The 142,208-nt window shown below is 42.8% G+C and overlaps 4 protein-coding genes and 2 long non-coding RNA genes across 9 annotated transcripts; 2 read left to right on the top strand and 4 right to left on the bottom strand.

Annotated features, from left to right (window-relative positions):
• Positions 1 to 524: 524 nt before the first annotated feature.
• Positions 525 to 3,762, bottom strand: TOMM22 (translocase of outer mitochondrial membrane 22). The gene is made up of 4 exons (XM_001367770.4): positions 3,429 to 3,762; positions 2,109 to 2,227; positions 1,569 to 1,686; positions 525 to 1,248 (listed from the first exon to the last, which is right to left on the bottom strand). The coding sequence occupies exons 1-4, from the start codon at positions 3,564 to 3,566 to the stop codon at positions 1,174 to 1,176; spliced, it is 450 nt and encodes a 149-aa protein (XP_001367807.1). The 5' UTR covers positions 3,567 to 3,762; the 3' UTR covers positions 525 to 1,173.
• Positions 3,763 to 6,360: 2,598 nt separating this feature from the next.
• On the bottom strand, positions 6,361 to 16,804 carry CBY1 (chibby family member 1, beta catenin antagonist). 3 transcript variants are annotated; one of them, XM_001362607.3, is made up of 5 exons: positions 16,666 to 16,804; positions 14,267 to 14,384; positions 7,309 to 7,414; positions 7,102 to 7,220; positions 6,361 to 6,938 (listed from the first exon to the last, which is right to left on the bottom strand). In XM_001362607.3, the coding sequence occupies exons 2-5, from the start codon at positions 14,342 to 14,344 to the stop codon at positions 6,858 to 6,860; spliced, it is 384 nt and encodes a 127-aa protein (XP_001362644.1). In that variant the 5' UTR covers positions 14,345 to 14,384; positions 16,666 to 16,804; the 3' UTR covers positions 6,361 to 6,857. The 3 variants fall into 3 exon arrangements, with proteins under 3 accessions (XP_001362644.1, XP_056654925.1, XP_056654926.1); XM_056798947.1 differs by having other exon boundaries at positions 16,573 to 16,694; XM_056798948.1 differs by lacking the exon at positions 14,267 to 14,384 and having other exon boundaries at positions 16,666 to 16,749.
• A 171-nt stretch (positions 16,805 to 16,975) lies between these two features.
• FAM227A (family with sequence similarity 227 member A) lies at positions 16,976 to 52,373 on the top strand. 2 transcript variants are annotated; one of them, XM_007503195.3, is made up of 14 exons: positions 16,976 to 17,068; positions 24,314 to 24,473; positions 25,570 to 25,667; positions 27,901 to 27,964; positions 29,169 to 29,260; positions 33,251 to 33,394; positions 38,458 to 38,559; positions 41,571 to 41,675; positions 44,768 to 44,891; positions 45,965 to 46,069; positions 47,391 to 47,521; positions 48,978 to 49,135; positions 50,741 to 50,893; positions 51,962 to 52,373. In XM_007503195.3, the coding sequence occupies exons 2-14, from the start codon at positions 24,350 to 24,352 to the stop codon at positions 52,134 to 52,136; spliced, it is 1,575 nt and encodes a 524-aa protein (XP_007503257.2). In that variant the 5' UTR covers positions 16,976 to 17,068; positions 24,314 to 24,349; the 3' UTR covers positions 52,137 to 52,373. The 2 variants fall into 2 exon arrangements, with proteins under 2 accessions (XP_007503257.2, XP_007503256.2); XM_007503194.3 differs by lacking the exon at positions 16,976 to 17,068 and adding an exon at positions 17,221 to 17,359.
• On the bottom strand, positions 38,417 to 44,774 carry LOC130454539 (uncharacterized). The gene is made up of 2 exons (XR_008912151.1): positions 44,298 to 44,774; positions 38,417 to 38,585 (listed from the first exon to the last, which is right to left on the bottom strand). It is a non-coding gene; the product is annotated as an uncharacterized LOC130454539 (long non-coding RNA).
• An 11,199-nt stretch (positions 52,374 to 63,572) lies between the features above and the next one.
• On the top strand, positions 63,573 to 132,613 carry DMC1 (DNA meiotic recombinase 1). Its single transcript, XM_001367892.4, has 14 exons — positions 63,573 to 63,690; positions 69,896 to 69,978; positions 71,032 to 71,076; positions 79,932 to 80,078; positions 81,056 to 81,138; positions 84,648 to 84,700; positions 84,944 to 84,985; positions 88,971 to 89,043; positions 90,926 to 91,017; positions 92,211 to 92,284; positions 92,394 to 92,508; positions 101,725 to 101,785; positions 128,496 to 128,612; positions 131,859 to 132,613. The coding sequence occupies exons 2-14, from the start codon at positions 69,922 to 69,924 to the stop codon at positions 131,926 to 131,928; spliced, it is 1,029 nt and encodes a 342-aa protein (XP_001367929.1). The 5' UTR covers positions 63,573 to 63,690; positions 69,896 to 69,921; the 3' UTR covers positions 131,929 to 132,613.
• On the bottom strand, positions 82,421 to 87,202 carry LOC130454538 (uncharacterized). The gene is made up of 3 exons (XR_008912150.1): positions 87,057 to 87,202; positions 84,567 to 84,651; positions 82,421 to 82,891 (listed from the first exon to the last, which is right to left on the bottom strand). It is a non-coding gene; the product is annotated as an uncharacterized LOC130454538 (long non-coding RNA).
• Positions 132,614 to 142,208: the final 9,595 nt, after the last annotated feature.

Genomic DNA, 142,208 nt, shown 5'->3' with positions numbered 1-142,208 from the left:
CTTCTAGTTGTGACTTCCCATTGCACATTTAAAATATGACCCTCTTGGTGGGGACTATTCCCAGATGTTTATCTTTGCAGGGCAGGGATCCTCAGTCCTCAAAACTCCATGGGGCAAATTCTGTCTCCATTTTGCAATCCCAAGCCATAGGCTATTCAAACCAACTTCTTGCTGGACTGAGTCTTTCCCAACTTTTCTCTGCTAATGGTTTTTTGTAAGACTATGGCAAGCTTAGAGACCTCTTCTGTTTATCTGAGTCAATCTTTGAAGCACTGGAGATGGACCTCCAGCTAGTCTACCCAAAGCAAGGTGAATACAAGCTAGTCTGAGTAAGAATCTAGTGCAGAAAAGAGGAAGCCTGACTCCATGAGCCTTGGATGACTTTCCTTCTGGAAACTTAATGTCTTTGGCTTGGGAGCACTGGGTGGTTGTGCTCCTGGCAATCTAGGTCAAATCTAATCCCAAAGTCAATATGGAGAATCACAGCTCTGGAGAGGGAGACAGACAAGCCATGTGACCAAGACTTCGAGTTGGAATCATTTTTAATATTTATTACAAAAAGTTAGCGATGATTTTCTCATACACACATTGCTTTATAGGGCAAACAGAAAACTGCCAGCATGCCAGGAAGAGACCATGACTCCTTCATCCTTCTCCCTGGTTATGGGTAGAGCTACCCAGAACACAGACTCCTTCATCCTTCTCCCTGGTCTTGGGTAGAGCTGCCCAGAACACACACATTCAGTGATGCTTGTAATAAACCCCACAGTTGATGCACTGGGTCAGTCTGGTTTCTTCCCCCCACAGTTCTTAGTGGTCAGGAACACAATCTTGCTGACTTCTGTGTCCCCCTCCCCTCCAAAGGCAGGGGATCCCTTGACTGATAGCAGCTTAGTGAGGTGGATGGCAAGGCCAAAGGGAGCTAGGGAGTTATTCTGCATCCTTGCACTCCCTGATATCAGTGAGAGGACTGAAGAAAAAGACATCATGCCAGTGTGCACTGCACAGCTCTACAGAGGGGTAGCAAGGATTCTGCCCATAGTGTTCGGATGGTTCAACGTGCCCAAGAAACCCAGAAATAAACAAAAACACTTCAAACAACCAACAGTTCCTAAACACAGTTGAGTTTGAAACTTCCCCTCATCAAGCACAGTCAGATGCAGTAGATCTTCTCTAAATCTTTCCAGGAAGTGGAGGCAGGGCCCCTGGCATCCCTCCAGACAGACCTGTGTTAGGGCCTAGAAGGATCTATAAGAAAAAGGGAAAGAATCACAAGGAAGGAAAAAAATGTTACACAGGTGATCACTAAAAGAACCTTAAATAGTGTCCAATCTGGTCCCTTTCATTTTACGGACATTGAGCCTCTACACCGAAAATCTGGAGTTCCTTGCTTCAGTCTGGGGTTGGCCTTAGGACTCTGTGGATAGAACATGTCCACATGCCGACATACTAGGGCATGTGAATCAGCCATCCAAGGGAAGAAGGGCTTGATGCAGCGCTGCTGAGTATACAGCTGGAAACTCCCACTCTGGACCAGAGACTGAGGAGGTTCCCCCGGCCAATCTCACCTGCCGCTGCTGTAGTTGTTGCTGCTGCTCCATCTGGAGCTTCTCCGTTTCAAAGACAACCGGCAGAACGAGGATCATGAAAGAGGTGGTCCCAATCCACAGAGCTGCCCTGGAGAACCTGCCCCAAACACAGGAAGGAAGGCAGGTGGTGAGCCTGGTCTGTGGGAACCTGCCTGCCCTAGCACAGCTGGTCCTGCAGCTTCCTCCAACTCAGAAGAAACCCCCTGGGCTAGTGGGAAAGTGATGAATGACCTCAGGCACCCCTTCTTCTCAGGAGAAAGTCTACCTTTCTATAAAATGGGGAAACTTCCTGCCTCACAGGCTTGCTAGGAGGGAAAGCACTGGACAACCTTCCAAGTGGCAACCAAGTACTGTCTTTACTTTTGAAAGAAAGCACACTGGAGGAAGAGGGAGGCCTGGATTCACATATATGAATTGAGTACCATTGGCTAAACCTCTCTGCTTCTCTGTAAAATGGGGAGAACACACAGCCTCAAGGTGAGGAAAGCATGGGGTCTGGAGCTCAGAGTCCCTGCTTACCGGTACATTTTCTGGGCTACAGTGAGGGAGAGGTCAAAGGTAGCTCCTGCAGCAGACCGGACACTTTCTGGGAACATCTCTGTCAGGCCCCAAAGTCTCTCGGCCAGGGTCTCATCGAGCTGCAGAATTAAGAGAAGGTGAAAACTAGTCAAAAGCTGGAGTCAGAGTGCCTAGGTGAAGGCCCAGCTCTGGGTTCATGTCTTAGACGATGCCCTCAGTTTCCTCCTCTGTAAAAGGAAGGGCATGGATTAGACAATCATTGACATCTTTCCTATGATGACTTGGCCACTCCTCCCTCTTCTGGACCACTTTTTTCTCCTGTCTTCCCAGCCCACTCCCCTCTAGCCATTGATCACAGATCCAGAGCTGGCAGGGATCTTGGTTTTGTTTTAAACCCTTACTTTGTCCTCTTCCATAACAATTCTAAGGCAACAAAATGCTATGGGCTAGGCAATGGGGGTTAAGTGACTTGTCCAGGGTCACAAAGCTAGGAAGTATCTGAAACCACATTTGAATCCAGAGCTCTTGACTCCAGGCTTGGCACTCTAAACAACCTAGCATTCATCTAATAATTAATAGCTAACATTTATAAAGCACTTACTATGTGCCAGAAACTGGGCTAGATGCTTTAGCAATAGTATCTCATGAAATCCTGGAATGTTGGTGAGATGTATGCCCCTGTTACAGATCAGTAAAGAGAGATAGACAGAGATGGGAAGTGACTTATCCAGGGTCACAAAGCTGGAAGGGTCTAAGGCTGGATTTTAACTCAGGTTTTCCTGCCCCAGGCCCTAAGTGACCTAGCAGAGAGCACAGCCAGTCAGTCCCTAGGCACTGACCACAAGTTTACCAAGGGCAGGGGGAGAAGGAGGAAACAAAGGACTCACCCTCTTATGGGGGGGAGGGGCACAATGACAGCCTCCCAGGGTGCTGGGTTCCAGTCCTGCCTCTGACGAGTCCCTATGTGAGGACCAGGTCAGAAGCCCTGGATTCGAATTCTGCTGCCTCCCCTGTGACCTGGGTCTCGGGGAGGGGTTGGGTTGAGTCTTAGTCCCAGTGACCTTGGCCAAGTCATTTCCTTTCCGGGTTGCGGTCTCCTGGTGTCAGATTTCGGAGCCTCCCACCCCCTAATAAGGCCGGTGCCTAATAAAGGCTCGCTGCTGCTGCTGCTGCCGCCGCCGCCACTAAATGCAAGGGGCGGAAGATGGCTTCGAGCCGCATCCTGCCCCCGACCTCAGTTTTCCCGTCTGCAAAATGAGCGCCTCGTTTCCACCCGCCCCCGGGCCCCACGCGCGTTCGTCTGGCCCTGCCCGGTCGCACCTCGTCATCATCTTCGTCCTCCAGCTCTTCCTCGGCCTTGTCGGCGCCTCCCTGAAGCAGCAGCTCGTCCGTGGACACAGACGAGCCCGATGGCGAAGGGGCGGCGGCAGCAGTGGCGGAGGACGAGGCGGCAGCCATGACTCTAGGGGACACCGGAAGCGGAAAGAGAATGCGAGGCGCCAGGGGACGGGCAGAGTTACGGGAAGGGGAGGCGGAGCTGCGAGAGAGGGATGGAGGGATGGACGGAAGCGCACGCGTCCCTCGCGGCCGGAGGGAGAAGTGATACCGCGGAAGCCCCGGTGCTCAAGGCCGGGCCATAGACACCTCCCTAGCTAGGGCGGAACCAGTTGATCAGGAGCTAGACTGGGAGGGAGAGGGTGCGGGCGCCCCCACGCGGCTGGAGGGAGGAGTAACTCTGCGGAGGCCCCAGGGGTCTAGTCCCCTCGCGACTAGGATGGAACCAGATGGTCAGGGGCGGCGCCAGCCCCCCAACCCCGCACAGTGACGTCCTGGGGCAGATTCATCCGTCACATGTCCAGGCGAAGCCTTGCAGTTCTACAGCCAGGATTAGTTTATCAATAAGAAGGTCAAAGTGAATCCATCGTCCAATAGGGTTGGGCCTGCCCTCAAGGGGCTTCCAGAATACTTAGCCCTAGCAGGAAGAGGGCCCGGGCCAACCTGAGTCGCATCCAAAGGGTAAAAGATCTAGGTGAGCCAAGGATTGACAGGGTCAAACAGATCCTTCCCGGTAATCATCAATAAACATTCTCTGTGCTAGTGCTGGGGTGTGGGGAGGTATAGCCGCCCTGCCATCAGGGAGCTCCTCTTCTACGGCAGGACACATCTAGAGGCTTTGCCAGTCAGTGTTGTTCTTAGGGAGCAGCAACAAAGTAGATGACTAGGCCCTCACCTTTATATTTCTGATAGAGGTCAAGGACTTTGGTGTTAAGAACTCTCCCAGTGTTCCAGAGAGTGAGCCACAGTCCCTGCACCAAGGAGCCATTCCTGATGGTGGCTGAAGGCACCTGGCTTGTAGCACTTGCCCCTTCCCCAGGGTTCCCCACAGCTTCCTCCAGATCAACTGCCCTGAGAGAGGAGTTGGTGGGGAGAGTGGCCTGGAAGTAGGCCTTAGGGGCCTGCTTGGACTGAGGTAGGAGGTGCTGCCCCTCCCTAGGCTCCTGGGTCCAAATGCCTGTTGGTGGCCCTTGGCCACAGTTGTTCTTGGTTGTGATGAGGAAGGTGGGCCCTTCACTACAAGGGTGCTGTAGTTGGAACCCAAATGATTCCCAGAAAAGTGGTCTAGGAAGAAGAGGCTTGAGATATGGTGACTCAATCATGGGCTCTTTTGTTTCAAGATTCCTAGAATTGTTCTCTGAAATCATTTCAGTCAATCAGACCAGAAGTGCATGGAAGCTGGGCCAGTTAGGATGTTAACTGGGAAATAACACAGAACTATCAAATAGTCAGAAAAACCCAGTCTTTTATCAGGATAAGGATAAGTCCAGTATTTGATTCTTTACTCAGAGTCTGGTGCCACAACTTTTACAGGGTATAAACCCTGGACTGGGGATGTTATCCCTGGGAGTGTCACTGTGCTAGATGAGGACTCCAAAGAGCCATTAAAGTTGGGGAGCTTAAATACTTTCTAGGTGAAACAAGGGGGCTGAGGATGAGAGGGACAGTTGATTGACTTTACAATGGTAATAAAGGAAAATGAAGAGTTCCAGACAGGAATAACAGTGAGGGGCTGATGATTTACAATGTACACAAAAGGGAAAGACCCAGCCAAGGGCTGGGCCACCAAGGGAAAAGACTTTGGCCTTAGGGGAAAGAGACCATTGGGACAAAAGAGATACTTCTTAAAGATACATCTTAAAGTCTATAGTTAATCTAAGACCAGTGAAGTAGGACTTTTCCTCAGGGAGAAACTCTTCATGTGACAAGGTCAAAATTTGGGATTTCCACCTCTAAGCTAAGTAAACTGGGGATCACCAAGTCCCTCTAAGCTACAAGTTTGGGGACTTCTAGATTCCACAATGACAAGGATATTCTTCTGGTTGAAGCTAGAAACAGCTTGGATATAGATTGTGGCATTAAATAAAAATTGTTCCTGTTAAGTCAGAGATCAGTTAGGATTCTTTCTTCTCACAATAGCCACATGAAAAATGAACTATAAATACAAGGCTAGCAATTATTACTGGGTGTATTTACTTATTTCATTTTGGCTTCTCTGTGGATGTATGGTTTGCCCCAGTAGTTTCATTTGGATACCTAGAGCACAGGCTCCCACTAGCCCATTAGCTTTTGAGCTGGGCAAGACTGACATGGCCAAGCTCCTTCCAACTGGGGTGAGGATGGTCCACTACAGGGTACATATGACATCTGTCCCACACCGTTGAATTCTCAGGTTCTAATGGGTCCTTTAGGCAGTCTTCCATTTTAGCTATCACCACCTCCCAGCAGTGTCATACTGAGACTCATCAAGCTGGAAAAAAAACGTTTCTGTGTGAGGAGCAAGAGGCCTGCTTGGGCACTGACCCAAATGATGAGGATGGAGAAAGTAGAGAACTGAAGGCTGACAGATAAAAGGTCCCTAGCCTGATGGGACTTGCCTGCCATTTCCCTTCCCCTGGACATGAAGATTTGGGTGAGGGGGAAGCTCAAGTCTTCACCTGAAATGGTATCTGGCACTTAGGGGATGCCTCAGAGTATACAGAACATGTCATCAGATTTGACCAATAGCCCCACATTCCCTGTTGGCTTTCAAGGGACACTCCTCATACCCTCACCTCCTCATGGACAAATACACACCCAGTGGCTGCCCTCATTCTCTGCCCCACCAACATTCTGACTTCACCTGCCACTGAGGCCCCAGATATGTCATCTTTGTACCCTACCCTGCTTGGGTACAATCATCTCAGCCACAGCAAGATTGATTTCATCTTCTTTAATTAAAAAAAAAAGAAAATAGCAAAAACTAGAAAAAACATATTAGGCCAGGAGCAGCCTGAAGTGGGCACTGGGCAAGCTGCTGTAGTGCCCCCCAGCAAATAACAGGAGCCATGGGTTAGAAGGTGGAGCTAGAACTGAGGCCACCCACAAGATTTTCAGATAACCCAGCTAAACAGCATCCAGAGTGTTCAGGGAAGAATCAGTGGGAGAGGAGGGGGTGCTTCTTCCAAGCAGGGCCTACCCCCTCCTCCCTGCCATGCTTCAGCTCTGGCTGGGCCTGCTTTCTTCCCATATTGCCCCCAAGATTCCTAGCACATGGAGTCTCAGCTTTCCCTGGCCTGGAGGTGAGGCTCCAGCCAGTTCTGCATTCAAGTGTCTTCAGATGGGGATGGCATTTCATTCTCCCTCATCCTGTGGGTACTGATCCCTGACTCTGCAACTCCAAGGCTCAGCTAGACAACTTAAAGGCATCTGGCTTCACTTCCTCCTCCGGCTGATGCTCTTGAGTTCATCCAGTTCCTTCTCCATAAGGTGGGACTCAGCAGTGGTTTCAGAAAGCTAAAAGAAAAGCAGGACACCATCAACACAACACCGGGCCTCAGGGATTCTGAGCCTTCAGCTTGGCTCTCCTACCTAGAGATAGGTGAAATCATCAAAAGGAGCCAGGTCTCCCCAGCAACCCCTTCCCCATGTCCAGCAGGATGACCCAGGTACCCCTCACCATGTCCAGCAGGATGTCCACTTTTAGCCTCAGGAGATTGTTCTCTTCTTCCAACTGCTGATTCCTTTTCCGAAGTCGCTGGGTCTCCCTTCGATCCCCACCTCCACAGGCCCCTGACTCTGTGGGAGAAGAGGAACAGGAGCCATGAGGGCCCATTCCTCTCCCTCCCCACAGGGAGGGGCCTAAGGGGCAGCCTGTGCTCCTCACCTGCTATCCACTGGCCATTTTCAAATTTGAGGCTCTGCCCAGCCAAGTTCATGGTTGGAGTGCCATAGTCCAATCCCAACTCAACTTCCCGAGTGGATCTGTCCAGCTGTGAGGGCAAAAATAGCAGAGGCCATTTCAAGTATGAGCATAGAGCCTGTCCTGGCTGCCACCCCAAGTGCTTCCCTTGAGAACAGATGGCCTAATGGACAGTTTCAGAATAATTCAAGGGCAAGTCCTGGTTCTGCAACTCCACTCTGGAATGCTCTGGGCCTCAGCTTCCTTACTTAGAGATCTCTGCCAATTTCAGACCTGTTCTGATAATCAAATGAAATCATGGATGTATGCAGCTAGATGACACAGTAAATGGAGGAGCAGGGATCAAGACAGGACTTGTTTCAAATCTAAATTCAAACACTTTCTAGGTGTGTGACCTTGGGCAAGTCACTTAACCTCATTTGCCTAGCCTTTGCTGCTCTTCTGTCTTAGAACTAATACTAGGACAGAAGGTAAGGTTATTAAGGGGGGGGGGGGGGCGGTAATCATGTATGTGATGGACCACAAAGATGTTCTGGGGTTATCATCATCTTTGGAAGGCCTTGGGGTGGCTGCCAGAATTTTAGGTCCAACTCTTCCTTCTCTGTTTAAATGCAATGACTGCTTTCTGAATAATCATGACCTGCAGTCTCTTCCCTTCTCCCTACTGATCGGTCAGGGCTGTCCCTTTAAGACCTTGGTCCTCCCAACATTGAGGCTCCTCTGCCACCATTCTCAGGTAAGGAAACCAAAGCTCACACAGTTAAAGACTTCCCCAAAGTCACAAAGTTAGTTCATAGCTCTCTAGACTCTCCTCCCCACCTTGTGTGAAGATTGGATTTAGCTATTTCCTGATTATAACAAGGAAGATACTTAGTTTAACAAAATCAGGAATGTCTTGGGAACTTTAAATTACTCCACCCTACTTAGATGTACTTTAGGGGAAGATAAAGTTGTAAACTCCTGATTGAACAATGAAGGTACTTAACTCTTACCTTATAGTGAAGCTAGAACTTTAAGCTAAGTCTATTTTAAGATCTTAATACAAAAGGTGTTAAGTAACTATAAAGGTTAAATTAATCACAAAGAGGTCAAGTATCTTAATACAAAAAGATGTTAAGTAACTATAAAGGTTAAATTAATCACAAAAATGTCAAGTAACTAACAAAAGGTGAACTTAACAAAGAAGTGTTAAGTAACTCTAAAGATATAATCTAATCAAAAGAAGATGAGAACTAAAAGTAAGGGCAGTCCTGGAGAAAAGCCTTTGATGTGATTGATAGATGTGAAAATTTAGAGGAGGAGACACAAGAGTGAAAGATCTATATATTTGGATTACTTCCTTTCTCTGGTACCCTTTGAGGCGGAGAATTAACTGATAGCAGCATGCTGGCCTTTCAGCATCTTAGCATGGCTACAAGCTATTGTCCGGTTCAGTGGTGAGTTTCTGACTGAGTTTCCCTCCTTTACTTTTCCAACTTTATCCCCATAGAAGCCTCTTAATCTTCAGAGACCTAGACGCCCTGGGGATTTTAAAACTTCCTCTGGCACAGGCCAGGCAAGAGAATCCTATATCCTCTTCCCTCCTTCTTAAATTCCCTCCCTCTATATTAATTAAATTGCCATAAATTTCCAGACTGACTTGGTATTTTATTTGGGATTTTCCCCAGTGACCAATTAACTCTAGATTTTAAGTCACAACCCTAAAATTATCTTTATACTTGGCCCTTCTAAGTGTCCTCTTTCTCTTGACTTTGTATTTACTGACTTGGGTTATAAGCCTCCCATAAAATGTAATCTCCATTAAGTCACAGATTGTTTCCTTTCTTGATCTTTGCATCCCACCTGCCCACTTACAAAAGTCACTTAAATTTTTGAAAACTGAAATATGGCCATTCTCAGAGATATAGAAACTATACAAGTTATACAATATTCCATGCAGGTTTTTCTGTGTAAACTAAAATTCTCCAAACTGAATCATATTTAAAATACACCACAGAGCTGATAAATGAAAGGAATCCTTCATGGAAATGAACACTCTGGCATGGAAAACTCCCCCTTTTGAATTATTTTTTTTAATTAAATAATTTTCCCTCTAATAGCTGATGCGCAATTCCACTGGGTTTTACATGTATCACTGATCAAGACCTATTGCCATATTATTGATATTTACATTAGGGTGATGCTTAGAGTCTACATCCCCAATCATATACCCATCAACCCATGTGATCAAGCAGTTGTTTCTCTTCTGCATTTCTGTTCCCACAGTTCTTTCTCTGGATGTGGATAGCATCTTTCTCATAAGTCCCTCAGAATTATCCTGGATCATTGCATTGCTGCTAGTAGAGAAGTTCATTACATTCAATTGTGCCACAGTGTATCAGTTTCTGTGTACATTGTTCTCCTGGTTCTGATCTTTTCACTCTGCATCACTTCCTGGAGGTTGTTCTAGTTCACATGGAATTCCTCCAGTTCATTATTTCTTTAAACACAATAGTATTCCATCACCAATAGATTAAACAATTTGTTCAGCCATTCCCCAATTAAAGGGCATTGCCTCATTTTCCAATTTTTTGGAAACCACAAACAACATGAACAAAGAACAAGGCTATAAATGTTTTTGTACAAGGCTTTTTCCTTATTATTTTTTTGGGGTATAAACCCAGCAGTGGCATGACTGCATCAAAGGGCAGGCAGTCTTTTAAAGCCCTTTAGGCATAATTCCAAATTGCCATCCAGAATGGTTGGATCAATTCACAACTCCACCAGCAATGTATTAATGTCCCAATTTTGCCACATCCTCTCCAACATTTATTACTTTCCTTTGTTGTCATGTTAGTGAATCTGCTAGGTGTGAAGTGGTACCTCAGAGTTGTTTTGATTTACATTTCTCTAATTATAAGAGATTTAGAACACTTTTGTATGTGCTTATTGATAGTTTTGATTTCTTTATCTAAAAATTTCCTATTCATGTCCCTTGCCCATTTATCAATTTGGGAATGGCTTGATTTTTTTGTACAATTGATTTAGCTCCTTATAAATTTGAGTAATTAGATCTTTGTCAGAGGTTTTTGTTGTAAAGGTTTTCCCACAATTTGTTGCTTCCCTTCTAATTTTGGTTGCATTGGTTTTGTTTGTACAAAAACTTTTTAATTTAACATCATCAAAATTATTTATTTTGCATTTTGTAATTTTTTATAACTCTTGCTTGGTCTTAAAATCTTCCCTTTCCCAAAGATCTGACAAGTATACTATTCTGTGTTTACCTAATTTATGTATAGTTTCCTTCTTTATATTCAAGTCATTCACCCATTCTAAATTTATTGTGTATAGGAAAACCTCCCTTTTTAAAAGCAGTAACTTTGGGGGCAGCTGGGTAGCTCAGTGGATTGAGAGCCAGGTCTAGAGACGGGAGGTCCTAGGTTCAAATCCGGCCTCAGCCACTTCCTAGCTGTGTGACCCTGGGCAAGTCACTTGACCCCTATTGCCTAGCCCTTACCACTCTTCTGCCTTGGAGTCAATACTGTGTACTGACTCCAAGACGGAAGGTAAGGGTTAAAAAAAAAAGCATTAACTTCCCTCTAATTGAATATTTTAATGAATCTAGATATAATTTGTTTTTGTTGCTTAAGATGGAAATATTTCAGTCTAGGTTCAGAGAAGTATTTGTGGAGCCAAGTGGGTACCATGCTAAGTAAAGTAAGCAGTCCATACTCTTAATACTAGAGGAAAAGCCAGGTGTGTGTATGTGTATACACAAATATATATGGGTGCATACTTTCATCCACATAACCAAACAAAGATTCAGGGTCATTTTAGAGGGGGTGGGCAGCACCAGCAGCTGAGGGAAGAAATCAGGAGAAGTCTCATAAAGGAGGTGAGATTTAGCAGGGGACCTTTAAAATATGGTGCCCAAAAGCAAGCAGTGTCCCCAGTGTGATTTGCCCAAGGCAAGGTATGCCTCAGGGGATTTCCCTGGTAGTCATATGTGGTAAGTTCATGCAGCTGATAACTTCTCTCCCATCCTGTCTTTGGGCAACAGTTTTCCTAAACGGTGCTTTTATAGAATATACTTGTTTCTTCCAGGAGAAAAGCTCCTAGAAAATCAAATGAACTAATTCCCTCTGAATTTGTCCTTCCAGTGCTTGATACATTCAGAACAGGGTCTCAGTCAAAACTGATCAACTGACTGTTCATTTGTCCTTAGAACATTTCCTCCTGAACATGGTCCCTTCTTCTCCTCCTCCAAACTCTTTTCTGTGACACCCTCAGCTCATTTCATGTCCAGGGGACCTTGTTAAGGAGACAAAAGGCTGCACTCAGAGACATGGAGTGAATGGTGTCCACGCTAAGGTGGAAGGGTCCTCTTTGCTGCTATGGCCTGGGGGAACACAATGGAAGTATGTGTTCAATTCTGGGTCCATGTTAAGAAGGGTGATGACAAAGGACCAGGCAATTAGGAGAGCAAGAAAACTCAAAAACAGGCTATAAAAGGCCCAGATGAAGAAGGGGAGATCTCAGGCTAGAGAAGGGAATTCTTGAGCAAGTTACTTTTACCAAGCACAAGAGGGATTCCACTGATTGCTTGCAGTCATATAAGATCTAACTATGAGGGACAAATGGAAACTTTGAGGTTGATTTTGGGAAAATTCCTTACATTGGAAAACCAGGATGGGCTCACTTTGAAGGTAGTGGGTTAATAATAGCAAAGTCTTACTTAATGCTTTAAGATTTATAAAGAGCCTTACCAATATTATTTAATCCTTACAATAACACTGGGAAGTAGGTGCTATAATTATCCCCAATTAACATATGAAGAAACTGAGGTGGAGAAAAGTTTGGGGACTTGCCCAGGATCACACAGCTAGTAAGTGTCTGAATCTGGTGGTCTTCCTGACTCTAGGCCCAGTGTTCAGTGTATTGTGGCACCTTATAGTTGCCTCTCAGTTTCCTGTGGCTCCAGGTCCTGAAAAGTCCAGATGGACATTTATTGATTAGAATCAGTGGAATTGGTTGTCCTCAGAGGTTTTTGCCAATGAAGAGATTCATTGATTTTATTCAGTGAGTTGGGCTTTTCTAAGGAAAAAACAAAGGAGCTAATTTTGCTGTCTATGGCCACAATGGTGGAGCCTCAGAGGGATAATGGAGTTCCAGTTCAAGTCCATGCCTCAAGCCAATTCCTGACAGTGGCCTTAGAGGCTGAAGAGAAGCTGGTCTACTTACTACCTAGGTGACCATGAGTGACCAACTCTGCATTTATCCTGAGACTATTTCCTCCCAATTACAGCTCCTTTTTCTCCTCCAAACTTAACTGGTGAAAACTGACTTGAGACTTGGGAAATCAGATGACCAAGGATGAAGCCTACTGTCCTGATCAGACAGAAGGAATGGACCCACAATGTTCAGGCCTGGACACAGCCAATGGAAGATCTGGCTATGCTTGCTCAGGCATATTGGAGACAAGGGCTTTCCTTTTCTTTTGTCCCATGGAGGGAGAGAAAAGAAATGCTTACTAAATGAAATTATTGCTTAATTTAAAATTATTAATTAAAGTTAGTTTGAGGCAGCGAGGTGGCTCAGTGGATAAAGAGCCAGGCCTGGAGACAGGAAGTCCTGTGTTCAAATCTGGCCTCAGAAATGACCTATCTGTGTGACCCTTGGCCAAGTTACTTAACCTCTATTACCCAGCTCTTGCTGCCCTTCTGCCTTGGAACCAATAGATTCTAAGACTGAAGGTAAAGGTTTTTAAAAACCTAGGAGGTAAATGCTATTATTTCCATTAGATCAAAGCATTCCATCATCCACCTTATTTCCTTCATGAGTTTATTATAGTATGTGTGATATGTGTCTTCTATAAGCCAAAAGGAAATATGTATTGCATCAATGTGTAAATTTATATCAGACTATTTATGGCTTTGGGGATAGGGAGAAGTCTGAATTCTAAAATGTCAGAAAACAATTGTCAAAAATTATTTCTACATGTAACTGAAAAATTTTAATTTTTAAAAATTAGTTTAAATTAACTAAAATTGTTAATTTAAACAAAATTTACTAATTTAAATTGAAATTAAATTAAAATTTGATTTTTAAAACCCTGATATCCCAGAATGCCTAAATGTTGAGACATTAGAGGTTATTCAAGGAATATTGGACTATATAGATGTGATTGATTTTCTCATGGGGTGGTGGATGGGCAATTTTCTAAGGGAATTTCCTCATCTCCACCATTGAAACCACAGGTTTCAGTTACCATCCCTAGCTTACAGACCTGAGAATCCAGCACTCTGCCAAGTAAATGTAGTTTGTCCTCCTGAGGTTCAGGATGGGATGTCTATTACTTGACCCAATGAGGCAGATATAAACACTGGGTCCAGGCCCTGGCACATGCTCTTCTTGGAGCTCTACCATGAAGGAGAACCTTCCTCCTTTCCTAAAAGTGGGTCTGAATTTTGCAACCATCAAAAATATTTGGTACCGGGACTGGGGAAATGTGATAAAGCTAGGTAGCCAACACCGGTTTTATTGTTTTAAAAATGAATGAGGGGCAGCTGGGTAGCTCAGTGAATTGAGAGCCAGGCCTAGAGACAGGAGGTCCTGGGTTCAAATCTGACCTCAGATACTTCTCAGCTGGGTGACCCTGGGCAAGTCACTTAACCCCCATTGCCTAGCCCTTACCACTCTTTTGCCTCTAAGACAGAAGGTAAGGGTTTAAAAAAGAATGAGTTATAATTGTGCAGCAAGGAGATACATTTTCTTAAGATGACAAATGGGCTGAAGCCCCCAAACCTCCCGAACAATGCCAGTCTTATTAGAAGTTGTCCTAAGTCCTCTTAGGACTGTCTTGAAGGACAGTCTTCTCTCTGCCTTTGTATCTACTCCTCCAACTCTAGTCGAGTGGGGTCCTGTGCCCCCCTACCCCACTCACAGAATGCAGATTGGAGAGAGAAGCTGACTTCCGAGGGGGTGTCTTCTTGGGACTGAATGTATTCCCGAAGAGGGGCATCTCTAGTGGGCTCCCAGCACAGCTCTGCCTTCTCCTAGAGCTGAGGGAACAAAGCAGAGGTAGAAGTTCGATGACCAGTGTGGAGGGTCTCTGGGCCTATGTCAGGACATGCTTTGCTTTCTAGCACTTCCTGACAGCACATCAATGACCCACCCGACCACCACCAGATGCTTCTTTCTATCTTGTTTAAGTTCCCTCTTGGACTGTAAACACTCCCCAAGGCCAAATGCCATTTCTTCATTATCTCTGCAAAGCAACAGCAGGCACTCAGAAGAGGTATGCTAACCTGCAAACAGGATGTCTTGGTCCATAGCTAGACTTACTGAGACAGAAGAATGGGGCTGAGGTCAAGCTACTTGTCTGCTACTTGGGGCCCTCACTGGGCTTCACTGGCTACCCCAAAGGACCATTTGAGGGTTATTCTAAGGCAGCCCAGGGCAATGCAGGTAGAGTCATAGGATCAGTTTCTTTTACAAAAGAGGAAACTGAGGCCCAGAAAGGTTGCCTGGCCTTGGGTCATACTGGCCTTGGGTCATACAGGTAGTGAACAGCAAATCTGGGATTTGAACAAAGGCCCTTTGGCTCTGTAAACAATCTATGCTCTGACTATTAACTCAAGTCCAGGGATCATATATTTCCCCAACACTGAGCAGCCCCCAACCTGCCCTCCCCAAGGCAGTTCATCAGAGAGACCAGGCTGGTTTTACAAATCACCCTCCTTTCCCAGTTTACCCATTTCCTCCATTGAATTACTGGTACTGTGACTCCACTACCAACCGTGCCTGGTAGGAATATTCCTAGGGATGCTAAAGTCTAAGTATATCTCCATTCGAGATGTTATATGGTCAACCTTTATGGCTTCACTTTCTAATGTGCCCATGACCATGACAAACTCCAAGGCTTCTCCACCTAAGTTCAGATGTGAGGGTCAGAGGGAGGTCTCCCACAACTCTCCATTGCTGAGAGTTGCTGACTTCATTTACCATTGGGTTGTCCAGAGGGATACAAACCACATCTGGTCAAGGGCCCTAAAAATATTCCCCTTTATATCATTGTTCTGTTACTGTTAAGCACTTCTAGACACGTTTATCACACATCTATGGCATGCCAAAAGGGCAGGCATTGTGGACATAAAGAGGAATCCAAGCCCAGGCTGGAGGAGTGATAGGTGGAGAAACCAGACCCCCTGGAGGGCACCACTTTCAGAGAAGGCTTTAGAGGCCATGGAAAACCATCTGGATGTGGAGTCAAAAGGACCACCCTTGCCAAGCCTTTAGAGGCCATCAAGTCCAATAAGTCACCCCCAAGTTACAGATGAGGAAACTGAGGTTGAGACTTTGCCCAGGGTCATCTAGTAAGGAGTTGAGGCAGAATTCAAACCCGGGAGAGTCTTCCTGACTGACCTCTAGCATTCCAACCCCCAGAGCCCTTGGGCTGTGTGACTGAACAAATCTCTGAAGCTGCTTCAACAGCTCTAATACCTATGCTCCCAATCCGAGGGAGATGGTGATAAAGAAAGAAGAGAGGGCCCTTAGTCAATATTAGTTCCCATTGAACAAATGGGAACCATTATTAATAGCCCAGGCTAAACCCTATACCCTAAGTATTCACCAAACAGGAGTTTCTGTTCCTATGTTCTGAGACAACACAGTTGCCAACAACTATATAGGCTCCTACTATGTGCCAGGCACTGTAGAAAGCGCCTAACAATCATTATCCCATTTGATCCTCACAACAACTATGGGAAGCAGGTACCATTAACATCTACATTTTACAGACTGGGAAAACTAAGGCAGACAGAGGTGAAGCGACTTGCCCAGGGGTCACACTGCTGAGAAGTGTCTGAAACTGGATTTGAACTCAGATCTTCCTAAGTCCAGGACCAGGGCTCTATCTATTTCACACATACAAACCATGCAGTCATTTAAAAGATGAACATTAAGCACTTGCTGTGTTTGGCCTCTCTGTGGGTATGTACAGAGGGTGACCAGATACAAACAAGTCTGCCCTTCGGGAACTGATTGCCTACTGGGAGAGTACCATCAGCAGAGACAAGTACATGCAGGGCGCCTACTGTGTGTTGGCTGGGGGTGTCTAGACAAGAATCGGAGCCTGCCCTAAGGAAGCTCACATTCTACTGGGAAGACAACTCATTCACAGACAAATACATAGATGCAAAGCCATCCCTTTCCGTGCACACGCCTGCTGGCGCCTGCTCTATGACTTACCCAGGGATTGGGGGCGCTGGCTGTCTGGGGGGAAGATGACGCGTAGGCAAATAACAAATGGTTAGAGGACCCAAAAGAAAGATGCTCACGTACCTGCAGGGTTCGGCCGGCGCCTACTCGGCCCAAAGTCGCTCAGCTCCACGGCCCGCTCGACCCCGCATGCGCAGCACCGCTATGGGCTCTACCACTTCCCCAGAGCGGGGGTAGCAAGAGATTTCCCGGGAGGTGGACGTTGGACAGACAGATGTTGTACTCGCTCGAGCTACCCTCGAATTTCTTTGCTATTCTTGGGTCGGAACCACGAGGGTTGCCTTGAGTATGCTCCCTGGTAGAAACAGTGAAACGGGGAAATATCACCTTCTCCCCCGTGCCTTCTACCCCGTTGCGCTCATCCCCATGCCAACAATAACAGTTCACTGAGGTCGCCATGGTAATGGCCTCGCGGCGTTCTGAGGTGGCACGGGAGCGCGCACGAAAGGCACGCGACTTTCCTTAGGTAATAGCTGACTCCAGAGCTACACGCACGGTATTGTAAATTCATGTGAACGACGGTGGCCGCGAAGGGCCAACGCCTGGGTTCCCATGGGAACGCAGAACGCACAGTAGGCCGGAGCCAAGCAATGGCTACCTGACCCGGAGGCCCCACCCTAATGGGGCCCCATCTCTAGGCCTCATGTAATTCCTCAGGGTGGCGAAAGGGTCGCTCCGCCTGGTGCCAGTGCCGGAGCACATCTCCACACTGATAGACGGGATTGGCCCCGGGGCAGGTAGCATCCACCCTGCTCAGGTAACTGTGCCCACGGCGGCTCACTCTTCACGACAGCGAACCGCCGAGCTTTACGGCTCTCCTCCCCTCTCCTCGGTTCTTTGTCTCCATTTTGTGGCGCGTGAACGTGAGCCCCGCTTAGCCTTAGTCATTGGGAATGGGTGGAGTCGACTTATAAAGTCTGTCATTAGTTTCCCGACTACATCGACTACATTCCATCTTCCGCTCCGTGCCATTGTTCTCTTCCCTATCCGTCTAGCTAGGGCCCCCCTCTCCCTGGAAGACCTTAGCAGTAAGTAAGCCCAGGTCTGCCATTCAATCTCTGTAGCCTCCCTGGTTGTAAGGATCGAAGAGAGAATTTTTGTAAAGTTACTGGCACATAGTAGGAGCTCAATACATTCTTATTCCCTCCCTTCTGATAGAATGAAGCCCCCTGAAGGAACCCACAATGGGCACTGTACAAGGGATCATTGAATGAATGCCATTTTGTAGGTCGAGCTTTGCCATTCTTTTCCAAGTCCCAGCACAGTGCCAGGCGCAGTTAATGTTAGTCAACTGGTGCTTTAAAGTACACGGAGAGATTTCTCTTCTAACAGCCCTGAAGGCAAAGTGAATCCCAGAGACCTGCCAAAAGCCACTGGACTAGTCAGTTTGTCCTGGAATAAATTGGTTATTTGATAGTAAGTGGCAGAAGGTGATTTGGACTGAGTAGGGGTCTGGGAATGGGCACTTATTAAATACTTATTGTGTGCCTAGTAATGTGATAAACATATTTCTAACCCTTTGATCCGAATTCTGAGTGTTAAGATTCCCTTAGAGCTTACCTTACCTCAAGGGCCACTTATTGCAGTTCTGCTTTATTTCTATCCCTCCTTGGTGCATAAGCCCCTTTTGGGCAGAAGGAATTGGGCTCTTTGTATCACCATTGCCAGACCTGTAGGAAGCCCTTAAGAAATAAATGCTTGTTGACTGATGGCTGGGACCCCTTCCTTTTGTGTCTTTGTACTCCTTGAGACTAGCCTGGACCTTTTTTAGTGAGTGAATGAATGAATGAATGAATGAAGAGTGTGTGAATGATTCCAAGCCAACTGAACCCACCTGGATGAAGCTTCTCCTTCAGGCTGTACTTCCTGACCCTGGTGATTGACCCTGGCCCTCTCCCACTGAATATTGGCCTACCCTTAGACTTTAGGAAGCATGAATCCAGAATAACTGTGATGAAAAGGCAAGCTAAGCAAAAGTCAAATCAGAGGAGGACAAGGAAAGGGACATTTAATAGTAGACCAAGGTCCCAGTTGTTCCATGAAGGAGCTTTGGGATCATTAGCAAAGCTTTTCTCAGGGCCTCAGTCTCCATACTTGTCAGATGAAAGATGTGGATGGGATGTTCTCCAAGGTCCCATTAGAAGCAAGTCACAGGGGGCAGCTGGGTAGCTCAGTGGATTGAGAACCAGGCCTAGAGATGGGAGGTCCTAGGTTCAAATCCGGCCTCAGCCACTTCCTAGCTGTATGACCCTGGGCAAGTCACTTGACCCCCATTGCCTAGCCCTTACCACTCTTCTGCCTTGGAGTCAATACTATGTACTGACTCCAAGATGGAAGGTAAGGGTTTAAAAAAAAAAAAGTAAGTCACAGCCAGTGTCTGTGTCCCAGCCATCCTCCTGACTCCTCCCTAAGAGGGGCTCCTTGTGTTGTGGGAGAACTTTAAGGTAAAACCCTGGATCTGGACAGGTTGCCCTTGTCAATAATGATAGACTCCAATAGCTAGCATAAAAATTAACAGATTTATTTTTTCTATCCAAAATTTGTTTTTGTTGTTGTTTTATTGATTAATTGGGAAGAGAGATTTATTAATTTGAATGTAAGTCAAATGGTTAAGTCCAGTTAGATAGCTGAGGGAGGCAGAGCAGGTGAAATGCTACCTCCTAGAGGAAATGTGTTCTGGACTTTTTATACCCTTTCAATAACAGGGCCTATATGACTAGAGATAGGATGATGATGGCATGTTACTGGGTCTCTGGAACCCAAGATGAGTCATATGGTTATGTCAAAAGTCAAAAGGTTTAGAGGATAATCAGATATCTGGGATATAAAATAGATGTTTATCAGGAGCAAGTCTGGAGGTGCCTATCTGGGCTCATCAAGAATGAGGGGAGAGGCCAGAGGGGATCTTCCTCTTAGCTCAAAGTCACTTTCCCTAATGCTGCAGGAATATAAGGAAAAATGAGTCTTTAATGTATTCTTTGCCTGGGATACAATCTGGAGTTTAGGGGAAGCCTATACTCCCATATCACTGGCTAGCAATCCTGAAAGGAGGGTGACGAGGGTGGGCCACCTGCTATTGGAGGTCTAGTCTAGCCTCATCACAAAGTGACTGACCACTAGGGGCTCACCCCCAGAATCACAGAAATTAAAAGCTGAAAGGTAAGTCATTCATAGGCCAACCTATTCATAAAAGGAATCCCCCACCATAACCCATGGGACAGGGAATTTTTAGCCTCTCCACATGAAGACCCCCTTCTAGGCAGCAGATTCCATTTGGGGTCCCTTTCATAGAGAGAAAGGCTTTTTTGACATCAGTCTTAAATGAGCTTCTTTGCCATGTCCCCCCATGGCCTGGTTCTGCTTTCTGGAGCCTTCTTTCTCTGCATGATAGCTCCTCAGATCCTTGAGGGCTGTTCTCGTGACTATTCCAGAGCTGGAAGTTTTTCTTATGAATGGCTTGCTTTTCAATTTCACTTTATAGGTAATAATAAAACATCAGAACACAAATGAAAACTCCATACATTTGCATATAAAATCAATATCCTATATGAAAATGACAATGAGCAAAACAAGACAATTTGGGCAACAGTTCTCTATCCTAAATCTGACTTAGCTACTGTTGTAGATGGCCTACTGGAAGAGAATTCTGTACATTTAAAGAAAATGCTTCAATAGCTCTTTTTTTGTCCTTTGGACAGCCTTCTGTCCAATCCCTCCCAATGGAGAAAACAAAAAACAATCTTTATAACAGTCAATCACAGCAAATCATGTAAAGTCTCATCATGCCGGTGTCAACTTGAAATCTGGAGACCCCAAGTTTGTCCCTGTTCCCCAGAGATTTCACATGGATGGAAGTTTCAGATTTAGCTATTTCAGATTGAATAATAGACCTTAAGGATTTAAGGGCCTTAGAAGGGTAGAACTGGTAGAACCAAATCAAATGTTAATATCCTGGTAGTTTCTCTTATAGTATCAAGGTCCTTTCCCAGGTAGCCCAGCCCTAGGCTGGATCCTTCCCTTTTGTATCCATTGTAAAGCATCAGCCTCTCCCAGTACTCCAGCCTCTGGCTATGGTTCCCTTCTTAAGCCTGTTTGTATTCTATCAGTGTAGTTTGAACACATTTCCTTGTAGCCGGGGTAATGTCAATTAGTCATATTTCCCTGATCCCTCAGTTCCCCAAAAGGTATATGAGTTCCCCAAATTCTATTGTTTTTCAGAGCCATCATGTAGCACAGTGATAGTCCTAGGGATATGTCCCCAGGCCCTTTAAAGTTCTTGACGCTGGGATCGCTGTAGAGGTCAAATTTGGACCTATCCCATTCTTGATTAAAGACTTGGTTTTTCTGACTACTTCTAGTAGTTCTGTTTTTTTCCAAGTTAATACCTGTTAAGGGCCCTTCCAACCTTATATTTTCAGGAGTCACAAATGCCCAATTTCAAAAATTGCCTCATTTTGCTTGTATTTGTAAATGAAATATTTATTTTACTTGTATATGAATATGGATTTTCAATATGAGCAGTTTGATCACCACTCCTATGGACTAATTCTTACTCCATTGCCTAAGAGAAAGGTCAGCCCTTGGGGAGAGAGAGGAGCTCTTAATGGGCATTCCTCCAGGTGACCTCTGAGAGGGACCCACTTTTGGGCTGTGGCAGGATGGCCCCAGGAGGGCCTGTCTAGATCAGGGCTACTTCATCTGTGGATGGGTTCTGGCTAAGATGGGAAAGCAAGTATATTTTTATTCTCACCAACCTTTGATTTCTGTTGTCATCCTATGTATTCTATTTTGTGCATTTAAAAACACCCCCAGAATTTAAAGAAAAGGGGGCAGCTAGGTAGCACAATGAATAAAGCACACCTGGAGACAGGAGGTCCTGGGTTCAGATGTGGCTTCAAACACTTCCTAGCTGTTGTCAATGTGAAATCTGGGGGACCTCAAAGTCTGAGTTTATTTGGGATTTAGCAATTCCAAATTTAGTCAGCTTGAAAGATGGAGACCCTAAGAGTTGAAAATGAAGAAAATCTCAGACTACCAGTTTCAAACTGAATAATAGACCTAAAGATATTTAATGGACCCAGTTAGGTGGAGTTAGCAGATCTCAATCAAATGCTAAATACCCTTTTGTCCTAGTAGCTTCTCCCCTGGTGTCAAAGTGCTTCCTTAGGTAGCCCAGCCCTTGTCTGGATGTTTCCCCTAAGTATCCATTGTAAGTAGTCCACTTCCTGACACCCTAATCTCTGGCCTAGCCTCTGACCATGGCTCCTTTCCCAAGCCTGTCAGCATCGCATTTCTTTGTGTTTTTTTGTTGTTTTTTAATCCTTACCTCCTTGGAATCAATACTGTGTATTGGTTCTAAAGCAGAAGAGTAGTAAGGGCTAGGCAATGGGGGCTAAGTGACTTGCCCAGGATCACTGCAAGTGTCTGAAGCCACATTTGAACCTGGGATCTCCCTTTCCTAGGCCTGGCTCTTACTCCACTGAGCCACCTAGCAGCCCCTACTCCCATTTCTTTGTAACCATGGTAATGTCAATCATATGTCTCTATCCTTCAGTTCCCCCAAAAGTATGTAAGTTCCCCAAATTCTTTTGTTCCTTGGAGCTATTATCTTGTGAAATCTGGTGATTTATCCCAGGGATCAGTAGCCAGTGTCAGCAGAGCCTTGGGCTCTGTGTGGTTTTGAGCCTGTGACTGTGTGGAGGCCTAAGGATGTACCATATCCCTCTCCTGGTTAAAGATGTGGTTTTTTGACTAATAGTTCTCTGTTTGTTTGTTTGTTTTCAGTTTAACACTGTGTAACCCTGGACATATTACATCCCTTAATCCTGATTCCCTAGCCTTTGCCACTATTCTGTCTTAGAATTAATGCTATAATAGAAGGTAAGGACCTTTTTTTTTAAGTAGAAAAAAGAAAGAAAAAACATCCCTGAGGAGTATACAGGTTTTCCCAGATGGACGTGGAATCCAGAAGTCCTCAAACTTGTAGCTTAGAGGGATTTGGTGATCCCCAGTTTATTTAGCTTGGAGGTGGAAACAATAGACTTTAAGATGTTTAGTGACTCAGTGACTCTTCTAGTCTCCAGAAGCCTCTCCCTGGATATCACACCCTCCTTCCAAAAATCAAACTCCAGACCTTCAGCTAGCTTCAATTTGAGACTGACACACTGCCTACAGCACCAAATCTAAAAGTCTATTATTAGTCTGAGATCTGTGAAGTAGGAGGAAACTCTCAGGTGACAAGGTCAAACCTGGGGTTTCAAGTTTGGGGACTTCTAGATTCCATATTGACAGACCCCCAAAGGTTAAAAGCCCTGGTCTGTACTAAAGTCTAGCTACTCCATTTTACTGATGAAGAAACTAAGGCCTACAAGATGATATAATTTGTCTGGAAGCCCACCAATAATGCACAGAATTGTGGGAAATTCAAATCCATACCTTTAGACTCCAAGTCCAGTTCTTTTCTGCTCATTACATATGCTCCACTGCTTTGGAGCTGAGGGTCAAGAAGAAGAGATAGGCCATAGGTCATTGTTTTAATGTCCCCTTGCCTCCTTTCACCTCCATTTTTGTTTTTTCTGGACTTGAAGGAATCTTAGAGATCTTCTCTGTGCAGTGGCCATATTTTATAGGGTAGGAAAATGAGGCCCAGTGCCATGAAGGGGCTTGTCCAGGGTCACATACCCAGCTTGACGTAGCCCCTAGATTCAAGGCCGAGTCTCCTGCTTCTTTTCCCAGTTAGATGACACAGTGCCTCATGCCAGGCTTTCAAAGCTGAGGAAACTCTATGGATGTCCTTAGTTGTCCCCCAGCTTGAAGCCCAAGTGCCCTTGGAATTGCCCTATAACCTGAGGGAAACAACACACAGTGAGCTACAGGTTAGTCTGATGGAAAGCCAGGCCTATCACCGCCCATTCTGGCTCTTAGGCTTCTGGCCTCCCCAAATTCACTTAATAGGACCTAAGACCATGGCTTCTCCGTGGGTTCTGTCAAGATCAAATAACAATGAAAATGCACTTAGCACAGTGCCTGGTACATAGTTGGCCCTAAAGAAAAGCTATCTCTGATTAGAAGTAATTGTTATTTCTGCAAGGCTTTACAACTAGTTTATAAGCCCTTTCTGCAGCCCAGCCCCACTCTATACATGAAGAAGCTCCAGAGCAGCATGGTGAAGGAATTTCCCCTGAAGCAAGTAGCTCTGAAGAGGCCTGGAACTGGGGCAGCTAGGTGGCACAGTGGATAGAGCCTCAGGCCCAGAATCCTGAGGACTTGGGTTCAAATTTGACCTTGGGCAAGTCCCTTAACCCCTTTGTCTAGCCCTTACCCTTCTGTCTTGGGGCTATTAGGATATAAAATAAGAGTTTAATTTAAAAAAAAAAACAGAGGCTTTGAACCCAGACTCTTTTAACTACAGACCTTTCCCCTGTCTGATGCTGACCTTGCTAGGGTTTTTTAAAAGGTGAAAGAATACTATTAAGGGCCCCCAGTCTCCCTTTGTCTCTAGTCTTCCTAGTACCAGAGTGGCCTTCCTCATTTAACATCTGCTGAGTCCTTTGTCTGAAGAATCAGCAGATGGGACTTGCTTGGTCTTTTCCACTCTCTGGTTTCCCCAGATGGTCCTGAGTTATTTGTGACTCCTGTCAGTTGGTGGATCAGAGAAGGGGAGGAGTGCTTTTTGTTTGTTTCTTTTATTTTTATGAAAACTTTCTGACAGTGTGGAGGAACGTGGATAGCATTTGGTATTGACAAAATGGAGATTATCAACTTCAACGCCATCCCCATGATCCCCCTGGATGATAAAGTGGAGATTTCGCCCTTGATGAGAAGCAAAATTCATGAAAACTTTAAGAATTACCTGGTAGAAAACCCACCCCGTATCTTCTGGTGATGTCACTGGCCTCAGACCAGTTGAGCCATCTGGGGCGGGGGGGAGGGGTTTGGAGAGGCAGAGTCAGACCCTGGAAACATCACCTAACTTGGAAAAATTAGGGAGCTCTTGGGACCTTCACACCACCCCAGACAAGGAAATGGGGCTCCCCTATAGGAGAGCAAGAACAAAAAGTCAGGCTTTCATGCTCTCTTTCTTCCTTTTCATTCTGGGATTCATAGAAAGCGAAGGGATCCAAGGGGGCATTTGGTCCACATTTATACCTTTGGGCCAGTCAGTGGGCTTTTGGTGTTGGGAGTCAGTTGGCCTGGGCTCAGGCACCATGTAGTATTTGTCCTCATCCAGGAAATGAGGGAGTTAGAGAAATAAGGTCTGAAGGCCCTTCCTGCTTTGCCATCTATGAGGAGACAACTTACTCTGCCTCCCCTCAAGAGTCACTCCCCAGATGGGCCTGTCTCCTTGGAGGCCAGTTATCACAGGAGTCCCCCTCATTTACCCTCCTCTCCAACTGCCCCTCTCATTAGATGAGACAACCCTTCCAGTGTTACCTGCTTAGATCTTTCCTGTGGAGCCCAGCCAGTCTGGGTGTCCAGACACAGGAGCTCCCATGGAGCTTCCTCTCAGCTCAGGGAGGAACATCTTACCTAGAGGGAAGGAAATTGAGCTTCAGGGGAGGCAAGAACGCCAGCTGGAAAGTGATTCTAGTTCCTTGGTGATTGCCTCCTAGGTGTGGACACATGTGGCCAGCCCTCCTGCCTGCCCCTTCCTTCCCTTGTAGCCAGTGATGGCCAGACTTATCCCTTCTATCTGCTTTTTCCCCAGTTGGTCTAACCCTGCTTCTATTCTTCCCTTTTCATTCTGTCCAGTCTAGTCAGGACTAGAGTTGAGTAGGGACTCTGGGAAAGACAGTGGTGTGGAGTCAGGAAATAGGAGCTGTGTGGCCTTGGGCCCTTCCTTTCCCTCTGGGACTCAGTGGTTCATTTGGAGAATAAGAAGGTTTTACTAGGCTGGGGCTCTGGGAGGCTTCTTCCAGCCCAGCTCTCTCCAGTGCCGTGAGGTTCTTTAACAGCCATGTCTTCCAGTGTGCCTTGTGGGCTCCTTAGACAAGGTGAACAGAAAGATCACCCAGATCGACCTGAAAATGAAACTCCAGAAGACCGGCATCCACAGCAATTTACTGGTAAGAATGGGGCCCAGAGAGAGACTTCTGGGATGTGGCTGGGGCTGGGGGGAGTCAGCACTTCAGTTCTGGGCATCCCTTTAGGCACTGCCTCCACTGATACAAACTCCACCCTCCTTCTTCCTTACAAGCAGCATAGCATCATTGTGGACAAAGAGAGATCTGGCTTCTGAAACAGGAAGACGTGGACTTGAAGCCTACCTCTGACTTATATAGGCTAGGTAACCCTGGGCACCAGAGTGTTCTAGGCAACCTCTAATATAAGAAATTGCAGAAAAGATGCCAACCTATATTGGTGGAGGGAGTTTCCTCCCCTTGGAGTTCCTGCTGACCAATGAGGCCAAGGGTTTAGTCCCTAGCCCTTTCCTTCCCTGAGGAGGTTTTTCTGAGTCACTCACATGCCAGGCTGGACCTCAGGTCATAGACATACAGGCCATTAGCCAGCTGGGCCTGGCATTCCATAAAATGATGGTCATCTCCATGACTACCTAGTTCTCTAGGGAAACTTCAATGCTAGGAGAAAGAAGAGGGAATATTTGAGCAGAGAGGAATTTTTAACCATCAATAATAGGCAAGAATAATTCTTACCCTCTCCCACATTGGCATGGCTCTTCACTGGCTGATGGCACTTTAAGCACTTTAATTGGTGTCATCCATTGGCTCTCTCCTGGGAGGGGGTCTTGGAAGGAGACTTGAAAGGGATCTTGGGACCAACTACATACATTTTACTCAAAAACGTGATGTTGGCCAAGTTCTGTCATTCTACTGGGCCCTCTGATTTTTTGTCCTCATTTGCATTGGGTTGTAAAGTTGCCTCTTCCCTTGTGATTAAAGCTTTGCTAAACTCAGCTGTGGCCCAGCTGGAAGGGAGGAAAGGGGCTAGGGTCAGACCAGGGAGGAGTCAGACTTGGCAGCACACACCTGGAGCTGCAGTGAGCCTCAGAATACAGTGGGGGTATTGGGCTATGAGAGATTCCCTGAGAGGAAGCCAAGAAGTCATCCCCAGAAAGCAGGCAGGGCAGCTGCCAACTCCCTGACTGCTGGTCATTCATTATCCCTTCTTGGGATCCCTTGGGAAGATTTGTTATCTCCTTAGGCCTCTATAAAGGAGAGAGCTCACATTAAATGATCTCTGAGAATTCAGCCAACTCTCAACCATATGAACCCAACCTGGACCTCAGGATACTATAGACACTGGCCTAGTGGCAGCCCCAGGTTCACTACCTCATGCCCTGCACATCTTGGTAGACAGTTTCATGAGTCACTGTGCCTAGATTGCATCCTTACAGGATGGCAAAGCTTCTTGAAATTAGCTCCTCCCAACTTAGTTAACTGGTCCTTGTCAGATATGACATTGTTCATTATGAACCCCTCCTTGGAGGTACCACAACTCGAGCTCCTTGGACATACCCTTTAGGAGCCAGGGGCAGGGCCATGCCCAGGTGAGGCCAGAGATCAGTCAGAAAGCAGGAACCACAGTCACATCCGAGTGAAAACAAAAGTACACAATAACCTCAGCCTATCTTGTGTCCAGGTGTCCTCAAGAAGCCCAGACCCTTCTCTGGCTGCCTTTCCTCTTCTCTGAGGCACTCCTGCTCTCAGGGCAATGTGGGGTCATGGGAAAGCATGCTTGCCTTCAAGGCAGAGGACCTACATTTAATTATTGCCAGCATTGCCATGGAGCAATTGGCTGAGGGACACTTGGTCTCTTTCCAGGCCTTTACTCCCCCTCTTGCATAAGCGCTCCTTCCTCCCATAGCAGGTGTGAGGGTCAAAGGAGATATTTAGAAAGCATTTAGTGCATTATCTGGTATTTGTTAGCTACTTAATCCTTCCTCCCTGCCTTCCTTCCTCCCCTCCTCCTTTCTTTCCTTCCTCCATCCCTTCCTCCCTTCTCTTTCTTTTCTCTCTCCCTCCTTGATTAATACATTGAAAAAGCTTGAAAACATATGCAATGTGTAACACCAGTGGACCACCCAACTTACCCCCACTTACCAAGAACCCCAGTTACCACAGGAAGACAGATTGGATTCAGGCATACCAACACATTCTGGGGGGAGTTTTGGGTCCATCCCCCACCCCCAGGGGCAAGATGCAGGGCTGCTTCCTCTAGAGGCCCTGACCCCAGAAGCAGCAGTGAGTGCATGACTCTGGAGTGGGCCAGCTGGCTGGGAACACACCTTTTGGGAGGGGAGAGATTGACCTCCAATGTATTTTGTGTTTGTTTCTAAAGGGCATAGAACAACTGGAGGCGGAGAAAAAAGAGAAAGAGCAGAATCGCATCCTGGAAGAGAAAGGCAAAAATCCTTTTAACAGCCTGATCCTGGGGGTAATGAGTTGTGGGGCAGCTGAGGATGAGGCAAGGCCTCCTCTTGGCTTTGCTGCTCTTTTGGAGTGGGGACCTCAGGGCAAATCCCCCAGGCTCTCTGTAGAGATGATCAGAAGGAGGGGATCACTGCACCCCTCCTTCAACTCAAAGCTTCTCCAGGCATTTCCCTACTTGGACCCTCTGAGTCTCTGTACCATGAAGGAAGGGAGAAACACAGGCCCCTTCCAGCTTGCGATCCTGGGACCCCACTTGGTTTCTCTCAGGCCACCTCCTAGGCCTGGTATGGCCTTCTCCCTACCCATCACTCCTTTCAAAACCTATCTTGTGGAGTAAGACACTTCTATAGTTAAAATGGACAGATGGGGAAGCTGAGGCCCTGAAAGACTAAGTGATTTGCTCTAGATCACGCAACTCCCAGATGGTAGAGCCTGGACTGCAGTGGAGGTGACTGGCACAAGTCCTTCCTGTGGCTCTCTTGGTCTGTAGTACTTTTGGGCTACCCTCACCCACCAGGCCTCAGAGAGCAGGGCGTGCTGTACCCCACTCACCTTGTATGAGGCAGGAGGGGCCTTATCCGAACTTTCCCTTTTCTCCAAACCCTAGCAGCTTGTAAACCAAAGAGATTCCTGCTAAAGGAATCCTGGACAGGAACATTGGAGAATCTAACCACATCCTCGCACTCACTCTCTCTCTTCTTCTTTGTCTCTCTGTTTCTCTTTTTCCCTCTTTCTCTATCTCTGTCTCTGTCTCTCTCTCCCCTCTTATTCCCCCTTCCTTTCTCTCTGTATATATATGTACATATCTATATATGTTTACACATATTTAAAAGTCACTTTTCCATCTGTGCATTCCCCTCCTCTCCCTTTCCCCCTTCCCCCCTGCCCCACCATGCAAACTACTTGGGATCAAGGCTGTTTCATCTTTAAGTCTCTAGCACCTAATCCAGTGGCTGGCATGTGGTAGGTACCTAATAAATGCTGAAGGACTGAATGAACGATGGCTACCCAGTGTTATCAGTTAAGGTCAGTGAAGGACAGAGGTCTCTATAAATGTCTGCATCCTCCCTGGTGTACTTTGGTGAGGTTTACGGAAACCACCCTCCAAAGTGGTTCCTGTCAATGAAAAGACCCTTCTACGTCTAGTATCACCCCTCCTCCCCTTGTCCTTTGTAGAGAAGGCCAGCAAAACCAAGAAGAAGACGCGCAAGTTAGCCCCACAGTCAACTCCATCAACTATAAGTGGTCCACATCCAGGGCCCAAAAAGGTAAGCGGTTTGGGCTTGGGCGACTACTCCCTGATTTCTTTGGGGGATAAATTCCGTTTCATTTCTGGGGCTTGTGAGCATTCTGAGGCCTTGGCCCCCAGGATTGAAAGAACTGATGAATCAGAATGGCTATAACAAATGGGATATAATGAGTGGTTTCCTGTAAGGAATGCCATGTGTGTGTTCTGGACTTGGACATGGAAAGTTCATGGGTGATGCTCATCAGGCCACCAGGCAGCCTCCTCTGTGTACCCTGCTGTTTCAGCCCAATAGGACAGAGACCTGGCCCCCAGCTGCTACCACCACTGTGTTGTCACAGACTAGGGACTGGGGCTTTCAGTATAGGCAGCAGGGCATGGCTCATGGGCTTTGGAGGCAGGAAGCCCTGGCAATGTGGGTGATGTGGAAAGAGTGCCTTAACCTCTCAGGGTCCCTAGGGGCCTCCTCTCTAAGATCTTAGATTGTAGCAAAGAAGGTAGAGAGAAATTCAATCTGGGACTCCCCTGAAGTGATTAAAAACCAGTCTGATTTCAAACAGAAACCAAGCTGTACCTGTCCCAGCCCCCTCTTGCCATGGTAGGGCATCTCCAGGAGTCCTGTGGCCAAGAGAAGTTTCTGGGATGGTGAAGGATCTTTAAGGACTTTCCCTTTTGCCCTTTATGGGCTAGTTGCCTCCTCAGGCTTTTCCCCCTGGGGGTGGGATGCTCAAGACCCCAGGGTCCCCTCCATCAGAGGAGAGCTTTACTCCTAGATTAGATTCATGAGGGGCTCTGGAAGGGAAAGTGTGAGGCACAGGTTAGAGCTGGAAGGGACCTTGGGGAGTGATTGACACAAGGATGGATAGAAAGACCCCCGATCCCCTTAGGGGCAGAAGAGACACTGGAGTGGAGGCTTTCTAAATCCCAGGTCAGCTGCCAAACTATTCACCACATTCCCAGTATGTGCATGCCTCACCTGGAGTCTGTCTGTCTCCACCTGGCAAACAGGGTTGTACTCCAGAGGTTGGTTTGTGAGTCAGAATGCATTTTTCCATAGAAACAATGTTATAAATAGCAGTCAAATTCTGACACCAGCCCACAAAGGCATATTTAACTTCTAATCTTGCTGAACTATGGAGACAGTAATAGCATTAAATTCTGCAGCCACCCAGGCACAAATAAAGGCGGAGGGAAAATAGGAAGGATGGAGCTGGCTGGGTTGGGCATTGAGGCAGCTAAACAGTATCCTGGGAGAAGAGCTAGAAGGGCATTGGTATGGGCAGCTCTGATCCCAGGCCTCTGCACTTGCAGGCTACACAACAAGGCCCTACCCTAGAACCCATGATTTCCCTTCCAAGAGATCTCCCTTTAGAAAGGGCTTCCTAGAGGATATCCATCTTTCTATCAGAGCTGGACTGGCCAGGAGCTCCTTTTTCTCTATCCTCTTAAAAAAAAAGATAAATGAAGGAAAATAACATGTATTATGTCTGCAAAGGTAGATAGATAGGAGCTGGGTTCTGGAGCATTTTAAATGCTAGGCTAAAGAATTTGTATTTTAAAGAACCCAGGATCCCAGAGAGCCCTTGAGCCTAGGCAATGGCATGGTTAACATGTCCTGGGAAGATAGCTTGGAAAAAGGAGAGATTAAAATATCCCAATGGGGAGTCCAGGTAGGAGAGGATGAAGATCTAAAGTAGGGTATTGGGTGAGTAAATGGTTGCAAGTGGCCTCTAAATAGCAGGATGGTGTTTTCTCATATGTAAAATGGGAATAATAATGCCGATGGGACCTGCTTCACAGGGTGCTGGGGCACGAAGATCTGAGAATGGACTTTGAAACTACTGCTATGTAAATGTCACTGTTTATGGCCCTGAACTTGGCAACCTCAATGACTGGTGGCGTCCTCAACAGATAGAGGGAAGTTAGGAGCAGGGAAAGCCTTTGATGGGCGAGCCGATGACAAGAAAGAGATTGGGGACACCCAAGCTTAGGTGTCACCCCACAGTGGTGACTTCTGAAGAAGAGACTGAGAAGGAATAGGTCAGATAGGGAGGGCAAGGACCAGGAAAAAGAAATATTTCAGAAATCAAGAGAGTAAGAGAGATAGATGCCTGGTGGAGGAAAAAGGTGGCAGTGTTGAAAGCTGCTGAGATCACATTGGACACAGACTGAGAAAAGACTCTTTATTCCAGTGGCATTGACAACTGGAGAGAGAGACAGGCAGAGAGAGAGATAAATAGATATAGAAAGCTATGAGGTAAGAGAGAAAAAAAGATAAAACATGTGCATTGATATGCCTATTAATAATTTTGATTTCTTCCTTTGGAAACTACCTATTCATATCCTTTGACCATTTATTTATCTTTTGGAGAGTGACTCATAAATTTAAATCAGTTCCTATGTATCTTGAAAATGAGATTGTTACTGTAAAGATGTTTGTTTGTTTTTTCCATTTGCCTATTTTCTTATTTTGGCTGCATTGGTTTTGTTTGTACAAAATTTTTTTGATTTTTATAGCGTCAAAACTATCCATTTTACCTCCTGTGATTCTCCTTCCTGTTTGGTCATGTACCTATTTGGAACTTATTGCAGCATAAGATATGAGATGTTGGTCTATTCCTTCTTTCTGCCAGACTGCTTTCCAGTTTTCCCAGTATTTCTTGTTGAATAGCAAGTTCTTGCCCCAATAGCTAGAAATCTTCGGGCTTATCAAATACCAGGATACTGTGCTCATTTGCTTCTGTGTATTATGTACTTGGGCAAAGATCCCAGCTTTGGGGACCAAGATCCACTATTTGATAAAAACTTCTGGGAAAATTGGAAGACAGAGTGGGAGAGATTAGGTTTGGATCAACACCTCACATCCTACATCAAGATAAACTCAGACTAGGTGAATGACCTGAATATAAAGAAGGAAACTATAAGCAAATTAGGTGAACACAGAATCGTATGCATGTCAGATCTTTGGGAAAGGAAAGACTTTAAAACCAAGCAAAAGTGAGAAATAATCACAAAATGTACTTTGGGCAGCTAGATGGCACAGTGGACAGAGTGCCAGACCTGGAGTTAGGAAGACTCATCTTCCTGAATTAAAATCTGGACTCAGACATTTACTGGCTGTGTGACCCTGGGCAAGTCACTTAACCCTGTTTGTCTTAGTTCCCCCATCTGTAAAATGAGCTGGAGGAGGAAATGGCTGAGAAAACTCCAAATGAGGTCCAGGAAGAATTGAACATAACTGAAAATGACTGAACAACAATGGAGGGTACTCCCTCCCAAGCTATGGCTAGGTACTGTTTCTAGATGTCTTGGACTCATGAACTCATCCAATAGAATTATTGCCTGGGCACTCTGTCTCTCTGTCTCTCTTTATCTCTGTCTCTTTAAACTCTTACCTTCTGCCTTACTATCAATCCTGTGTATTTGTTCCAAGGCAGAAGAGTGGTAAGGACTAGGCAATGGGGGATGAAGTGACTTGCCCAGGGTCACACAACTGGGAATGTTTTAGGCCAGACTTGAACTCAGGACCTCTTGTCTCCAATCATACCTCTCTACCCACTGAGCCACAGGACTGTCCTCTTCTACATTTGAGCATAAAATTAAATGCTTTTTGTTATTGTTGATGTGGTCACTTGTGCTTCTAGTTTTCCTAATATCAAATCAGTGCCGCCTTCCTGGCACAAAGCCAGCCAGGTCACAGTATATGGCCTTTGTGATATTTCTCATTGCTAATTCACGCTGGCTCTCCTAAAGCGTTTTAAAGCTGGTGCATCGAGGAGGAAGCACACTTGTTTCCATAGAGGACAGAGGGTCAAAGTGTTGGTTGTGGGAAAGTCAGATTTCAGCTCCAGAGGGGTTGAGCCAGTGGCTCCCCCTTCCCATGAGGCTTTCAGGCCGAGGCTGTGGAGGAGGGGGAAGGGAGGACTTGCCCAGGATGCAGGTTAGCAGGCTCAGAGTTCTCAGACTGACCCCACATTTACTCGATGATTCCTGCCTTCTTGGTCCTCTCCAGAGAGCCCAGAAGGATGGGCTGGCTGAGCTATTCCATGCTCCAGACTACAATGAAGAGAAGCCCAGTGAGCTGCCAAACGGGGTGAACTACAGTGACATGGTGGGCAATGTTATCCGGGCTCAGGAAAACAGCATCACCGGCAAGGTAATCGGAGGAGGCACAGATGAGGCACGGGGGGCCCTGAGACCTCAGGGGGACAGACAGCTCTGTCAGCGGCCCATTGTCTCCTGTGGTCCTCACATCCCAGGAATGTGGCTAGGATGCTGCTCAGAGACGTCCTGGCTTCTGTGGCTGGAGGACCTCCTCAGAGGAGTACTCCCTCCATTAGGGCGGCGCACAGCCCCGCCAGGCCTCCTCCTGACCACACACTTCCAGCCTATGGCCGGGTACTGTTTCTAAAGGTCTCGGACTCATGATCCAGTAGGGTTATTGCCTGGCCTCTTTATCTCTCTTTTTTTTAATTTAACCCCTCACCTTTCATCTTAGATGCAATACTATGTGTTAGTTCCTGAGCAGAAGAGCAATGAGGGCTAGGCCATGGGGGTTAAGACTTGCTCAGCATCACATAGCTAGGAAGTGTCTGAAGCCAGATTTGAACCCACGACCTCCCATCTCTAGGCCTGTGGCCTGCCAGAGACCTTCTTGAAGACCTTTGAGTATTTCATGTTGCCTGTTACAACACCCTCTCTTTTGGTATGTGACTGGCCCACCCCCTCCACTATTATATTTGAACGATACCCCTTATAGCATTTGGGGGTTAAGGCGGAGGGCAAGCCCTCCTGTTTAAGCACACATGGCCCCAGAGGTTCCTTCCTGCTCTGAGAACCAGGGATTCTCTGGGAAATTCTTCAGACCCTCTAGCTTCCTACTGTGTCCATCATAATGGACGGCCTCCCGGGAAAGTAACTAAGCTGTGAGGAGGAGAGAAGAAGGGCCACATCCCTGTCTCTCTCTGAGATGGTGGCTGGTCCCATGCCATGGATCTTGTGCCCCTCATTTCCTTAGGAAGGACCCTCTGTTTCAGAATAGCAGGCTCTGGGGGAAGGAAGGGGCATCATACCAGCTAGTGAATGAAGTGGAATTCTGGGAGAACAGAAATCTCCCAAAGGTTCATTGGAGTGTTCCACCATTGGTATTAGGAAGGGGCAGGGAGAAGGAAGAAGAGTTTCACAGTCAGCATTAACCCTGATCCAAAGTGTGAGCTGTTAGAGTCCCAAGGCTGCATGATTTGCTGGGTGTCCTCATCAAGTTCTTAACCTCTTAGATCTTAGTTTGCAGAGCTGTAAAATGGGGCCCAAATGATCATGAGCTCCCTCCCAGCTCTAAAAGGCCAAAGAACAGGTGCTCGGCCTCAGCGCCTCTGGTAGAAGAGTCCCCATTCCTCTTCAGGTTAGGAGTCTGGGCCTAGGCTAGTGGGAGAACTCCTAGAGAAAACTCTGGGGAAATCTCGTCACACCAACACATCCTGGCTCCTTCTAATCTGCACCAAGCAGACCCCCACTCCCATCCTATTAGATACTCTTCCTCTGATGCCTGAGTCAGTCCTGTGGAGTTCCTGCTATCCAAGACAGGTTACTGCCTCAGTGGGAATTGGTGTGCTAGGGAGGAAGGCCCAAGATCCCTTAATTGGGGGGCAGCTATGTGAGGAATGGGGCTCATAGGGGGTCATAGGCCTTGTGCTTTGCAGTCAGGTTCCCTCTGTGGAGGTCTGTGGGCTTTGCTAGAACACAAACCAAGGAGACGAGGGCATTTAACCTAAAGAAGTGGCAGTGGCCAGGGGTTGGAGTGATCGAGTCCTTCCTCCCTGCTGACCCTGGGCCAAGACTAGCTCCTCTCTCAGGTTCATTCCCACTCCTGTGATCCTAAAACTCCTCAGGGATGTTCGGGCTGTTATCTGGAAGTGGAATCGGGCCCTGTTTTCTTTGGCCTCATAGGGCAGGAGAAAGTAAGGCTTACTGGGTGAGAGAAGCTGTGGAGAGATACAGATGGAGACACAATGTCAAGCAAGGCTTGCTTCTAGCTCTCCCAGAGGAGAAGGGGGTACTACTCTGCAGGAATGACTTTCCCATCATGGAGGTTTTCATAAGGAGTCTGGTAGCCCACTGGTCAGGGATGTTGACGAAGGGATTTATTCTCTGGTGTGGTTGGATTTGATTATCTCCAAAGCCCTGGGACCCTCTGGGTACAAAGAGTGTTCCTTTCTGGGATCAGGTGAAAGAAAAGGAATGACGGTTAGATCTGCCCCAGACTCAGACTCCACAAGTGGGCAGAGACAGTGGAAAGAGGAGGCTGAACAAGATAAAGGTGTAGAATTCTGGGGTTTAGAGTAAAGGGAAGAACTTTGGAAGCAATCTTATTTCACCCCTTCAATTTCTTTTTGTGTTCAGATAAATTTTAGTGATGTCTTTATTCTTTAATGTCATAATTTCTGGAAATAGCTTTTGTCTCTAACCCCAAATTGGACTCCCAGATTGAGGAAAGCAGTCTTGATGGTGAGGGGACTAGGACAGTTAGCTTGGAGGAGAGCCTGTACCCAAGGGTTGGAGTCATCAAAAAATGGAAGAAAAGAACTATGCAAAAATCTTGCATCTAACATGGACAGTTTTCTGCCCTAATCACTCCCTCCCTCTCCTGAGAAGCCTGAGGTAAAGCTTATCTGCTCCACACTTCCTTTGAGGGAGCTTCTCTCTTGCATTGTTGTGTTCCTTGTATATAAAGGGTATCTGAGCATTAGCTACCATTATCATTATTATTCTGGCTGGATCAGTTCATATAGCTCTTCCTCATATTCTTAATTTCCTGATACATAGAAATATTCCATTATATTTATACACCAGTTTGTTGTTTAGCCATCCCCAAATCATTGTGTACTTACTTTGTCTCTAGTTCTTTGCTCCCACAAAAAATGTTGCCATAAATATTTTGGTGTGTATTGGACCCTTGTTTTGGTCTGTGGGATCATGGCTTTAATAGGTATGGTCAGTTGAGTGGCTTTGTGTATGTCATCATTCCCGATCGACATCCAGAACCATCAGAAGACTTTCCAACTCTACCCTCAGTTCCCCGTGTTCTTGTCTTCCCACAGCCCCTTTGGCACTGCCTCTTCTCATGACTGAACAGCTTTTCTACTTTGTAGATTGTGAGGAGAAACCCTCTTCATTTTATTGATGAAATCTTTATGGGACTTCCCCAAAGTTGCACGGCCCAATAGCGACAGGCCTATACTCCTGATACCAGGCAAAAGCATTTTGCTACTCTTAAGATGTCACCAGCTCCCTTATCTCTCTCTTCTATCTCCAGCCTCCAGACACTATTAAAACCACACCTCCAGCTTAGGCTGTGAGAAAATGACCCCTCCATCAAATTAGCAATATCAAAGATGAAAGGGGCAATCTCACCTCTAATGAAGAGGAAATTAAGGCAATTAAGAACTACTTTGCTCAATTATATGGCAATAAATATGACAATCTAGGTGGAATGTGTGAATATTTGCAAAAATATAAATTGCCCAGATTAACGAAAGAGGAAATAGAATTCTTAAACAATCTCATCTCAGAAAAGAAATTGAACAAACCATCAAGGAACTCCCTAAGAAAAAATCTCCAGGGCCAGATGGATTCACAAGTGAATTCTATCAAACATTTAAAGAACAACTAATCCCCAAACTATACAAACTATTTGACAAAATAAGCAAAGAAGGAGTCCTACCAATTCCTTTTACAACATAAATATGGTACTGATTCCAAAGCCAAGCAGACCAAAAACTGAGGAAGAAAACTACAGACCAATCGCCTTAATGAATAGAGATGCAAAAATCTTAAATAGGATACTAGCAAAAAGACTCCAGCAAGTGATCAGTAGGGTTATTCATTATGACCAGGTAGGATTCATACCAGAAATGCAAAGATGGTTTACTATTAGGAAAACCATCCACATAATTGACCATATCAATAATCAAACCAACAGAATCACATGATTATCTCCAATAGATGTAGAAAAAGCCTTTGACAAAATACAGTACCCATTCCTATTGAAAACACTATAAAGTATAGGAATAGAGGGGCCTTTCCTAAAAATAATAAAGAGTATATATTAAAAACCATCAGCAAACATCATCTGCAATGGAGAGAAGTTAGAAGCCTTCCCAATAAGATCAGGAGTGAAGCAAGGATGCCCATTATCATTTCTTTTATTCAATATTGTACTAGAAACACTAGCAATTAGAGAAGAAAAAAATTGAAGGGATTAAAGTAGGCAATGAAGAGACTAAACTATCACTCTTTGCAGATGATGTGATGGTCTACTTAAAGAACCCAAAAAAATCAACTAAAGGGCTAGCGGAAATAATTAACTTTAGTAAAGTTGCAGGGTACAAAATAAACCCACATAAATCCTCAGCATTTCTATATATTTTCAACAAAACTCAGCAGCAGGAGTTAGAAAGAGAAGCTCCATTTAAAATCACTCTAGGGGGCAGCTGGATCACTCAGTGGATTGAGAGTCAGGCCCAGAGATGGGAAGTCCTGGGTTCAAATGTGACCTCAGACACTTACTAGCTGGGTGACCCTAGGCAAGTCACTTGACCCCCACTTCCTAGCCCATAACACTCTTCTGCCTTAGAACCAATGCACAGTATTGATTCTAAGACGGAAGGTAAGGATTTTAGAAAAAAAAATTTTTTTAATAAAATCACTCTATTATACATTATAATAGACATTATAAAATATTTAGGAATCTATCTGCCAAGAAAAACACAGGAATTATATGAACACAACTACAAAATCCTTTTCACACAATTAAAACTAGATCTAAATAATTGGAAAAGCATTAACTGCTCCTGGGTAGGACAAGCTAATATAATAAAAATGACAATTCTACGCAAATTAATCTATTTATTCAGTGCCATACCTATCAAACTACCAAAACCCTTTTTTTAATTGAATTAGAAAAATTTATTGCAAAGTTTATCTGGAAAAACAAAAGAAAACAACCCCTCCTCTGACCAGGCCAGGTTGGCCAACGTCCATGTTATGGGCAGGCTAGAATGATGGCAATAACAACAACAATAATAACCACAGTCATGGACAGTATATGATAAAAATAACAATATGATAACTATAATAATAACAGTGTTAGGCAGTATATAATAATAACAGTAACATGGTGGTATTTAATCACAACAACCACTCTGGCTTTTATTTCCTCAGACTTTCTGCGCACCTTTAGAAATGGCTAAATTCTTCTCTTCTCCATACTCCAAAGCTATCATCTTGGATTGCTTCTGGTGGATCTTTCATGAGAGATATGAGGTAAGGAGAGAGGAGGCTGGTGAAGGCTGAAAGGCAAAAGAGGGAAGTGATGAACGAGGATCCCAGAGATTGTGCCCTTTGGTATCTCTCCATTCACCATTTAGGCCGTGACGGTTCCGGTCACCACACTCCACAGTTGTGGTTCTCATGTGGCTTTCGTTTCCCCACTTCAGACCTCCCATGCCACCTCATCTTAACTTGAGGGTGACCCTGACAAGTTGGAGACATAGGGAAGCCCAGACAGGTGACAAGCCAGAAGAGCCCCTGCCTGGGCAGCCATCACCCAGGTGGTCTGGTTCCTGTCTCTTGGGTTCAACCTGAATTGTCACCTGGCACTTTAGAAGCAGCTGGAGATTTTGTTCTCATCACATCCATTTCAGGCATAAATTCTAATCTGAGACCCACAGAACCTAGAGTTCTTGGAGGTCTATGAACATGCATGGAAAAAATATATCCCTTTAATTTCTCTAAGTTCTCATTGAAATTGAGCACTTCCTTCAATTATCAATTAAAACCCAACCCAACATGATTTGAAGAAGGGATCCACAGACTTCACCAGATGTAAAAAGAGAAGCTTCCCTGCTCCACAAGGAAAATGGCATCTTCCAAGGCCAAAGAGAAAAGGAAATTAATAGAAAGACTTTGAGCTGCAACCCAGGGCTGGCTGCCAAATCTTATTGCCCCAGGTAAACGCCTGGGAACCTTCCTCTCATTTACAAGTCGACCTGGCATGGCAGATCAGGTGGCTAGGATGGCTGGCCAGCATGTTAGGTGAGAATGCTGGGGTCCTAAAAGGGCACCAGGCCCCAATCTACTAAGCTGAAGTTTAATAAAGAAAAGGCCTAAACAAAAAGTAAAAAAAAAATCCACTTCACACATATACCATGGAGCTGCCTAAGAGTGTCACGGGCAAAGTCCACCCTTGCCCGAGACTCCAGGGTATCCCTACTGGTGGCGAACAATCAGTCAACAAAAATAACAAACGGAAGACAGCTTAATCATAATAGCCATGGGATTGCTTTGCATCTGATAGCTGCTCCGCTTTCCCGATTTGATGTCTAATCTTTATTTATTTTTATTTTTTTTTTTATTTAAAACCCTTACCTTCCGTCTTGGAGTCAATACTGTGTATTGGCTCCAAGGCAGAAGAGTGGTAAGGGTAGGCAATGGGGGTCAAGTGACTTGCCCAGGGTCACACAGCTAGGAAGTGGCTGAGGCCGGATTTGAACCTAGGACCTCCCGTCTCTAGGCCTGGTTCTCAATCCACTGAGCTACCCAGCTGCCCCCTATTTTTATACTCATTCTCTTGGCATGCTGATATACAAAATCAAAGAGATAATTGGAAAAGTGATACATCAAATTTTAACAAATCACTTGATTAACATTCTATATTCTTGCATTGTGATTACAGCAGAATTAAGGTTGCACACAAGATAATTGATTTTGTCACAGGTGGCTTAATTTTCTCATTACCCTGTGAGAAGTTTTGAGCTTACAAATAATCAAGGAAAAATTATGTATTGCTTTTAATAAAATGGAATAATTAATCAGCAGTTCTTAGAAGACAATTCAACAATAATATCATGGAGGCTGAGGGGTCTGGGAACACAATTCAGATTTAGACTGGTGGCTTCTAGGGAGTTACTGATTTGTGTAATCGAGTCACTGAAGCTTGATGTACTTGTACTTATCGCTTGGGTCTCTATGATTGATTTGTGTGCTAACTTCATGAGAATAGGCTTCTGTATGTGGGAAAGTTTTTGGCTTGGCCTGTAGCTGTGGTTTTGCTGGGAATTATGTACCTAAGTAAAAGTTAACCCATGATAAGTCTTTTTGGGATTGGGTTTAAGGGTCTGATCTTTTGGTGATGTTTTGGAGAATTAGGGTGCAGGTGTTTTGCTCTTGCATTATTTCTTTTGAGACTAGGGGGAATAATAATCATGTGAATTCATAGGTAAGGAGCATTGATGAAAGAAGTCATGCAAAAAAGGGGGTTGGGTGGGAAATCACATCTCGCCAAGGACCACTCTGTGGTCTCCCCAGCTACCACGTGTGACTCTGTCAAGGCGTCGTGGTCTGATGGCTCCCAGCATAAGAGCTGGGATGGCAACGATCTGAGGTTCTGGTCAGTGTAAGACATCAGAGAAACATGGATGCCAAAGAAAGCCATGCCACCTCAGGCTGCATTGGGAGCACCCCAGAGGAGGGCAGCAGGCCCCAGTCCTGCTGTAGTCCTCCCCCTGATCAGACCATTGCTGGGACACTATGTTCAGTTCTGGGTACCATGTTGTAGGACAGGTGTTGACAATCTTGAGAAGGTCCAAAGGCCTAGCGATCAGGCCATGGACTGAGGAAGTGAAGGAACTGGATAAGTTGAACCTGGAGTCTGGAGTCAGAAGATTTAAGGAGGGTTAGTCAGGATGGGTGTCTTCAACTACTTAAAGGGCTGTGGTGTGGAAGAAGGTTTATACATAGTCTGCCCTGACTCCAGAAAGCACATTTGAGAGCGGAAGCAGAAGGCCCAAGGATGCCAATCTAAGCCCCTCACAATTAGAACTGTCTCATATAGGAGACAAGAGTCTGGGGGACCATTTGGTACTAATGGAATAGGAATTCTTGCCCAGGGCTGGGATCAACTAGATGGTCTTGGAGGTCTCTTCTGGCCCTGAGGTCCTGTGAAGCAAAGTCATTTAAATGGAGGGCTCTTTGGGACAGCTGAGTGAGAGAATTTTATAAATTGAGAACCAGGCCTAGAGCTGGGAGGTCCTGGGTTCAAATTTGGCCTCAAACACTTCCTAGCTGTGTGATACTGGACAGGTTACTTACCACCCCCACCCCACCCCCTTGCCTAGCCTTTACCACTCTTCTGTCTTGGAACCAATACACAGTATTGATTCTAAGATGGAAGGGAAGGGTTTTAAAAAAAAAGAGCTCTTTGTATAAACGTTCAGTCTCTTGTCTAAATCAGCAACAGTGTCCAATAATTCTTCTCCCCTTCCCATTTGTGTCAGCCAAACAAGGAGATTCAGAAGAAGTTGTTTAACCGCGTGTCAAAGAACTACGCTCACCTCCTGACCAACACACACAGGTCACCCTACGAAGAAAGTATCTTAAAAGTGAGTGCCTCAGGGCATGGGGTGATGCTTACATCGGGTCACCCGGTCTGGGAGGGAACTGGCAGCATCCTCCCTTTGAAGATGTGGCAATGAGACCCAGAAAGAGGGAGGGAGTGGCAGGTTGAATCTTGGCCTTTGGCCTCATGGAACCCCTTAACTCCTCCGAGATGCTCTCAGGGTGTAAGAGGCCACCATCTTCATCAGATATGGGCCCTGGGCAGTTTGAGGTTTCCACAGTATCTTGTGCCCTCAGCTTCCTTGCTCGGGGGAAGTACCAGAGCATGTTTATCCTCCTTCTTGTACCCTGCCACACTGTGAATCAGCATCAGAGCCAAGATTTAAATCCTCTGGCTCCAAGCCTGGCCCACTTTTCACTATACCTCATTACTTGACCATGAAAACTGGAATAGGAAAGTCAGTTCCCGTCTGCCCAAACCTGAGGGCTTTGACTGGAATGCCACTGACAGCTGTTTCAGGATTGGAATGGAGAGTTTGTTAATGATGATGACTGTGAGGCTTCTTGGTTAGGGCATTAACAGTTTTCAAAGCCTTTTTGGGATAGGGTCAACTAGGTGGCTCAGCAGACTGAGTTCCATGCCTGGAGACAGTGAGGTCCTGGATTCAAATTTGACCTCGGACAATTCTTAGCTGTGTGACCCTGAGCAAGTCACTTAACCCCCATTACCTAGCCTTTACTGCTCTTCTTTCATGGAACCAGTACACAGTATTGACTCTAAGACAAGGAAAGGGGTTTTGTTTTTAAGTTTTTGTGGGTCAGGAGCTCTGACTTAATTGGTGAGGGAACTTTGAGTGAGAAGAGCCCCTCCACCTAGGCCATGGGTGCTTATGTGCAGTGTAGAGTGTTGAGTAGTTTCCTGAGATTTATTGTTTATTCTGAAAAGAGGCCTACACGGTAATGAGTTAGCAAGCATTTCTGAAGGGTTCAGTCTGCACGAGGCACTGGGGATGCAAAGAAGGCCCGAGTGTGATCCCTGCTCTCACTGGAGGGGCCCAGGCTTTAGTGGGGTTGACATCACACAGATAATGAGTACATAGAAGCTGGGAACTCCTCCCAGAGGGATGACATTAGCATGGGGGGACCTGGGGGAGTTTGGGCTGAGTCTTCAAGGAAACCAGAGGAGCTAGGAATCCGAGGGCAGGAGGGAGTGCAGTGCAGGCATGGTGAGTCCCACAGTGAGCCCGAAGACAAGGAACCAAGAGGAGGCTGGGTGTGAGGAAGAAAGGAAGCCGGCTCCTAGGCAATAAATCACAAGAGCATTGGAAAGGGGTGAAGGGGCACACAGGCCCAACAGTGGAGCTAAGGTTTGTTCCAGCAGGGAACAGGTGGAGTTAATTGGGGTGGAATGGGGTTACACGGTCAGACCTGGGCTTTGTGAAAATCCCTTTGGGAGCCGAGTAGAGGATAAATTAGAATGGAGAGAGACTTGAGGCAGGGAGGCCACTGAGCAGGCCATTACTGCAGGAGGCCATGAGGACCTGTACAAGGGTGGTAGGTAGTTACTTGAATCCCTGGGAGAAAGGGATGATGATGACGTGAGACGTGATGAAGGGGAGAATAGCAAAATGTGGCTGTGTGGAGTGAGTGAGAGGAAGAGTTGAGGATGATGGTCTGGGCCTGATGACTGGGAGGAAGAGGGAGAGGCTTTGGGGGGCAATGAATGAGCTCTGTTTAGCACCAAGGGAGTTGGAGATGTCTGTAGGCAATTAGAAATATGAGTGTTTTCAAACCTGGCTTTTCTGCTCCAGGTCTAGCAGCTTTGTCCACTTTGGGCTGCTGCTGGTGCACAGATGATGTCACTGGCTATGGTCACCAAGCTAATCATTGCTGAGAAGCCCCTTTCTTCACCTCCCTTATCCCCACAGTGTATATACTCCCAGACTATGCCTTGTAGAATCATCCCCAGGGCTCCACAGGATGTGGGTATAGGCTCCCTTCGAAAATGTCGGAGCTAAGAACATCTGTCCCTCTAGAATGTTCAATATGATAGAGCCTCAGAAGCATCTTGTCCAACCCCCACCCACCCATTTTAGAGAGGTCCTCAGCTGGTCCAGCTGGCACATAGCAGAGCCACGATTTGATCCTGGGACTGTGGCCTGCAGAGCCAGTGCTCTGACTTTTTCACTAGTATTCTGAATGCTAGGCAAAGAGCTGGGAAAGATTTTTGAGACTATGTGACTCAACTCCATTTGAGAGGTCACAAGTGACCTTTTTTCTATATAAAAAACAGGCTGAATTTCTTCTCTTTGGCTCCAAAATTTCTTATACCTCACCCCTCTTTATCCTAAGATTGTACCACACTCCTCAGAACTCCTTAGAGTTTCTGGAGTCTACACATGTATTTCTCTCTTTTTTTTAAATGTACATATTCCAGTGGGGTGTCCTGAAAGTACTATGACTCAGGCTGCCAGTTCCCAGGTGATGGAGGAGGATGCTCAAACACTCTAGCCTCCAAGGTCCCTGCTGGCCTTGGGAAGGGTCCTGGTCTCTTGTCACCCATGGTCTCATGATCGAGCTCCCTTCAGCAGGGTTGGATTTGAAACCCTGTGGCTCTCGTTTATCATGAGAAAAACTTCTGTTGTCCCTCGTATGCCAATTCTTACCTTCACTTTAGCCTCAGAAGCTTTGGAGGTGCTGACTGGCTAAGGGCAGAGATAACGGAGTTTGAGCACGATTTTCTCAATTCATGATTGCTCTTCTGGGCAGCTTGGCCCTGGTACCACCTTCTGTCCCTTCGACAGAGGCAGCTCTGACTCAAGGAGGCCTGTGTTGAATCATAATTGGCCTAAGGAGGAAGCACATTCCATAGCCTTGGAAGTAGCTGCTCCCTGGGGGGGTGCTGCCTGATGAGAACCCTGATCGTTATGGTGGGGATGGCCTTGGAAGAAGCTGCTCGCACCTTTGATGCTGGGGAGATATGCACGTGTTTGCCAGTCTGCTCAGATCAGATTTTCTGTTCAAGGAAGAAAAACAGTCAGCCCTGCCTGTTTTGTGGCAGAATGCAGCCCTGCTGGGGTTCAGGGACGGTGTGATGAGTGCAGGGATGCATTCTCTGTCTCTTTCTGACCCTCAGAAATTCTCATCCCTTGTGAGTCAAGCCCTGTATACAAGCTTCTGCACCTGCTTCCCACAGTCATGGTTTGACAATCACGAATTCAAATCTGTCATCTGTAACACAACGACTCAGTGGATAGCAGGTGAGAAATCCCATTTCTCTCCTCTCCAGGGGGAGAAATGAATCTTCCTATTGATTGTCAGAGTCTCTCTTTGTTTTGGCTTGGCTACAGCCAGGCTTCTTGCCTGTGCTCCCTTGATGGGTCCTATTTGGACCCATCATTAGAAGGATGCTCTTTCCTCACCCTTCCCAATTGGTGCTAAGTGTATCCCTCTCACCAATTTCCCATCCTGAGAGTTCCTTTCCAGAAATTGGCAAGTGTCTCGCTCAACCCTGGCTTCCCAGGTAGGTGGTCCTATTGGCCTAGAAGCCAAATCTTCTGGCTTTTCCTTATTCTTAGAGGAAAACAGATGGCAACATACACAGACATTTTCCGCATACAAAGACGAACAGAAAAAAGGGATTGAATAGAAAACTGCTGATATCTATTATAGAGAATGTTTTTTTAAAGAATATGTTAGCTTGCATGTGGTAAGGCCTCGCTGCCCTGCTTAGCTCTATCCCCCTTGGAACTCCCTTCCATTCCTTTATTTTGTCTTTTAAAGACACTTCTTTGTTTTGTTTTGTTTTTGTTTCCCTGTCACTGCCTAGATGTTCCCCTAACTACACTGACTGCCCCTCCCTGCTGAATAAAAGCCCTTCCTTGTAATGATGGTCCAACAAAACAAATTTTCCCATTGACTGTCTCAGAAAATGCATGTCTGTCTGCATCCATGATCTATCTGCCTGTTTCTCAGTGGTCTCCTGGATTTGTGCTGCACTGATCTTTCCTGATCTGCAAACTAGTGGATGGCTCACTGTAGCCCTCCTATTGTGACTGCTCCAGTTTCTACAGTTCTTCCCCAGAATTAAGGAATTATTAGGAGTATTTTGTCCCCATTTTGCAGATAAGGAAACTGAGGCAGGATTTCCCCATTAGCTCACATCAGAACCAGGACCTATCCTTGTGTCTTCTGGGTTTCCAAGATCTGTGTCCTCTGATGCTTCGTCAAGAAAGATCTCCAAATTCCCCACAGATAGCCTGGGCCTTGACTTGCTTCCTCCCTCAACAGAGACCTCCCCCTCCCCACCTTACTGCTCTTTTCTCCCTCTTAGGCACATTCCCAAACCCAAAGAGCTATGTACATTGGAACTACGTTGAACTGGAGCCAGTGAGATTCCGGAGAGAAGAATTAATGCGGGGCAGAGAGAAGTTTGCCGGTGAGAGGCCTAGTGCAGGGCTTCTCTCCTCTCTTTTCTCTGTCCTCTAACCCCCCCCCCGCCCCCCTTGGGAGCAGGGAGCTCTTGGGCTGACACTTTCCTGAGCCAATGCCTCAGTCAGCAGAAGTAAGCAGTGGGACAGGCGGGTGTGTTAGAGTTGTAGGGGCTGGAGAAGGGCTTGAGAAGAAACTGGTCTGACTGGTGATCAGAACATCAGCATGGCAGACTCCTTGGGACTCAGGAGGTGGATTCTGGGGCCAGGGCTTGAAAAGAAGAAGAGGAGAGTAGGATGATTCAGGGAACAGAAATCCTTGAAGTCATAGGCAACAGATGAGATAGTCAAAGGAAAGTATACAAAAAGGGGAAATTATGATAGAACCTTGTACTGCCTTAGTTGGTGATGGGGTTTTTTCCCTTCTTTTGATATTTAACTTTTTAAATTTTATTTAAACTCTTATCCTGTGTCTTAGAATTAATACTGTGTATTGGTTCCAAGGCAGAAGAGTGGTAAGGACTAGGCAATGGGGGTTAAGTGACTTCACCAGGGCCACACAGCTTCTGAGGCTAGATTTGAACCTAGGACCTCCCATCTCAAGGCTTGGCTCTTGATCCAGTACTCCTTATTATTTAACTTTTTGTGCATATGTCTTCCCATCTGGATTATAATCTCCTTCAGGGCAGCAACTGTTATCTCCAAGAGTATCTCATTTGGTAGAGATCAGGTGGGTCTATGTACCTTCTTCACCATCTTGGCTCCACCCTCCAAAAGCATTTAGTACAATGCTATATACTTAGAATATTCCTCATAAATTTGTGATAAAATTGATGAATGGTTAGATGAATGGACAGTTAAATGAATTAGCCCTTTTCTAACCTTCAAGGGGGCCTCCCTGACTGAGGCCTACTGAGGCTTGATGAACTTGTTCATGTTTTCCTTAAAGAAATTCAATATCTAGCCAATTTTTTCCTCGGGAAACTGAAAGTATCTAATCATTCCCTGTATACAACTCTAACAGCCCTTCCTTCCATCTCTTGGCCATTCAAGCTCCTTCGTGGGCCCCTCTGGTTCCATCCTGTCTTTCTTGGGGGTGTCAGCTAGAATAGTTCATAGCCTAGCAAAGGCTGCTGTGCCAAAGCTTTCTGCCAGGGCAAGATCATGTTCTCTTTCTCCTCGATACTCATCCTGAGAGGCCTCAGCATTGACAGTGGCCATGTGGGGTCTTATGTTGGGGTTCTCAGGACTGCTTTTGCATTCTCCATGAATTATCAATGAAGAAAACATTTATTCACATCCCTGAACACCATTTCTTTCCATTCACAGGCAATGACAGGCAGAAAATTGCCATGCAGATCTCAAAGTCTGAGCCACGCTCCAAGAGCCAGAGACAAGCATCCAAAAAAGTCCGAGAGATCACAGAGAGGAGGATATTGGAGAAGTCAGCTCAGCGGGAGGTGAGTAATGGAACTAGTGGAAGCCCCCTGGCTAGAAGCCCAACTGACTGGTCTTCCCTCTGTCATTGCTGGGTGACCAGAGGGAAATCACCAACTTCCCCAAGTTCCAATTGTCTCATTTAGAGCCTATGGGACCTGGACCATTAGAGCTCTAAAAATCTCTGAAGACTGCCCTGCAACAAGTTCCCTGAGCCCTGCTGCCCACCCACTTCCTGACTCTGAGCAAGCCAGTATTGTAGGAATTAAATTTTAATGGTTTGACTAAAATATATGAAAATTATAAATATGGTAATTGCCAATTTAAAGTATTATTGCTCAAAATTGAAATGACTTTTAATAGCTTTTATTTACAAAATATGTGGAAAGAGTGAAAGTAGAGAAATACAGAAAGGTAAAGAAGACATTTAGCCTATCTATCTAAATATTTCTCCGGTGCTCAACTCAGCCAGAACTTGTTGACCTTCAGCTGGAATTAAACTCTCTCCAGAACACAGAAAAGGAAAGCCAGCCATTCACTCACCCAAGTTCCCTCCAAGAGGTAGGTCAAGACAATGACTCCTGAGGATGACTTTCTTGAAGCCCACTTCCTTCTTGAAGCTGACTCCTCTTGAAGCTGACCTCCTTCTTGAAGCTGACTTCCTTCTTGGAGTCGACTTCCCTAGCCCCAGAAATTCAGGGCCTTTTATAGTGGCTTCATGTCCCTTCCCCTTTTCACAAGGGTCAACAGCTTCCAAATTGCCCAGCACCGCCCAGGGGGTAGTGTTTGTGGGAACCACTTCTCACCTTCTGGAGAGGTAAATACTTATCAAAAGAGTTCACAGATTCCTGGCTGACTGAGAATTCTCATTTTCTGGCTGATTGAGTTGAAAGGGTAGAGAGCTCCTCCACCTAGTGCCAAGTAGGGTGTTCAAGCTTTTGTTGATCCAATTCAAAAGTAAATGAAGGAGAGTTAATCCTGTCATCACAATCTAGTGAGGTACTATAAGTAGGGGTACTTTAATTATTGTTAACCAAAGTGTTAACTCAAAATGGACAAAGGGAATAAAAGATTCCCTTTCACAAGTGTAAACTCAAAGAGAACAAAGATTCCCTTTACCAAAGGTTACCACAGGTACTTTCTGGGGCCACATAAAGATCTGCTGTGGGGAGGCAGAGATGGCCAGGGAGTGACTGGTACCTGCTCTCAGTGTGCTTGACATAATTCTCTTGGCTGATACATAGTCAGGTGTTAGAGGGCACAATGATTCCACAAGAGAAAGATGGCTCTGAAGAGTACACCTCTTCCCTCCTGCCTTGTTCCTAAGGGCATCTGCAAGGAATCAGGCTCCTTGTTCAGAAGTTTTAGCTCCTCAGTGGGAGATGGCTTGCCATGGTGGCAAGACTAATCTGCTTAGGGTGACTGTTGGGCAGAATTCTCATTGGCTGGAATAACAGTATCCTCTTTTTCTTTCCTCAGTCTCACCCAGCCTGTAAGGGACCCGAGTTCGAGAAAAACCTGTTCAGCCTCACTGGCCAAAGCCCTCTGATTGTTCACTTCCTTCAGGAGCGTAACTCTGTTCGACAGACTGGCCAGGATATCTTCGTGGTTCGGAAGGATATATCCAAGACTATCCCATATCCTTACTGTCTGTTAACATATGTACTGCTCAGAGGAAGCTAAGTGGCTCAGTGGATAGAGCCAGGACTAGAGATGGGAGGTCCTGGGTTCAAATCTGGCCTCAGACACTTGTTGTGTGACTCTAGACAAGTCACTTAACCCCCTTTGACTGGCCTCTACTGCTCTTCTGCCTTAGAACTAATACATTGTGAGGGAACAAGGGTTAAATCCCCCCAAACTCTCCCATTTCTCCTTCCTGAAGGGGTCAGGAAGAGTACACAGCTGCAGAGAAGGAACATAACCTTGTGGATATTGATGTGTAGGCAGAGAGCAATTCCTTCCCTGGCTCCAGATGCCAGGCTCTAGTCAAAATTATTTTTGTTGACTGACTTCAATAATGAGCTAAGCTCGGTTCTCACAGAAAGAAGGAATATAGGCACTGCTTCTGGCTCAGAGAAGAGCAGAAACCTGAAGCTTTTTGGAGGAGAGCATGATGGAATAATAAACCAAGACTGCTAGTAGCCTGCTGGTGACAAGTGTCGTCCTTTTAACTCTTCGTTAACTCTCACCCCTTGTCTCTGACTCGAGACCCCTAACTCGATGCTCCAGCCCACGTAATATCACAATAAATCGCAATAATACATAGTATTGATTCTAAGACAGAAGGTAAGGATTAAAAAAAAAAACCCAACATCCTTACTGCTTTAGACCATCACTGGTTGAGGACACTTGGATCCTGAGCTCTCCCATGGTAGAGTAGGGAGAGCCTGGCAGGTATGTAGCCCACAACTGAGGCTTGGAGGTGCCATTGGTTGTCTTCGTACACAATACTTCAATCCTCTCCAGAGCATTTACGTACCAACTGTGTGCAGCACCTTGGGTTAGGTGTTAGAGAAAGGGAATGAGACCCAAAGGTTAGTTAAGGCAGCCCCCTGCCCTCTTGGAGTCTCTATGCCTTGGCCTTCTCCTCTGGAAAAACCAAGGGAGTGCTCTCTGTCCACAAGAATTCAATGAGTAACTAGCTATGGGGAGAGTATTCTCAATAAAATAACGGTACCCTTAGGGGGTAGCTAGGGGACTCAGTGGTTAGATAACCAGGCCAGGGCAAGTCATTTAACTCCTATTGCCTAACCCTTACTACTCTTCTGCTTTGGAACAAACAATATTGATTCTAAGACATAAAGTAAGGGTTTTAAAAAAGAAAGAAAGAATGGTGCCATCATCTCGGTAGCTCCAAGTCCACAGGTTCCACCTTGATGGGCTTGAACAAGACCATCTTGGTAAAGCTCTTAGCACAATGCCTGACACATAGTAGGCCCTACATAATGTTTATTTGCTCTTATTATCTCTAAAAGGAGTAGAAATTAACTTGAGAATAAAGAAGGAATTAATCTTTCCCAAATGAGGTGGGGAAAGAAGAGGTTGTGACGTGTGAGGGCCTGGAATTCCCTGCTCTAATTTAAATGAGCTACCCACCCGCAAGACTGTTTCCTAGGCCTCTGCTATCTAAGCCATTCTCCTCTCACCCTGGGGCTGTCATTCACATATGTACCCTGTCTTCTCATGTCAAAGGGTAAAAATTGTTCAGACGGTTTTGTGTTTTCCTTTACCATCAAATTCACTGAGGGCACACCAACCTACAGAGATGTGATCGAGCAGGTCAAGTCTAACATGAGGAAATTGAGCAACGATGTCACATACTTCCGTAAGGTACACTGGAAGGAATGGAAGCTGTTTGAACAAACCCAGAAGGAGATGAACACTGAATTCAACAGGTATCACTGGATCTGAGAAGGGGTGGGTCAGAATAGCTTCCAACTCCCTTCATCCATCATCATGTCCATCACTCCCCAACCTCCACATGGCTTTTGAGGGTTACCCAGTTTTTTTCATCTCTAAAATGGAACAGTTTAGAGTAGATGAAAAAACTTAGTAACCCTCCAAAACTTGATTTAAGGATGTCAATGAGCTCGCCTCCAGCAAACAGTTATCCTTAAGAGCCACACCATTGGAATCCCAATGATCCAATGATCAGGGCCAAAAAGTCTAGACTAAAATAGAAATATCTAGTAACCAGACTCATTTAGCACATTGTATGTGCATCACTCACTCAAGAAAGACTTCTTTAGTGCCTTCTTGGTGTGGGATCTCTGGCCTGGTGCAAGTCCTGGTAGAAGGGACCTAAGAGATGATCCTAGGATCAAGGACCATCCAATCTGGTGGGAGTACAAGAGTGCATGGAGGGATGGGGAGATAAAGTCAGCACTGAGTGAGGAGGAGGGAACTATCACCCCAGGATCAGAGTTAAAAAGGGCCTTAGAAGCCAAACAATCCAACCACATCCTCAGGCAACTTAGTGACTTGGCTCTATGAAGGTTAGGTTAGTGGGAGAAAAAGACCTACAGGGATGCTTGGGTGGTTAGACTGAATGGACAGGGACAAAGTGACCAAGGGCTTATAGCTGGGGGAGACCAGGTGAATGGTCATGCCAACAAGAGGAGAAAGTCTGAGTAGGTTCAGGGGAAAAAAGAAATGGGCTGAATTTTGGATGGCAGGTCAATTCAGTAATAGGGGGATGAGGAGATCAGGATGGAGAGATCAAATGTTCATCCCTTTCAGAGGAGCAGAGTAGTATAGGAATTTAATCTAAACCAATAAAGTCCTACAAGTCTTTGATGTGTAAGCCTGCTATGCGCTTAGCATCAAACTGCAGGGCCTTGTGCTTGCCCCTCTCGAAGGAAAAAGTCATTTACTTGATTGCTACCTGGCAAATTAAGATAGATTTCACCTTCACCCTATAAATAGATTATACAATTTTGATTTTTTTTTTTGTCTTACACTAGAAAAGTGAAAGAAGTCATGGCAAAAGAAAAAAAGAAGCTAAGTCAAAATTTCATCCCCACTTCAGTTGTCCAGGAGGGACTTGCTGATCCTACTGGAAAAGTCCTTACAACAGATGAACTCCTTGGAAAGGCTGATTACTCAGTATCCAGTTTAAAAATGAAAAGTTATGCCTAAAACTGTGAAATGAGTTAGTAATCCTCCACAGTTCCTTAAGCCATTCACCCATCCAGGGCCCTGGAGGCTTTGGCAAATAGAGGCTCCCAGAGGCAGATTGCTAGGAGTGGAGACCTTATGAACTTGGGAAGAAACCCAGATAAGTAAGTCACTCCAACTTAAATGTGAGCCCACCATCAAGGATTTTATTTCGAAGTTCAATAGTTCCAAAATAGAGCTTATTATCTTCTTTCTCCAGCCCATCCTTCCCTTTCTAAACTGCCCTAGATGCGCCGTATTCTGGGTCACCCCTTCTGAAGCTCTAGATTGTCTTTCTTTAGTTTTTCTTCTCATCTTTACAGCCTGACTTCCAAAGTATCTTTCACACCTGTCCCCTTGTTGAGCCCTTTATTACCTCGACCTTGGCCTATTGTAATAACCCCTTGCCTCTCTCCTTTCCAACTTACCTGTTTTTTTAAAAATCGTATGTTTTATTTGAATACCATTTGATAACATATTTTGATGGATTCAGTAGACAAATCAAGCCATGACAAAATACATTCACTGAAAGCAATTAAGCTATTTGAGAGATGGCACTAATAGTCCAGGTAATGTTCTGTTAAGTTGAGTAGTTGTGGTCAGGTAGGGTAGCACAGTAGATAGAGTACCAGGCTAGAGTCAGGAAGATTCATCTTCCTGAGTTCAAATCTGACCTCAAACACTTACTAGCTGTGGTCCTGCTCCTAGGCAAGTCCCTTATCCCTCTTGGCCTCAATTAAAAAAAAAAAAATCAAATAGTTGTTAACAGAAAGAAGGCACATGTTTCAAGCAGAACTTCAAGTTGAATTTGTTAAGTGCTGCCTTGATTTGCCTTATTGTGGTCATTGTAAATTTTTTGACTTTCTTTTCTTCATTCTGCATTCTTTCATCTTGAGTCTTCCCATGTTCCTCTACATTCTTCCTATTTCTTTTTCTTTCAAGAACAGTCATCCACAGCATTCCACAGAGCACACTTTGTTCCAGCATTCCTTAATTATGGGGCATATATTTTGTTACCACAAATAATGCTGCTAGGAACGTTTATTTACTCAGGGGGCTTTTCTTGTTCTTAATTCCTTCTGGTATAATAAGCCTCCTAGTGGTATCTCTGCTTTAAAGTTGTTCCTTCCAGTTCATCACCTACACTTCCCTTCCCTATACCTTTCCTCTCCTTCAGCTGTTCACAGGGATGAGCTATGCCTCCAGCATGATTCTCATCTCTGAGATTCTCTCCCTGTAGAAGTTCCCATTCTTTCATACCTCACTCTTCTGCTTCACTCCTCAATCTATTCTTTATCCTCATTGCAATCTCCAATGTCTCTTCCTCCCTGTTCTTCAAGTCCATCAGCCTTGCCCTGGACTCCTTTTTGGGCCTTCATAGTCTCAGTCAACTATATCCTGTTCCCTGCCCCTATTTACCTTGCCTACTTTTCCTGCTGCCATTAGGGGTTTGCCAGGTCTCAGCCCTGGACTAGCCCCAGCATCCATCATCCCTGCTCACAGAACTAACCCTTTCTGAGGAGAAAATAACTTACTTGTTTGCTAACTGGCAAATTAAGATAGATTTCACCCTCACCCTATAAATAGATGATACAATTTTGATTTTTTTTTTGTCTAGAGCAATTGTCTATACTTTTTTTGTTTGTTTTTTAAACCCTTATCTTCCTTCTTAGAATCAACACTGTATATTGGCAAAAGAGCAGTAAGGGCTAGGCAATGGGGTATTATAAGGAGTTTTATTAGGTTCATTCTGTCTCATTAAGAGCAGAAGTTTTATTAATATCACGCTGTCTCCTTTAAGAGAGAGAGCAGGCAGATCTTGCTTCCAAAAAACTTTAAGGGGCCTATAGTAAAAGAATTCTGTGAGTTCTGGGTCCAGTCTCTCTGACTTCCTTGGGAGCAGGTTCCTGGATCATTCTCTTATACAAGAAGATCTGTTAGTTATTTGAGACAGTGGTCTTTGAGAAGTTTGATTAACACATACAAAACTGAGGAAGAGTATTTCATTGAGAGCTTTTCTTCCGAAGGGGGAGAAGCTATCTGAGTGTCTGTCCACTCCCTCTGACTTCAGAGCAGGGCCTGTGTCAGCTGTTCTCTGCCAAGAGATTCCGACAGTTGGCTGTGGCAGTTGGAGTTGACAAGAACTGCTACTTTAAGGAGGTTTAAAGAAGAAAGATTTATTAATTAATGAACATGAATTATCATAGGTTTAGTTATGTAGAAATATTAATTTAGATTAGTGAGAAGAGTGTAAGTAGGTCTGCTCTGCAGACAAGAAGACACTGCAAAGAAAGCAGTTAGTTTGGGGGGGGGGGTTATTTAGAGATTTTAGTATAAGGTTAATAGATTTCCTATCTTGTTCCTAACTCCTAGTTTCTATCCTTCTATTTCCTCTCCCTACTTCTATCTAGAAATAAAGAAGGGTTGTATCCAACTGCTTCTGGCCTTCTATCCACCATCTACAAATTGTTTAACCCCTGACAACTTTAGTTTATTATAACAGCTGGGCATTACCATTTGGCTATCAGTACTCAATACCAACATTAGAACATTTATAGTTATAACGGGGTTAAGTGACTTGCCCAGGGCACACAGCTAGGAAGTGCCCAAGGCCAAATTTGAAGCCAGAGCCTCCCATCCCTAGGCCTGGGTCCACCCCAAAACCATGCTATCCAGTCTCAACTGCATCCTCACTGCTGCACAGCAGAACACGCATTCTTTGCAAAAGCAAAACATATGACATCACTTATCACATGTATATATGGGTATGTGATTTGGGGTTTAGGCTTTAAAAAATTGTTCTATAGCAAAAATGAATAATATGGAATAATGGGTATCGTGTGATAACATATGTACAACCCAGTGGAATTGCTTGTCGGCTCTGGGAGGGGAGAAGTAAAAGGGAAGGAAGAAAAAAATGAATCATGTAAAAATGAAAAATATTTTATATAAATAAACATTTAATTAATTTTAAGAGAACATGCATTCTTCATTTATTGACTTTATCCCCAAACCCCCTTAATTATCTCCAAGCTGCCCTTTTATGTGCAGATATGAGAATGTCAGCTTCTTAGGGGCAAGGAAAACTTTATTTTTGTTTTTTAACCCTTAATGCTTTGTAAAATATCTTGCATATATAGCAGACTCTTAGTAAATACTTATTAAATTATTAAATACTTATTAAATTGTTTTATAAATGATTCTGTGTAATTAGATTTTTGTACCCCAGGACTCCATTTCCCAGAATCCTACTTTCATCCTCACATTGTGTCCTTACATTTTGGAAATAAGTTTCTGTAACCCTGCCCTCTCTCTCTCTCTCTCTCTTCTCCTACCAGTAAATTTGTCTTCACTCAGGTTTTATCTATTTCCTCTACTTCAAGTGATTATTTATAAATCTTATGGAGTTATTAGATATTAATTTTAATGAAGTTATATAATGGAGTTATTGGATATTAATTTTAATCTAACAATTCCAGCAACCAGCAAAGTTGGAAAAAGAATTCTCAATTTTTTAAAGATAGCCTTTTGAGGAAAAATAAGGAGTTTTCCTGGTGGTGGGGACCCACCCACCATAAGAGCAGGAAGTGGCAACTCCACTTGTCCTGCACCCTCACCCTCACTTCGAGCTGCTCCTGGCTGCTGCCTCCCACAATGATTACCTGAATCCCCTAGACTCCCCAGAGAAGGTAAAGTATATATTTCCCCTAGATGAGTGGCTGGTACTGCCCCACTGCTTCCAATCACAGCTACACTCCTCCCCACTCAAATGTCATGGGGTAACCTTTTGAAGTTCCAGCTTGCTACTGAGGTGGCTTTTAGACCACAGTGCATACCCTGTGCTCCATGCTGCCCATCCCCAAACCCTCCTAACTTCCAAGCCAAATTTTAAGTTGATTCTAAGGGTTTTCACACTCCTTGCTGAGAAGGTGGACCACACAGGAGTCTCCCTTGCCACCCTCTACACCTGAAAACCCAGCATAACGGGTGGGGGCAGGTAGCAGGTCAGTGCATTTGAAGCCAAAATTTTTGGAAATTAGTCTCTGGGGTTACCTGACCCAAACATTAAGTGGAGCCTGTATTTTCTATTCAAATACCCATTTGTTACCCCTGGCATTTTTTGCTTGTAGGGAGGAAGGGAAGGAAGAATATTTTCCCCAATTTCTTAGCTAACTCCTGAAGGTTTTTTTTTTACCTTCAAATAAGTGTCTTTTGTTTTCCCTGTAATCAAAAAGCCATTGAGCTTATCTGAACAGTAATGATGTTACAAAGCATGGTTGAAATTCTAAGGAAACAGTTTTTGTTCCCTGAGAATTCTATTGAGTTAGAAAAGCTTAAAAGTTCAGATTAACTCTGTTTACTTCTGTTTCTGGAAGTCTTTATTGCCATTGGACATTTCCCATTTTATTTACTTCTCCTCGAGAATAAACAACAGAAAACTAGCCTGCTTAAATTACAGACCCAAATGGAAATTTTTGAAAAATTCTTGACTGGTCTCAAGATGCAAAAGGAAGATCCCTTCCCATCTATGTCTCAGGCAGAATGCTTCCTCTCTCACCTTATACAGCTCTTGGCTACCTAGCCCTCCCCTGTCCCTTCTCCAAGCTCCCAGCCCTCCCCACCCCAAGTCCAACCCTGCCCACCTCCCCCTCCTCCACCCCTTACTCTCTAGCAACACAGACATCCAGCCAAAAGACAAGAACCACAAATAATTTAGTTAAATCCTTTTTGCCCTTAAGGGAAGTGCCCACCTTAAATAAAGATGGAGAAGAAGATGGAAGAAGAAGAACCTTAAGGCACCACACAACTTTTATACCCCAAGATATTAGATTCAAGCAAAATACTCCTTTTTTTTTTAAGATAAACCTATCATGAACATAAAGAAGCTTAAGGGGGCAGCTGGGGTAGCTCAGTGGATTGAGAGGCAGGCCTAGATATGGGAGGTCCTAGGTTCAAATATGAACTCAGACACTTCCCAGCTGTGTGACCCTGGGCAAGTCATTTGACCCCCATTGCCTAGCCTTTACCACTCTTCTGCCTTGGAACCAATACACAGTATTGAGTCCAAGACATAAGGTAATGATTTTTTAAAAAAAGAAGCTTGACAATATTTCTTTGTACATATGATTCTTCATGGGTGGACACACAAAACTTGCTTCAAGCCTTTTTGACTGAGAGAAAAATAAAATTGTTTCTCTTGTTAATAAAACCCAGGGAAAGAATGTGCTTCACTGGTCTGAGCAAGATCCTAAATGGGATATTAAGGAGGAAGGGGATTATCTACAACTATGTCAGGCTAACGAGGCATTGCTAAAAGCTATGAGAGATTGTCCTGATAGGCTGGGTACGTGGAGCAAGTTTGAGAGTCTTAAACAATCAGAAGAGGAAACTCCCTCATAATTTATGGATAGACTTATTGAGCTGGGAGGTAGATACATAGATCTCGACCTTTCCAAAGAGAGAAATGTCAGAAAAATTAGGAGACAGTTTGTAAATAACTATTGCAAAGTGTTCAAAGATTATTTTAAGACAAACTGCTCAAACTGGTCTAATATGGACCTTGAGGAATTGAGAGTCACAGTTTGTGTATCTAAAGGCCATGAACAGAAAAATTATGAGACCAACAAATTAATAGAGACATTAAAGAAGGAAAAAAAGCTTTAACTGAGAGATTTGAAAAAGAAAAAGCAGGTCAAGCAGTGGCCATTTCCCCTTTGCAGGAATCCAAAAATCAATCATGTACATGTCACGTCTGTGGAAAAATGGGTCACATAATGATGAACTGTAAGAAGTGGAATCAGGTGATTAGAAATAATAACTTTGGAAAAAATAACAATTATTGAATTAATAATTCAAATGCGGCAAACAATAACACACCAAAATGCCCAACAACAATATATCCAAAGTGGGGCTTGTCCATGCTATAATCAGGGTGAAAATTCCCCTTGGCATGGGGGATCCCAGGATAATACCCAAAGATCTTTTATGAAGGTATTGGGGGGGAAGCTGGGTTGCTCAGTGGATTGAGAGGTAGGCCTAGAGCTGGGAGATTCTAGGTTCAAATCTGGCCTCAGACACTTCCCAGCTGTGTGACCCTGGGCAAGTCACTTAACGCCCATTGCCTAGCCCTTAATACTCTTCTGCCTTGGAACCAATACACAGTATTGATTCCAAGATGGAAGGTAAGGGTTTAAAAAAAAAGTAGGGAGGGGTGAAGGGCTCTGGAATCAAAGAGTGAAACCTTTGATTTCCCAGACCCTGATGTTTTAATGCCAGTTATCCGTATCCATTCCCCCCCTCCCAAGTGAAGAACCTCATGTAACCCTAAAAGTTGGAAATACATAATATGATTGCCTCATGGATACTGGAGCCTCCATATTGGTATTGATGAGTACACCCGATTCTGATTTTGATTCCATTGGCTTACTAGATGTAGTTGGGGTTTCAGGGCCACCCCTAAGGATTCCTTAAATGGTCTGTAGGACCCTTATCAGTAGAACATTCTTTCCTTCTAATGCCTAACTCCCCAATAAATTTGCTAAGGAGAGATAATTTATGCAAGTTTAGAGCCACAATAACTTGCTCTCCAGTAGGCTGTATGTCTCTAGAATTGCCTGAGGAATCCTTAAATTTGCTCTCTGTACTTTTTTTCAGACAGTCAGGAGATGATGGAACCTCCCACTTTTGAAATCCTAGGTTATATCAGCATTTTTCTCAAGACCAATTCATGAGAATTCCAGGAATATATTTGCCTTTACCTGGAAAGGTGCCGAATGGACTTGGTGTTGGCTACCACAAGGGTTTGTGGACAGTCCTACATTGTTCTCACAAAGTTTGAGTCAAGATACAGATAATATTAAATTTAAGAATAGCCATTTAATTCAATACATGGATGATTCACTCTTGGCCTCACCAAATGCCATGGCATTCCAGGAAGATAGCAAACATCTCCTTTTAGAGCTGCATAAGAGAGACCACAAGGTCTCAAAGGCAAAGGTTCAGTGGTGTCTCCCCAAAGTGAAATATTTAGGGTTTATTTTAACTTCTGGTGCCCACTCCATTTCCCCTAAGTACATTGAAGATATTAAAAAACTGAGCGCACCCTCTACTAAGAAACAGTTGAGGGCAATTCTTGGAGCAAGTGTTTTGTAAGCAGTAGATCCCTTGCTATGGGGGAATCATAAACACCTTATAGCACTGATGCACTGACACAAAATTCAGTCCCTGAACTGCTTAAATTAGAGGCAGAACACCTGTCAGCTCTTTCTAAATTAAAACAGGCTATCCTGTCTGCCCCTGCTCTAGGCATCCCAGATCACAACAAGCCATTTACTTTGAACATTAACAGAGAAGGGTAGCATTAGGTGTTCTAAATCAAACTTTGGGACCTGCTCAGCACCCAGTTACTTATTATTTGGTTAAGCTAGACCCAGTAGCTTCAGGAGCACCACTATGTCTTAGAGGTGTGGCTACCACGGCCTTGCTAGTAACTAAATCTGCTGATTTTGTATTGGGATGCCCTTTAATCATAATGTGCCCACATGAAATCAAAGTGTTGTTGCTAAGACATAGAACATAGGCATTCTCTGATTAGAGATTTGCAAGATACAGGGTAACCTCGGTAGGTAATAAAAATATTACCTTGAAATACTGTACAGTTCTAAATCCTGTTACGTTGCTTCCTGATTTACCAGTTTCAGGAGAACCTTTGAATAGTTGTGAATCTTTAGTGTCCATGGCTGAAAAACCTTCAGATAATCTCCTGGACACTCCTTTAGACAATTCAGATCTAGTGTTATTCCCTGATAGTTCTTCTTTCATGAGGGATGTGTAAAAATGGAGATTTGAACCCTGGTCTTCAATCCCCAGAAGTCCTTGCTCTAGTTCCCAAGATGCCCTCTAATCTCCCTGAATCTCCCTGAGTGCAAGATCAAAATTTCTATTTAAACTGGCGGTAAAGCTTACTGAGCTCTCTTCCTGCTTGTGCTTCCAAACACTCGCATCTCTCAAGATATAGAATAAGTGGCTATGAATGGCCTCTGTGCCTAGGCATGTGCTTTCTTATTTTGTATTTTCTTTAATTCTTAATCTTTAATAAACCTCTAAAAAATATAATACTTCTAGCAGAGAAACTAATTTTAACTGCTACAGATGGCATATGCTACACTGGAGCACAAAATTTACCATTCTGTGGTCAGCTTCACTGCCCTTAAATATAAGTGCTCAAAGTGCAGACCTGATATTCTAAATACATGCCTATATAATTGCTAGCATGTATTTCACCAATTCGGTTTTGTCTCAAATTTATTCTTATTTGGGGATAGCTCCTAAATTCCATGTACCATAACACCCCCAGAGCTCAGGCCAAAAAATGGATACAGATGTTAAAACTGTGATTGGCAAATTGTGCACTGAGACTCATTTAAAATGGCCTGAAATTCTCCCTCTGACCCTATTTTATTTTCATAGCAGGCTCATAGGAGATCTACACATCTAATCATTTGAGATGCTTTTTGGAGATCTCCCCATGCAGCCAGGCTGTCTTTCTCTCTGGCATACACATCATTACTAGGGGGAGATACTTCTATTGCCTCATATACACAGGATTTGCAAAGCAAATTGCAAGAACTCCATGAATCTGGAGTTGCTGTACAAGCAGGTCCCATAGAGTTATTGCTCATGACTTGTACTAAGGTGACAAAGTTTATATAAAGAACTTCCAGCGTACTGGGGCAACTCAACCTGCCTATGACAGTCCATTCCAATGGCTATCAAAATTGGAGAAAAGGACTCTTGGATTCATTGCTCACATGTAAAGAGAGAACCTCGATAGATAATGGAAAGACCTCAAGGAATTGATGCAGAGTGAAAGGAGAAGAACCAGGAGAACATTGTACACAGAGACTGATACACTGTGGCATAATCAAATGTAATGGACTTCTCTACCAGCAGCAATGCAATGATCCAGAATAATTCTAAGGGACTTATGAGAAAGAACGCTATCCACATTCAGAGGAAGAATTGTGGGAGCAGAAATGCAGAAGAAAAACAACTGCTTGATCACATGGTTCAATGGGGATATGACTGAGGAAGTAGACTTTAAAAGATCACCCTAGTGCTAATATTTATAATATGGAAATAGGTCTTGATCAGTGACAGTGGAATTGCTCATCAGATACATGAGGGGGTTGGGGAGAAGGGAGGGAAAGAACATTTTATTATATGAGTTTTGTAACCATGAAAAAATATTCTAAATCATCTAATTAAAGCAAATGTTCAAAACAGACAAAAAAAAGAATGGGCTGATGAAGGAAAGAAAGAAAGAAGGAAAGAAAGAAAGAGAGAGAGAGAGGGAGGGAGGGAGGGAGGAAGGAAGGAAGGAAGGAAGGAAGGAAGGAAGGAAGGAAGGAAGGAAGGAAGGAAGGAAGGAAGGAAGGAAGGAAGGAAGGAAGGAAGAGAGAAAGAATAAGGAAGGAAGGAAGGAAGGAAGGAAGGAAGGAAGGAAGGAAGGAAGGAAGGAAGGAAGGAAGGAAGGAAGGAAGGAAGGAAGGAAGAGAGAAAGAATAAGGAAGGAAGGAAGGAAGGAAGGAAGGAAGGAAGGAAGGAAGGAAGGAAGGAAGAGAGAAAGAAGAAGGAAGGAAGGAAGGAAGGAAGGAAGGAAGGAAGGAAGGAAGGAAGGAAGAAAGAAAGAAAGAAAGAAAGAGAGAGAGAGAGAGAGAAAGAGAGAGAGAAAGAAAGAAAGAAAGAAAGAAAGGAAGGAAGGAAGGAAGGAAGGAAGGAAGGAAGGAAGGAAGGAAGGAAGGAAGGAAGGAAGGAAGGAAGGAAGGAAGGAAGAGAGAAAGAATAAGGAAGGAAGGAAGGAAGGAAGAGAGAAAGAAGAAGGAAGGAAGGAAGGAAGGAAGGAAGGAAGAAAGAAAGAAAGAAAGAAAGAAAGAAAGAAAGAAAGAAAGAAAGAAAGAAAGAAAGAAAGAAAGAAAGAAAGAAAGAAAGAAAGAAAGAAAGAAAGAAAGAAAGAAAGAAAGAAAGAAAGAAAGAAAGAAAGAAAGAAAGAAAGAAAGAAGAAGAAAGCAGTTGGGAAAGGCTTTCTGTGGAAGATGAGATTTTAGTTGAGAACTTGAAGCCAGGGAAGGCAATAGGCAGAGATGAGGGAACGCATTCTAGACAGGAGGGAGAGCCAGAGAAAATTCCCAGAGCTGAGAGATGGGGTGGTCTCATTTGTGGTGAGTGGGAAGGTGTTAAGAAGAGAGGAAAGATAGAAGGGATATGAAGGGGGTTGAATGTGAAATGGGTAAAGAGAGTAACAAAGGGTTTTCATGAGGCAAGGTTGAGGGAAAGGTGAAACAACATAAAGTTTCACTTGCCATATTTTGTGGGATCATCTTTGGTGAAGCTCTCAGATATTGTTGGTTATGCTTTGTAATACTGACCAGAACTGACCATAATTATTACGGACCAGAGATCCTGGATGAAAGCTTCCATGCTTTGTAAATCTAGATGTCTGTGAACACTGGTAGTTCTCCTTGCGGATATAAACGTTATTTTCCTTTTAATACAATATGCTATGATTTGGGGAGAGCATCTTTTGAATCACTAGGGCAGTCATTTGCTGGCATTTTAAGATGCACCTAAATACAATTCCCTTGTGAAATCCTAAGCGCTATGGTGGGATTTGGTCATTTATTCCATCAAAATGATTCCAACAGTGAAGAGGAAGAATTGCCCAGTTCCAGGTCCAAATTAATCAAAATGTTTGCATTGGAACATTGGGAATGAAAGTGCTTCAGCTCTCAGAGGGGTGAAGAAGCTTCTGAACCAAAGCTAATGGGGGTCTCTCCTCTGGGAGGATGGGGGTTGGAGGTGCGATCACCTTGGGAAGGACCAGAAAGCAGGATCCGGTTACCCCTTTGCCCTTTTGAGACCCTTGAGAGCTTCTGGTTTAAAAAACGGGGCAGAAAGCGTAGAAAGGAATCATACCGGGCACAAATCTGACCTAAGACAATTCCTAGCATTGACCCGAGGGGAGTCACAACCAGAGCGGGTTGGGGTGCAGAACGACACTCCTCCTCCAAGCAATGCAACTTTGGGGTGACTTAGTTATCTAGAACAAGGAGGCTGAATATGGGGGTGGGGGCTGAGCAAAATGGGGAAGGATGAGCCTGAGAATGGGAGAGGGAGGACTCCCCAAAGCACCCCCAAGACTTTATCCTCTACACCCAGGTCCCTCTCCCCTCACTCAGATTTACCCACACCTTTAGCACACTTACTTGGGTCCTTATCTCTCCTCCTCTCACCCTGGTTTCACCCGTAACTCCAGCGGCCCGCCCCTCTTTCTCCTAATACCCTCTACCCAACTAGTTCCCTTGCCTCCCTCTAGCGCCCCGCCTCTCGCCCCCCTCCGGGCCCGCCCCCTCCGGTTTGCTGGCCCGCCCCCTCCGGGCCTGCCCCTTAGTCCGCTGCCGCGTTCTCTTCTTCGTCTTCACGCGAGCCGCTGCTCCGCCGCCTCTTGCACTTCCTGTGGGCACCTCTGCGGACTGGGGTGGGCCCACTAAGGGGCCTGAAGAGGCCTGAGGGAACCTGGAGAGAGGGGAGGGTTATGTCGAGGGAGCGGGGCGCAGACCCTGAACCTGGAGTTTGTCCCTGCCGTTGCCCGGGGCGTGGCCGAGAGAGCTGAGGTGGAACGCGGACCTGGGGCGGGGCCGGAGGGGATGGGACCTGCTCCGCCAAGCCCAGTCCTTGTCCTCGGCTCCCGCCAGGGGGAGCTGGGCTTGCGGGCAGCCAACGAAGCCTCCCGCGGCCTTTGGGTACCCTATTGTGAAATGGACGGGCGTATGTGAAGCGCACCCCTGTGCCTGCCAGCTTTTATTTTTTGTTTGGTGGCTTTAGGTGGTCCTGGTCGCCCCTGGGGCCAGCCTCCCTACTGATCCCTCAGCCCAGAGGAAAAAGCCAGAGGGTCAGCCTTGTAAGAACACACTGGAAGGCTTTTAAAGAGCTCACACCAACCAACCACCCAATTTACAGATGGGGAACTTGAGGGGAAGGGAGAGGGTCACAGGGCTAGTAAGTGACAGGCTGGATTTGAACCTGAGTCTTCCTATCTCTATCCTGTTCTCTGTCTACTGGCATCACCTTGCTGCCTTCTGGATTAATTATGATAGCAAAAAACTTACATACAGTATCTCATTTGATCCTCTTAACAACTCTGTGGGGTATGTTTTTTTTTTTAAATATTATTTTATTTGGTCGTTTTCATACATTATTCACTGGAAACAAAGATCGTTTTCTTTTCCTCCCCTCCCCCCCCCCCCCCCCCCCGCCTTTCCCTCTCCCATGGGGTATGTTTTTTTATTAACATAATTTTGCAAATAAGGAAACTAAGAGAAGTTCAGATTTTTTTTAAAATTTTTATTTATTTTCCATTTGAATTAGTTTATTTAGTCAATTTAGAACATTATTCCTTGGTTACAAGAATGATATCATTTCCCTCCCTCCCCTGCCCCCACTCTTCCCACAGCCAACGCGCAATTTCATTGGGTATTACTTGTGTCCTTGATCAGAACCTATTTCCATGTTGTTGTTTGCACTAGGATGTTCATTTAGAGTCTACCTCCCCAACCATATCCCTTCGACCCATGTATTCAAGCAGTTGTTTTTCTTTGGTGTTTTTACTCCCACAGTGTTTCCTCTGGATGTGGATAGTGGTTTTTCTCCTAGATTCCTCCAGGTTGTTCGGGGTCATTGCATTGCCACTAATGGAGAAGTCCATTACCTTTGATTGTACCACAGTGTATCAGATTTTTTTTTTAAAGCCTGCAGGTGGCTAAAAAACTTAAAAAGGCTAAAAGCATATAACAATGGCTAGTCTTTATATGGGGCTTGCAGAGTGTTTTATGTGTATTATCTCATTTGATCTTATAATCGTGAGGTGTAGATGCTTTTATTAACCTCACTTTACAAAAAAGGAAGCTAAGAAAAGTTCAAAATTTTAAAAAAGAAAGAAAAACCACAACTATGCAGTATTCTAAAAAAAAACCCTAATGTTTTAAAGGGCTAGAAAGCATATAAGGAATAGCTAGTTTCTTTATAGGATTTTAAGGTTTGCACAGCATTTTTTGTGGGTTATCTCATTTGATCCTTACAACATCCTTGTGGGGTAGGTGATATTATTATATTTCCATTTTACAGATGAGGAAACTGAGGCTGGAAATAGTTGGAAACTGAGGGAGTCTAGAAAGGCTTTAATTATAAGGTATATTGCTTGAGCTGAGTTTTAAAGGAACAAAGGGAGAGCTGGAGGGGAGAGGGAGTAAATTTCAGGCATGGAATGCTATGAATAGCCAGAAAGCAAGTCTGCCTGGGTCACAGATTGCAGATTAAACAAAAAACTAAATCACCATATAAAATTGAAATGAGTGTTTAAGATGGCAGGAAAAGAATTGTATCATTTTATTTTAAGAAATAAAAACCTTAGTATCAATTCTAGGATAGAAGAGTAGCAAGGACTAGGTTATCAGGCTCATATATGAAGTGTCTAAATTCAGATTTGAACTTGGGTTCTCTCGTCTCCAGACCTACTTCTCTATCCTATCTCTGCTGCCTAGTTGTCCCTGAGTTTTTCTTGGCAAAGATACTGGAGTGTTTTTTGAATTGTACCATTTTTGAGCTAGTAGGCAAGTTAGAAACTATCCAGTATTACTTATTAGCTGTCCAAAGTAGTGTTTGGATTTTTCTTAAGATCTCACAAATAAGAGCAATGGGTGACTTCTCTTTGCATTGAGCTCTTGGCAGAACATGATTCATTGACAGGCAAACTCCTATTACCTTAAGAGAAAATGCTCCTATAATTAGGTGAAACCAGGTATGGGGACACACAGTTCCTGAGCTCCCCAGCAGTCTAACATAGGACAAAAAGCAGCTGAACATCAGGGTCTCACCAGTAGCAAGAATAGAAGGCAAGAAGGATTCTTTAGGAGCCACCACAGAGTTGGTTATATGTGTGTCTTCCATTACTAAGTACCCATTAATTATGTATCCAGCATGTTTAGTCACCTGTGTAGGTGAAGGGCTCTGGAAATGCCTCTCTGCAAACTCTAGGTTCATAGTATAAGGGATTGTCTAGGATGGTGATACATTCCTTAAAACACTGAGAGAAGTATTTCAGGACAGAGAAGGAAAAGGGTCTTAGGAAGAAGAGGAGACTCCTGATTTGTATGTGGAAGTTGGAGGATATGGAAATTAAAGGGGAAAAAAACCCTCACCTTCCATCTTAGAATCAATACTTTGTATTGGTTCTAAGGCAGAAGAGCAGTAAGGGTTAGGCAATTTGGATTAGGTGACTTGCCCATGGTCACACAGCTAGGAAGTATCTGAGGCTAGATTTAAACCCAGGATCTCTTGTGCCTAGGCCTGGTTCTTAATCCACTGAGTCACCTAGCTGCCACACACACACACACACATAAGAATTTTTTTTTTTAAACCTTACCTTCCATTTTAGAATCAATACTGTTTATTGGTTCCAAGGCAGAAGAGTTGTAAGGACCAGACAATGGGGGTTAAATGACAATTTGCCCAGAGTCGCACAGCTAAAAAGTGTCTGAAACCAGACTTGAACTGAGGATATAAAAATTTAACCCAGAAAGGGAAAAAGGAAGCCTAGGAAACATTTGGCACTAGATAATAAATGGGTGCTAAGCTCTTTCCTTGAGGAGTAGGGAGAGCCAGGCTTTCTCAGGAGCAAATGGCTTCTTTGGAACCAAGGAATATATCTTTAGGTAGCTTTAGGAGAGAAGTGTCAGAGTAAGGAAGGAGAAAGAAGACTAGGGCTTCTGAGACAGCTCCTTATTACTGATGGAAAGGTTAGATTTCTTTTGGGGGTATCAGTCTGTTATCAGAGCCCTGTCACATCTGATGACTCCTCTCTGGTGCACCTGGGGACAAATGAGACTTAGAAAGCATTCAGTTCTGGGAGGGAAAAGACTACCTTAGCAACACAGGTGGTGGTTTCCTTTCTACTGCCAACCAAAAGTAGGGAATTCAGGAGGGGAAGGAAGATTTCAAAAATGAACAGCTGGTTAAGAAGATGGTATGTTCTGGAATAAGATTTAGCTTGATGGCCATGGCTTAAAATAGAGGTATGATAGGCTCTCAGCCAGGGAGAGAGTATACCTAACAAAGGCTGATAATATTCACCTGAAGTCTCACAAATCTCATTTTTAAAAAAAGAGCTTTCAACTTCCAAGGGAAGGGAGCAGATTACCTACATATATCTATTTGCCAAAGCAGATGCCATAGGGAGTAACAGAGATGGTCCAGAAGAATAACTCCAGAGAAGCCGTTATTCATGAGAGATAATATCCAAGAAGTAAACTAGCAGTAAAACCTTAGCCTTAGGCGTCTGTACACAAACACACAAAGTGTGGATGATAAACTAGATGAATTGGAGATCCTAAAAGCAAGGAAGCAAAAGTTGCTTCTTAAGTATCCCTGAGAATTGGGGGAAGATATTCATGAAGGGACTATGACTGGGCCATGGTGGGAATATGTCAATACCTTTTCAACAGCAATTGATTATCTTAAAAAGGCAGTAGAATAGTATTATATATTAAGAAGACATGCAGGGGTAGCTAGGTGGCTCAGTGAATAGAGATAGCCATGCGTGGAGCTAGAAGGCCCTTGGGTTTAAGTCTGGCCCCAAACACTTCCTAACTGCCATTGCCTAGCTGGGCAAGTCATTTAACTCAAGTTTGCTAGCCCTTACCACTCTTCTGCCTTAGGATCTATTTTAAGACAGAAGGGAAGGGCTTACAAAAAAGAAGATATACTGAAAAAAAGGAACTCAGAACTCAGAAGGGAATGCATGATGAAAAAACATTTGGGTAAAGATTAATGGAACAAAACTAGAAGGAATATTTTCATAGGAATAGACCATGGACCTCTTGGAAAGAAGATGATAGATAAAAATTTTAAGAAATGGATGACATACGTGGCTTGGCATGACGAGGGACTTCAGTAACCCAGATATCTGCCCAAGTACCCTCTCTGTTAAAACCATCACTTGATAATTAAAAAAAAACAACACTTACCTTCTGTCTTAGAATTGATACAAAAGAGCAGACAAGAGAGACAAGTGGGATTAAGCTAGGCAAGTGGGATTAAGCAATTCACTCAGGGTCCCATAGCTAGGAAGTATCCAAGGCCACAATAGAATTCAGGACCTCCCAGGCCTGCCTCTCTATCCACTGAGCCTGCCTAGCTCTGCCTAATTGATAAATTCTAAACTTGCATTAATGATCATTTCATTTTTTAAAAGGTGAAGAAAGCAATGAAGGGATTTAGGGTCCTGGACCAGATTCTTACCAACCAGAAGGAATGAATCCTTGTGACATAGAAGAAAGAGGTTCTAGCATCAAAAGGTCTTGGACCCAAATCTAAGCTCTGCCAGTGTGATCACTCAGACTCATTTCCCTCATTTCTGATTGCAAATAATAACTATCTGTACTGCATTTCTTATGACAGGATTAAATGAGACAGTGCTTTACAAATCCAGCTGTTGAAGTAGACATGCATTTGAAATTTGTGGATAAGAGACAACTCAATTTTAGAATTTTTTATAGAGAAATGAAGAAAAGGAGCAATAATCCTATGTGGGCCCAAGATTTAGGAAGAATAGATTTCAATGGGTTCAGAGAAAGAATGGGTAGAATCCCATGGCTTAAAATTTTCCTAGGGAAGTTGGCCCTGGAGGGACAGAAAACTCAAAAATGGAATTCTGAAGGAAAAAAAAATATTTCAGATGAGAAAGAAAATAAAGGAGGGTTGGGGTTTTTTTTAACCCTTTCTGTGTTAGTAATAACTCAAGATAAAAGGGCAAGGGTAGGCAAAGAGGAATAAGTGACTTTTCCAGGGTCACATAGCTAGGAAATGTCTGAGGTCAGATATGAACCCAGGTCCTCCCTACTCCAGGTTTGATATTCCAGCTATGCCTCTCCCTGCCTTTTTTTTTTTTAGTTTAAAGAGAATGATATGTATAAATAAGGAGCTCAAGATCTATTTTGCAGACATATTCAGAAGATGGAATAAGATGGGGAACTACAGAAATATAACAATGCCCCTTGAACAGAATTAGAGACACTAAAGTTTGAAATGATCTGAGGCTGGTCAGGAATGCTGATGACAACAAAAAAAACTATTTAAAAATGATTTTGTTATTGCCTTTTTCCTTTCGTATTTTAAATTTTAAATTTTATGTATAATTCCAAAATTATTTTTTAAATTTTCATTTAATTTTCTTTACATATTGCCTTTACATATAAGAATTTACATATATCGTATATATGTTTGTGTGTGTGTAGGTGTGTATTTCGACATCTAAGAGGTGATTTTTTTTTGGCTATCATTGATTTGCAGATTGTTGGGAATGAGAGAATTACTCTAGTCTGGAGATGGATAAATGTCCCAGTTTTCAGAAAAACAGAAAGACAGAATCTGTAAACTATATGGGATAGAGAGGAATCTATGTAGCTGCTGCAGGAAGGGCAGAAGTGAACCACTTGGAAATTTCCTCTTTAATTCTTCTTGATAACTAGTTACTAAGCTCTGTTGTTCCTTCTGCTAAAGGCCTGCAAGTTTTCAGCACTCCCCAAATTCTGTACCCTGGGCAAAGCCCTCTAACCTCACCTTAATTATAGCTCTTACCAAGGGCTGTGTTTGGATCTCTATGGCCTAATAAATACATTTCTTTCCAGAACTGACCTATTGCTGACCTTTCATCATGAAGGCCATGGAGGACCAGGTTGTTCAGGAAGAACAAGGATACCAGGATGATGATGTAAGTTTAGAACATGAGTCCTTGTTTGGTAGAAATGTTTTCAATAGGGAAAAGGAAGAAGAGGAAGGAAGAGGGGGGCAGGAAGGAAGGAAGGAAGGAAGGAAAGAAGGAAGGAAGGAAGGAAGGAAAGAAGGAAGGAAGGAAGGAAGGAAGGAAGGAAGGAAGGAAGGAAGGAAGGAAGGAAGGAAGGAAGGGAGAAAGAAAGGAAGGAAGAAAGAAAGAAAGAAAGAAAGAAAGAAAGAAAGAAAGAAAGAAAGAAAGAAAGAAAGAAAGAAAGAAAGAAAGAAAGAAAGGAAGGAAGGAAGGAAGGAAGGAAGGAAGGAAGGAAGGAAGGAAGGAAGGAAGGAAGGAAGGAAAAAGAAGGAAGGAAGGGGAAGGAAGAAAAGAAAGGGCACTGGAACAGGGGTAGCATTAAGAGCATCCTTGAGAGAAGAAACAAAGAAAAACCTATCTTACCCTCCCCTTAGTCTAATCAGGGGTCTCCAAACTTTTTTACACAGGGGGTCAGTTCACTGTCACTCAGACCCCTGGAGGGCAAGAGTATTAAAAAAAACAAACAAACTATGAACATGGGATAGTGGAGGCTGCAGCACTGGCTGTGATGGGCTTGTCACACTTTGCACAGCCCCATCACTGCCACCACTATACTGGGCAGCAGTATACACAGTGTGGAATCTCCTCCCCCAGATCACCACTCACTGTGCATGTCTTCCATTGTGCAGCCACATAATCCTTTTTTCAGAACAAGGCACCACGCAAGGGATTATGTCACCAGTACTGTACTGCCACAATTTGTGGCACTGCCACATACAGTGCTCTTCTCACTGACCACCAGTGAAAGAGGTGCCTCTTCCAGAAGTGTGGTGGGGGTTGGATAAATGGCCTCAGGGGGTCTCATGTGGCCCCTGGGCTGTAGTTTGGGGACCCCTGGTCTACTTATAGAGGGTGGATTAGAGTCATTTGTAGTTGACTATGGTAGTTAGCAGAACTGAAATCTAGTTGGTTCAAGGAGTGATCACACAGCCTTCTCCCATTTTTGCCCACTGTCTTTAGGAATCATTGTTTCAAGACATCGATCTGCTACAAAAGCACGGCATAGTAAGTAGGACTAGACTGTCTAGCTCTGTCCTCTCCTTTGTCTCCCTGCCTAGGCTGACTTTTCTAAGAGGGGTTCTGGTCTCTTCTGTTCTATTCTATTCCATAGCATGTGAAGTGTCTGGATGATGGTCAGGGAGAATCTGAAAGTCATACTCATGACACAACTCCCTCCCCTGCTATTAGAGAGAGTTTGGGAGTATTCTAAAAAGTCTTTCACTGAAACTTGTAGACATTCTTCATGTTGTGCCTACTTCTGTAGCACAACCAACGGGTCTACTTGTTTCTTTTATTATTATTATTATTATTATATATTGTAAGATTAAAATTTTGGGAAACTGAGGCAGGTAGAAATTAGTTTCTCTCTGCAAGGAGTATTTATTTTTAGAGTTTTATTAAAGGTTAAGGATTTAAGAAAATACAAGTAAGAAAGGCACATGCTAGGTGGGCCGAGAGGCCCAATTCAATTTCACTCACATCATAAGAGACGCATCTGCTCCGAAGTGGAAGTAGGAAAAAAAGAGGCCCTCAGTAGGCAGAGAACTCCTTTAAATAATAATTTGCTCTCGGCCCAGGTGAGAATTCAGTGAGATTACAAAGCATTCTGGGGAAGTGGAGTAAGGACTTCTGGGAATTGAAGTCCTGGATTCAAGTCTCAATTTTTACATTTCTTCGTGTGATCATTTTTGGAAAAAAGAAATTTTTCCCCAAAAGGATCATGAAAACCTAATCAATTTAAGGATTACAATAATTTGAGGATAAGAGGGAAAAAAAGAACAAAACCAATAATTGCTGGATGCATTGACAAAAAGCCAGTTAGGGGGCAGTCCCCTTTGGCATGAAAGTATATATACAAATAAATGTTCAATCAACTACACCCAAAGTTCAATTTGGATTTTTTTGTGCAGCTTGTGATCTGGAGGCATCTTCATGGTGTCTTTCTCCAACAGTTCAGTTTCTGGATTCAGAGAGGTATCATTTTTCTTTACCTAAAATTCTTCTCAAAAGGAATTTAAACTTTGCAATTTAAATAATGATATTTTTTACATTTCCCCATGTTGTGGGTGATTGAAAAATACAGGATCACTTAGGGATGCATGGCTGAGGTATGAGGTATATGAATTAATTGGTAAGAGAAATTAAAAAGACATCAAAAAAATCCAAAGAAAAAAGAAAAAGCTGGATGAAAATATAGACTATCAACGCCTTATGTGTAAAAATTCTAAGTAAAGTAAAAATAAATCGATAACAGGTCCTTGAATCAGGGCCCAATTAAATGATCTAAGCAATGATGCATTTACCCAGTCAATAGCCAGGACTACAGAAAGTTACCACAATATGAAAGACAGAAAAAGGGACCAGATTATAGGAACCAAGGTTTGGGGATACTCGTCTGTGAGTATTTTCACGAAGAGTGTGGATACAAGGAAGGCCTACATCTTAACGTATGTCAAGTGTCGCAACCCCAAGTCTCACACTAGGTTCAAGTCCTTAGTATTGACTTAGAAGTGCATCAATCCTACCTGGATTGGCTTTTTTTTTTTTTGGCCCTGTGCAATGGCTCTTTTGTGTATATCTTGTCCTAGAATCAGACAGAATCATTAAGTAAAGTCCCATAATTTTTTAAATAATTAGTGGCATCGTTTTTATAGTCAAGCTTTTTGGGCATGCATTGACAAATGTATTTTAAACTTATAGTACTGAAAAATAAAAAAGTTAAAGAAAATCTAAATGCTGTTGACATGAGCTTCAAATATAAAAAAGGAGAGAAAAAAATTAAAAAAAACTGAAATAGTATATTGCACATGCAAGAAAATGTAATAAAAGAGTTTTTAAAAATTCAAAAATATAGCTTATAATCATTGACACACTGTGTCAGCTAAGAAAATATAGAATGCAAGGCTTTCTTGCCAAAAATGAGAAAATATAGAATACAAAGCTTTCCTCACCAAAAATGAGATCCATTTCCTCTTTATATCTGGCCATGATCCACTGTGAGTATAAGCAAATGAATTGAGCAAGGTAACATTTTTCATTTTTAAAGAACAGTAGTACAAATATGTAGTTATCAACATCCCCAAAATTCTTAATAGTTGTAGCATCCCAAGCATATTCACATCTATGAAATATAGATGACTGTATTATTACTGTGTCTCCAAGTATGAGGCTTTACCGATAAGGTTTGTGAAGGTAACCTTGACCTGATCACGAGACCTATTGCCCAACACAAGTCCATTAACATGTTCGGAGACTTGCCCGGGAAAGCGCGGTTATGTCCTACATGCCCAAAAGGTGTTCCCTCCATTGTACCACCCAATCATGATTGTCTAAGATATGTGATGTAATTGTCTACGTGATTAGAGGCATCCCTCTGCCTCCTCATCAATAAAAGCAAGGCAACCCCTGGAATTCTCTCTTTTTTAGGAAGGTTCTTTACTTAGATAGGATTACCGCTTCTCTCTCTCTTTCTCCTCCAAGTCCTTTCCTTCCTGAGGCTGTGACCATCTCGGCCTGCATTCTCTATCTTAATCTCCTCAACCACCTTGTATTCCATTATCCTCATTTTCCACCTTAAGGAAAATCATAGGGGTTGCCTGCCCTATCCAATCACTGACTTGTCCGTGTCTTTCATTTCCACCCTGGTTCTCGGTTCCTACCTCTCCTCGGGTCCCATCACAAAGGTGAGCCCCTTCCCTTGTGGGACCCTGCTGGTCAGGGAAGTCCATCAAGGAAAACCCCACAATAGTCCAATTAATTACAATAGCAAACAAACACTATCATATTTCACATGAGTTGCTGTATGCCATTTTAAAAGCCTATGAACCAATGGATATTTGTCACAAGTTTTTACAAACGTAGTAATCTTTCAACCTTGGTAATAAACACTTTTAAACAAAGTAAAACTCATTTTGGGTTTAGAACATCATCAAGATATCTAGATATTCTGGTGGAAGTAAAGTAGTGAGCTGAAGAGTTATAAATGAGAGGTGCTCCTTTTTTTTGGAGGCTTTTTAGGGATACAAATGCCCTGAGATTAACTGCCCCAACTTCCATTCACATATTTAGAAATGTGGGAAGGTTGGGGGTTATAAAACGTATTTCACTTCAGCTACTAGAATGGGCTTTACACCTCGTGGTAGGGGCAGGCAAAATAACCAGAGATTGTTTAAAAAAATTCAAAAAATCATATTTAAAAAACCCTTAAAATCATTTGAGATATTTAGCACAGTAAAATTTTCAAAGGTTGTTATACAATCGTAACCAGTTTTGATGAAGTCCATCTATCCTCTATGTGACAATTTACAAAGGCAAAAATAGAAAAGCTATTTTTTCATATATGGGCTTAATTACAATGATATTTGTTCAATATGGTTATAGGGGGAAAGCAACAGAATTTAACAGTTAAACTCAGTACATTAAAATGATTCACTATAACAGAATAATATTGAATGCAGTAATATATGAATTTAAAATCACAAAGTTAAACCTTAAACAAAGCAATCAGTAAAATGCAATAGAATACAGAGATTTTTTTAATAAACCATTGGAGTCTGAAATGCCTTAAAATATATAACCTCCACTCTTTTTAAAGTTCCTTGGGTTCTTTTTTTAAAAATTATCCATTTAGATGTCTATTGTCCGAAGGCAGGATGGGAGTTAAATGACCTGCTCAGGGCCACCCCGCCATGAAGTGTCTCAGGCCAGATTCCAACCAAAGACCTCCCGTCTCTAGGCCTGGCTCTCAGTCCACTGAGACACCCAGCTGCCTCCCCAAAGTTAGCTAAAAGGTTGTACAGAGCTGAATATTTTCCCTGACACACAGGTGAAGTCAATAAAAAGATCAATGCAATTAAAAAATATCCTTGTAAAATAGCCATGTTTTTAAGTTCTTGTTTGGAAAGTCTTTCTTCTTTCCCTTTTTCTCTCTCCCCTCCTACGGCTTAATTTTAGCCTAAGGGAGAATTATCCCATTTTTACCAGCTGGTAGAAATGAGTCCTGAGCAATATGCTCCAAGGATCTGGGTTGAACAGGGACCAGGTGAGCAAGAGAGAGCACTGGGGTGGGCAGGGCCAGGAGCTGGAGCGGGCAGCTGGGGTGGACAGGTGAGCTGCAATCTGGGTCAAACAGCAAACTGGTCTGGAGCAGATGGCTGCAGGCAGGCAGGGAGAAGCGGCTGTCTGAAGATGGTAGCAGGCAGGCAGGCAGGCAGGGAAGGGCCAGGCCCGGAGCTGGTGAGCTATCTAATGACTGGAATGAGCAGCAGCTTTGCGAGGGTAAAAAACCTTGGCCAGAGAAACGTGGATCAAAAAAAATGTCTAGGCACTAGCTATTAAAGGCTGAACTTAGTAGAGAAAAAATCAGAAAAGAATCAGAAGATTGAGATATTTCGAGTCCCTTCGTGGTCGTCAAACTGTAAGATTAAAATTTGGGGAAACTGAGGCAGGTAGAAATTAGTTTCTCTCTGCAAGGAGTATTATTTTTTTAGAGTTTTATTAAAGGTTGAGGATTTAAGAAAATACAAGTAAGAAAGGCACATGCTAGGTGGGCCGAGAGGCCCAATTCAATTTCACTCACATCATGAGAGACGAGTCTGCTCCGAAGTGGAAGTAGGAAAAAAAGAGGCCCTCAGTAGGCAGAGAACTCCTTTAAATATAATTTGCTCTCAGTCCAGGTGAGAATCCAGTGAGATTACAAAGCATTCTGGGGAAGTGGAGTAAGGACTTCTGGGGATTGAAGTCCTGGATTCAAGTCTCCATTTTTACAATATTAAAATTGTCTTTGGGGAATGTATTTTATCTTTACATTGAAGCCATTTCTGGGGGAAAGACCCCAAGTCCTTCCCATTGCTCTCCAGCTGGAATCCTCTCTAGGAAGAAGCAATGAACAATTAAGCAAAAACATACCAGGGAGTGATCACATTGGGCAATAGACACAGCATTCTGACCTAGTAGTCCCTGCTTCTCTGCCATGAAGAAAGACATCTATTTCTCTATGAACTTAGTTTTTCAGTCCCTAAGGGTCAGCCTCCCTGGTGGGATCTTTTCCCGGGCACTGCTATAATCATTGTGAATTGTCTTTGGGTCCTGCTGATTTTGCTCACTGTCAGTCCAGACAAATCTTCCCACATTTCTTTGAAGTTCTCATATGTATAATTTCTTGAACACAATAGTATTCCATTATATTAATATACAGCTAGGTGGTGTAATAGATAAGAGTACCAGGAAGGGAGTCTGTAAGATCTGGATTCAGTTCTGACCTCAGGCACTTCCTAGCTGTATCCTGGGCAACTGATATTTAAGTGTCCATTCTTTTAAAACAACAACAACCACAACCCTTACTGTTCATCTTAGAATCCATACTAAGTATTGGATCCATGGCAGAAAAGCAGTAAGGGCTAGGTAATTAGGGTTAAGTAACTTACCCAGATATCTGGGGCTAGATTTGAACCCAGAACCATCTATCTTCAAGCCTGGCATTCTATTTCCTGAGCCACCTAGCTGCAAATTTAGAGTTCCCTCAGTATTCATTCTAAGACAGATGGTAAGAGGGTTAAAAAAATTGTTAGATGGGCTACTGATGTCTTATTTTGTTCTGATCCCTGACCTGAACAACTGGCCTGCACCATCCTAATAATAGAGTTGCTAGTCACTTTGACTGAATAATCCCACTTTGATGCCTCTGACAATCAGTGCTTACTATGTGATTCTAGTAGGGGGTGCCCCTAGGTAAAGAACTGGGAACCTACCAACTGGATGGAGAGGAGACAGATGGGAAAGTTACTAAGAGCTAGGGGACCCAGGAAAGGTGCTGCCTGCCAAAGGGGAGACTTGAGCTGTGGCTTGAAGGAAGCCAGGGAGGCCCAGGGGGAGGAGAAGGGCAGGGCATTACAGACCTGGAGGGTAGCTAGTGAGAAGGCACAGAAAGTGTGTGTGTGTGTGGATGCAGTATTATTTTGGAGGAACACAAATAGATCAGAGAATGAGTGGAGGGGAGAGTAAGAAAACAGGAAAGATCAGGAGGAGCCTTTTAAGTCTTTAAATGCCAAACAGAGGAGTTCATATTTGATTCCCGAGGCAACAGAGTTCAGTAAGGGGGGAATACATGGTTAGACCTACTTTTTTTTAGCTTTTACAAAGACTTATTTACCAAGAAAATTTAGCAAGGACAGAAGTACAGAGCCAACTGGTTTTTGCTGTTGTTGTTTTAAACCCTTTAGTTTCTGTCTTAGAATTGATACTGTTTATTGGTTCCAAGGTAGAAGAGTGGTAAGGGCTAGGCAATGGGGGTTCAGTGACTTGGCCAGTGTCATACAACTAGAAGTGTCTGAGGACAGATGTGAACCCAGAATCTCCTCTCTCCAGACCTGGTTCTCTATCCACAGAGCCACCTAGATGTCCCAACCATTTGGTTTTGTGCAACTAGGTAGTACGCTGTCCCTTGGGAGAGTGGGCTCAAAGTGGTGACCTCCAAACATTTACCTCTCCAGAGTCACTCCTGAGTAAAACATCAGCAATAGACAAATTGCTTCTTGACTTTGAGGACCCTGTTTTGGCTGCTGGGCAGATTCACAGTTGGCCTAGCACAGCATTGGCAAAGACATGGCACACTTGCAGAGCCAGCACTCGGGTGCTCATTCCCCCTATTCTCAGCACTGAGAACATTTTTTTGGATGCCTCACCCCTCTGTCTAGCCACCCAAAGCAAGCACTTTTTCCCTCAACTCTCTGGTAATTCTGAGTCTCAAGGGCAGTTGGAATTTGCCCTCTGGGCACTCAAAAATGAGGGAAAGGTCTGTTCTTTAGTAGAACCTTAGCAGCTTAGTGGGAAATAAACAGGAGTGGGGAGAAACCTGAGGCCTAGAGACCAGTTAGGAACCTCTGATGAGAGTCCTGAAAAGAGAAGATGAGGGCCTGCCCCAGGCTAGGGAATAGCAGTATGAGTGCAGAGGAGGGGACCTGGGGAGAAAAAGGATTTGGATGTGCAGAGGGGCTTCAGGAAGAGCATGGCATCAGTGTGCCTGTCTTCCCCCAGCCCCACCAACATGGGTCAAGCCTGATTTTGTCTCCTCAGCCTTGCTAGTCTGCCTGTTAGAAAGTGAAACCTCAGAGTGGTTTTCATTCTAGTATCTCTTCAGATTAGTGATTTTGTTGGTATTTTCACTTGTGCCTTTCTATAGCCTTTGGAGAAATGTTTGTTCATGACCTTTGACTACTTAAGTAGAATAAAGTCTTGGATGATCTCAGTTTCTGGGACAAAGTGAGTCTTATCTTTTTAGGTCAGCTCTCGCTTAGAAAAGAACACAGTGCCCCAGAGCCTTTATCTTTTCCCCACTTGCTACTCATTGATTTCTCCCCCTACTTCTTCCTTCTGTTTTCCTCTAACTCTTGTCTTCCTCCCTCCTCTCTCCTTTCTCTCTTCTTCCCCACCCCTTTCCCCCCCACTTCTCTTCAATCCCCCCTTCTTCCCTGCCTCTCTTCTCTCACTTTTTCAAGCCCTTCCTTCCTGATCTCTGGATGCTAACTCCAGACAGGAGAGAGAGAAGGGAAAGGGGGGAAGCATCCAACCATTCATTTCACTGATATGTTAGCGACTATGTGAATTCCAACTGTCAATAAACAGCAAAACTCTTTTACACCCTCTTCTCTCTCTAATCCAGTTTTTGCACTAATGTCAAGATCATCTTCCTAATAGATGGATATCCAATCACTTTACTTGCTCTCTTCCCTACCAAAGCAAGCTCATGCTCCTCACTGAGGCCTTTCATGCTGACCCCAGCCTCTTCTTCTATGCTCAGATCATGACATTTCTTCTCATACTTTCAGTCAGATTGGACCACTCACCATTCCTGTCCACCTGGCATTTACACCACCTCTCTATCATGTTGAAAAGAAATTCTCTACAATTGCAGACTATTGAAATCCTTCCCTTCCTTCCTGGTCCAACTCAGCTATTGTATCCTCTGGGAATTCTTCCCTTATACAGCCAGACATGACTCCCCACTACAGGTCTCTCATACTGCTGTTTGATTTTATAAATTTCTCATGTTCTAACATGGCCCAGTTATTTGTGTATGCATTCTATCGCCCTCGTTATTTTATAGGAGGCAAAGATTCTCGTATTTCATCTCATCAGCCTCCAGCAAAATGCTGTAATCATTATTTTTTGCCTTCATTATTGCCTTCTGTATTAGGATCAATACTGTGTATTGGTTTCAAGGCAAAAGAGCAGTAAGGGCTAGGCAATGGGGGTTAAATAACTTGGCCAAAGTCACATAGCTAGGAAATGTCTACGGTCAGATTTGAACCCAGGACCTGCCATCTCTAGGCCTGGCTCTCAATCCACTGAGCAACCTCGATGTCCTCTGGCATTTAACAATTGATTGTTGAATTGAGAAGTCTTCTATGGCTCCTCCCAATATGCAGGAACAGGAGAATGGCACATAGCAGTGTGACTCCTTTCAAGGGTATAGAAAGTTATCTTCAGAAATGAGAAGCCAGTCATATTGGCCACAGTTCTTGCCAAAAGAAGGCACTGAGGTGAGGGGGTGATCGGATGAGAAGAGAAGCTAGGCTGTTCTTTTAGATGATCTGTGACGTGGCCAGGCTTCCACAAACATTTCTTAGGAGTCAGGACACAGCCAGAACATTTGGAATCCTGGCAGGTGTGTTCTCTGTAGATATCTCCAGAACATTTGGCCACATTTGAATCTGCTTGGTGGGTGGGCTCCACCTGGGCACAGCAAGCATTCTGGTAGCATAGTGGGCAGAGACAGACACGAATGCATGTTAACAACACACTGAGGGGAGCCATTCAGACTGGCATTTCATTGACATGTGGGGTCCCTCTTCTCTTTACAGAATGTGGCTGATATCAAGAAAATGAAGACAGCAGGGATCTGCACTGTCAAGGGGATCCAGATGACCACCAGGCGTGCCCTGTGCAACATCAAGGGACTCTCCGAGGCCAAAGTAGACAAGATTAAAGAAGCAGCCAACAAACTTATAGTAAGCTGAACCCTCCCTTTGGCATTTAGTCAGTGGGCCCATTTCTTGGGGGACAGAGAAGCCCAAGACTGAACCTTTCTATCATTTTCTGACAAGATTCCTATATAATCAAATCTTTTTAATATTGAGTATACCCATTTAAATGGCATGTGGGGGATTCCACCTGTCTCTAGACTGCAGATATATTACAAGGATGGGAGGAGAATCATTGACTACATGAGGAGTAAATGGGATGGGTTGCCTCCCCTTGAGGCCAAAACAAGCTGCAGAGACCCCTAGAAAGGCCTTTAGGGGTTATCCAGTCAACACTCCCCACTTCATTTACATAGGAGAAAACTGAGGCCCAGAAAGGTTCAGGACCTTGCCTGGGGAGGGTAACACAGATGGTGGGGAGTGACTGGGTCAGGTCACATCTGAGGTTCTCCAAGTTTAGCTCTATCCAATTATCACACCATCTCTGGAAGTATTTCCTTCCGTGCATCAGGCCCATCACGGCCATGAATTACAGAAGTGGAGTTCAGGGAAGAAAGAACTGACTTCAATCCTTCCTCCTTAGACTCTGCCACATGACCCTGAGCAGGAGTCTTAACTTTGCTTAGTTTCAGTTTACTCATCTGTAAAATGGGGATGATCATAGTGCCTGGAGCACAAGTTGTGAGATAGTGGGTGAACTAAGTGCCTGGGAAATGCTTTCCATGATTGTTTGTGGTGATGTTTTTATACATTCCTCCCTGAAGCGATGTTTATAAATAGAAGCCTTCTTTCCCAAGCCGTTCTCTGGAGAAATAGTGTATGTAAGTCCCAGCATCACTTAGGTCTTGGGATGCCCTTTATGGGGCTGTTCCTCATTCAGTGGCACTGAGGTGGATGTTTTCATAGCTAGCACAGTATACTTTGGGAACCTATCTAGCAGCTTTTGCTGACCATTAATGTAGGGCTACTGGTGACCATTTTGAACTTTTCTTCTCTTTTCCCAGGAGCCAGGCTTCCTGACTGCCTTTGAGTATAGTGAGAAGCGGAAGATGGTTTTCCATGTCACCACAGGAAGCCAGGAATTTGAGTATGCCTCTCATTTCTTTCTGGCCCCTGGAATGGGGGGAAATGGTCTCAGGAGGACTCTAACATGCCTCCTTTCCTCTGTCTTGTGGCCATTCCTTGGGTAAAATCTTTTTACACAGAAGGACTTGTAATATTTTCAAAAGCCCCTAAAGCTAGTAGAAATCCCAGGCAGATTGAAACAACAGCATGACATTTCTTAGAAGAAACCAGAACCCCAAAGGCAGCAGGAAAAGTTGAAAAATTAGGCTGATTTTCATCTCAGAAATATTTTAAAAGTTGGCTTGACTTGTTGCTTCCATTCTCAATGCATAGCAACATTTTAAGTGATATGTGTTAAGGAATTTTTTGGACTTTCAAAATAGATGCACAGGTTGAAAGTAGACACTTTAAAGAATCTAGACCATGTTCTTTTTTTGCATTCAACAAGCTTAGCTCTTTTTTTTTTACTTTAGAGGCAACTAGATAGCCCAGTGGATAGAGCAGTAGGCCTGAAGTCAGGAAGACCTGAATTCAAATCCAGCCTCAGACACTTCCTAGATATAGAACTTTGGACAAGTCACTTAACTCTATTTGTCTCAGTTTTCTCAATTGTAAAATGGGAATAATAATAGCACCTACCTCCTAATGATATTGTGAGGATTAATACTTACAAAGCTCTTTGTAAACCTTAAAGCATTCTATAAATGCTAGTTGTTGTCCTTATCTACTTCCCAATATGTCCTGAGGGTTAGTCATTCTCTTCCCAGTCCAGCTTGACTAACTTTTCAGAAAGTCCTAGATATCCACTTTTAAGGGAGTCATTGCATGATAAGCATCATGGCAGTGACCTACTGAAATCCAGGCCTTGCATGGGAGAGCTCTTCATGTACTAGACTAGGTTATACATGGGAGAAATGTTGCCAAAGTCTGATACTTCATCTTCAGATTGGCAGAATAATTTACAATGTTCTACATTTCTCATGTTGCAAACTCAGTTTGAGTCAAAGGCATGATAGATACCCAGCCTAGAATTGAATGTGATTTCTGGAGTCCTAGCTTCCAGGATTAGGTGAGTGATGGTCCACTGGTCCCTGCCCTGGTCAGACCTCATCTGGGCACTTGTGCTCTGTTCTGGTGACCACATTGTAATCAGTAACCATATGACTGCCACACAAGGGCCAACCGAATGGTAAAGGTTCTAGAGTTCAGTTGAAAGAAAAGAGGAGTTGTAGCCTAGAAAAGAGAGAGTAGAGCAGTGGTTCTTGACCTCTCTAATGCCATGACCCCACAATACACTTCCTCATGTTGCAGTGACCCCAAACCAAAAAATTATTTTGGTGGTTACTTCAAAACTGTAATTTTGCTACAGTTATGATTTGGAATGTAAATACCTGATATGCATTATGTATTCTCATTGCTACAAATCAAACATAATTTAAACATATTAATTAATCACAAAAACAATATTTAATTATATGTTGAGAAATATTAATCCAGCAGGAGGCAGCCTGAGTGCTGGGGCAGGAGGTAAGTCCTGCCTGGGGAGGGGGTCCACAGACGCTGCCTTCTTCTTCCTGTCATCTCCCTCCAGCTCGAGCTGAGGTTTCACTTTGCTGGGGTTACTCTGCTCTGTTATCTGCTCCAGGAGTTATCCGCTCCAGGACTCGTTCTTAACCCCTCTAGAACCAGTGCCAGGGTGCTCTCTCTGGGTCTCTCTTTGAGTTAGGTCTCCAGGCAACAGGGTAAATCCATCGCCCCTCATAGGGGGAGGGCTGCTGATAGGTAATTAATATTAGTACAATGTGCAGGCAGCAGGGTCCCTGTTCTTTCCAAGATCTTGCTGTAAAGTAGCTTGATTTCTCAGCAGCTAAAGCCATCAGAAATATGTATTTTCCGATGGCTTTAGGAGACCCCTGTGTTTTGGTCATTTGACCCCCACAGGGGTTGCGACCCACAGGTTGAGAACCGCTGGACTAGAGGATGAGTGGGAATAGGAGGCAGCTAGGTGGCACAATGAATGGAACTCCAAAGACTGGCATCAGGAAGATGTGAGTAGCCTCAGATACTATTAGCTGTATGACCCAGGGCAAGTCACTTAACTTCTGTTTGCCTCAGTTTTCTCATCTGTAAAATGGAGTTGATAATAATACCTCCTCTCCAGGGTTGCTCTGAGGATCAAGTGAGACTATTTGTAAAGTGTTTTTCACGCCTTATTATATTATTATGTTAGCACCAGTTATGATGATGGTAATGTTGTTGATGCTAGTTATCTTTATAGAACTGTCTGCAAGTACTTTGAAGGTGATTATGTGGAGGACTGGCTAGATTTACTCAATTTGAAAGAGGGCAGAGCTGGAGTACAGGTCAAAGTCGCAAAGAAACAAATTGAGGCCGGTGTTGGGAAAAACTTCCTAATGATGAGAACAGTGGAGCAGGCAACCTTTACAGTGGGAGAAAGGGATGTCTCCCTCCCTAGATGCTTGCAGGCCTGGAGGACCACTTCTGCACATGTCATAGAAGAGATCTCCTTCTGGTATCTGTGGGGTTCTTCCTTCCAAAAGGATCTAACTCTGACATTCCTAGAGAGGCTGAGAGAGGCTGACCTGCTTTTTTTCAGATTTCAATCTGTCAGAGATCATTTGAACTTAACCCTTTTTTTTTTGTCATTGGTGAGTAGTTGACTCTGTGACCCTGTTTAAGGTTTTCTTGGTAGATGCTAAAATGGTTTACCATTTCCTTCTCTGGCTCATTTTATAGATGAGGAAACTGAGGCAAACAGGGGAAAGTGACTTGTCCAAGGTCACACAGCTAGGAAGTGTCTGAGGCTGAATTTTGAATTCCTGAGGATGTCTTCCTGACTCTAGGCCCTGACCCTCCTGTGCTCTATGCATTGAACCACCTTACTACCCTAACATTTATTTACATTATGCCTTCCCATTACAAAGTGCTTTGTCTCCATTTTCCAATTTGAATCTCCTTACAAACTGGTGAGCTAAGATGTGCAAAGGTTACCAACTGTGTTTTAACAAATGAGGAAACTGAGGCTCAGATTAAATGCCTTGGTCACCAGAGTACCCAGTTCTCAATAAATAGATTTGATTCTCAATGCAGATTTTCTGACTCTGAACCTAGAGCTCAGATTCTATCATAGTAACACACACAGTTTGCTTCTCTCAGGGTTTCTAGAATATTTATAAAAATACACATTCACTGACTTTGGGAGCAAGATATTTATCTCAGCACAGCTTGAGAAGTCCAGTTGAGCTCCAACTGTCCTGATCCCCACACCAGCCCAGGCTCTAGAGAATGGGGAACCATATGTTCCTGTCTGTGGTTTGGAAGGAGCTCTTGCAGGGCCACTGTTCATCTGCCTGCCCATTTTCAGCCAAGTAGCCCACCAACTGAACAGCCCAGGATTCCCCACCCATACTACTTTGTGGATGTGCCAACCTTGATGGGTTTAGCTCTTGCCCTTCTCATCAGACTCTCTGCTTCTCTTCTGCCTAATCTTCACTCTCTTTCTGTTTCCAGTAAGCTGTTAGGGGGCGGAATTGAGAGCATGGCAATTACAGAAGCTTTTGGGGGTGAGCGAAACCTTAATATTTTGGTATGACCAAGCTGGGAGGGGCCCTAGAACAGAGACTCCAGCAACTGGGGAGGAAGGGCCTTGGAAAAGTGGATTAACAAGGCTGGGATTCTAGAGTGAGAACCTCCAGAACTGGGGGAGGAAGGGCAGTAGATCAGAAAATAACAGGACTGGGAGGGGCTTTCTAGGTATTTAATAAAGAAAACAAAACTTTTTTCATTAGTTTCTCTTTCTTTCCCAGAATTTAGAACAGGAAAAACCCAGCTTTCTCACACCCTCTGTGGTAAGTATGTGTCTTTCTACCACACCTGGGACCATCTTGATTTCAAGAAAAGAAACCTTACAAAATCCTTCTTTGTCAGACTGCATCCTGGTTTTTGGTTCAGAAAATCTGTTCAACATAAATATCATGTCCCTAGCAAATTTCTTCCACAGTGGCCATTCCTCCCATCTGAGCCTCCCCATGGACCAGAAGGAGGAATGCCCCCTGACATGAGCCCGCTCTTCCTGCATCTCCTCAGGCCCATATCAACACCAGTGATCTGTCATAATCATTTGGCAATGTCCTCTCTCTGAGGTTCACCTAAAGCCAATCCATCCCCCTTTCTCTGACATCAACTGGCCTCTCTGCCAGCCTCCTGTCTTCCTCAAAAACCCGAGCACCTAGCTCACAGCCCCTGCCATCATTGCCCATCCCACAGTGATGAAATGACAGGTCTCTGAAGTCTTGGAGAAATAAGTTAATTAAGTTAAGAAGGAATCTACATAAAGATTGTTGAGGTAATGCATGAAGTAATAAATAATCTTTAGGAATTATTAATAGCAAAAAGGCATAGAGGATGGACTGAAGAGGCCCACCAGGAGAACGTTAGGCTGATCTAGGAAATATGATTATCATCCAGTCTTGGGGGGTGGGCAGTAGAATTGAAATGGAAATTGAGGGGACCTTGAACATCTCAAAGTACACCCTCTTTAACCACTATTAAAAAATATGACTAGGGAGAACCATTTAAAATACAATGCTGTATTGAGAGAGAAATAGGGGGCACTGCCTCAAGCAATTGACCTAAGGTAACTGCCCACAAATTCCCTGGAAAATCCCTTATTTAGAGGAGAATACTGATACCATCATGCCTCCCTGAAGGGTTCATAACATTTTTACAAAAGTTGGAAACAAATTGTTAACTAGCTTTACAATGGCTAGTTGGACACATTCAAGCTAATTAACATCTTCAAGACATGGAGAATAGCCTTACAGTGGTACATTCAAGCATTTTAACATTTTAAAGAAATGATCAGGAAATTGGAGACAGATGCCAAGAGAAGAATTTGGGATTGGATTATCTGAGAAGGGCTGATGGTGAGGATCAGTCCAGCCATTGAGCTGGACCTCCTGGAAGAAGCTTCTGATACAATAGGAGAGACTTATAAGACAAGATTGGCACTTAAAATTCCATCATGACTTCTTTAGGGTCTAAGAAAAGTCTAGCCTGGTACTCCTGCCTCAGGCAAATTCCCAAACAAACTTCAAAAGACTGGATCCAAATTTGTTCTGGCTGGGTAACCTTGTAAGAGAAATGGATGAGGGGGACCAGCTTTTAGATATTAATAACTCCTAATAACTTGAGAATAACACACTAATTTCTCACTCCACACAAGGAACTAAAGAGAGAATATTTCAAAGGAAAAACTGATGGGACTTTGTGATTGACTATGGAAAATGAAGATAGAATATGTTCATTAGGAATCAAAAGTCTCAGAATCTGGGGTCATTGAGACAGGAGAGTTGGGAAGAAATGCTAGTTTGGGGCAAAAGACAGGATTTTGATTTTCAGTTCATAGAATTCAATTTATTTCTTATTTTAAACCTCTACCTTCTGTCTTAGTATCAGTTCTAAGACAGAACATGGTAGAGCCTAGGCAATCAGGGTTAAGTGATTTGCCTGGGGACACACAGCTAATCAATGTCTTGAGGGCAAATTTGAATCCAACTTCTCCTGACTCCAGGCCTGGCACTCTATCTACTGTGCACCAGGCTGCCCTGAGAGTTCAGTTAATAAGTTTATCTTTTCCCTTCATCTTAGTGATTAAACAATTAGGAATTTGTTCCTATATATATAATATATAATTAGGAATTTGTTTCCTAAAAAACCTCAAACCCCAGTGGTAACTGTAGAATCATTATGAGAGATAATGAGACATAGTAGAGGGAGAGCTGACCTTGGTTACAGGAAGATTTGAGTTGAGTCCACAAACTGATTGGGTGACCCTGGGTAAGTCACTTCACTCCTCAGTGCCCTAGGTAGCTGTCTGACTAATGTACAGATCCTCTTTAAAGGAGGGAGTGTCCTTACCTGGGAGTTTCTATAGCTCTAAAATAACAGGTTTGATCACTGTCCTTAATGTCTTCCACCAGAGTTTCCCTCTTGGCTGCCTCCACCTCGTGGAGGTGACATGACCCTGTTTGCTGGGAGGCTCCCCTCCCTCTAGGCCTGTGATGGTGAACCTATGACACATGTGTCAGCACTGACACATGTAACCATTTTCTATGACACACAGACACATGTGGCTGCATACAGAGAAGTATGGGGCCATAGGCCAAGAAGGGTGGGGGGAGGGGGAGTGGGGGGGGGGGAGAAGAGGTTCTCAAAGTGAGGAGTTTGGGCGAATTTTAACACACCAAGCTTTAGAGGTTGCCCATCACTGCTCTAGGCTCTAGAGCAGCATTGGCAAACCTTTTAGAGATCATGTGCCCAAACTGTACCTTTAAGCTGTCTGTGAGGCACCCCTCACCCAATTATCCCAGGCAGGGGAGGGAAGAAATGTTCACATTGGGCGGAAGGGCAGAGCATGTGAACATTGTCTCCAGGTACAGTGGAGAGGGGAAACAGAGCAGCCCCCTCCTGCACACCAGGTACACGTTCCATGTCTTCACCAACATGATTTCAGAGGCTTCCATCTTTGCCTCCTTGACAGACTCTATCTCTTGTTTGAGGATTGGCCTGGCCTAGGAAAGAGGCCCATCTCCCAGGTGGCCTCGAGGATGTGTTTTCTGGCCAAAACTGACTAGGTCAGAGAGGGTGGTGCTTGATTAAGAGAGAGTGGCTGAGTAGAAAATCTTAGAGAAGTTCTGGATTCAAATTTGGCCTCAGACACTTCCTATCTGGGTGACCCTGGGCAAGTTACTTAACCCCTATGGTTGAGCCCTGACTGCTTTTCTGCTTTAGAACCAATATACAGTATTTGTTGTGGGGGGCTTGAGTTGAACCCCTAGGGTTTGGGAAGGATGCATTTTGCAAGAATGCAAGACTCCGAAACTAAGCTGAAAAATAAAAAGAGACATTTATTAATTTAGAAGGTAATGTTGAATCTGGCCAGGAGGACAGCATAGGTGGAAGACTGCCCCCTAAGTGGAGCAGAATGAGCGGAAAAGCTGCTCCTTGGGAGGATAGTATGGATGGAAAAGCCATCAATTCTAGGGATTTTATACTCTACAACAGTGAGGACTTGACTGTGTCACAGGACTCCAAGGTGGTGTGCACTGGAGTAAGGGGTGCGGGGGGTGGGCTTGCCTGAAGGCATAGAGAGTGGCCCTCATAGTTTGGAGGATAGATGGATGTCTGAGATACAACTTGATGATATCAAGGAGGTGTATCTGTCCATCTGTCCATCTCAAATCTAAAGGACAATCTAGGGAGGATGATCATCTCAGGGTCGATGTTTTGGGTTAGGAGTCACCAGGATGTAAGGGAGCAAAGGAATTTCCCTGCTTACAGTTTGCCTGAGTTTTGGGGGTACAATGCCCATGCCAGTATTGATTCCAGGATGGAAGGTAAGGGTTAAAAAGAAAAAAAGAGGGAGATCTAAGTACCCACTCTAGCAGGATGGCACTGAGTTCAGTGATGTGATATATATATTGATTGCCCTATTTAAGACAGTTCCAGGGCATGATTTTCTGCTTTAAGTATTAGTCACAGGTAGATAATTAGTAATGGAGAAATACTGCTTTTCCAGGGTAGCAAGCTCTGAAAGCCTCCCCTTCCCAAGTGAGAGGGCCTGAGGTTCCAGCAGAAGACTGCAGCACCACCAAAGGCCTTCTCTGTAGAAACTAGGAGATTGAGGTCCTTAGTAAAACTTAGTGAAGGATAAAAATCCCATTTCAAAAAGTAAAATTCGTATTTCCTATTGAACTCTTTGTATGAATGTAATTTGCTCTAAATTTGGCGCCCAGTATTCATCTTTGTTCTTGGTTTTCTCTTGTACTCCAGTGACAGCTCAGCTTCCAGGAACGGGAGGTTATCCAGGAGGAAAGATCATCTTCATCGATACGGAAAATACTTTGTAACCTTTTTTATACTTATCTCCACTACTAGTATAATTCGGAAGGGTGGCCATGCCTTAAGAAGGAGCTATATGATTGGAAATGTCTTATACCTGTAATCTTCCCACTTATTCCAGGCAGCAGGTAACAGTAGGTAAAGCCAGGGAGATATGATCACTGGCCATGTCCCTCTGAACCCCAAACAGCCGTTCTTTTCATACTGGGAAATTCCTGTTGCAGTGACAGAAGGTATAGTCCAGAAGAAGTAATGGGAAGTGCTAATATTGCCTGCTCCTGCCTCTGATACAGATATTGGACTGTCTCTGAGGTCTTTAACCCTTTTGGAGCTTTCCCATTCACCTTTTAGAAAGTCGGGTGCAGGAAAGATCCTCCTCATTGCCATGTTCACCTGTCCCTGCCTTGCTGGCTCTTTTCATATTTGCCTTATACCTCCTTGGGTAACCAGTGTGATCATGGAAGCCCTGACCTGCCGTGTCTGGGCAAGTGAACACTGCCCACAAAGCTTGGCCCACTTTCTTTGGCCACATCCATGGAAGGTGACCTGAACCAGAAAACCTGGGAGTTTCCCTAATTATCCTGCTTGTCATGCAGACACCGAGGTCCAAAGACCCAGAGGTTCTGGGACTTTGCATTAAATGTCAGAGCCCCAAGACAGGGTACTGTCTTGGCCACAAACTAAAAGTCAGGCCTACCTCCCATGTGGTACCTTGTACCTGCCATCCAGACCAACCTCAGGGACTTTTGTGGGCTCCCAGAGGCCATCTGGTCCAAGTCCTTTATGTTACAGAGGAGAGGACAAGAAACCATGTAGACAAACCACTCTGCTCACCTTAAAGGGAAAAGGGGGACTTGATTCATGAGAACTGGGAAAATTCTGACAATAGAGCAGTCTCTGCATTTCTAATCAAAGGACCTAGTTTCTCCATAAAACAACCTCTGTTCCCACAGGGGGCCTTCAAGGCCCTTTTAAAGAATCATTAATGATTGAATGCTGGCTGCTGTACAGGTATACAAGGACTCATTGATTTCCTCACTTCTCTCTGCAACTTTTCATTACTATGGACTTCCTCTAGAGATGAAAGAAACTTAGTTTAGGCCAAAGTGCCTAGGAGTGGGAGGCAAAGACCCCAGTCCTGAACCCTAGCTCTACCAATGTGCCCACCCTCTTGGCACTCGTCTGGATGGACCTCAAAGGGATCCTCCCCTCTAAAGCTGTGACCCAAAAGTGGAGCAGTGTTTAGTCAGGGAACCTGAATGGGAATCGCACCCTTACTTCTTACAACCACTTAGAACCCATGTGATTATGGATAAGTCATGCCCCCCTTTCTAGGTCTCAGTTTCCTCATATGAAAAATTAGACTGATCTCTGAGATCCTTTCTAGCTATAAATAACATGACCCTGGGACAGCAAAATGGTACAATGGATAGAGCATCAGGTGTGGAGTCAGGAGGATCTGGGTTCTTATTGGGATTCCAATCTGGCCTCAGCTATATGACCCTAGGCAAGCCATCTAACCCCATTTGCCTAGCCCTTGCCCTCCTGTCTTAGAGCATTTCTAGGACAGAAGATAAGGGTTTTTAAAAATGAAGAAATAAATACATGATCCTATAAATGTCAAATGTGCAAGTATGAGCCCCACAAAAAGGCCAGGAGGAAGAACCATTGTGAGCCAGGAAAGGCAAGAGACCTGGGTTCAAATCCTTTCTCCACCTCTTAGCTGTGTCCTTGGACAGGCTCTTAGATAGAGAGGTGCTTCCTGCTTCTTGCACTGAGGAGCCATCTCTCTGAATTTCACTCTGATGCTTCTCTGATCCACTTAGATTTTCTTTCTGCCTCACTTTGTCTTGATTTCCCGGCTCCTTAATTCTGACCTGGGGTAGCCGTCCAGACCGTCTTCGAGACATTGCTGACCGCTTTAATGTAGACCACAATGCTGTCCTGGACAACGTACTCTATGCCCGTGCTTATACCAGTAAGAGCCTTATCTTCCCAGGGCCGGAGCTGTGTAGCTTTGGGTAAAGCAGTCAGTCTCTCTGGGCTTCCATGTCTTCATCTGTAGGTAAACTAATAACTACATTCTCTCCCTCCAGAGTGATGAGAAGGGGGCTAGATAACAATGTTGTTCTGCTTGTCCCTTGGGAACAGAGCTAGAGCCAGAAGGGGAAGTGGCCCAGAGACAGTTTGAAGGAAAAACATCCTTATGCTTAGAGCTGGCCCAAAATAGAATGGCCTGCCCTGAGTTAGGTGTGTTACCCTCACCAAGGTCTTAAAGCAAAGGAGGAATGTCTGCTTGGAAGGATCCTACAGAACAGGAGTTTTTGACCCCTGGTGAATCATGGGGGCAAAATGAAATGTGGAAGCCAGTTGGACCCCTTCAATAGCCACAATGACCCAAGACCTTTTGGATAAGCTGGATTGAAATTCAGCCCTCAGAATCTGTTTAAAAAACAAATAAGATAACCAGCCCAGGTTCAAAAACCCAGTCCTAGCAGGAATTCTTATTCTGGGATGGGTGAGACCAGATGATGTGACCCTTCCAGCACTGCAATTCTGAGATTTCATCAAGAATGATAAGTGACCTTGATGTCACACTTCCAGGCAGGCTGCCTCCCCCAAGGAGATGTGAGCTATTATTATTCCAAATTTGGCAGCACTCATTCACCCCATGAGTTGGTACAGCCAAGAGAACTCTCTCCTTGAGAAGGTTGAGACCACTTAGGCACCTTTTTTTGAGTCTCAATTTTCTCCTCTGTGAAATGGGAAATAAGGGCCCTTGCACCAAAAATGCTTTGTAAATGTTCCATCAGATTGGAAATGGGAATCATTGTCCTTTCTTGTACTTAGCATGTAGTAAGAGCTTTAAAAAGCTTGTAAATTGAGAGACTTTGAATTGGCTCTACAAGCTGACATAGCTGGTAGGGCTTGTTGCCCTCTCCCCCATGTTCTTCTGGCCAGGCCCAGAATTTTAATGTCAGATATTAAAAGGCTCCCAAACAGTTTCTGCCCCTTGAAGTAGTAAGTGTCCTCAACTTTCTTTTTGAACAATGTGGCTTCTGTTGCCAGTGCAGAGGCCAAGATGCCCCAGATTCCCAGAGTGGGTCCGATTCTCCTGTCCCTGTTGGCTGCTCCTAGATTCTGAGACATTCCCTCTGTCTTTGTCACTAGGTGAACATCAGATGGAGCTGCTTGACTATGTGGCTGCCAAGTTCCATGAGGAAGCTGGCGTCTTCAAACTTTTGGTACTGATTGCTCTGGAAGCCATTCCCTGGAACTGGCCATTAGCCCTCATCCCAGGGACTCATTCTTCCTTTTCTGCTTATTCTTTCACTGTCCATCCCAACCCTGCAGATCATCGATTCAATAATGGCACTCTTCCGTGTGGATTTCAGTGGTCGAGGGGAATTAGCTGAGAGGCAGCAGAAACTGGCCCAGATGTTATCTCGACTTCAGAAGATATCAGAAGGTGGGCAATCCTTCAGGCCAAGAAGGGTCAATTCATTCTTCATCTCTGGGCCTTGGGTTCTTCTGTAAAATCAGAATGTTGTGGGGTTTAGAGGTGAACCCCTGGGGTTTGGGAAGGATACCTTTTGTAAGAATGCAAGATTCCAAAACTTGGCTTAAAAATAAAAAGACAAATTTATTGATTTGGAAAGTAATGTTGAATCTGGTCAGCAGGCAGCAAAGGTGGAAGCCTGCCTCCTAGGTGGAACATGGGTGGAAAAGCTGCTCCTTGGGAGGACAGCAAGACAGCATGAGTGGAGCAACCTGGGAGGCTGCTCCATTCTGGGGTTTTTATATTCTACAGCAGTGGGGACATGACTCTGGAGCAAGGGTTTGGGGGCAGCAGGTTTCCCTGAAGGCATGGAGTGGTTCTCATGATTTGGAAGGCAAATGGATGAGGTGTATCTTTGTCCTCAAATCAATGGGACAATCAAAGGAGGATAATCCTGTCAGGGTCAGATGTTTTGGATTGGGAGTCAGAGGGTGTAAGGGAGCAAAGGAATTTCCCTGATAATAGTTTGCCTGAGTTTCTAGGGGTAAAATGCCCATGCCAAGAGGATCCACTGGGCCATACATATCACGACAGCTAACAGCTAACATTGGCTCACAAAGTCCTTTCCATGTGTTAGTCGAGTTTTACTGCCTTAATTACTCTAAGCTCTAAATCTGTGTCTTGCCAGAATAGCATTGCAATAATAGATTACCTGTATATTGTGCTTAAAGCTTGCAAATTACTCTGTCAGGTAGTTAGATTTTTTGTAAATGGGGAAATAGGAGCTTGGAGAAATTAAACTAGAAAGTATACAAAGCGAGATTTGAATAGAGGCCCCTCCTGCCCTGTTAATATTTCCCCATGAAGGATCATTCCACTATGTTTACCAGGGAGATTCTCATAGGCTAAGTAAGAACCTAAACCTAGGGGAATGATGCCACTGTCCCAAACTTCTCAGATTCCCTATCCAGTTTCTCTGGAGTCTAAGGTAGATTTCCTCCATAGGAGTCCGGTGCCTTTTAAAAAATAAACACTTTTAAAAATAAAACAAAAACAAAAACAGAGGGGGTACCTCTTTCACATTGAAACCAATATACAGTATTGAGTCTAAAATGGAAGGTAAGGGTTTTTTTTTTTTTAATTTTATTTAGTCAATTTAGAACATTATTCCTTGGTTACAAGAATCATATTCTATCCTTCCCTCCCCTTCCCTCACCCCTCCTGTAGCTGACTTACACAGGTAATACCCAGTGGACTATAGCAAGTCCACTGGGTATTACCTGTGATCCTGATCAGAACCTATTTCCATGTTGCTGATGTTTTCACTAGGCTGATCATTTAGAGTCTATATTCCCAATCATATCCCCTCAACCCATGTATTCAGGCAGTTGTTTTTCTTCTGTGTTTCTACTCCCACAGTTTTTCCTCTGAATGTGGAGAGTGGTTTTTCTCATAGATCTCTCCAGGTTGTTCAGGATCACTGCATTGCCACTAATGGAGAAGTCCATTACATTCGATTGTACCACAGTGTATCAGTCTCTGTGTACAATGTTCTCCTGGTTCTGCTCCTTTCACTCTGCATCAATTCCTGGAAGTCGTAGCATCCCAAGCATATTCACATCTATGAAATATAAATGACTGTATGGCTACTGTGTCTCCAAGCATAAGGTTATACCAATGAGGTTTGTGAATGTAACCTTGAACTGGCCATGCGGTCCTTGGCTAAGACAAACTCATTAACATGCTCGGACTCAATTCCCGGGAAAAGTGCGGTTTGCAATCTACACGCCCAAAGGTGTTCCCTCTACCTTGCCACCCAATCTTAAGTGTCTAAACTTTGTGATGTGGCTCCTACGTGCTTGGGAGTACCGCCCAAGCAGGACAGGAATAAATTCAGAGGCAAACCCATGAACTTCCTCTTGGCTCTTGGCCTTTCTCCCTTTCATGGAGCTCCACTGGGCTCCTTGATGACTATGTCTCTCTCTCCTCTTGACCTTCTCCTTCCCTGAGGCTGTAACCATCTCGGCCTGCATTCCCTATCTTAATCTCCTCATCCACCTTGTGTTCCTTTGTATTCATACTCTCCTATCAAAGGGAGTATCATAGGGATTGCCTGCCCTATCCAACCACTGACTTGTCCCTGTTTTTCATTTCCACCCTGGTTCTCGGTTCCTACCTCTCCTCGGGTCCCATCACAAAGGTGAGCCCCTTCCCTTGTGGGACCCTGCTGGTCAGGGAGGTCCATTAAGGAAAACCCCACAGAAGTCATTCCAGTTCACATGGGATTCCTCCAGTTTATTATTCCTTTGAGCACAATAGTATTCCATCACCAACATTATTCAGCCATTCCCCAATTGAAGGACATTCCCTAATTTTCCAAATTTTTGCCACCACAAAGAGCTCAGTTATGAATATTCTTGTACAAGTCTTTTTTCCTTATTATCTTTTTGGGATACAAACCCAGCAGTGCTATGACTGGATCAAAGGTCAGACAGTCTTTTAGTGCCCTTTGGGCATAGTTCCAAATTGCCCTCCAGAATGGTTGGATCAATTCCCAACTCTACCAGCAATGCATTAATGTCCAGACTTAGCCACATCTCATCTAACATTCATTACTTTCCTTTGCTGTCATGTTAACCAATCTGCTAGGTGTTCAGAGTTCTTTTGATTTGCATCTCTCTGAATATAAGAGATTTAGAACACTTTTTCATGTGCTTATTAATTATAGATATAATATAAATATAAATATATAATAAATAGATTTCTTTAACTAAAAATTGCCCATTCATATCCCTTACCCACTTATGAATTGGAGAATGGCTTGATTTTTTGTACAATTGATTTAGCTCCTTATAAATTTGAATAATTAGACCTTTGTCTGAGGTTTTTGTTATGAAGATTGTTTCCCAATTTGTTGCTTCCCTTCTGATTTTAGTTACATTGGTTTTGTTTGTACAAAAACTCTTTAATTTGATGTAATCAAAATTATTTATTTGACATTTTGTGATTTTTTTTTCTAACTCTTGCTTGGTTTTAAAATCTTTCCTTTCCCAAAGATCTGACATGTAAACTATTCTGTGTTCACCTAATTTACTTATAGTTTCCTTCATTATGTTCAAGTCATTCACCCATCTGAGTTTATCTTGGTGTAGGGTGTGAGATGTTGATCCAAACCTAATCTCTCCCATACTGTCTTCCAATTTTCCCATTAGTTTTTGTCATATAGTGGATTTTTGTCCCCAAAGCTTAGATCTTTGGGTTCATCATAGACTGTCTTGCTGAGGTCACTTACCCCAAGTCTATTCCACTGATCCTCCTTTCTGTCTCTTAGCCAGTACCAAATAGTTTTGATGACCACTACTTTATAGTATAGTTTGAGATCTGGTACTGCAAGGCCACCTTCCTTCGCATTTTTTTCATTATTTCTCTGGGTATCCTTGATCTTTTGTTCTTCCAAATGAACTTTATTATGTTTTTTTCTAATTCAGTGAAAAAGTTTTTTGGTAGTTCGATGGGTATGGCACTAAATAAGTTTGGGTACGATGGTCATTTTTGTTCTGTTAGCTCATCCTACCCATGAGCAGTTAATGTTTTTCGAATTGTTTAGATCTAGTTTTAATTGTGCGGAAAGTGTTTTGTAGTTGTATTCATATAGTTCCTGTGTATGTCTTGACAGATAGAATCCAAAGTATTTCATATTGTCTAGGGTGATTTAAAATAGAATTTCTCTTTCTAATTCTTGCTACTGACATGTGTTGGAGATATATAGAAATGCTGATGATTTATGTGGGTTTATTTTGTATCCTGCAACTTTGCTAAAGTTGTTGATTATTTCCACTGGCGTTTTAGTTGATTCTCTAGCATTCTTTAAGTAGACCATCATGTCATCCACAAAGAGTGATAGCGTGGTCTCCTCATTGCCAATTTTAATATCTTCAATTTCTTTTTCTTCTCTAATTACAACTGCTAGTGTTCCTAGTACAATGTTAAATAATAGAGTTGATATTGGGCATCCTTGTTTCACTCCTGATCTTATTGGGAATGCATCTAGTTTATCCCCATTGCAGATGATGTTGGCTGATGGTTTTAGATACTGTTTACTATTTTTAGGAAAGGACCTTCTATTCCTATACTTTCTAGTGTTTTCAATAGGAATGAGTATTGCATTTTGTCAAAGCCTTTTTCTGTATCTATTGAGATAATCATGTGATTTTTGTTGGTTTGCTTGTTGATATGGTCAATTATGTGGATGGTTTTCCTAATATTGAACCATCCTTGCATTCCTGGTATAAATACCACCTGATCATAATGAATAACCCTTGTGATGACTTGCTGGAGTCTTTTTGCTAGTATTCTATTTAAGATTTTTGCATCTTATATTCATTAAGGAGATTGGTCTATAGTTTTCTTTCTCTGTTTTTTTGACCTGCCTGGCTTTGGAGTCAGTACCATATTTGTGCCATAAAAGGAATTTGGTACAACTCCCTCTTTGCTTATTATGTCAAATAGTTTGTATAATATTGGGATTAGTTGTTCTTTGAATGATAGAATTCACTTGTGAATTCTTCAGGCCCTGGGGATTTTTTCTTAGGGAGTTCTTTGATGGCTTGTTAATTTCTTTTTCTGATATGGGATTATTTAAGAATTCTATTTCTTCTGTTAATCTATGCAATTTATATTTTTGTAAATATTCATCCATATCACCTTGATTGCCATATTTTTTGCCATATAATTGGGCAAAATAATTTTTAATGATTGCCTTAATTTCCTCTTCATTGGAGGTGAGGTATCCCTTTTCATCTATGATACTGTTAATTTGGTTTTCTTCTTTCCTTTTTTTTATTAGATTGACCAGTACTTTGTCTATTTTGTTTGTTTTTTCAAAATACAAGCTTCTAGTCTTATTTATTAGTTCAATAATTCTTTCACTTTCTATTTTATTAATTTCTTTCTTAATTTTTATGATCTTTAATTTAGTTTTCATCTGGGGATTTTTAATTTGTTTGCTTTCAAATTTTTTGATTTGCATGTCTAATTCATTGACCTCTGCCCTCCCTAATTTGTTAATGTATGAACTCAAGGATATAATTTTCCCCCTGACTACTGCTTTGGCTGCATCCCATAGATTTTGAAAGAATCCCTCATCATTGTCATTTTCTTCAATGAAATTAATTGTTTCTATGTTTTGTTCTCTAACTGATTTTGGAGAATCATATTATTTAATTTCCAATTAATTTTTGATTTGGCTCTTCATGTGCCCTTATTGATTATTATTTTTATTGCATTATGATCTGAAAAGGTTTCATTTATTATTTCTGCTTTTCTGCATTTGTTTGCCATATTTTTATGCCCTAGTACATAGTCAATCTTTGTGAATGTACCATGTCCTGCTGAAAAGAAGGTGTATTCCTTTTTGTCCTTGTTTATTTTTCTCCATATATCTATTAATTCTAATTTTTCTAAGATTTCATTCACATCTCTTACCTCTTTCTTATTTATTTTTTGATTCGATTTATATAAATTTGATAATGGTAAGTTCAGGTCTCCCCCTAGTATAGTTTTACTATCTATTTTTTCCTTCAACTTCACTAGTTTCTCCTTTAGAAATTTGGATGCTATACCATTTGGTGCATACATGTTGATTATTGATATTTCCTCATTGTCTATTGTGATAGTGAAATCACTTTTAAGGACTGGTATATACTAATTTAAGGTCACCAAGGAATTCAGCTATATAATTCCTAAATGAAACACTCAAGTCAGCTGCCAACTTTTTTTTATGATGTTTTAATTACAAACAGGAGGAAGAAATTATGAGAGAGAGAGAGAGAGAGAGAGAGAGAGAGAGAGAGAGAGAGAGAGAGAGAGAGAGAGAGAGAGAGAGAGAGAGAGAAGGAAAGAGGTTTTAAATACCCATTCTGCTCAGGCTGAGCCAAAGCAGGCTTTAAGGTCCTGGATAGCCAAGGCAAGGAAAGAGATCAGTCCTTATCACTCACGTGACCAATCTGGAGAAAAACAGTCCGCAGGCTCCTCCAACTCCAAGCACCAGCCTCCAACTGCCTTTAGCCCTCCTCACAGGAATTCCTGAGAACTCCAGAGGCTGTTCTCTCCCTCACTTCCTGCATCTCACATGTGCCAATGGTGGCTCTGGCTTGACCTAGGAACATCTAGAGGTCTGTCCTTTTTGCACATGTATGTTGAAGGCCATATTCTCAAATAATTAAATCTTGAGTTTTGCTGCAGCCCTTCCTAATCTTGTTACCCTGAGTAGGGTGGAGATTGTAGTTTCCAAGACCTGATTCTGTTATTCCAAGTATCTCTATTGTTATTGATCAGGAAATAGCTAAATCCCGTCTTCTAAGGAATGGTCTGAATAGGGTGGAGTAGTTTTGAAATTCACACTATACTGCCTTTTATCAGGATGTAGTCACCTTCCCTATCCCTTTTAATCAGGTCTATTTTTACTTTGGCTTTGTCAGATATCATGATATCTGCATATATTGCAACTCCTGCCTTCTTTCTATCAGTTAAGGCCCAATAGGTTTTCCTCCAAGCTTTAATTCTAACCTTGTGAGTGTCTACCCACCTCAAGTGTGTTTCTTGTAGACAACATATGGTAGAATTTTGGTTTCCAATCCACTCTCCTATTTGTTTTCATTTTATGGGTGAGTTCATCCCATTCACATTCAAAGTTATGGTTGACACTTGTGTATACCCCAGCATTTTGATATCCTTTCCTAGTTCTGTCCATTCTTCTTTTTCTATATCCTTTTAAGCCAGTGGTTTGCTTTTAATCAGTTCCCCTAATCCCCACCCTTAATATGCTTCCTTTTCTGCCCCCTCCCTTTTTGTTTCCTTCTTATTTCTTTAGGGTCTGTTAAGTTCCCTCCCCCCTCTCTTTCCCTACATTTTTGTACTCCCTGCCCCACTACCCCCCTTTGTTTTCTCTTCTCACTTTCCCTGTAAGGTAAGATAGAATTCAATACCCCAATGGATCTAGACACTCTTCACTCTCAGAAGTGATTTCACTGAGAGTAAGGTTTAAGTATTACCTATTAGCACTCTCTTTCTCTCCTTGTTATAAGAATATTCTTCCCCTCCCCTTCCCATGTGTATCTTTGTGTGATAAGGATTATCCTATTTATTTTATTTCTTATGTATCTCTTGGTGCCATCTTCAATTCCCCCCTCCCTTTTTCTTTTTTTGCATATCATCTTATAGCACTTATTACCCCAATCTCTTCCTGTGAATGATTCTTCTAATTACTATAATAGTGAATATAATTTTTGAGTTACAAATAACATTTTCCCCATATATCAATATAAATAATTTGATCTTATTGGAGCTCTTAAAGAAGAAAGTGTGAATACAAAAACATTTTTCTCCTTTTCCCTCTCTTTCTTATTTACCTTTTCATGTTTCTCTTGATCTTTGTGTTTGGATATCAAACTTTCCACTTAATTCTGGTCTTTTCTTTACAAATACTTGGAAACCTTCTATTTTGTTGAATTCCCATACTTTCTCCTGGAAGTATATAGTCAGTTTTGATGGATAGGTGATCCTTGGTTGAAGACCCAATTCTCTTGCCTTTCTGAATATCATATTCCAAGCCTTGAGGTCCTTTAGTGTGGAAGCTGCCAGATCTTGTGTAATCCTGATGGTGCTCCTTGGTATCTGAATTGTCTCTTTTTGGTATCTTATAGAATTTTCTCCTTAGCTTGGAAGCTCTTGAATTTGGCAATTACATTCCTGGGAGTTGTCTTTTGAGGATTTAGTGTAGAGGGTGTTCTATGAACTCTTTCAATGTCTATTTTGCCCCCTTGTTCAAGAACATCAGGGCAGTTTTCTTGGATAATTTCTTGTAGTGTGATGTCAAGATTTCTGTTTATTTCTGGGTTTTCAGGTAGACCAATGATTCTCAGATTGTCTCTCTGTGATCTGTTTTCCTGATCTATTATCTTGTCAATGAGATATTTTATGTTTTCTTCTATTTTGTCAGTCTTTTGACTTTGCTTTATTAATTCTTGCTGTTTTGCAAGATCATTGTCTTCCAGTTGCCTAATTCTGGTCTTTAAAGACTGGTTTTTCCTTTTTCGGTTTGGTCTATCCTGCTTTTCATGGCTTCCAGCTGTTTCTCCAATTGGGAGTTCTTGTCCTTTAAACTGTTATTTTCTCTTTGAACTGTTTCCCACTTTTCTTGCCAGACGGCTTCTATCTTTTTGATAAGCTCCAATTTCAATTCTTCAAGAGCTTGTGGACAATTTTCATTTTTGCAGGGAAGGTTTTGGTGCATTTATTTGTATTTCCTCTTCTATCCTCTGTAGCCTAGGTTTTTCCTCCATAAAAATTATCCAGTTTCAATCCGTTCTTCTTGTTTTTCTTGGTGTTGGGCACTGTTTGCCATCACTGTGGTGGTTTTTCAGAAATCTGAGTGAGATGGGCAGGCTCTCTGTGTATGGAGCTAAGGAGCAAGGATTTTGCCTGAGGCCAGCTCTCAAATTTCTGCAGCTTCTGCTGTTTGCTGCTCTTCTCTGTGCTATCTCCCCACAAGAACCCACAGTCTGCGCTCTTCAGCCTTTTGGGGTTTCAGGTCTAGATGCTCTCAGGGGTAGGCCTTTGTTGGTCTTAGTCAGCTTCCAAGGACCTAGAGATGCCCCTCATTCACTGTAGAGGTGCCCTTCGCTCACTCACTGATTCTAGCTCACACTGGCTCCGACTCCATAAGTGGGGTGGGGGAGGGTAGATCAACTCACGGTTTGGTGGGAGCTTTTTCACCCCCTTATAGTGTGGAAGTGCCCTAATCCCACATACCTTCAATGCTGCACCCTACTGTAGAGTCCCTTCGTTCATATGAATTTGGATTTTTTGGTCTTTTGAGGTAGTCCATATTGGTAGGTGGTGAGGAGAGGGAACGTCCTGCATCTAGACTGCTGCTATGTTTACCCGGAACTCTAAGGGTTTTTTAAATTAAAAAATAAACACTGAGGATGAAAATGGCCACCCAAAGATGCATTTATAAATAAAGACTTTGAATACAGATCCCATGTCCACAGAGAAGCAAAAAAGGTGCTGATGCTTAGATTTCTTGCTCAAGAAACAACAGTCCTAAACCCTGAAAAGTGAAACTTCAGTGGTCCTAGGTCTTGGCCCCTTTCCTTAGGTTTTTATTTTTGTTTCTTCTTGCAGAGTACAATGTGGCTGTGTTTGTGACCAATCAGATGACGGCTGATCCTGGAGCAACTATGACGTGAGCAATATTCCTTGGTCCTCTTCTTCCTCTGGTTTATAGTGGGAAAGTTAGTGGGTAGAAGGAAGAACAGTAAGGCTGATCACCTTACTCCAAGGAGCTGGGATTTTATTGGTAAGATCCCTGCTGTGGGAGGTCTCTCCTTCACTTTCTAGAAGGGCTAAGGGAGTTAATCTTCCACCTGCTGGCCCACTGCTGGGCCTCTCAGCCCTTTTCCAGGCTGGCTGGTCTTCAGGTCACCCACATGATGACCATCCCCTCACCAGGCTTGCCCTAGCAGATTGCTTCTGGAGCAAAGATTCTAAACCTACTTCCAGGCCTGGAGATGGGAGGTTCTGGGTTCACATCTGTCCTGTAATATTTAAAATAATTGGAGCCATAAACTGTGGCAGATAAAAGAGTGGTTGGCTTAAATTGTGACCGCAGAAAATATGGTTTCAAGACAGTGTCTTGTTTTAAATCAAATATAAAGTGGTTGCCAGGGAAAAATTCCCAAATATGAAATACACCCAAGTCAGCTGGATTTTATAGAGATTTTAATTAATACAAATGAGGAATTAATGAAAGGGAGAGAGAGAGAGAGAGAAAGGAAATAATGAGAAAGGGCTATACCAGCCTAGGCCAGCATGAGCCAGCCTAGGCTGAAAACCCTAAGAGAGAGATCAGTCAGTCTTTTATCAACTCACTACAAGATTTTTCCAAGCAAGATTCTAGTGTTCAGAGAGACATCAGTTCAGCTTCAGCTAGCTCAATCAAGTTCAGCCATCAAGCCCTTCAAAGCAGCTGCCTCCTCCAATTCAGCTTTTCCCAGCTGAATCTCCAGAGACCTCTTTTTGACCTCCTTTTAAAGGGAATTTTCTCCTATGTAACCTCCCCTAAGTTCTCACATCTACCAATAACAGTAGAGTTTTCCAAAGGACAGACCATTCTTAATTCACACCTGAGCAGGCTAAACTTTTGAGTAATTCACACCTGAGTAGACTAAAATCTCTGAGTAAATTCTCACCTCTTTGCTCCTTATAAGTTTACAAGTTGCCTGACGTTTATAGTTTATAGGTACTTATCACCCTTTTGTATAAGATCTAAAAATAGGCACAGCTTAAGAACTTTTGCCTTACTATAAGTATGGGTTTAAGTATTTTTCATTGTTCAGGAAGGAGTTTCTTCCCCTAAAGTAAGCTTAATTAGGGGTGGAGTAGAGGTCTCACATTCCTGATCTAAGTCCCTTTATTGTTTAAAATGGGGAATGATCTTAACCAAGTGTTTTGAAGTAGGGTCTGAGAATTTTTAAGGTTCACAGTCCTCAGACTCTTCTAGTTGTATGACACTGGCCAAGTCACTTAACCCTCATTACCTAGTTCTTACTGTTCTTCTGCCTCAGAGCCAATATCTAGTATTTGACTCTAAGACAGAAGGTAAAGGGTTAAAAAAAATTTTTTTTAACACTATAAAATGCGTTAGTCCTTAGTAGGCCCCTGGCTGGAGCAGTCTGGCCACAACAAAGAAAAGGTGACAAGCCCTCTTCTCTAGTGCTTATTCTTCCCTGGCAGAGCCTTCTAGTACACAAGGATCATGTATATAGTGGGACTACCAATGGGTCAGTTTGAATTAAGAACTACTATGGGGCAGTGTCCCCATTGAAGAATAGCTCACATCTCTGTGGGTCTTTGAAGCTGTCAAAGAGCTTCATATTTCATTTGATCCCCATAACCACTCTGTGAAATGAATGTTCTTATCACCTCTATTTTATAGATGTGGAAACTGAGGTGGAAACATTCAGTGACATGCTTAGAATCATGTAGTCAGTCAATAAACATTTATTAATCATTTACTATGTGCCAGGTAGTGTGCTTAGCACTGCTGTTAAGTGTCTGAGGCAAAATTCAAACCTGTCTTCCTTCTAGCCACTTCTAAGTGCTGCCTTTGCATGAAGGCAGGAATAAGCAGAGGAGCATGGGGAGAGCATCATGAGTCCAGGTGCCCATGTTGGGAGTCAAACATTCTGTGTTTTAATTATGTGGAGTGTGGCGTATTGGTGAAAGCAGTGGGCTTGGAGTCAGGAAGAACTGAATTCAAGGGCTGCTTCTCAGACACTATGAGACCTTGGGAGAATCACTAACCTCTCTTTGCCTCTCCTTTCCAAGTCATGGGTTGGTGGGATGGGGAGATTTCATCTGTTTTGGTTAATGGAATTCTCATAAAGGGGGTTGACAAAAATCGTGAAATCTTCCTGATTGTATATAAACATTTTTTAAACCCTTACCTTCTAATTTAGAATCAATACTAAGTATCTGTTCAAAGAAGAATTCTAAGTGCTAGGCATTTGGAGTTAGGTGTCTTGTCCAAGGCTGCACAGGGGAGTATCTGAGGTAAGATTTTAACCCAGGACCTCCTATCTCCAGGTCCAGATCTCTAACCATTAAGCTGCCTAACTACTCCTCATATAGATATCTTAATGAGCATTCTATATAGCTCAGTGGCATATAGTGATGTTATTTCAAAGCTAAAGAAATAAACCAGCAAGCATCTGAAGAAATGATATATTCAAAGGACATTCAATATGGTTTTGTGAATCCATAAAATGTACAAAAATGGGTTGGTCTTTCAAAGAAAGTATTTAAAAATCTGAATTTAATGAATACCAAAAGAAAGAAAATATACATATATAAAGTACACCAGACAGAAGATGATTATGTATGAAAACATAAATCTCCTATCCACTTGCTTTTTTCAAAGTATATTGCTTTCAAAGCTGTCTTGCTAGTCTGGGTTCTTTCTGAACTTTCAGTTCTCTTTTGTGTGTTTTTAAAAATGCTTCAATGCTCCTCTTTATTTTCTTCATTTTTATTGACCCTATCAATCACAAGCTCTATTTCCCTCCTAAATCCCCTCCCCAAATACAAAGATAGTTTAATCTTAGTAACAAATAATTCTAATCAAGCAGAACAAATCCACATGGTGACCCCATCCAGAAATGTAGGTCCTATTCTGTGCCTTGAGTCCAGAAGGTAGAACATGTCTCCTCATCCATCACGGCACTAACCAGAGTTCTTAAGGCTTTCCAAATTGCTTTTCTTTACAATGTTGTTGTTACTGAATACATTGTTCCCATTCTACCCCCTGGGCCTTGTATCAGTCCAGACAAATCTACTCTGGTTTCTCTGAAGCCATCCTTTTTGTCATTTCTGGTGTGTGTCAGTCTTTCTTAAGGCTGCCTTCTACACCAGCCATAAAGAATTATAACTTGTGCTGGTCAATGGATCTCAGTGTGAAGTTCTCTTCTACAACTAAGGCAGTCTGATAGTGATTGTAAAAAGTCTTTTTGCAGAATTTCAGAGTTGGCCCTCTAGTCCAATCTATGCCTGGTAGATGAATCCCATCTCCAACCAGTAGTCATTCAGCCTTCACATAAAGCCTTCATGAAGGGGAACCCACTGCCTCTAGAGGCATCCCATCCTGTTTTTTAGATAATTTGTATTGTTAAGAGGTTTTTCTTGTCATTAAGCTTAATTCTGCCACTTTGCAAACATCTCCCTTGGTTCTTGGTTCTGTCCTCTGTAAAAAATAGACTCGAATACAGGACTACAATCCCCATGAGCCTTTGCTCCACTTCCCCAGAATGCCTTGTAATCTCACCTGGCCCCAGATCGAGAAGAAGCTGATTCAAAGGCTTTTGAGAGGCACTCTCTTGACTCTTGGCTCTTGGACTTCCATTTTGGGGCAGGCATGGCTTTTTTTCATAATGTAGGTGAGGTTGTGTCTAGGCCTGGACACGTGTTTCTTATCCTGTATTTTCTTTAATCCTTAATCTTCAATAAACCTCCAAAAAAAAATATAATACTCCTTGCAGAGAGAAACTAATTTCTACCTGCTTCAGATGCCTCAGTCTCCCCATCTCCCCTAAATTTTAACTGTTACACCTCTGGGAATAAACAGAAAAATTCCATACTCCCTCAATAGGACAGCTTTTCCAGTACTTGCAAGTAGGTCTCCTATCCCCTGGAACCTTCTCTTCCCTATTCCTTCAGCTGAGTCTCTTGTGACTCAGAGTCCAGGCCCTTGCCCATTCTGGTGGCCCTCCTGTGAATGTGGGTGTCTAGAGCTGATCACAATATTCCACTGTGGTCCAATGAGTCCTGAAGGACCACCATCTCCTTACTCTTGGAAGACACACCAATTCCTAGTGAATTTGGAGTTCACTCAACCCCCCAAATCTTTATATCTGTTCAGCCATAGCCTCCCTCTTATCTTTTCATGAAAGAACAAAAAAAAAAAACACTGAAGAAGTGAAAAGCAGGGAATGAATTAGGTCATTTGGGAGATGCTGAAGACAGCCTACCTCACCACTAAACTCAAGCACTTGCCCTGAAGGCCAGAAGTCATCAGTGCTTCCTCATCTTTGTTCTCTGAAGAGTTAAGCCAATCTCCTTTGTTTTATCAGGCTCCTTCATACACAAGGTACCAGGCACTTCATACAGAGATTAATTTTAAAACCTTCCGTTTCTATTTAGCTTAAGGCTAGCTTTAAAAAGAGAAAATGACTCATTGGTTCAGGAGGAGGAAGTGGGCTGTGTTCAAATAAAGCAGCCTAAGTGAAAAGTACCATGAGGCTCTTTATTCAGGACTGGGGAGAAGCTGTGAACAGGCCCAGGCTGTTGCCATCCAGTGAGGCAGGATGAAAGCTGGAGGGCATGAGTCAGGTTACTTAGGGGCTCCAGAATTGGATGTGTGTGTGTGTGTGTGTGTGTGTGTGTTGTGTATGTGTACAGGGAAGTACATGTACATTTAAACGCAGATGGGTGTTTATGCAAATAGAAAGCAAGAAAATCATTTTGAACTAGTGGCTTCTAATATATACAATAATAAGGTCAATCATAGGGAAATAGTGAACTGATATGGAAAGAGGAAGAAATTTTCCCCGGAGGGAGTTAAGAACAGGGCTAGTGAGGGTCACAAAGGCTAATACTTTTAGTGTGTGAAATGTTCTATGAAATAAGGTCTCTTCCCTCCTACTGAGTTATGAGAGAACCACGTTCTCTATAATTAGTATACTCTGAAATATATAAAATCACGATGATACAGACTCAATACAGCTTTGGCCAAGGCACAAGGGCTGCTGCCACCACTATAGAAGAAAATTCTGCACAGTTCAAATATTAACAGGATTTCAAATATAGCTTGCAAAGATCCGCTCCAGGCAGCCTCTTTGTTTCTCTGGCTGAGGAGCTTCAAGCTGCAGCTTGCCTCAGGCCTGTCAGAGAAATCTCACTGTAATTGGTATGAGGCCCCAAGTATACTGACAATAATTGAGGCTTCTCTCCCCGGCATTATACTTGATGGCATGTTGTATTAAAAAGGAACAAAATTACACAGTCCAGGAACTCCTGGGTGATCCAGTCGAGGGAACAGGGGCTGCCTGGCAGGGCTTCCAGACAAAGGTTTGGAAATGCAGTGACATGTACACCATGAAAGCCCAAGGATAAAAGGTCAAAGGCCCATCAGTGGGGAAAGCCCCAATGCCTCTGCAGGACAAATAGCGTGATGGGCAGAGAAGCCGGAGTGACATCCCCACTATGTGTGTTTGTTTTATGAGCCAAATAGGCACTTTATAATGTTTGGAGTCACATAAGTAGGTGGTGACAGTATGCAAGCTGTGTATCTTATAATGAGGCTATACTTCCAAGTAAAAGAATCATGTCCCCAGGGCACGACCTGGACTTTATCATACTACAATGGATTATTCAGTGCAGTTCTCTAGTTCAGCCTTCACTTTTGAAGAGGACCAATGACTCCATAAGACCATTTTTTGACTTGTCTGTGTATTGGATTTAAGTGAAACAGAGTTGCACAAAATCAGCAGCCTCACTCTTTTCCAGAATTATCGAAGTCCAGTGGGAGGACAATAAATCAGAATGGCTGTCCATGGCCCAGGATGCAATGGATGCCCATGGCATCTTGGATGTCTGAACAAATTCTAAGTACTCCATAGCATCTGCTTTAGCTGCCTTCATGGCCCTTGGAACAAATTGTTCTCATTCACCCATTATACCAGGGACAGTCTCTTGTGTGGCAAAGATCAAGCACCATGGGTTTCATGCTGGAAAGTCCATTTGTTTTTAAGGGTAAACTTTTGTTCCCCTTTGATGTAAGAGGAGAGGTAGGCTGTTATAACTACTGGGTGGAAGTAAAGGCATACACATGGTCACCAAACTTGAATAGTTTTCAGCCTTCCTTCTTTTATGCTCTCATATCCAAAGAGAAGGAGAGGGAATGGGGAAATATGGAGGGAGCCATAAAGCCAAGGTGCTTTCTATAACATCTTTCAAGCACTTAGATGAGGAATAAAATTAAAGGACCCCAAAAGACAAGAAGAATTCCATTTAACTTTGTTCTACCTACCCTAATCCTCTCAAAATAAAATCAGAGAAATTGTTACGATTTCAAGAAAAATTATATGCCCCAAAAAAGGAAATATCAGCCTCCCCCCCAAAAAAATTAAATTGACTATATATATCTTAATGGATAGAAAATGAAGAGTGGAAAGATAGCCTCTGGGTATAGTAGATTGAGTATTAGGGTTGGAGTCTAGACTTGGAGTTGAAAAGAATTCAAATCCCTAGTCTGATCCTTATAGCTATGACCTTAGGCAAGTCATTTAACATTGCTAAATCTTCAGTTTTTTCAATTTTATTTATTGTTATTTTTTTTTAAACCTCTGCTTTCTGTCTTAGTAAAAACTAAGACAGAAGGGCAAGGATTAGGCAATCGGAGTTAAGTAACTTGCCCAGAGTCACACAACTAGGAAGTATCTTGGGTCAAATTTGAACCCAGGTCCTCTCAACTCCAGGCCTGGAGCTCTATCCACTATGCCACCTAACTGCCCCTATTTCTTCAACTTTAAAAGGAAGAAGTTGGACTCAATGACCTCTAGGGTCACTTTATAACTCTAAATCCAGGACACTGAGACATTTCTGAAACTACCCATATATAATTAGACTTGTTAAAACAACAATAAGTTCATTACCAAATTGGGCAGGAAGAGAAAGATGTGAAGATGATACAGTGTGGAATTCTAATAGTGCCCCCTGGACCTATTTCCATTTATGCTGGAAAATGGAACAAGGAAAAGACTTTGAGGAGACCATTATATAAAGATTAAAATTATTATCCAATACTCTATTATGTTTAATAATATTTATTAAATATTTAACTCGAAGTACAAGGAAGTAAGGCTAGCTAGCCTAAAACCAAGAGCCACTCCTCCCTCCTCCACATGGATTCACCTGGACAGAGAAAGCATGACCAAAACTAAAATTTCAATCAAGGTAATGATGCACATACAGGAAAGGGAAAAGGGGATTATGGGAAATGCAGGCCCCAGGGTTCAAGATTTCAATCAATACAATTACCATCTTCTATGGGAATTTAACCAACATCCTAACAAAAAGGACAAAAGAGCACAGAATTCATCTCAGCCTGCCAGTACTTTGCCAATCAGAGAGGCATGTCAGAGAAATATGGCATTAAGACATAAATTAATTTGCAATTAAATGGAAGAGATGGGACCAGTAGCATTATATAAAGCTGCAAGAACTGGTGGCAGAACATAGTAGTTTGAGGAAACCTTTGGTTCAGGCCCAGTCAAATCACATCATTCCAAGAACTCTAAAAGATGCAAAAGAGAAAAAAGCAAGACCAGATGAAAATAAGATGGCATATCTCTAGCATGTTATTTTCTTCTTCAATGGCTGTGGAACCATCATTTTTGGACTCAGTGTGTTCAATGAGGAAGCAAAAATGGCCCCGGGGGCAGCTGGGTAGCTCAGTGGATTGAGAGCCAGGCCTAGAGAGGGGAGGTCCTAGGTTCAAATTTGACCTCAGATACTTCCCAGCTGTGTGACCCTGGGCAAGTCACTTGACCCCCATTGCCTAGCCCTTACCACTCTTCTGCCTTGGAGCCAATACACAGTATTGACTCCAAGATGGAAGGTAAGGGTTTTAAAAAAAAATGGCCCCAAACTAGAAAAAATAAGAGCAGCTAGACCAGATCTCATATGTCAAAATCTGTGTAGGAGGTAAAAAGTTTTGTAAACATTAAGGGACAAATTTTAAAGATATTCTCATCTTAAATTCTTAAGCTATTAAAAAAAAGGAAGATGCCAAATAAGAAAATCATGGATTTTATTGTTATTGAAAAAGGTAATTGATGGGACATAAGTTATGATCAGCTGATACCATCTCTTTTCTCACCTCATTGATAAATGATTTATGAAAATGATGAATATACATGTCAAAGGCATGAGAAGGGAATAGGCAGATTTTCAAACGATATTTTACTCTGGGCCTTTATAGCATTTAACATTTCCAACCACTCTTTCCCCCTAAATACTCTCTTCTCTCTGTGTTTTCATAACACTGTTTTCTCTGATGCTAGTTCTCCTATTCTCTCAGTCTCATTTGCTGGACCATCATCCAAGTCTTTCCTTTTCTATGTAAATGTATCTTAAGTCTCTACATTTTCTCTTTCTGTGAGCTCATTACCTCTTGTGGGTTCAGTGATCATCTCTTACAGATGCCTTCCATATTCTTAGATCCATCTTCAGTCTTTCCCCTGAGTTCTAGTCTGGCACCACCAATTGCCAATTAGACATTTCCAACTAGGTATCCTGTTGTCATCTCAAACTGGATATTTCTAAAACAGAACTCATTATTTTCCCCTCAATCACCTCCCACCCCAGCCCCACCAAATCTGCCCCTCCTTCTAATGCCCCTGTTAGGTTGAGAGCTCCTACTAATCCAGGCTTATTATCTCATAATCACTGAGGAGGGAAGCCATTGTGTGGAAAGTTGTTGTTGTTTGCCCTTCACTTTTGAAGAGGACTAGTGATTTTGTGGAGTGATGACTTGCTTGTGAATTGCATTTAAGTTGGACAATTATCTGAAGTTGGAGGCCTCAGTCTCTCTTCTAGAGTCATCAAAGTCCAGTGACAGAACAAAAATCAAGATATGTAGCAATGGCCTCTAGGATTCACTGGATGACCTTGGAATCTCTGATGTCTGCCCAAGCTCTAAGTCCTCTACAGTGCCTTCTTCAGACACCTTCATGGCTATTGGAACAAATTATTCTAACTTGACTACCTCCCCCATCTGAGCAGTTGCCAACTCTTATCTCCATAATATTTGTCACATGAGTCTCTTCTCTATTCACATGGCCTCTGACCCTAGTTCAGGCCCTTATCACTTCTCGCATGTTCTCATTGCCATACCTTCTCATTGGTCTCCCTATCTTCAGTATTTGACCTCTTGAGTCAGTCTCCACATATTAATCCAAGCAATATTCCTAAACTTTTTCACTTGTCTTCTCCAGAAGTTCCCGTGATCCCCTTTTGCCTCTAGAATTAAATACAAGCTTCTCTGGTATTTAAAACCCTCTTCAGACTGATCCTAGTTTGTCATTCCAGACAGGATTTCTCTTCAAACTCTCCACATTCTAGCTATCTGGCTAAAGCCCTACTTAACTGTTCTTCAAACACAAAATTCTCTCTCTTCTCCATCTCATCAGATTTTTTTTTCTTTTAGCTTTTACAAAGGGATATTTAAAGTGTAAGGGTTAAAATTAAAGGGTTGGATTCAATATATAAGAGTGTGGTTGCCAGAAATTATTACTAAAGTCAGAATGACTTTAAAGCAATTTATTTATAAAATAGAAGGAAAGAGTGAAAATAAGGAAATGAGAGAGAGCAGATATTTACTCCAGCCCCCTCAGAACTAGGCAAGGCTTCAGAGCCCAGCAAAGGGGGCCCAGAGATAAATTAAACAAGGGTTTTATCCACAAGGCCTACTCCAAGACAAGGGGCCTCTCTGGAGACTAGTACCTCCAGGAAAGCCAGGAAAGGGAGCCAGCCTTTTTCACACACCCATGTGGTAGTTCTAAAGGAAAATCGAATAGCAGTCTGAGGTCCCAAGCCAGAGCTCCTTCAACTGGTCACAGGAAGTTCTTGCCACATTCAAAGTCTCTTCCTTTTCGTCCTTCCTTCCACTTTACATGGACCAATTGAAGCTATAGCTTTGCCAAGACTGCCCAGGGGGCAGTCAGTGAGTTTCTGATTTGAAACGTGGGTCACGGACCTCCCCATACTTAAGTGGGGTGTATAGGACTTTCAGTGATTAAATCTAAAAATTGGCAAGGGAGAGTTAACCCCATCTTCACAAAAGATACAGCAGGACAGAAATGTAAGCATTACCTTCCCCTCCCCACCCTGCCAGGGCACCCCCTTCCCTCTACCTCCTTAATCTCTAGGAAGAGTTCTTGGTTTCTATATTGCTTTAACGCCACCAAGTTCATTTCCAAAGTGACATGGCTACTCAGTAAGTCAGTGTCTCAACTACCCCTGAGCTGGGTTCCAAAGGTCATTTCTCTGGGCCTCAAGACTAGAATGACTGGTTGAAAAACCTTGCCAGTAAGTTAGGCAAGCAGATAACATATCTTGTGCAAGTGTTGTGCACTTTCCTGTATATACTGAAGCCTGGGAAGATAGTATATGTGTCTCCCATATATACAAAAAGAGCAATTCTAAGGGGCAGCTAGGTGGCTCAGTGGATAGAGTCAGGCCTGGAGATGGGAGGTCCTGGGTTCAAACATAGCTTCAAACATTTCCTGGCTAGGTGACTCTGGGCAAGTCATTTAATCCTAATTCCCTTGCTCTTTTGTCTTAGAATTGGTACTGTTAACTGGGAAAATACAAAACTATTAAATAGAAAAGCCACTCTTTAATTAAGTAAAGGGGTACAGCACTAAATTAGGCCTCCATGCAGAGCTGCCCACCACACACCCAGGAACAGTTCTGAAGGCTGAACTCTGGTTGCCCTGGCCACTGACCCCTGGGAAGGCCGACCTTGCTAGATTGGACAATTTTGAGGAGTCATTAAAGTTGGGAAGCTTAAATACCTTTCCAGGGGAACTTGGGGACTAAGGATGAGAGGGATAGTTGATTGGCTTTACAATGGTAACAAAGGAAAATGAGGAGTTCCAGACAGGAATCACAGTGAGGGATTGATGCTTTACAAGGGACACAAAAGGGGAAGATCCATCCCCCTAGGTGAAGGACCTTGGCCTAAGGGGAGAAATCATTGGGGCAAAAGAGATACTCAACATCTGAAGGGATTAGCGCTCCCCATTTAAATTACTTTAAGGTCTATTATTTTAGTCTAGTGAAGTTGTACTTTCCCTCTGGGAGAAACTCTCTGGTGACAAGGTCAAACCTGGGGCTTTCACCTTTAAGCTAAGTAAGGGGGTGGGGGGGTTATTAACTCTTTCTAGGCTACAAGTTTGAGAACTTCTAGAGCAGTGGTTCTCGACCTTTCTAATGCCATGACCCCACAATACAGTTCCTCATGTTGCAGTGACCCCAAACCAAAAAATTATTTTGGTGGCTACTTCAAAACTGTAATTTTGCTACAGTTATGATTCGGAATGTAAATACCTGATATGCATTGTGTATTCTCATTGCTACAAATCAAACATAATTTAAACATAGTGATTAATCACAAAAACAATATTTAATTATATGTTGAGAAATATTAATCCAGCAAGAGGCAGCCTGAGCTCTGGGTCGGGAGGTAAGTCCTGCCTGGGGAGGGGGTCCACAGACGCTGCCTTCTTCTTCCTGTCATCTCCCTCCAGCTCGAGCTGAGGTTTCACTTTGCTGGGGTTACTCAGCTCCATTATCCACTCCAGGACTCGTTCTTAACCCCTCCAGAGCTAGTGCCCAGGTGCTCTCTCTGGGTCTCTGTTTGAGTCCAGTCTCCAAGCAACAGGGTAAATCCATCGCCCCTCATAGGGGGAGGGCTGCTGATAGGTAACTAATATTAGTACAATGTGCGGGCAGCAGGGTCCCCGTTCTTTCCAAGATCTTGCTGTAAAGTAGCTTGATTTCTCAGCAGCTAAAGCCATCAGAAATATGTATTTTCCGATGGCTTTAGGAGACCCCTGTGTTTTGGTCATTTGACCTCCACCGGGTCATGACCCACAGGTTGAGAACCACTGTTCTAGATTCTAGGCAGACAATACTAAGGCAGAAGGTAAAAGTTGTTTGTTTGTTTGTTCTTCTCAAGAATTAACTAGCCAGGTGAAGGGACTGATGGGAAAGGCAGTGATTTCCCAGCCTCACACAAATCCTTACACAGCTGGATAGGATTAGGAGGAAGTAGAATGCCAGAAAGGAGTGGCTGCTGTACTGGGGTAAGGAGGTACCTAAACTCAAATCCCAGCTTTATCACTTGAGAGGAGCCTTCTTCCTCTGCTTTCTTAGGCTTCCTTTCCTCAACTATAAAATGCCCATAACCATAACCATACCCATGTGGGCTCCCTCTCCAAGCTATTATTCAGCTCCAGTGAGATAATTCATGTCAAACATTTGGCAGACCCCAAATAGCTCTAGAAAGCCTGTTCCTGAGAAGCTCTACCTGTGCCCTGGCTTCCCTACAGAGCTAGCATGGTCTGCTCAGATTGGAAAATATTCCTCTCAACCATCCTAGGTCAGCATCTCCAAGGACAGGAAGATTAAAATTGGCATTTGAAGACAGCACAGATAACACAATTTGAGGAGACCCTTGGAGTGCCTGACAGCCACCAACATCCTCAAACTCCCCTACAGGGATCTGAGATCCCAATAATTACCGCTTAGGTTCTCTAGTACCACAAGATTGACAAATCCCTTTATGGGTAATAACCTTGGAAATGTCGAGATATTAGAGCTGAAAGGAAGCCGAGATCATCTGATCTAACCCCTTCAAATTCCAAATGTGGAAACTGAGGACAGGATGTGGGAAGCAATTTGTCCAATGTCCAAAGTCGTAGTGTTGTGGGGTATAGGAGTGTACCCCTGGGGTTCGGGAAGGATACCTTTCACAAGAATGCAAGACTCTGAAACTCAGCTTAAAAGTAAAGAGAGAGATTTATTAGTAACGTTGAATTTTCGGACAACAAAACAGCATGAGTGGAGCAACCTGGGAGGCTGCTCCCAGAATGCCTCCATTCTGGGGTTTTTATATTCTTCTACAGCAATGGGACTGTGACTCTGGAGTAAGGGGTTGGGGGAAGGGAGATTAGTCAGAGAGCATGAGGTTGTTCTCATGATTTGGAGGATGAATGAATGAGGTGTCTCTTTGCTCATCTCAGTTCAATGGGGCAATCAAAGGAGGATAATCTCCAAGGTCAGGTGTTTTGGGTTGGGAGTCTGGAGGGCCTAAGGGAGCAGAGGAATTTCCCTGATAATAGTTTGCCTGAGTTTCTGGGGGTACAATGCCCATGCCTGTAGGAGTCCTGATTCCTGATTCATACCAGGTCCTGTTTTTTCTATGAGATGTCAATCAGGCCCTGAGCATTTATTAAGCACCTACTGTGTGACAGGTACTGTGACAGATTGTGGGGGTACAAATACTAAAGAGAGAGATCCAGCATACTTCGTGCTATGTCAATCAATAAGCTTTTTTTTTTTTTAAACCTTCTGTCTTAGATAATAAGTAGTGATTCTAAGACAGAAGAATGTCAAGGGCTAGGCAATGAGAGTTTAGTGACTTGCCCAGGGTCATACAGCTAGGAAGTGTCTGAAGTCAAATATGAACCCAGGACCTCCTGTCTCTAGGCCTGATACTCCATCCACTGAGAAACATAACTTCCCCAATCAATTTATGAAGCCTGCAAAGCCTGTTTCAGTTTTATGTGTCCATGAGTATTCTGGTTCTCTGTATACACCTCCCAGCTTCTAACACAGGTCCAAACACCGAGGAGGCACTATGGGAAAGTTGGACGAAAATCAGTTATTTTTCAATTCATTGTACAGATCTCATAATCCAAATAGAAACACAGAAGTGGTTGAAAGCCACATAACCAGTAATGTCCATGCAAGGACATGCCCCTTACATGCCCTAAAACTCCCTTTAAAATAAAAGCCTTGTGCCTGCTGTCAGCTTGGAAAAACACAGAACTACTAAAGTAGTCAGCAAAACCAAGTCTTTAATCAGGAAAAAGATAGTGTTCAATATTCTGCTGCCACACAGAGTCAAGCACCTAAAAACCATACAGAGCCAAGGGCTCTGGGACTCTGGGAGAAGTATCTCTGTGAGAATCACCGCATGAGATGATTGTCTGAAGAACAATAAAACACAGGGATCTTATATACCTTTTGGGTATATAAGATATACCGAAGATATAACAGCAAACATACAAATGACAGGTTGTAAACAGGCTTGGGAAAGAGGCTGAAACCAGAGGCTGGGGTATCAGGGAGTCTACTACAATGGATGCTAAAAGGATGGTTGCTGCCCAGGTATTGGCCTTCTTGAGAATGGATCTTTTACTAGTTCCACCTCAACTGGGATCATTAAGTACTTTAAGGTCTGTTGCTCAGTCTGGGACTTCCCTCAGGTGAGTTCTCAGGGGACAGAGCAAAATTGGGGTTCCCAAAAACTCAATTGACACTGCAAAGCTCAGAAGGAGGGAAATAACAGAAGGAGGCCAGGAAATGAAGACCAGTGTCTAACTCTATCAGAGATAAAGGGAATTACTTACTATGTAGAATTCTTCTTTGTTTTCTGTCAAGCAGAAAGCCTCCAGGCTCTGCCCAGGACTTCCGACTTGGCCCCCCACCTCCTCCCTTCCACATTTTTTAGTTCTCTCTCAGAATGTGCAAAAACTTCAGTGAGGTCCATCCCACCTACCATTCACATCTGGGATAAGTCCCTGCCTCGCCTTCTCTGATTCCTTTCTGGAGGCAGGCTGGGGATCAAAGTGACAGCAACTCTGAGAAGCCCAGCATCTGCCCCCAGAGACCCTTCTTCCTAGTCCCTCCACCTCCCATTCTGGGGTGATTCTGTCATACTAAATATCAGACCCAAAATTTGAACCCAGATCTGTTGTCCCCAAATCCAGTGCTCCCTCCAAACACTGTATTGTCTTCCAACTAATCAGTCAATTCATCAAACATTTTAAAGTGCTATAATCCTTACTTTCTGCCCTAGTAACAACTAGGCAGCCACATTAGGTGCTCAGGGGTCACACAGCTAGGAAATGTCTGAGACCAGATTTGAGCTCAGGACCTCCCATCTGTTACCAGGCCTGACCTTCTATCCGATGAGCCATCTAATGACCCTGAAACCCTTGGTTTTTGTAGCTGTAAAATGGAAATCATAATAACACCAGCCACTCAGGGTTGTTGTGAGGATGCACAGTGAATAAATGCTGGTTATTATTATTACTTTTAGAGTTTGCTTAGTACTGCACTGGCACTTCCTCAGTAAATTAGCTCATGAAGTATTGCCATTTCTACTATATTAGAGGGGATCAACCATGACCATATAATGCCTTGCCAGTTTTTTCAAATCTGTCTTTGCTTATGTAAAGAATATTTCTGTAGTTGTCAGTGTACATCAATAAGCTTTTTTTTTTAATCACCCTTACCTTCTGTTTTAGAATCAATACTGAGTATTGGTTCCAAACGAGAAGAATGGTAAGGGCTTGGCAGTTGGATTTAAGTGACATAGATACAGAAGTGTCCAAGGTCAAATTTGAACCCAGGACCTCCTAACTCCAGGGCTGGTACTCCATCCACAATGGTACTTAACTGCACCCCAATGACAGTTTAATCTAGTTCTGGCCACACTAGGGAGAGAGAGTGTTAGACCACATGTTTGTCCTCTCTGCCTTGGATGACCTCTAGGATTCCTTCCAACTTTAGTTCTACAATGAATAGAAAGCCTGAATCTGAGGAATAAAGAAAGGCCTGAGTTCAAGTTTTAAATCAGACACATCCTTGCTGAGTTATCGTGAGCAAGTCACTTTGCTGTGGGCAACTCTAAGGCTATATAGAAATGAAACCCTAGATCTTTGTATTTGTAAAAAATATTTAATTCTTGGATATATATACTCACAATCCCCAGGGGATTACTGAGTACACTTTCTGCCCTGCAATATCCTGTTGTGCATCTTCTTACCCATTCTATGAGTCCTTTAGGTCTCTTCCATATGATTTGTCTTTGAGTTTGGCATTCCCCAGCTTCCTGGTGCAGAACTCATGTTGACCAATAGTGATGTCCCTATTCTCTCTCATAAACAACACATCCCACATCCCACATCAGTTACCAGTAGTTTGCTAAGCAGATTGATCTCTTCACTTCCTGGCAGGCCCCATTCCTAGCTCTTCTTTCTCTATCATCTTGAATCCTAACATTTAGCTGTGGTTTTTCAAGGCTTTTGATTAACCCTTTGTTGTTTCATTTTCTTTCTTCCTTTTTTAAACCCTTACCTTCTGGCTTAGAATCAATACTGTACATTGGTTCCAAGGCAGAAGAGCAGTAAAGGCTAAGCAATGGGGTTGTGACTTGCCCAGGGTCACATAGCTAGGAAGTGTCTGAGGCCAGATTTGAACCAGAACCTCCTATCTCTAGGCTTGGTTCTAAACCAAGCCACTAAACAACCTAATTGCCTCCTGAACTGAAATTTTTAAAGCATCATTTTTTTGGCTCTTATTATGTATCAATCATTGCACTGAACATTGGAAATACAAAAATTGACAGAGGGATCCCTGTCCTCAAGCAGCCTACATTCTAGAAGGAGAAGATAACATATCTAGGGGAATAAGAATTGGAAGAGCACTTCAGACTAGAAGAGGATTCTGGGTGGGAAACAACCAGAGCTTGGAGATGGCCAGAATTACAGTCCCAATTAGAGACCTTCACTTAGTCCAACCCAGGCCTGAACTGGGCCATTTGAGGAGACCACTTCCCAGCTTAACCAAGGATAACCACTTACTCCCCCCCCCCACCAATCCCTCCAACCCTACCCAGGCAGGCCATTCTATTTCTGGACAGCTCTAGTTGTTAGAATGCTTTTCAATATATAGAGCTGAGACAGGCCTTTCTCTGTTTCCATCTGTTGCTCCTTATTCTTCCCCCGGGACCAAGCAAATTAAAAAAAAAAATTTTTTTTCCACACAGCAACCCTTCACCTACTTAATTATAATTATCTTTTCCCTACAAAATTTTCTATTCTAGAAGTAAAACATCCCCAACTCCTTTGGCCAATCCCCAGGGCATTAAATTGCCTCACCGCCATGGCCTCCCCTGAACTATGCTTCACTGTGCTATCTGACCAGTGTAGAAGAACCCTAACCTGCTAGGCATGGGTGCTTGATTTCTCTCGTGCAACCTAATATAATGTTAACTTATCCTCCACTAAAACTCAGATTTTTTTCACATGAACTGTCATCTAACCAGAACAGTTAGTCACTCTGCCCCTTGCTCTATTTTGTGCAACTGATTTTTCCACTCAGAAGTTTCAGTTTATCACTATTAATCTTTTTATTAGAGTCAACTCTTCCTTTGAGTCTGTTGAGATATTTTTGGATCTTGCCTCTGTTATTCCTTTAAGGATTTCTCCAAAGTGCTTATCCAAAATTTGATAACCAGGGTATCTCTACCTTTATCTGAGATATTAATAAAAATGTTGAACAAGGAAGTATGGTATTATGAAGGGAGAACTGGATTTGACCCAGGGCCTAGTTTTATTTTTATCTTTGTATTCTTAGTGCCTAGCATAAAATAGGGACTTAACAAATGTTTGCTGAATGAATTAATGGATAAAGAGTAAGTGTAGGAGGCCAGATTTGAACTCAAGGAGATGAGATTTCTTTACTTTAGACTCAACACTCTATCTACTGGAGGAATCTGTTTCTGGAATTATGAGGTCAGAGACTACTGAAGTGCTGGGTGAATTGATCCCAAAGATGAAACAATAACCAACAATGTAACACACAAGAGGGATTTATTCACAAACTGCAGTTTGGACTCAGCTCTCTAAAAGTGGCTGGTCCCGAGTCTGGGGCTTGCAGGCTTTTTATACACTTTTGTGGTAGAGAGAATGAACAGGAACTCCTGGGTTGGAGTCCTTATCAGTTCCTAGCATATGTCAGGAGGGGGAAGGACAGGGACTTCTGGGGTTAGGGGTCAGGGAGGGGAAAGAAGGGGTTTGGAAGCTGGCTCTTCACTACATTACGAGTATTTGAGGAGTGAGTGAATGAATGAAAAAGAATGTGTTCAGTGACTGTTTGCTATGTGCCAAACACTGGACTAAGTATAGTTTTACAGAGAGAAAAAACAGGAAAGACCCCATTCTCAGGGAATGCCTCCTCTACTTTATGGAGACAGTTATACTATAGAGCAGAGATAAGACCTAGAAATGCTAAGGGTCTGAATGATGAAGCCCAGAGATTTTGAAGAAAAACATTTTTTCTTCCCTCATTAGAATGTTAGCATTATAATATCATACAACCCCTTCTAATTGTCAAATACATTCACCTTTCTAGGTTTTTCTTCACTCTTATGTTTGCATTTCAAAGATCCTACCATACTAATCTTTTTATCAGATATGCTCAAAAATCCTCAGTTGCATGAAAAGTTCATTTCCCCCTCTCTAGAATAATATGCAGCTTGTCAGTGTATGTAATTTTTGGTTGTAAGCTCATTATCTTTTTTTTTAACATTATTTTATTTGGTCATTTCCAAACATTATTCATTGGAGACAAAGATCATTTTTCTTTTCCTCCCCCCCCCCCCACCTCTCCCATAGCCGACGCACGATTCCACTGGGTATCACGTGCGTTCTTGATTCGAACCCATTTCCATGTTGTTGGTATTTGTATTAGGGTGTTCATTTAGAGTCTCTTCTCAGTCATATCCCCTCAACCCCTATAGTCAAGCAGTTGCTTTTCCTCGGTGTTTTTACTTCCACAGTTTGTTCTCTGCTTTCGGATAGTGTTTTTTCTCCTAGATCCCTGCAGATTGTTCAGGGACATTGCATTGACACTAATGGAGAAGTCCATTATGTTCTATTGTACCACAGTGTATCAGTCTCTGTGTACAATGTTTTCCTAGTTCTGTTCCTTTTGCTCTGCATCACTTCCTGGAGGTTGTTCCATTCTCCATGGAATTCAGTTCATTATCTTTTGCCTTTTGGAATATTGTATTCCAAGCTCTCCTCTCACTTGTAGGAGAGCTTCTACATCTTGTGTGATCTTGACTGTGATTCCTTAGTTTTAGAATTGCTTCTTCTTGAATGACTGTGATGGTTTTGTTAAACTGGAAAAAACTACAACTATTAAATGGTGAGAAAAACCATATCTTTAATTAAGGATAGGGGTTCAGCAATTTTCTCTTAGGCCTCCAAACACAGGGTTGCATACCACAAACCCACACATGTAAAGATTGAAATTTAGGGGAGACTAAGGCAAGATAGAAATTAGTTTCTCTCTGCAAGGAGTATTATTTTTTTTAGAGGTTTATTAAAGGTTGAGGATTAAAGAAATTACAGAATAAGAAAACATGTGACTAGGCCCACAGAGAGGCCTAGACACAACCTCACCTACATTATCAAAAAAGCCACGTCTGCTTGCAAGCGGAAAATGGAAGAAAAGAGGCCCAAAAGCCTTAGCAATCAGGTTAAATACCCCATCTTGTTCTCGGCCCAGGTGAGATTTTCAGTGAGATTACAAAGCGTTCTGGGGAAGTGGAGCAAGGGCTTCTGGGAATTGAAGTCCTGAATTCAAGTCTATTTCTTACGTTTCTCCGTGTGATCATTTTTGGAAAAAATTAATTTTTTCCCCAAAAGGATCATGAAAACATAATCAACTTAAAGATTACAATAATGTGAGGATAAGAGGGAAAAAAAAAAACAAAACCAATAATTGCTGGTTGCATTGACAAAAAGTCAGTTAGGGGGCAGTCCCCTTTGGCATGAAAGTATACATACAAATAAATGTTCAATCAACCACACCCAAAGTTCATTTTTGTGCACTTGTGATCTGGAGGCTTCTTCATGGTATCTTCAACAGTTCAGTTTCTGGATTCAGAGAGGTATCATCTTTCTTTACCTAAAATTCTTCTCAAAAAGAATTTAAACTTTGCAATTTAAATAATAATATTTTTTACATTTCCCCGTGTTGTGGGTGATTGAAAAATACACAATCACTTAGGGATGCATGGCTGAGGTTTGAGGTATATGAATCAATTGGCAAGAGATATTAAAAATATATCAGAAAATCCAAATAAAAAAGAAAAATTTCTGGATGAAAATATAGACTATCAAAGTCTTATGTGTAAAAATTCCAAGTAAAAAGAAAAATAAATCTATAACAGGTCCTTGAATCAGGGCCCAATCACAATGATCTAAGCAATGATGCATTTACCCAGTCAGTAGCCAGGACTACAGAAAGGTGCCACACTATGAAAGGCAGAAAAGGGGACCAGATTATATGAGCCAAGGTTTTGGGGATACTTGTCTGTGAGTATTTTCATAGTGAGTGTGGACACAAGGAAAGCCTATGTCTAGCATGTTAAACACAGTCTTCACTGTTAATGTTAAACCTTGAGTCTTCACACTAGGTTCAAGACCTTTGTATTGGCCTAGAAGTGCATCAATCCATCCTGTATTGGCTGTTCTTGGCTCTATGCAATGGCTCTTGTGTGTATATCTTGTCCTGGAATCAGAGAGAATCATTAAGCAAAGTCCCATAATTTCTTTTAAATAATTAGTGGCATCATTTTTATAGTCCCAAGCTTTTGGGGCATGCATTAGCAAATGTATTTTAAACTTATAGTACTGAAAAATCAAAAAGTTAAAGAAAATCGTAATGCTGGTGACATGTGCTTGAAATATAAAAAGGAGAGAAAAAAAACTGAAATAGTATATTGCACATGCGAGAAAAATATAATAAAAGAGTTTTTAAAAATTCAAAAATGTAGCTTATAATCATTGACACTCTGTGTCAGCTAAGGAAATATAGAATGCAAGGCTTTCTCACCAAAAATGAGATCCATTTCCTCTTAATATCTGGCCATGATCTACTGTGAGTAGAAGGCAAATGAATTGTACAGTAGTACAAATATGTGGTGTCAATATCCCCAAAATTCTCAATAGCCCAATTAATTACAATAGCAAACAACACACTATCATATTTCACATAAGTTGCTGTATGGCATTTTTTTAAAAAAACCTATGAATTGATGGATATTTGTCACAGTTTTTACAATCATAGCAATCTTTCAACCTTGGTAATAAACATATTTTTAAAACAAAGTAAAACTCATCTTGGGTTAAGAACATAATCAAGAAATCTATATATCATTCTGGTGGAAGTAAAATAGTGAGCTGAAGAGTATAAATGAAGGGTGCTCCTTTTTTGGAGGCTTTTTTAGGGGTACAAATGCCCTGAGATTAACTGCCCCAACTTCCATCACATATTTAGAAATGCGGGAAGGTTGGGGGTTATAAAATGTATTTCACTTCAGCTAGAATTGGCCTTACACCTCGTGTTAGGGGCAGGCAAAAATAACCAGAGATTGTTAAAAAAAATTACAAAAATCATATTTAAAAAACCCTTAAAATCAGTTGAGATATATAGTACATTAAATTTTCCAAAGGTTGTTATAGCAATTGTAACCAGTTCTGAAGTCCATCTATCCTCTATGTGACAATTTACAAAGGCAAAAATAGAAAAAAGCTGTTTTTTTTTCATATATGGGCTTAATTACAATAATATTTTTTTTCAATATGGTTATAGGGGGAAAATGACAAAATTTTAAAACTCAGTACATTAAATGAACAGTATAACAGAATAATATTGAATCCAGTAATATATGAATTTAAAATCACAAAGTTAAACCTTAAACAAAACAATCAGGAAAATGCAATAGAAATACAGAGATTTGTATAAACCATTGGAGTCTGAAATGTCTTAGAATATATAACCTTTAGTCTCTTTAAAGTTCTTTGGGTTTTTTTTTTGTTTGTTTTTGTTTTTAATTATCCATTTAGATATCTATTGTCGGAAGGCAGAGTGGTAAGGGTTAAGCAATGGGGGTTAAGGTACCCATCCAGGGACCCACAGCTGGGAAGTATCTGAGGCCAGATTTTAACCCAGGACCGCACGTCTTTAGGCCTGGCTCTCAGTTCACTGAGAAGCAGAGTTTTTCCCCAAAGTTAGCTAAAAGGAACGCAGATGAAGTCAATAAAAGGATCAATGCAATTAAAAGACGTCCTTGTAAAATAGCCATTGCTTTTAAGTTCCTTGCTTGAAAAAACCTTTCTTCTTTCCCTCTTATCTCTCCCCTCCTACACTCTAATCTACCCACGTGGAGCCAATACCCCCGCCCTTTGTTACCAGCTGGTAGAATGAGTCTTGAGTGAAGAGAGGATCTGCTCCAAGGCTAGAGTTTGTTGGGCATGCAGGTCACTGGGTGATTGCAATCTTGGTTGAATCAGGTGGGCCAGGTGAGTGAGAGAAAGACCGCCAGGGTGGACAGGAACACAAACAGGGCCAGGAGCTGGAGCAGGCAGCTGAGGTGGGCAGGTGAACTGCAATCTGCAAACAGGTCTGCAGGCAGGGAGACGCAGCTGTCCAAAGTGGATGGCGGTGGCAGGCAGGGAGGCAGGGAGAAGCGGCTGAGCCAGGTGGGAGGGAAGGGCTCAAGAAAGTCTGAATCGAATGGCTGCCTGCAGGAGCTCAAGATGGTTTTCTAAAAAAGCATCTTGAAGAACGTGGCTTAAAAAATCTAGGCAGTAGCTATTAAAGGCTGAACTAAAGAAGAGAAAAGAATCAGAAGATTGAGATATTTCGTTTTCCCGATGTGGTAAGCCAACTGTAAAGATTGAAATTAGGGGAGACTGGGGCAAGATAGAAATTAGTTTCTCTATGCAAGGAGTATTCTTTTTTAGAGGTTTATTAAAGGTTGAGGATTAAAGAAATTACAGAATAAGAAAACATGTGACTAGGCCCACAGAGAGCCCTAGACACAACCTCACCGACATTATCAAAAGAGCCATGTCTGCTTGCAAGCGGAAAACAGGGAAGAAAAGGGGCCCAAAAGCCTTTGCAATCAGGTTAAATACCCCATCTCGTTCTCAGCCCAGGTGAGATTTTCAGTGAGATTACAAAGCATTCTGGGGAAGTGGAGTGTAGCAGTCCACCCCTAGCTATGGGCAAGGGAAACAGTTGGTATGTACAGATTGCCTTAGAAGAGAGCATGCTCAGTCTTGAGCATGCTCAGTATTTCACATGGCTGGGAAAGCCTCTGAGCCTTGACCCCAGCTTCCCCCAGGTTAGGCGGGAACCCAGGTTTCTTTGTGCTCACCTGGTTGAGAGAAACCACACCTATACCTTGTCATTAACCAATGATGATCAACCCTGTGTACTGTGTATATTTGCATATCAAAGAGATTAAATATGCCTCAGCCAGCTCTGCCTTTCTCTCTTCTACTCTTCCTCCCTTCCAGCTCGCACTGATGCCTGTCCTCGATGGGGCCTGGCCTTTGACCAGGCTCCATCTCTAATCTTTCTCTATCATCTCTCCGACCTGTGTGGTATTAAATCTGGATCTCTGGACTGGTAAAGGCCTTCGGAATGGTCCATTGATCGGAGCTTGGCTGTGGCTCATTGGTAATTAATAAAGACTCATTCCTGCCACCTCATATCTCTACTTCGACTCCGTTATCCCCCTCGTGGTATCTAAAACTTCTATCCTTTCTCTATCTTCCTACCTTAAAGCTTCTCTCTCCCCTCTGAGGAAGCTTTATGGAGCAAGGGCTTCTGGGGATTGAAGTCCTGGATTCAAATCTATTTTTTACACACAGAGCTCCAGACTCTGGCTACCCTGGCTTATGACCTCTGGGAATGCCAATTGTGCAGATTGACAGCTCCAAAATACTATAGATTTTGGGAAACATGTGACTTTTGTGTAACTGAGAGACAGGGAAATGTGATTGATTGACATTACCATGGCTATAAGGAAATCAGAGTATTCAAACTACACTGACTGACTTGAGAAAGGAATCATAGCCAGAGGCTAGGTTGTAATGGACTTCTTACAATGGACACTAAAAGGATGGTCCCTGCCCAGGGGCTGGTCTTCTTGGGAAGGATCTCTGATACAATGGGGGAGACTACTTAAGACAAAAAGAGTATTTAGCATTTTTTTTAGCCCCACTTAACTGGGATTATCATTTACCTTAGGATCCAGTATTCAGTCTGAAAGTGGCAGAATCTGTGACCTATAATAATTAAAAGGTCACCAAATTGTAATAACTAAAATTAAATTATGAGGCTATTAGCTTTAGTAGCTTTATTACATCAAAGTAGTAATAGTAAAGAGAGGGAAATCTAGGAAAGAGGTAGAGAGAAGTTTAGCTAACTACTCTAATTGCGTTCTAATGGAATGAAGCTCATCACTGATAAAGGCTCCTTCAGGTCCAATCTCTGGTCAAAAGTCTGTGAGAGTCTCTTCAGCAAGAGTCACTAGTGGAGTAGTGTCTCCAGGAAGAGTGTCACCAACAACTCAAGAATGTGTCTTTAGATTTTTGGTTCCTTTATAAGCCATTTTCTCTACCCACTAGCTCTCCCACATCACATCTCAGGAACCAATCATAGTTCCTTAATTTGCCTGGCACCCCCCCAGGGGGGCAGTGCCTGTGGGATCAACTTCTTATCTCTGAGGGTGTGTCTGTACTTGCATATCAGTGGTAAAAGATTTTCAAATTCCTGACTGATTATACATCAAAGGTGCTGATTGATTAAATTAAAGAAAAGAAAGGGAGGGTAATTCCCTTTTCATATTCCCTAGAGGCAAACTTTCAAGAGGCAAAAGGGCAAACTTGGGGTCTCCATCTTTCAAGCTAACTAAACTTGGGGTTCTCTTAGATTCCACAGTGACAATTCTTTGATATGAAAACTAAATTTTGTTTAATTTTAAAAAAACTAACATTTCTTGGAATTTTTCTTTTATAATTCCTTTCAGGAGGTGATGGATGGATTTTATTTTCACATTGTTCTCTGTTCTAATAAATATAGACTTTTTTTGAAATAGGATGTCCAGATTCTTTTGGTAATGATTTTCAAAGAAGTCCACTAATCTTTAAATTATTTCTCTTTGATATGTTTTCCAGGTCAGCTGTTTTTGATGTCAGATCTCTTATATTTTCTTCAAATTTTTTTTTCAGTCTTATGGTTTGTTTTTTGCTGTTTTATGTGTTAATTTGGAAATAACACAAAACTACCTAAGTGGTCAGAAAAACCAAATCTTTAATCAGGAGAGGAAAGAGATAGATCCTATCTCTTTTAGCCTCTATCACAGAGCTAATTGCCACAAATTACTCAGAATCAATGCCCTGGGGGCTCTAGAGTCTGTATCCTTGGGAGAATGAACCAAGCTAGATGATTTCTCCAAAGAACAATAGAATTTAAGCTAAGGACAGAGAAATATGATGAATTTACATTACCATGGCTATAAGGAAATGAGAAGTCCAAGATGGGATTATCAGGAAGAGGTTGATGCTTTACAATGTATACAAAAGGGAAGGGAGAGGATTTTAATACAGGGAGAGAAACTATGAAGACAAAAGGGCACTTTACATTTGATTTAGGTCTATAGACCCACCTGGACTGGTATCCTTAAATACCTTAAAATCCATTGTTCAGTCTGAAAGGGCTGAGTCTGGGACTTCCCTCAGGGTGAATTCTCAGGGGACAGGGGCAGAATTGGGGTGTCCAGATTTCAAGTTGACACATGGAATCATTGATTACTGCTTGTCTATTCTAGTTTTCAGGCAATCCATTTCTTGGCTAAGGTTTACTTCTTTCTCTTCTAAGCTATTTATTCTCCTTCCAATTCTTTCCTTTGGAGTAGAAGTGACAAACTTGCCTCTTTTGGCTATGGCAGCAAAATTCTGGAGCAAAGCTGAACCAGATTAAAGTATAATGGGATAATGTTTAACAGAATAAATAAAAATACGATACACTTAGATAATGTCAAGTTGTGGTTTTCTAAGTCAGTATGCAACTGGCAGGGATCTGTTTCTATTTGAATTGGACACTGGCCTCAAGCTTCCATTTCAGTTTTATCATTTGTTTTATTTCACCTTGGTATTCATGTAATCCTTATGGAAAATATATTTATTTTCCTTTTATGTTTCTGCTTATGGTTGTTATGCAATTACTCTTTTGTATTTGGGAGAGATTTCTAGATCTACTTTTGTAATTGGTTAAGATTTTCTTAGGTCTACATCTCTCTACTTTCAGTTCCTGGCCTGGGCACTTGGGTCAGGCTTATATGCATTCTGGGGTGAAGTGGTCAGCCTTTCTTGGTAATAGCCTAGAATTCCTTCCATTCCTACACTGAACTCGACCTTCTGATGTTAGAACCTCCTTAATCTTCAAGGCCCGTTTTATCATTTCAGGAAAGGAATCTTGGAGCTCCTGGACATCTGGTCTGTTCCAGCCTGAGTGCTGGCCCATACTAGAGCTTTTAAAGGATGGCAGTTCGTCTCTAGAAGTGCTGGGAGGCTGGCTGATAGTGACCCCTTCTCCTATTGCCTGTGGGCTTCTAGCTGACTTTCTGTTAAGTTCTAGGGGAGTATCCCCTCCTTGGATTTCTTGATCATTATGTTCTCTGGAGTGAATTTCAGGTTTTTCCTGGACTAGGCCTGTGGGAACCAAGTGGCTGGTTTCCACTTCAGGCAGGCCAGAAGAACAGCAAACATGTCTACACAAATCTGGGGATTTAAAAATAGGTCCTCCCTGTTAGAGACTGAGGACCCTCTGCTCTGCATCCCTGGAGCAGAAAACAACAGGACAAGACTGAATTAAAATGTTTTGGTTTGATTTAGTTTTCAGGCAGACCCTAAAAAGCCCATTGGAGGTCACATCCTGGCTCATGCTTCAACAACCAGGATTAGCTTGCGGAAGGGAAGGGGAGAGCTTCGCATCGCTAAAATTTATGACAGGTAACTTATTTTGTTTTAAGCTACTACACAGCAAGAGAGGAAGTCACAGAGAAAATTACCCTGGATAAAAGGTGATATCATTTAGGCTATAGATGAGAGCAAGGTCTCCCTTTAGAAAGGATTTCCTCTTCAAAAGTTATTCTGCCAAGAGGATTACTATATTAACCTGGGGACCAAGGCTGAAAATAAATCCCACGAGTCCTCAAAACAGCCTCTGTAAACTCTTGGCACTTAGCAAATGTGAAATGTGAAATGTGAAATAATGATATGGTGCTCTTTCATTTAGCTGACCTCCCACCTCACAAGATTACTGTTTTCATCTAGCCCATGCCTTTTCCTTTAGGAAAGCAGAGTATTAAATGTTATATTTTATGGAGCTCTGTGAGTTCCCTTGTAATTTTCCACAAATGCACTTAAGTGGATTCAAAGACTTATTGGCCCTCTCTAGAGTCACTGGCCGCTGAAATCTTTAATGGGCCCTGACAACCTGGAGCAGGTCCAGATGAGGGGAACCAGAGACTGTGTATGTCTATGGCTATGTAAGGATTAGTTGAAGGAGACTGGGATAGAGAAGGCCCTGATCACTGCCTTCAAGTATCTGAAGGATTGTCCTGAAGAAGATGAGTAAGACTTATTTTGCTGGGCCCTAGAGAACAGAACTAGGCACAATAGGGAGAGCCACAGAGTGGCAGCTTTTTATCCAATGTGAAGAGAATTTTTCAGAAAATAGAGCTGATAAGTTTATCCTCACTGGAGGTCTTTAGGTAGAGGCTGTATAACCCCTTATCAGGGATACTGTAGAGAGGAGTCCTGTTTAGTTGCCTTGGACTGCTGACCTCTGAGAATTCTTTCTACCCTGAAACTTGCCGTTTGCAATATATAAGATAAAGTACCACCTCTATTTGTTCATCTAAGCCCTCTAAGATCAAGTAGCCTCTCTGAGATTTGGGGTCCAAGAGATCCTGTTGGTTTTGCTAATGCAGCAAAGGATAATGTAGCCCTGCTGAGATGAATTTCACTTTCAAATCTCTCCTTGTGTATGTCAAAATCACATAAGAAAATCTGAAAGATATAATAGCAAGGAGAATTACTCAGCTACCTTATGATTTGAAGAGAGTTATGATCAAGGAGATGGTGTTTGCCTCTTCCTGGAGGAGATCCAGCAAGGTGAGGCCCCCTTGGTGCAAGGAACAACCTCTCCAAAGGGTCTGGTCCAACTTGCCATAAAAGAAAAATAGATTGGGTGAAAAACAATTATGTGGAGCACAGTGGATAGAGAATCAGTCCTGGAGAGAGGAGGTCCTGGGTGTGACCTCAGACACTTCCTAGCTGTAGGACTTTGGGCAAGTCACTTAACCCCATTTGCCCAGCTTATCCTTCTTCTGCCTTGAAACTGATACCTAGTATTAATTATAAAGCAGAAGGCAAGGGTTAAAAGAAAAAAAGAAGAATGCCTAGCACACATTTAAGCAGCATTTAAGGGCTTCCAAAACACTTTACATATTTTATATCATTTGATCCTCAAAGCAACTCAGTGAGATAGGTGCTATTACTGTCCCCATTTTACAGATGAGGAAACCTAGATGGAGGGAGGTAAAGTGAAGTAATATGCCTGCCATCCAGAGGATGGCGTGCAGTTGGATAGAAATCTATAGAGTTTGTCCATCAGTTTATATCCTTATCAGTCTGTCCTTCCAACTTATCTGTCTACCCTTCCATCTGTTTGCCTGTCTCTTTCTTTGGGATGGGCATTGTAAATAGACAGTGACCTGCATTGCCCAGGATGGGCAAGCCTGGGTGGATTTGATTCTTCATTGTTAGAAGTCATGTCCACAGTGAGATCTTAGATGCACTGGGGTATTGTGGGATTCCTACTGATTCCCATGATATTTAATGAGAGCAAGACCAAGGAATGAAGCCCTTTTGACTGTGCAATAGATGCTTTTCTCAGAGAAGGAAAGACTCAGAACCCCAGAGTTACCAGGGATCATCTTGGGTATTCTCCCTTCTCCTATCCATCTGGCAACATCCCACCGCGGAACCACTCATCCTGTCTATGCAGACACTATTCAGTTGCTTCTCAGTCACCTCTAACTCTTTGTGACCCTATTTGGGATTTTCTTGTCAAAGATATTGGAGTGATTTGGCATTTCCTTCTCCAACTCATTTCACAGATAAGAAAACTGAGGCAAACAGGATTAAATGACTTGCCCTCCAGTCACACAGCTAGTGTCTGAGACCTGATCTGAAGTCAGGAAAATGAATCTTTTTTTCCACTTTGGCATAACACTAGTGGTTAGGAGGTTCTTTGTTATATTGATCTGAAATCTGCCTCCTGAGGATTTCTACTCACCACTCCTAAGTCTACCAAGTGGAATAGCTATAGTTCCTCTCAAAACTTGTATGTTTCTAGTTTTTTGACTGTTACAAAGGATTTCCCTCAAAATAACCCCAAGAGGTAGGTGAATCATGGAGCTTTTGTACTGACTGTACCCAAGAAAAAACTTGGGCTTACAAAAAACTAATGACTTGCCCAAGGTCACATAGCCAGTAAGTGTTGGAGCTGGGATTTAAACCTACCTGTCTTGACCTTAAATGTACCAATTCTCCTACCACACCATCTTGTCTTTCTGCTCTCTGCACTGGTATAGAATGAGTTCTATTTCTTTTTTCTTTTTATAACTCTTTACTTTCTGTCTTGGTAACAACTCTAAGATGGAAGGGCAGGGGCTAGGCAGTGGAAGTCAAGTGACTTGACTAGAGTTACCCAGCTACACAGTCTCTGAAGTCACATTTGAACCCAGGACCTCCTGACTCCAGGCCTGACTAGAAGCCTGGTGCTCTATCCTCTATGCCAACTCAATGCCCCAACTCTACTTATTTTCAGAGGAAATTATGTTGAGCCTGACTTAATGTAGTGAAAATCTGGTCAAGTTGGTCAGACACATGCTCATGTGGTTGTAAATCCAAATAAGTGACCACTGCAGATTTCACCTCTAGGGGATGTCCCCAGCCACACAGGTTGATGTTATGTACTCAGAGGGATAAGATGGCACAAATTCATGTTTGTTTGTTTTTTACTTTTAAAAAAGGTTATTTAAATTTCTTCTAGATTCCATGCCGATATACTTTTTAATAATTGTTTTCCGACTATTCTGTGGTCCATGTTCTCTCCCTCCCTCCCACGTCTAAATCCATGTTCGAAGCTGGGGCTTCTTTCATGCTTTCATCCTTATGTTTCGGTAGCCCCGACATGCCTGAAAATGAAGCCACCTTCGCAATAACAGCTGGAGGAATTGGGGATGCCAAGGAGTAGGCGGAGAATTGGTGCAGAACTGGAGGGCAGAACAAGCTCGATCAGGACTGAAGAAAGACTGAAGAAAACACCTATTCAGAGCATGAAAACAGAGTTTGTTTTTTGACATGATTCAGAGTGTTGACTAATGGGAAGTGGGTAAAAGAGATAAAAATGATTTCTTGCCTTTTAAGTACCTGGTTCCTCTCCATTATCTTTTCAAAGTATTGCAAAATTCTCTGAACTAACATGAACCCAGAGTACTCTGCCCCAGTTTTTTATGGACCCATACACTCTCTCTCTCCCTTAGCCTTTGTTTGTACTTCCCCAAACAGAAAAGTTGTGTTAATTCTAAGACAGAGAGGCTCCTTGGGCCCATGAGAAAACTCTTTGTATTGAGACTTTGAGGGTGGCTGCTTAGCCTTATTATTATTATTAGCAACAATAAACCAAACCTCTACTTAAGGACTGGCTTCCAGCAGCTTTAAATGGTTTTTAAAGAAATCTACCCTATAAATTGCTATTCTAGGGGAAGGGAGGAAGGCAGGGAATTAAGGATGAACCCTCTAGTTTGGGGTGGCTGGCTAATGCTTTTTGGAGAATTATTTTGAAAATTTTAACTGTAAAATTTCAGAATGTAAGTTTTTAAATGTATAAAGTTTTCATATTATTTATTCTGATTATTAAACACAAAATTACAAAAATACATATATGTGGTCAAGTTTAAAGCAAAGCCATTCAGCATAAAATATCTCCAGATCCTGCCTTATGTGAGGCCTTTTCTCTGTTCTAGGGATCAAAGACAAAACCAAGTCAGTCTCTGATCTTGAGAAGCTTACACTCTCCAAGGGAGGATGCCCATGCATGTTGAGCCCAACTCAGTCTAGATGCCTGACTGGCTTTAGCCTTACCACTGCCCAGATCTCTGCAGCTCAGCAGCAGTGATCCCATCTTACAGATGTATAAACTGAAGCTCTAAGTTGGGGACTGACGTGCCTATGGCCACAGAGCCATTAAATGGCAGAGTCAGCATTTGCCCAAGTTTCCCGCCAGTCTTTCCTGCTCATTGTTCTACTTAAAGCATCTTGAGTGATCCATGACTTGTAGAGGCTTTTCAGATGTATAAAACATCTCCCTGATGCACATTATCTCATTTGAGTCTCACAGCCACTCTGCTGGGTAGGTCTTGAAAATATTATGATGCCCCTTTTATAAGTAGGTAAACTGAGGCTCATAGTGATTTGACATATTTTTAGTATGTCAGATAAGTTTGACTAGTGTCAGAGTGAGATTCAAATCCTCACTCAACTCAAGTCAACTCAATCTACTGTATCTGTATCCCCACTGTATCTGTGTATATAATGAGTTGCTCTGTCCTTGATCTTTAAGAATCTGAGGGAACACATTCATACTCATGAAAGAATGAAGACAACCAAGGCCACAAGTACACACATGATTCTTAGAAGAGCTCCATAGGCTCATCAGACTGACCATCCAAGGGATTCATGACATAAGCAAGTTGAAGGATCTCTATTTTATTTATTTGTAAATTTATTTTTAAAATTTAATTTATTTAAAAATATTTTTCCATGGTTACATGATCTATTTTCTCTCCCTCCCCTCTTCTTTCCGCACTCCCAGAGCTGATAAGCAATTCCACTGGAAGGACCCCTGTTTTAGAGGAAGGGGTTTAGATTTTTCACTGCGGAGCCCCTAGGACAGAGTCAGGGTCCAAAAAGGAAGCAGTTAAGAATATAGGAAATCAGATCAGGTGGCCAAATCAAGGTCAGGAATTCAGGAAGAAGAGGCCAAGAATGCTAAGGTTTAGTCTCAAAGGCTGTGATAGGACTTGAGGGCTAATGAGAGGTGCAGAGGGCAAATGAGAAGGAAAAGTTCAAGACAACATGAAACTTCAAGCCTAGAAATTACTGGCAGAAATTGGAGAATCCAAAGGGATAGCTGGGGGTGGAACTGAGTTGGATAAAAGACATTTAATTTTAGTCATTTCGAGTTTGAGATGACCAGATCAAGGTTCTGATTGGAAATCCTTCATCTGGAGGTTGGAGTCATGAGAATAGACAGGTTCTCTGATGGAGAAAGCCTAGAACCAGAAGAACCTTGGGATCTCAAGGAGAGAACCTTGAATTATATTGGGGTATGGGAGGAAAGAACAGAATTAGGAAAGGAATCAGACAAGGAACAATCAGAGAGGCAAGGGGGAATCCAACTGTTGAAAATGTCTCAAAAACCAATAAAAGAGAATCTCAAAAAGCCTGGAAGGAATTCTTGAAAAGGTCAAAGAAAGACAAAGAACTGGGTATTATCCATATGGTCCTTCACAAGCCTGAGATCAAGGCCCTTCTAGCTTGGTAGAACCTGCTAGACCCCTGCAATGGGTGAAAATCTGAGAAATAGCAGGAGAGCAAATATGCTATGGTCACTGAGACAATCAGCACCCAGGATACAGAACACAGTGCTGTGGTCTGCTGTGGTGGAGTGGTAGTGGTGTACTGCATTTCCATTGTTACAGTATGGTATTCATCTGCAAAATCCTGTGATATAGTGAAAACTCCATGATACAGAATTAGATTTTTTAAAAAATTTGAGATACAGTGAAGTCACGATAAGTGAACCACGATATAGTGAGGGATGATTGTATTTTGGGAAAAGTAATTTGGTGAGAGGGCCTAGCACTGATAGGCCACAATGAGTTGTCATTTGGTAATATGGTATGCTTGTCTATCAGACACCCATTGTCATCATGTTCCCATTGAACTTTTTTGTTTTTGTTTTTGTTTTCTAATTAAGAATTTTTTCCATGGTTACATGATTCATGTTCTTTCCCTTCCCTCTTCTATCCCCCCTCCTGGAACTGATGAGCAATTCCACTGGGTTTTAAATGTATCATTGTTCAAAACCCATTTCCATATTATTAATATTTGTAATAGAGTGATCATTTAAAGTCAAAACCCCCAATCATATACCCGTCGAACTCCCATTGAACTTTTAAGATTTACAAAGTGTTTTCATCCATGTCATCTTGTTTTGTTCTTACAACCAGTCTTTGAATTTGGAAGGGTAAGTCACCTTAAACTCAAAAGTGTCCAGAAACAGTGAGGGAGTAGTAGCCAGGAAGCTGGAGTCATATGAAATCAGGTATCTCAACAAGATTTACTGAAGGATATTTTCAAAGCCAGTAAAGGTCTTAAGAATGAAGACACAGGCATCTTCTAGAAGGAAGAATGAGTCCTTGTTCCTTGACTGCTGATCCACTCTTGTCTACCACTTGTGCCATGAAAATGCCACATGTCCTGGATTAGTTTGTGAGATACAATGGGATAAGATGGTTTCCTAGTTTTCTCTTTATATGGAGAATGTCTCATCTCTGAAGTGCAGTTATGTGGCACAGTGTGTAAAAATTAAAATTATATCTTAATAATAAAAATATTATATTTTAGGATGTTTATTAAATGATCACTAGAAATCAAGGAATAAAGAGGAAACAAAATAAAGACCATGTGCCCATGGCTGATTAGCCATTTCAAAATCCTCACTTTACTGCCACCATGATTGCTGCATTATGCCAAAGAAAGAGATCCATAAGACTGTCCACTGGATATTTATTTCCTGTCTACAGGAAGTACTTAATGACAGGAAGTCAGTGGGCTCCTGGGAACTTTTTTTTAGGGTAACGGATTTTCAGTTATACAAGTGGATAGTGCTAGACCTCTATTAGATATAAAGAAATCTCTGGGCCATAATTCTGAGCTGAAGAACCAAATTTAATTGTGATAAATTAAAATTGGAGATCTCTTTACACCTAGCCTGTGGTGAAGACCTCACAGAGATGTACAACAGAATTTTTTATTGATTTTGGAAGGTAATTGGCATAAATCATTAATATGGCAGAAGGCACATAGGATGTTAAAAGACATGAAATGGTGTTTGGTAACAAGGGTTTGGAACATTTGATACAAAGTCCTAAATTCAATGCAAGATGAAGAGAAGAAAATTTAATTAATACTCCAAAACTATCATACTCCTTAGGTCAAAGTAACCTTTCTTGGCCATGATACTCTGGGGATCCTATAGTTGGCATAAATCTTCAAAGGATCAAACAACACCTGAAGTTGCCAAAGTTGCTTTCATATGATCTCATCAGGCCAGCTGTCCATTCACCATTCTGTGAAAGAGAATTCTTTTCTCTATTGTCTATCTTGAGTTAACCCTAACTTAAGTACCCCTACTTAGGATCTCACTAGACTAAAACCAGGATTAACTCTCCTTTGTCTACTTTTGAATTGAATCAACAAAAGCTTGAACACCTTACTTAGCACTAGATGGAGGAGCTCTCCACCCTTTCAACTCAATCAGCTCAACTCTTTCTGTGAACTGTGAACTCTTGATGAGTATTCACCTCTCCAAAAGGTGAGATTTACCTTTTGAATTCACACCCTTAGATGAGAACTTAACCTTCAGAAAGTGAGAAGTTGATCCCACAGACACTGCCACCTGGGAAATGCTAGACAATTTAGAAACTGTGATTGGCCCCTGTGAAGAGGGGCAGGGACAAGAAGTCACCATTGTAAAGATAATTTTAGGGTTGTGACTTAAAATCTAGATTTAATTGGTCACCAAGAGAAGTCTCAAAATACCCAAGTCAGTCTGGAAATTTATGGTAATTTCATTAATATAGAGGGAAGGAATTTAAGGAGAAAGAGGGAAGAGGATATAGGATTTCTCCTGCATGGCCTGTGCCAGGGGGAGTTTAAAATTCCTGCTTCTAGGTCTCTGAAGAAGATTAGAAGCTTCTAAGAGGATAAAGTTGAAAAATAAAGGAGAAAAACTCAGCCAGAAACTCATCACCAAACCAGACAATAGCTTGTAGCCACACTAAGATGCCGAAAGGCCCAGCACACTGCCACCAGTCAACTCTCTGGCACCAGAAAGGTGCCCGCAAGAGGAAGTGAGCCAAATATATAGACCTTTCACTCTTGTGTCTCCTCCTCTAAATGCCCATATCTTTTAGAGTTCTCATCTTCTTTGATTAGATTATATCATTAGTTACTAAACACTTCTTTGTTAAGTTCACCTTTTGTGAGTTACTTAACCTTTTTGTGATTAATTTAACCTTTACAGTAACTTAACACCTTTTTGTATTAAGATCTTAAAATAGGCTTAACTTAAAGTTCTAGTTTCACTATAAGGTAAGAGTTAAGTACCTTCATTGTTCAATGAGGAAATTACAACTTTATCTTCCCCTAAAGTACAGCCTAAGTAGGGTGGAGTAATTTAAAGGTCACAATCCCTGCTGGTTTTGTTAGACTAAGTATCTTCATTGTTAAAATCAGGAAATAGCTAAATCCAATCTTCACACCATAAAAGCAAGCCCTGAACTCCCTCAGAGCAGATTGTCTTTGAGAAGATAGTCTGAAGGGATTGTCTTTTGGATATGGTCTTCTTACTTGGGAGTGTCTGGAGAAGCTTCCTGGAGACTGCGGCTTGAGTCATGGCCTTGGAGCTCAGCTTCAACTTAGGCTCTGACTCCTGGACTACTTTGTTGGGTGAGTGAAAGACTGACTCCTTTCCTAGTTTCCTAAGAGACTAGCTTCCATCTTGGAGGAGACCAAGTGGTTACTCACTTCCAGCATTCCTGGTTGAGAGTTAATTAATCTTTGCCTAGATTAAGCAGACCTGGAGTAAATATTTAAATTGATAGGACAGATAACCTCTCTAACCTCTTCACATTTCTCTACTTTATTGTTTCCTCTCCATTTTGTAAATATTTATAAATAAATTTCTGACTCAAGATATAATAAATATTGGCAATTACATAATTTCATATAATCGTTGTTCAATCATTAATTTTAACCTTTACATTTCCCAGTGAACCCAGCTCCTTTTGCAGTTTTTAGCTTCCCTAGATAACCACAGACTCAAAGTTTTTATTTCTCCAACCAAAGCTGTTAGTATATTGAGTTGCTATAATATTCTAATATATCAGATGGTATCCTTTCTAACACTATGGTCAATATATATTCTGTTATTATATCATATCTTATATAATATAATTATATTATATATAATTATTATATCATAATTATATTATAATATGTTAGAATTGATATCTTATACACAGTTCAATAATAGGGTCTAACTCTAAAATTATAATTGCAGTTATTTTTCTATCACTTGGTTCATGATCAGTAATATAAAGGAAATAAAACAATTTTCCTTTTACCAGGAGTCAGGAAGACTCATCTTCCTGAGTTCAAATGTGGACTCAGACACTACCTGTATGACCCTGGGCAAGTCACTGAACCCTGTCTGCCTTAGTTTCTTCATCTGTAATGTGAGCTGGAGAAGGAAATGATAAACTACTCCAGTATCTTGGCCAAGAAAACCCCAAATGAGGTCACAAAGAGTTGGACATGCCTGAAATGACAGAACAACAACCCATCTCTGAGGGGTATTGGTGATGTTTCACCATTTTTTTGACTTCCTAGAGATTCTAGGTAAGTGGTTGGTGGGGAGTTACAAGATGTTAAATGCTCCCTCTGCCCCTATCTGATGTTCCATTTCTTTGGGGATATTTGAACATTATAATTGAGTGAGTGAGTGAGAGAGCGAGAGAGAGAGAGAGAGAGAGAGAGAGAGAGAGAGAGAGAGAGAGAGAGAGAGAGAGAGAGAGAGAAAAGAAAAACAGAGAGGGTGAGTGTGTTGCTCATTCCTTTGCAACTGTAACATTTTTTTTCAGCACACCTGAGATTTTATTTTCTAAAAATATTTTTCCATGTTTCCATGATTCATGTTCTCTTCCTCCCTTCTTATCTCCCCCCTCTCAGAGCCGACAAGCCATTCCACTGGGTTATACAAATGTTATCACTTCACACCTATTTCCATATTATCTATTTTTGCTATAGAGCAATCTTTTAAAACCTAAATCCCAAATCACGTCCCCATATTGTAAGAGGTAAATTTAGGGGTTTTGGACTGAAATATAAATTTAGTTAGGTGCCAGAGATTAATTCAAATCCCAATAGAAATACTCAAGTCAGTTTGGGAATTTTATGGTGATTTAATTAATATAGAGGGAAGGAATTAAGAAGAAGAGAAAGGGAAAAGGGTATAAGATTTCTCTGGCCTAGCCTGAGCCAAGGGGAGTTCAGAGACCTTCCAGTCACCAGGCCTCCTGCAAGATGAGGGGCCTCCTAGGAGGATGGCATTTTTAGGAAAGGTAAAGGAAAAAAAAAAGGAATCAGCCTAAACTCTGAGAGAGCTCAGGGAAGATGCCTCACCTGAACTACACTACTAAGCTTCTCCCAGTATTTTATCATGGATGCTCATTGCCAAACCCAGACAATAGCTGCAGCCACGCCAAGATGCCAAGATTCCCAGCATGCTGCCACCAGTCACCTCTCCGCGAAATGAGCCAGAGCCACCTCTCTGTGAAAAAGAGGCTTGTGAACCTTAAAAATTCCCCATTGGGACCATTCCCCATTGGGACCATTCTCCATTTGGGCAGTGAAAGTAACTTAGATCAGGAATGTGAGAACTCTACTTAGATCAGGAATGTGAGAACTCTACTTCACCATACTTAAGCATGCCATAGGGGAAGATAAAGTTGTAAACTCCTTTCTGAACAATGAAAAGTACTTAAACCCATACTTATAGTGGGACAAAAAGTTCTTAGGCCATGCCTATTTTAGGACTAACACAAAAGAGTGATAAGTACCTATAAAGGTCAAGCAACTTGTAAATTTACAAGGAACAAAGAGGTAAGAAACTTACTCAGAGCTTTCCTGGTGTGAATTACTAAAAAATTTACAGCTTCTTAGGTGTGAACTAAGAATGGTCTGTCCTTTGAAAACCATCTACTGTGATGGGTAGATATAAGGACTTAGGAGAGGTGACATAGGAGAAAATGCCCTTTAAATAGGAGCTCAGATTCATTCAGATGGTGCTTTCAGATTGAAGATTGAGCTGGTGGAGGCAGCTGAGATGATGCTGGCCTGGTGTCACTAGAATCCTTGCTTGGACAGATCTTGTGGTGAGTGACTAAGGACTGATTGATCTTTCTCTTAAGGGCTTAGGCCTGGACTGGCCAGGGCTGCCCTGGGCTGGCCTATCCTTTTCTCATTATTCCCCTTTTTCTCTCTTTCTCTCTCTCTTTCTTAATTCCTCATTTGTATGAATTAAATTCTTTATAAAACCCAGTTGACTTGGGTATATTCATAATTGGGAATATTTCCCTGGTGACCACCTTATATATTTGATTAAAAACAAGACACTGTAGTGAAAACATATTTTCTGCGGTCACAATTTACTCATCCACTCTTATATCTACTACAAATTAAGTCTTCCACTATTTTAATTACTACAGTTTATGACAACCAACTATTTTAACTCTTACAGGCTGGAGAGAGGAAGTGATGTGAAATATATAGTCTGCTTTTTACATCACTTCCTGCATCTCACATGTACCAATGGTAGCTTAAGCTTGACTTAGGACAGCCCAGGGGGGGGGGGAGTCTGTCAGTTGTTTCTGATTTGTCATTTGCTAATACATGTCTGTTATAGGCCATCCTTCTCAACACTTAATCCTTAAGTAGGGGTATAGACATTCCTGTTTTCTTAGACTAAGCAGGGTAGAGTAAATCTAAAATTCACAATATATACATATAAGTGACAAGTGATATGTTTTTCTTTTTCTTTTCTAATCCCATAGTTCTTTCTCTCCATGTGGATAGCCTTCTTTCCCATAAGTCCTTCAGGAGTGTCATGGGCAATTGTAATGTTTATGAAAGATGAGGAAAAAAGGAGTATGGCGGGATGAAGAGAGCATCCTGGGCAGAGAGTATGGCAAGCACTAAAGCATAGAGGTGAGAACATTCAGGTAACATCCAGGAGAGAGGAGCTAGAACAGTGTGGCTTCAGTTGAGTATCCATGAAGGGCATATAGTTAGAACTAGAAGGGTAGATGGGGGGGCCTTGAAAGGCAGGCTAAGAGGTCTGAACTTTCCCTCATCAGAGACAGGCCATAGAGAGGCCTGTGGGTATATTTCTTTTTTTACTCCATTAATTCCTTAAAGCTAATGATAATATAGCTAGCATTTATACAGTACCTACTGTATATCAACTTTATCAATATTAAATCATTTGATGATCCTCATTATTAACATAGTATATTATTATCCCCATTTTACAGATGAGGAAACTGAGTCAAGAGGGTTAAGTGACTTGCCTGGGTCACCCAGCTAGTAAGTGTCCAAGGCTTAGCTCTTCCTGACCCAAATGTGGGCAGCTTGGTATCCCTTTCATATCTGAGATTTTGAGATGAATAAGAAACCCTTGGAAGGGAAGGTTCCTTCAGCCAAGGCCCCACCACAGCTTCTCTGGGCAAAGCCTCCTTGTCTGTGTGGAGACAATGACAGGAAATGATGATATCATGTCTGAAAATTAGGGTGATCTGAGAGACAAGATTTTGACCAGGATTGCTTTTATTAGTGAGGCTATCAGGAACCAATAAATTGGGCCAATGGTTCTTCTTGGTGACCAAAGACCCTGAGTGAAAGCTGTGGCAGATCTTGGAAACTTCGATGTGTTGCTTCCTTTTGATTGGCCTGAGAGTATGTCATTTGGACCTCCCCTGGCAAAAGTAACACAATCCTGGTAGACATTTTAATGAAGAAGATAGAAATATCATTCAGTCTTTTTTCAGTCACAGACTCTTAGTGACCTCATTTAGGGTTTTCTTAGCAAAGATTCTAGAATAGCTTGCCATTTCCTCCTCCACCTCATTTTACAGATGAGGAAACTGAGGCAAACAGGTTAAAGTGATTCATCCAGGGTTACACAGCTAGTAAGTGTCTGAGATCTCTTCTGAACTCAAGACTTTCTGGCTCCAGGCCTGGCTGCTATCTATCCACTGAGTCATCTAGCTGCCCAGGGGGAGATAAAAAAGAAAAGACCTGAAACTCAAAGGCTTGAAGGCTGCCAGAGCAAAGGGTAGAGGTAGTCACAGATAAAAGTCCAACCTTTAGACCAGTTTCTCCAGAATGGGAATGTAGGGGAAGGGGAAGTTACCAGGGTAACTCTGTACAAGGGTCCATTTTAGCCTGCAGAGATCTTCATTGGCCAGTCTACTAAGCTTGGAATCTTTGCCAGCCCTCAAGGGCCGTATACATTTTTGTTATCGTTCTTATTTTATTATTTATCCAGGGCATTGATTAACACCCCCCAACATTTTGCATCAAGGTCCCAAGTATATGCCCAAGGGTCACCCTGGAAACCTGCAGAAC

The sequence above is a fragment of the Monodelphis domestica genome, chromosome 5 (assembly GCF_027887165.1).
Source record: "Monodelphis domestica isolate mMonDom1 chromosome 5, mMonDom1.pri, whole genome shotgun sequence".
Taxonomy (NCBI): Eukaryota; Metazoa; Chordata; class Mammalia; order Didelphimorphia; family Didelphidae; genus Monodelphis; species Monodelphis domestica.
Note: the sequence above shows the minus strand (reverse complement) of the source record. Positions and strands in the feature narration are given on the sequence as shown.

What these genes read in the sequence shown, in the direction of transcription:
- FAM227A (XM_007503195.3), top strand. Translation starts at nt 24,350, where the DNA reads ATGGAGATTATCAACTTCAACGCCATCCCCATGATCCCCCTGGATGAT. An exon ending in GCATCCACAGCAATTTACTG is followed by an intron (nt 25,668 to 27,900) that starts GTAAGAATGGGG and finishes TTGTTTCTAAAG; the next exon opens with GGCATAGAACAACTGGAGGC. An exon ending in ACGAAGAAAGTATCTTAAAA is followed by an intron (nt 41,676 to 44,767) that starts GTGAGTGCCTCA and finishes TCTGACCCTCAG; the next exon opens with AAATTCTCATCCCTTGTGAG.
- DMC1 (XM_001367892.4), top strand. Translation starts at nt 69,922, where the DNA reads ATGAAGGCCATGGAGGACCAGGTTGTTCAGGAAGAACAAGGATACCAG. An exon ending in ACAGGAAGCCAGGAATTTGA is followed by an intron (nt 81,139 to 84,647) that starts GTATGCCTCTCA and finishes TTCTGTTTCCAG; the next exon opens with TAAGCTGTTAGGGGGCGGAA. An exon ending in CTGGCGTCTTCAAACTTTTG is followed by an intron (nt 92,285 to 92,393) that starts GTACTGATTGCT and finishes CCAACCCTGCAG; the next exon opens with ATCATCGATTCAATAATGGC.
- TOMM22 (XM_001367770.4), bottom strand. Translation starts at nt 3,566, where the DNA reads ATGGCTGCCGCCTCGTCCTCCGCCACTGCTGCCGCCGCCCCTTCGCCA. An exon ending in GTAGCCCAGAAAATGTACCG is followed by an intron (nt 1,687 to 2,108) that starts GTAAGCAGGGAC and finishes TGTTTGGGGCAG; the next exon opens with GTTCTCCAGGGCAGCTCTGT. An exon ending in AACAACTACAGCAGCGGCAG is followed by an intron (nt 1,249 to 1,568) that starts GTGAGATTGGCC and finishes TTTTTCTTATAG; the next exon opens with ATCCTTCTAGGCCCTAACAC.
- CBY1 (XM_001362607.3), bottom strand. Translation starts at nt 14,344, where the DNA reads ATGCCCCTCTTCGGGAATACATTCAGTCCCAAGAAGACACCCCCTCGG. An exon ending in CTCTCTCCAATCTGCATTCT is followed by an intron (nt 7,415 to 14,266) that starts GTGAGTGGGGTA and finishes TTGCCCTCACAG; the next exon opens with CTGGACAGATCCACTCGGGA. An exon ending in AAATGGCCAGTGGATAGCAG is followed by an intron (nt 7,221 to 7,308) that starts GTGAGGAGCACA and finishes CTTCTCCCACAG; the next exon opens with AGTCAGGGGCCTGTGGAGGT.